The sequence below is a fragment of the Ranitomeya imitator genome, chromosome 2 (genome assembly GCF_032444005.1).
Source record: "Ranitomeya imitator isolate aRanImi1 chromosome 2, aRanImi1.pri, whole genome shotgun sequence".
Taxonomy (NCBI): domain Eukaryota; kingdom Metazoa; phylum Chordata; class Amphibia; order Anura; family Dendrobatidae; genus Ranitomeya; species Ranitomeya imitator.
Window position 1 is genome coordinate 423,269,331 of NC_091283.1, and position 144,179 is coordinate 423,413,509.

General features: G+C 45.4%; 2 protein-coding genes across 2 annotated transcripts; both read left to right on the top strand.

The window, feature by feature from the left end:
- Window positions 1-11,879: 11,879 nt before the first annotated feature.
- Window positions 11,880-60,930, top strand: LOC138664264 (adenosine deaminase-like). The gene is made up of 11 exons (XM_069750802.1): window positions 11,880-12,100; window positions 36,052-36,113; window positions 36,195-36,320; window positions 46,416-46,559; window positions 52,038-52,153; window positions 55,723-55,847; window positions 57,279-57,350; window positions 58,196-58,297; window positions 59,430-59,497; window positions 60,393-60,522; window positions 60,795-60,930. The coding sequence occupies exons 1-11, from the start codon at window positions 11,978-11,980 to the stop codon at window positions 60,888-60,890; spliced, it is 1,164 nt and encodes a 387-aa protein (XP_069606903.1). The 5' UTR covers window positions 11,880-11,977; the 3' UTR covers window positions 60,891-60,930.
- Window positions 60,931-105,737: 44,807 nt separating this feature from the next.
- LOC138664265 (CCN family member 5-like) lies at window positions 105,738-140,424 on the top strand. The gene is made up of 5 exons (XM_069750804.1): window positions 105,738-105,857; window positions 108,763-108,979; window positions 111,236-111,487; window positions 136,265-136,434; window positions 138,487-140,424. The coding sequence occupies exons 1-5, from the start codon at window positions 105,804-105,806 to the stop codon at window positions 138,706-138,708; spliced, it is 915 nt and encodes a 304-aa protein (XP_069606905.1). The 5' UTR covers window positions 105,738-105,803; the 3' UTR covers window positions 138,709-140,424.
- The last annotated feature ends 3,755 nt before the right edge of the window (window positions 140,425-144,179 follow it).

Consider the following 144,179-nt stretch of genomic DNA (forward strand, 5'->3'; position numbering starts at 1 on the left):
ATGCATTAGTGGGATGCTCATGCTTATTATGGCATTGTCTGCACTAAGCAGCCGTGTGCATTCCTCAAAACACTGAAGGACTTGACACAGGTCTTGTAGCTTCGACCACTGCACACCTGACAACTCCATGTCTGCCATCCAACTGTCTGCCCGTGTATGTGTATCCTCCCACAAATACATAACAGCACGCCTCTGTTCGCCCAGTCTCTGAACCATGTGCAGTGTGGAGTTCCACCTTGTTGCAACATCGATGATTAGACAATGCTGAGGTAGGTTCAAAGATTGCTGATGATTCTGCATACGGCTGGAGTGTACGGGTGAACGGCGGATGTGCGGGCAAAGTCTGCGCACCTTCAGGAGCAGGTCGGGTAACCCCGGATAACTTTTCAGGAAGCACTGCACCACCAGGTTTAAGGTGTGAGCCAGGCAAGGAATGTGTTTCAGTTGTGAAAGGGCTATGGCAGCCATAAAATTCCTTCCGTTATCACTCACTACCTTGCCTGCCTCAAGATGTACACTGCACAGCCATGACTGAGTTTCTTGCTGCAAGAACTCGGACAGAACTTCCTTGGTGTATCAGTTGTCGCCCAAACACTTCATTGCCAATACAGCCTGCTGACGCTTGCCATTAGCTGTTCCATAATGGGACACCTCCTGTGCAACAGTGGCAGCTGCGGATGGAGTGGTCGTGCGACTGCGGTCTGTGGACGAGCTCTCGCTTCTGCTGGAGGAGGAGGAGGAGGGGGAGGGGGGGTGAATGCCTACAGCCAACTGTTTCCTAGACCATGGGCTAGGCAGAACTGTCCCAATATTGCTGGCCCCTGTGGACCCTGCATCCACCACATTAACCCAGTGTGCAGTGATGGACACGTAATGCCCCTGGCCATGCCTACTGGTCCATGCATCTGTTGTCAGGTGCACCTTTCTACTCACAGACTGCCTGAGTGCATGGACAATGCGGTCTTTTACATGCTGGTGGAGGGCTGGGATGGCTTTTCTCGAAAAGAAGTGTCGACTGGGTAGCTCGTAGCGTGGTACAGCGTAGTCCATCAGGGCTGTGAAAGCTTCGCTTTCAACTAACCTGTAGGGCATCATCTCTAACGAGATTAGTCTAGCAATGTGGGCGTTCAAACCCTTCCTTTTCCTAACGAGAGTCTCTTGTAGGGTGAGCTGGACTGGAGAGCTGCATATGGTGGAACTAGCGGGGGTACCGGTGGACATGGCAGACTGAGAGAGGGTTGGTGATGGTATTCTTGCTGTTGGCCTACATACAGTGTTTCCTACCAAGAACCTGGTGATTCCCTGACTGCTTTGGCCTTGCAACGAAACCTCCACATTTGCTGCAGGTGGTGTGGTAAATGGTGGGCTTACAGTGAGGGAAGGGATGTAGCGTTGCTGACTAGCTTCATTGTGAGAGGGTGCTATAATGTTAAAGGGATGTTTGGTAGTTAGTCCAGGCTTGCAAGTGCATGGTGGTTAAATGTCTACGCATGCAACTTGTATTTAGATTTTTAACATTCTGACCTCTGCTGAAGGTCCTTGAGCATTTTTTACAGATGACTTTGCACTGATCATTTGGATCTTGGTTAAAAAAATGCCAGACTGCACTCTTCCTACTATCGGATACCTTTTCAGGCATTGCACACTGAGCTACTTTAACCGGATGGCCACGCTGTCCTACAACTTGTTTTGGTTTTGCCACACGTTTTTGGCCAGATACAGGCCTGCCAGATGCAACCTGTTGCGATGTTGATGCCTGCCCTAGCAGGAGACACCGATTTTCTAATAAACCCTCTTGCCAAATTCTCCCTGATGCACTCTGACATAGCCTCAGTCTCCAGGAGAGCCAAAGGGTAGTCACGCCCACGAGGAGGCTCTGACACCGGAATGAGGTCTATGGGACAATCATAGGGGTGATGAGGAGGAAGAGTCTCCGTGGCCTTTTTGAAAAACACATCAGTCTACTGCCAGTAGTGTTTAGGAAGAGAGGTTAGATCTGTAGTAACCTCATATGACCCGATGGAAACTTGGGCCTCAAGACATTGTCCCTCACATGAACTACTCCAACCCAGTATGTTCCCGGTTGACCAATCGATATAGGGTGAATGGCGACGCAACCAAGGTAAACCCAAAAGTAACTCATCTATGCCCACTGAGAGTGCTAAAAAAGAAATTTTCTCCTGATGTTTAGGAGACACCTTGAGAGTAAGGGGTGACCATGAATCTCCTCCAATAGCCACTAGACGCGGACGTTCTCCCTGACGCCTGGGACACTTTTTGGCGCAATGTCCAGCATGCCCACAAACAAAGCAGGTCAGTTGGGAACGTACAGGACAGGATTTTGATTCCGCCCAAGAGAACTCCTTGGGTTCCAACAGATTGCTTGTTTGAGCCGGGGATTCCAAAGGATTAGAAAAGTTTGGAGCTAACTGAATCCTTTGTCTACACAAAGGATTGTCTACACTCCAATTTCTGTTCAGCGTGCTGAAGATCGACACAAGTGGATACAGATATTAAGTCATCCGGTGTAGCTGGGACCTCCCTAGTGGCCAAAGCATCCATTATGTGATCGGCAAGGCCCCTCCAAAATACAGGAATTAGAACCTTATCCAACCACTCCAACTCGGAAGCTAAGGTCCAAAATTGAAGGGCAAACTGGCTGGCCGTGGAAGAGCCCTGGGTTAACGCAAGAAGTTGGAGTGCAGCTTCATGGATAACCTGGGGTCCAAGGAAGACCTGTTTCAGAGCGCCTAAAAAGCGAGGAGGCACTCCGGACCACCTGGTCTTTATGCTCCCACAGCGGCGTAGCCCACTCCAACTCTCTGTCCATCAACAAGGACACCATAAATCCCACCTTAGCTCGCTCAGGTGAGAAATGTAAGGCCAGCAGCTCCAGCTAAATCGAGCACTGGTTCACGAATCCCCTGCAAGCCTTGCTGTCCCCTGAGAACTTATCAGGTAGAGGGAGACGTAAAAGAGATGGAACAGAAGTCGCAGAAGAAAGCCTAGTGAAGGCTTCACTGGCCACTTGTGCAGCTACTGTGGATAGACCCACAGCTGAAGTTGCCCATTCAAGCGTGGACAACCTGCCCTCCAGCTGCTGGATATACCGCTGCAGAGGCTGCTCATCCGTCATTACTAGCCAGACTCTGGTGCTAGTATACTGTTAGGGTTGACGGATTACTCAAAATAAAAATAAATAATAAAGTGCAATCGCAAACCGAAACCTGGGGTCCATCGTGCAGAGATGATAAACTACTGCTAGTGAGCAATGACGGAACAGAAATGCTCTGTAAGGCGATTTCTGGACTTAGACTCCAGAGAGTCCGGTCGCCGCTGCCTATTGCTGGTTACCATAGACTTGGCTGGAGAGCCAGCAGTAACCAAACAAACAGCACAAGCCTGAGCAAGATGCTGGGACTGACATTTATTATTATTATTTATTTATTTGTATAGCATCATTAATTCCATGGTGCTGTATATGTGAAAAGGGGTTACATACAGGGTTATAGATATCGTTAACAGTAAACAAATTTACAATGACAGACTGGTACAGAGGGGAGAGGACCCTGTCATTGCGGGCTTACATTCTTCAGTGCTGAGCAGCGCCTGCAGCGGCTAAAGCTGAATGGAGACTACAGAGGCAATTAAGGCCGTCACACAGTGGCATTTTGATCGCTACGACGGCACGATTCGTGACGTTCCAGTGATATACTTACGATCTCGCTGTGTCTGACACGCTCCTGCGATCAGGGACCCCGCTGAGAATCGTACGTCGTAGCAGATCGTTTGAAACTTTCTTTCGTTGTCAAGTGTCCCGCTGTGGCGGCATGATCGCATCGTGTAACAAAGGTGTGCACGATATTGTATACGATGTGCGCATAGTAACCAACAGCTTCTACATCGCAAATACGTCGTGAAGTTATTGCTCTAGCGTCGTGCATTGCGAAGTGTGACCGCAGTCTACGACGCTGGAGCGATATTGGAGCGATGCTGGAGCGTCACGGATCGTGCCGTCGTAGCGACCAAAGTGCCACTGTGAGACGGTACCTTAACACCAGAGAATCTTATTTCTCATTGGAAGTCCTTAATTTGTTTTTTTTAGCAAACTCTATGCAGGCTTTCATATGTCTTGCACTGAGGAGAGGCTTCTGTCAGGCCACTCTGCCAGAAAGGCCCATCTGGTGGAGGGCTGCAGTGATAGTTGACTTTGTGGAGCTTTCTCCCATCTCCCAACTGCATCTCTGGAGCTCAGCCACAGTCATCGTGGAGTTCTTCTTTACCTCTCTCACCAAGGCTCTTCCCCTATGATTGCCCAGTTTGACTGGACGTCCATGTCTAGGAAGATTTCTGGTGGTCCAAAACTTCTTCCATTTAAGGATTATGGAGGCCACTGTGCTCTTAGGAAACTTGAGTACTGCAGAAATTCTTTTGTAACCTTGTCCACATCTGTGGCTTGCCACAATTCTGTCTCTGAGCTCTTTGGCCAGTTCCTTTGACCTCATTATTCTCATTTGGTCTGACATGCACTGTGAGCTGTGAGGTCTTATATAGACAGGTGTGTGCCTTTACAAATGAAGTCCTGTCAGTTTAATTAAACACAGTTGGACGCCAATGAATAAGTAGAACCATCTCAAGGAGGATCACAAGGAAATGGACAGCATGTGTCTTAAATATGAGTGTCTGAGCAAAGAATCTGGATACTTATGACCATGTGATATTTCAAGTTTTCTTTTTAAATACCGTATATACTTGAGTAAAAGCCGACCCGAGTATAAGCCGACCCCCTTAATTTTGCCACAAAAAACTGGGAAAACTTATTGACTCGAGTATAAGCCTAGGGTGGAAAATGCAGCAGCTACCGGTGAATTTCAAAAATAAAAATAGATGCTCCATACTGTTCATTATTGCCCCATAGATGCTCCACATAAAGCTGTGCCATATGTAATGCTCTGCACTGTTCATTATGGACCCATAGATGCTCCATATAAAGCTGTGCCACATATAATGCTCTGCACCGTTCATTATGGCCCCATAGATGCTCCATATAAAGCTGTGCCACATATAATGCTCTGCACCATTCATTATGGCCCCATAGATGCTCCACATAAAGCTGTGCCATATATAATGTTGTGCACCGTTCATTATGGCCCCATAGATGCTGCATATAAAGATGTGCCATGTATAATGCTCTGCACCGTTCATTATGGCCCAATAGATGCTCCATATAAAACTGTGCCATATATAATGCTCTGCACCGTTCATTATGGCCCCATAGATGCTCCATATAAAGCTGTGCCATATATAATACTCTGCACCGTTTATTATGGCCCCATAGATGCTCCATATAAAGCTGTGCCATATATAATGTTCTGCACCGTTCATTATGGCCCCATAGATGCTCCATATAAAGATGTGCCATATATAATGCTCTGCACCATTCATTATGGCCCCATAGATGCTCCATATAAAACTGTACCATATAAAATGCTCTGCACCGTTCATTATGGCCCCATAGATGCTCCATATAAAGCTGTGCCATATATAATGCTCTGCACCGTTCAGTATGGCCCCATAGATGCTCCACATAAAGCTGCCCCATATATAATGCTCTGCACCGTTCATTATGGCCCCATAGATGCTGCACATAAAGCTGTGCCATATAGAATGCTCTGCACCATTCAGTATGGCCCCATAGATGCTCCACATAAAGTTGTGCCATATAGAATGCTCTGCACCATTCAGTATGGCCCCATAGATGCTCCACATAAAGCTGTGCCATATATAATGCTCTGCACCGTTCATTATGGCCCCATAGATGCTCCACATAAAGCTGTGCCATATAGAATGCTCTGCACCGTTCAGTATGGCCCCATAGATGCTCCACATAAAGCTGCCCAATATAGAATGCTCTGCACCGTTCAGTATGGCCCCATAGATGCTCCACATAAAGCTGTGCCATATAGAATGCTCTGCACCGTTCAGTATGGCCCCATAGATGCTCCATATAAAGCTGTGCCATATAGAATGCTCTGCACCGTTCATTATGGCCCCATAGATGCTCCTTATAAAGCTGTGCCCTATATGCTCTGCGCCGTTCATTATGGCCCCATAGATGCTCCATATAAAGCTGTGCAATATAGAATGCTCTGCACCGTTCATTATGGCCCCATAGATGCTCCATATAAAGCTGTGCAATATAGAATGCTCTGCACCGTTCATTATGGCCCCATAGATGCTCCATATAAAGCTGTGCAATATAGAATGCTCTGCACCGTTCATTATGGCCCCATAGATGCTCCATATAAAGCTGTGCAATATAGAATGCTCTGCACCGTTCATTATGGCCCCATAGATGCTCCATATAAAGCTGTGCAATATAGAATGCTCTGCACCGTTCATTATGGCCCCATAGATGCTCCACATAAAGCTGTGCCATATAGAATGCTCTGCACCATTCATTATGGCCCCATAGATGCTCCACATAAAGCTGTGCCATATAGAATGCTCTGCACTGTTCATTATGGCCCCATAGATGCTGCACATAAAGCTGTGCAATATAGAATGCTCTGCACCGTTCAGTATGGCCCCATAGATGCTCCATATAAAGCTGTGCCATATAGAATGCTCTGCACCGTTCAGTATGGCCCCATAGATGCTCCACATAAAGCTGTGCCATATAGAATGCTCTGCACCGTTCATTATGGCCCCATAGATGCTCCACATAAAGCTGTGCCATATAGAATGCTCTGCACCGTTCAGTATGGCCCCATAGATGCTCCACATAAAGCTGCCCCATATATAATGCTCTGCACCGTTCAGTATGGCCCCATAGATGCTCCACATAAAGCTGTGCCATATAGAATGCTCTGCACCGTTCATTATGGCCCCATAGATGCTCCACATAAAGCTGTGCCACATAGAATGCTCTGCACCGTTCATTATGGCCCCATAGATGCTCCACATAAAGCTGTGCCATATAGAATGCTCTGCACCATTCATTATGGCCCCATAGATGCTCCACATAAAGCTGTGCCATATAGAATGCTATGCACCGTTCATTATGGCCCCATAGATGCTTCATATAAAGCTGTGCCATATAGAATGCTCTGCACCGTTCATTATGGCCCCATAGATGTTCCACATAAAGCTGTGCAATATAGAATGCTCTGCACCGTTCAGTATGGCCCCATAGTTGCTCCATATAAAGCTGTGCAATATAGAATGCTCTGCACCGTTCAGTATGGCCCCATAGATGCTCCATATAAAGCTGTGCAATATAGAATGCTCTGCACCGTTCATTACTGCCCCATAGATGCTCCACATAAAGCTGTGCCATAGATAATACTCTGCACCGTTCAGTATGGCCCCATATATGCTCCATATAAATCTGTGCAATATATAATGCTGCTGCTACAATAAAAAAATAAAATGCCATACTCACCTCTCTTGCTTGCAGCTCCTCAGCGTCCCGTCTCGGCGTCTCTCCGCACTGACTGTTCAGGCAGAGGGTGGCGCGCACACTAGTACGTCATCGCGCCTTCTGACATGAACAGTCAGAGCAAGAGGACGCGGAAGACGGAGCGGCGCCCGGCGGGTGGAACGCGGACAGGTAACTATGACATACTTACCTGCTCCCGGCGTCCCTGACTCCTTATCCCGGACAGCTGGTCTCCGGGTGCCGCAGCCTCTTCCTCTGTCAGCGGTCACCGTTACCGCTCATTAGAGGAATGAATATGCGGCTCCACCCCTATGGGAGTGGAGTCCATATTCATAACTTTAATGAGCGGTCCCACGTGACCGCTGAACAGGGGAAGAGCTGCAGCACCGAAGACCGTGGGACGGGCAGGGGGAGCGCCAGGAGCGCCGGGACTAGGTGAGTATGCGACAGTCCTCTCTCCCCCACACCCGCCGACCCCACCGCCAATCATGACTCAAGTATAAGCCGAGATGGGCACTTTCAGCCCAAAAATTTGGGCTGAAAATCTAGGCTTATACTCGAGTATATACGGTAAATATGCAAGATTTCAACAGTTCTGTTTTTTTTTCAGTCGAGATGGGGTGCAGAGTGTACATTAATGAGAAAAAAATGAACTGTTTTGAATTTACCAAATGTCTGCAATGAAACAAAGAGTGAAAAATTTAAAGGGGTCTGAATACTTTCCGTACCCACTGTACACGTCCTACACTTTTGTATTCATTCTTGGTGTGGTAGCAGAGTGCTGTTCTCCACTATCTCCAGCAATGGCATAGACCTTGAATAGAGCGGTGGGCATCTCTAATAAGAGCCCCATATTTACGAATTTAGTGGGTGGGGCCCACAACGATCAGTAACATAACTTGCTAAATTCATTTAACCCCGTCACCCCTGGGCCATTTTCCTTTTATGCATTTCTGTTTTTTTGCTTCCCAGAGTCATAACTTTTTTTTATTTTTGCATAAATATGGCCATGTGAGGGCTTGTCTTTTGCAGGATGAATTGTACTTTTGAACGACATCATTGGTTTTGCCATATCATGTTCTGGATAATGGGAAACAAATTCCAAGTGCGGAGAAATTGCAAAAAAATGCAATTCCACAGGGGTTTTTTTTTTTACCATGTTCACCAAATACTAAAACTGACATGCCATTATGATTCTTCAGGTCATTACAAGTTCACAGACCCTAAACATGTATAGGTTCTTATTTATTTAAGTGGCAAAAAAAAATCCAAAGTTTGTTTTTTAAAAAATTGCCTAATTTTAAGAGACCCGCAGCGTCTCCATTTTTTTGTTATCTCGGGTTGCGTAAGGGATTATTTTTTGCGCACCGAGCTGATGTTTTTATTGATACCATTTTGACCACCTGTTATTAAATTTGAATGCAATGTTGCGGCGACCAAAAAAATGCTGCAGTTTTGACTTTTTTTCTTGCTACGCCGTTTACCAATCGGATTAATTATTTTTATATATTGATAGATCAGGTGATTCTAAACGTGGCAATACCAAATATGTGTATTTTTTTATTGTTTTATTTTGAATGGGGGTGATTTAAACTTTTATATTTTTTAATATTTTTAAAAACATTTTTTTCTTACTTTTCATTTGCTTCAATAGTCTCCATGGGAGATTAGAATCTGCGATCACCCGATTGCTTGTGCTTCATAGGGCAGGGCTGCAGCCCTACTTTTGTAGCAGAAATGCTCACTTGCTATGAGCGCCGACTGCTGGGCAGTGCTCATAGCTATCTGGCAATGACAACCACAGGGGTCTGCTGCAGACCCCAGGTAGTCCTGCCAACCCATCGGCAACACGGATGCCCATGGGCGCGATTAGTGGCACGCTTCCGGTACGATCACATTAAATGCATGTGCCTGCAGACTAGTGAATTCTTACAGCATACGCCCTGTCAGGATTCTCCGGGAGTGGGAGGGCACGTGGCAGTAAGTCTACAATTTACATACATGACTTGATGTGCGTGGCCTCGCTGAGTACAAGTGAATTGAGCAAGGCCGGACACGTTTAGTCAGAATGTAGTCTTAAGTATGCATATTCGTGGCCTCGTGGCCACATGACCACTCGCTTCCGACACCTGAAGATCCTGACAGCGTTCACAGTGCGCATGATGTGAGGATTCACAAGTTTGGAGACACATAGACAACCTCAAGCCTGGACAACCCCTCTAAGGCTTGATTCACATGTGCTCTAAACAAGTTTCTATTCTGTCATAGGGTGAGAGAAAAGTGTGTCAGATCCGTCACACGAAGAACACCAACGGCTCTTGATGGACTAAATTGGCTATCTGTCATTTCTCTATAAAAAATAAAACTAAGCAATGCCTGATGCCATAAACAGTATGCTGGACCAGAGGTGTATCTAGGTTTTCTGGCCTGCGGGGCAAGAATCCACCCCCCCCCCCCCCCCCCCAGCACATATGTGATTTTGACACTTAGTCACGTGCCGACGAGCTGCTCTTCCTAATTCTCTCAATGTTCAGTGAAGAACTGAAAGAATCAGGAAGAGCACATCATTGTCACATGACAGTAAGTATGAAAATCACATATGAGTGTAGCGGCCATTTGATGACTGCTGAAAGCAGAGCTGAATCCTGACAGCAAGAATAGTACACGCTGTTAGGATTGACTGCAGGACTTCATTTTATAATTAAAGGGCTCATCCAGGTTTGATATGAAAGTCTGCAGTCATTCTATGTGACTGCAGGCTTCTGAATTCTCACAGTGCAAGCGCTGCACACTTTTAGGATTCTCCCTTGCCCGTGTCAAGAGTGGACCGTCAAGTCAGCACAAGTATGTGATTTGTATACTTCTGGCCATTTTCCGAATAGACTTGTCTGGCCTCGGTCAATTCATTCTAATTGAATGAGGACACACATGTCTAGTCAACAAGTGACCACATGTATGCAAGTCGCCAATACCAGAGAATCCTGACAGCGTGCTGTGCACACTGTGAGAATTCAGAAGTCTGCAGTCACATAGAATGACTGCAGACTCATCACAAACTTTGACAACCCCTTTAATGCCCCTAACATACATAACAATATGAGAATTAGTCAGTGTCACAAAAAACATTTATATTCAGGTACCTAATAGATTACTTTGTCTCTGGAGTCATCTCTTTCTTATCATCTTCATCTTGTCCAGATGGTATGATGACTCTTATCACCCAGAGCTCATTTCTGCAGACTTCCATATTCTCTGGTCTGCAGCACATTCTGACACGACGCCCTCAAAGATAGTAGTGTCATTATAATGCTCCTTAATAAAATATCTGCCCTAAGCTAAGCCCCTAAATAAATAATTTCCCCTCACTATTCCCAACCCAAAATATGACCCTTACACTGTCCTTCTTATGGTACATGGTCTCCACACTGCCCTCACTCTTTTACATTCTGGGCCACCTCTTCACACTGTATTCTCACACTGTGTTTCTCCTTTAGAACCCAGTCACCCCACACACACACTGACTGAACAAATACCCCACACACACTGAATAAATACACACAGACACACCCACACTGAATAAATCTGCACCTACACCCACACACACTGAATAAATGCCTGACCCCCACACACAAAATAAATCCCGACCCCCCCACACACACACAGAATAAAACCCCACACACACTGAATAAATCCCTAACCACACACACACACACACTGAGTAAATTACCCCCCCCCCCACACACACACACGGAATAAATCCCAACCCCCCAACACAGGGACACACACACTGAATAAGTCCCTAACCATACAGAACCGAATAAATATCTAACCCACCCACACACACACACTGAATAAATCCCTGACCACACACACACACACACACTGAATAAATCCCTGACCACCCCCACACACACACTGAATAAAGCCCTCACGCACACTGAACAAATCACACGCACACTGAATAAATATTCACATACATATACAATACACACACCCACCCCACGCTGAATTTTCGGTGTCTTCAGCTCCACAGCCACAGGAGCACTTACCGCAGGAGCCTCTTCTCTCTTCTGCGTGCCAGAGAGTGACGTCAGCAGCGCGATCACATGTCATGATCACTTTGCTAGAGTTGCTCTGACTCTGCGGTCAGAGCCTCAATTTTACTCGCGTCTGTTAGACGCGATTACAATTGATCCCTGGAAGGTGGCGCATTGCAGCTTCACTGTGTCGGCTGTCAGCTTGACAACCAGCTTAGAGAACTGCCGAATCCCAGTCCGGGTGGCAGAATGCAGGGGTAGACACTTCCGACTGCCACATTAAGCGGCCCGACAGCGACTTCCCTGTCGGATGCACCCGGGGCACATGCCCCGGCTACCCCTCCCCCCCCCCCCCCCCCCCCATCCTCCAGATACGCCCCTGTGCTGGAAAAATGTGAATGAATCTGTGAAGGTTCAAAAGTAGATGTGAACCCAACCTAGGAAATATAGAAAGGGATAAACAAGTTAGAAGCAATTTAAACAGTTAAGCAATGTTGGCATGTCTGAACAGAACACAGAGACAGTTACTGGCCAAGGTCCATCTAATGACTTCCGTGTTCATAGTAGACACTGGAGTGTTACAAGAATGGAAACCTCGTTCACTGTGTTTAACAAGCCAAAGGTAGGAAAAGCTCAATACACAAGAATAGTGTCCACCAGGGTTTTATGTGACATCAATTATTCTATATCTAGAGTGTTATTAGACAACATGCTTTCTTTACCATGTGAGTGATCTGAAGGCTCTGAGTAATACTGCATTGTAGATATCAGCGACACATCTGAGCCGAGTGTGCATGTGAATGGGGATAGAGATAAATGTCTGTCGGGGGATATCTGATGTGTATGGGGGAGGGGGATAGAGATAAATGTCTGTCGGGGGATATCTGATGTGTATGGAGATAGAGATAAATATATGTCAGGGGGTATCTGATGTGTATGGGGGAGGGGGATAGAGATAAATGTCTGTCGGGGGATATCTGATGTGTATGGAGATAGAGATAAATATATGTCAGGGGGTATCTGATGTGTATGGAGATAGAGATAAATATATGTCAGGGGGTATCTGATGTGTATGGAGATAGAGATAAATATATGTCAGGGGGTATCTGATGTGTATGGGGGAGGGGGATAGAGATAAATATATGTCAGGGGGTATCTGATGTGTATGGGGATAGAGATAAATGTCTGTCGGGGGATATCTGATGTGTATGGGGGAGGGGGATAGAGATAAATGTCTGTCGGGGGATATCTGATGTGTATGGGGGGGGGATAGAGATAAATGTCTGTCGGGGGATATCTGATGTGTATGGGGATAGAGATAAATATATGTCAGGGGGTATCTGATGTGTATGGGGGAGGGGGATAGAGATAAATATATGTCAGGGGGTATCTGATGTGTATGGGGATAGAGATAAATGTCTGTCGGGGATATCTGATGTGTATGGGGGAGGGGGATAGAGATAAATATATGTCAGGGGGTATCTGATGTGTATGGGGATAGAGATGAATATATGTCGGGGGGTATCTGATGTGTATGGGGATAGAGATAAATATATGTCGGGGGGTATCTGATGTGTATGGGGATAGAGATAAATGTCTGTCGGGGGGTATCTGATGTGTATGGGGATAGAGATAAATGTCTGTCGGGGGATATCTGATGTGTATGGGGATAGAGATAAATGTCTGTCGGGGGATATCTGATGTGTATGGGGATAGAGATACGGTAAATGTCTGTTGGGAGAGATCTGATGTGTATGGGGAGGGGGATGGAGATAAATGTCTGTCGGGGGATATCTGATGTGTATGGGGATAGAGATAAATGTCTGTCGGGGGATATCTGATGTGTATGGGGATAGAGATAAATATATGTCGGGGGGTATCTGATGTGTATGGGGATAGAGATGAATATATGTCGGGGGGTATCTGATGTGTATGGGGATAGAGATAAATGTCTGTCGGGGGATATCTGATGTGTATGGGGATAGAGATACATATATGTCGGGGGGTATCTCATGTGTATGGGGATAGAGATAAATGTCTGTCGGGGGATATCTGATGTGTATGGGGGAGGGGGATAAATGTCTGTTGGGGATATCTGATGTGTATGGGGGAGGGGGATGGAGATAAATGTCTGTCGCGGGATATCTGATGTGTATGGGGGAGGGGGATAGAGATAAATGTCTGTTAGGGGATATCTGATGTGTATGGGGGAGGGGGATGGAGATAAATGTCTGTCGCGGGATATCTGATGTGTATGGGGGAGGGGGATAGAGATAAATGTCTGTTAGGGGATATCTGATGTGTATGGGGGAGGGGGATGGAGATAAATGTCTGTTAGCGGATATCTGATGTGTATGTGGATAGAGATAATTGTCTGTCGGGGGATATCTGATGTGTATGGGGGAGGGGGATAGAGATAAAAGTCTGTCGGGGGATATCTGATAGAGAACAAAAAGAAAGATGATCAAAAGGCCAAAATATGAAAAAATACCAAACTTTATTTAATAACAACCATATAAAAGCATATGATCACAGTGTAAAATACAGGGAAAGCACACCCACCCATAAGATACCATCATACATAAAACGCACACCCACAGGATATATATGACAACACACGATCATATATTGGGACAATGTAGGCACCCAGACTAACCAAATGGAACTAATACAGATCTATAATGACCCCTAGCCCAATCACTGCCCACAGGGAAACCTCGCTTAGTCATGTGGAATTTACATCTGCACAACAGACCTCATATCCAGTATATCCTACTACCCAAAGTATCCCCATGCCCCCATAGTCTGTAGCATACACGGCTCCAAAGCCCTATAGTACCTAAATGATATCTGCATAATCACCTGCTCCAGACGGTGGGGGGAGTGTTGTCAGTCCTGCGGTAGCGCGTCCGCCCCGATGTGGATAGAGATAATTGTCTGTCGGGGGATATCTGATGTGTATGGGGGAGGGGGATAGAGATAAAAGTCTGTCGGGGATATCTGATGTGTATGGGGGAGGGGGATAGAGATAAATGTCTGTTAGGGGATATCTGATGTGTATGGGGAGGGGGACAGAGATAAATGTCTGTCAGGGGATATCTGATGTGTATGGGGGAGGGGGATAGAGATAAATGTCTGTTAGGGGATATCTGATGTGTATGAGGATAGAGATAAATGTCTGTCAGGGGATATCTGATGTGTATGGGGGAGGGGGATAGAGATAAATGTCTGTCGGGGGATATCTGATGTGTATGAAGGAGGGGGATAGAGATAAATGTCTGTCAGGGGATATCTGATGTGTATGGGGGAGGGGGATAGAGATAAATGTCTGTCAGGGGATATCTGATGTGTATGAAGGAGGGGGATAGAGATAAATGTCTGTCAGGGGATATCTGATGTGTATGGGGGAGGGGGATAGAGATAAATGTCTGTCAGGGGATATCTGATGTGTATGAGGATAGAGATAAATGTCTGTCAGGGGATATCTGATGTGTATGGGGGAGGGGGATAGAGATAAATGTCTGTCAGGGGATATCTGATGTGTATGAAGGAGGGGGATAGAGATAAATGTCTGTCAGGGGATATCTGATGTGTATGGGGGAGGGGGATGGAGATAAATGTAGGTCTGGGAATATCTCATGTGTATGGGGATATAGATAAATGTCTGTTGGGAGAGATCTGATGTGTATGTGGATAGAGATAAATGTATGTCGGGGGGATATCTGATGTGTATGGGGGAAGGGGATAGAGATAAATGTCTGTCAGGGGATATCTGATGTGTATGGGGATAGACATAAATGTCTGTCGGGGATATCTGATATGTATGAGGATAAAGATAATTGTCTGTTGGGGTATATCTGATGTGTATGGGTGAGGGGATAGAAATAAATGTCTGTCGGGGGATATCTGATATGAATGAGGATAAAGATATTTGTCTGTTGGGAGCTCTCTGATGTGTATGGGGATAGAGATAAATGTTTGCCATGCACCGCCCCCCCCCCCCCACCACCACCACCCCCACTCGCTGATTCAACTTATCGGCATCATAGACGCCAATACAGTTAAAAGTAGTGATGGAGGAAATAGCGTCTGCTGATGCTCCCTCTCCCATCACACCCCGTCTGCTTGTGACTCAGCAGGTGCGCGATGACATCACTTCATCTTGTGCCATGCTGTACTAGCAGTGGAGCCGATGAGACCGAAGCAGCAGAGCCTGGAGCAGCGTGGGGAACAATTAAGAGGGGTGAGTATTGTGCGAGTGTGTGTATGCATTATTGTGTGTGTGAGAGTTCGGGGGCTACTTTATACTGTGTGTGTGTGCATGTGTCTGCACTATACTATGTGTTGGGAGGGAGCTGCACTGTACTGTGTGTTGGGAGGGAGCTACACTTTACACAGACAAAGTACGCCTGCACAGGAGCAGCGGCAGGATGCAAAGGAGAGGACGTTATCGTATGAAGATGGGAGGCACTGGACCCGGACCTGCGGCGCCCATCAGACCCGGACCGCATCGGGACCGCCCCTGGGTGAGTATAATCTAACTTGTTTTTCTCATCTTTCAGGTTACATCGGGGGCTCATCTACAGCATTACAGAATGCTGTAAATAAGCCCCTGATGCCGGTGGCATTAGCTTATAGGCGAATTTTGGGGTGACAGATTCCCATTAAATGACAGTAGTTTAACCCCTGCAAATTAAAAAAATACTACTTGCCATCCTGAGCGCCTGCCCAACCACCCTATTCTGCCTGTTAATACATTATTGTAGTTTTCTCATTGATTCATTTTAGAAGGTAGACACAACGTATTAGATGGAGTACGATGATTAAAAATTAAATACAATGCTAAAAAATACCAAAGGTCACTTTTATATTATCTTTTTATACCCAGGACTGTAAAAGAGTGATTGCAGTTGCTATAGACCCTCCACCAGTACTAGCAATACATTATACCAGCCATCAGAGTGATAAATGCTAAAGTCCCATAGAGGGACTAAGTACAAAACTAACAAAAGTAGTAAAAATATTTTTTTAAAAATCACAAAATAATAATAAAAATATGTTATACCCATAAATAGGTATTTTTATGTAAAAAAAAAAAAAAAAGTACATATATTTGGTATCAGCGATGCAAAAATGATTATTTTTTCTATAAAATATTTTTGTGTAAAAGTAGCAAAATATAAAAAAAATTATAGGAATGCGGCTGTAACGCTGTAATCATACTGACCCGAAGAATAAAGCTACCTTATCAATTTTATCACACATGTAATGGCACAAAAAAAAAATCAATTCATGAATTGCTGGTTTTTATTCATTCTGCCTCACAAAAATCAGAACAGAAAGCAATCAAAAAATGCTATGTGACCGAAAATGGTTCCAATGAAAACATCAATTTGTCCTGCAAAAAACAAGCCCTCACATGACTGTCAGCAGAAATACAGAAAAATTATAGCTCTAATAATATGGCGTTTTTACAATAAAAAGCGATTTGATGCACCTGGTCCACCTCCTTGGTCGCTGCTGTGTATCTGAGGTCATATTAGGAAGGGCTCCTAGTTACCCCCCTCCTGGCTTTATTTGGGCTCTGGTACAGTGGTTCCACCACACAGCCCTTTACATTACCATCGTGAAAATGAAAAACTTATGACAAAAACAACGTTTTGCGGGAGAAATTTATATTTTTCATTTTCACGGCTCAACATTATAAAATTCTGTGAAGTACCTGTGCTTCAAGGTTTCTCACTACACCTCTAAGTAAGTTCCTTGTAAGTTTCCACTGTTTTGGCACATCAAAGGCCCTGTAAATGTGACATGGCCTCCGCTATCAATTCCAGCCTATTTTGCGCTCTAAAAATCAAACAATGCTTCTTCCCTTCCTAGCCATACTGTGCACCCAAACAGTAGTTTTCCCCCACGTATCAGTGTATTCAGGAAAAATTGCGGACATTTTCCTGAAGCTGAGATCTAAATCTGCGAACGCAGCTTCAGGAAAATGGCTGCTGCGATCTCCATCTGTGCACGCGCGGCCTCCCGCGGCCATTTTCCTGAAGCCCCGGGAAGCAGAGCACGCCATCTGTGCACGCGCGGCCTCAGGAAGATGACTGCCGCCACCGATAAACCGGTGATTAACCCAGCTCTGCTGCTCACATTGCATTCCGGGCCGCTGTGTCACCTCACCAGTGGAAGGGACCCTGCGCACGCCATACCGCACCTATGCCGCCGCACCTCTGTTGCCGCCACCACACCACTGCGGGTAAGCCTGCATTACGACTATAAGACGCACCCCCTAATTTCCCTTTTTTGGGAGGGAAAAAGTGTGTCTTGTAGTCTGAAAAATACAGTAGATAGATAGATCTAAAGATAAATATAGTGCCTTGCGAAAGTATTCGGCTCCCTGGAACTTTTCAACCTTTTCCCACAAACTATGCTTCAAACATAAAGATACCAAATGTAAATTTTTGGTGAAGAATCAACAACAAGTGGAATACAATTGTGAAGTTGAACAAAATTTATTGGTTATATATTTTAAATTTTGGTGGAAATTCAAAAACTGAAAAGTGGGGTGTGCAATATTATTCGGCCCCTTTAACTTAATACTTTGTTGAGCCACCTTTTGCTGCGATTACAGCTGCAAGTCGCATCGGGTATGTCTCTATCAGTTTTGTACATCGAGAGACTGAAATTCTTGCCCATTCTTCCTTGGCAAACAGCTCGAGCTCAGTGAGGTTTGATGGACATTGTTTGTGAACCGCAGTTTTCAGCTCTTTCCAAAGATAATAAACAAGAAAAGAAAAGCCACTATAATGTATGCACACCACCAAAAGTTATAATAAGTCACACAAGCTTTATTGGTAACATATAAAAACAATTAAAACCATACACACAAAACTCCCTCCATATACGTGTGCCCAACACTGCCCAATACACAATACTTCCATATAGTAGTGGAAAACATGCATCAAATATGGCAGATAATGAAATAGTATACACAAATAATTACTGGCAAAGCCGCCCTGTCCTGGTCAGCAAAATATATATCTGTCAATAGCAAAACCCTGTCAGGCTGCAGCTTACCCACAGCAAATAATCCTCCTGGTATGTAATGAGTAGGGCACATGCAAATATGGCCAAATAATTACCCCAAATAGTAAAAAGGAGCACGGCTGTCACCCGTCCTGAGCAAAAGAGGGGAACATGCTGCGGCAGCTAGTTCCCCTCTTTTGCTCAGGACGGGTGACAGCCGTGCTCCTTTTTCCTATTTGGGGTAATTATTTGGCCATATTTGCATGTGCCCTACTCATTACATACCAGGAGGATTATTTGCTGTGGGTAAGCTGCAGCCTGACAGGGTTTTGCTATTGACAGATATATCCTTTGCTTGTGTGACTTATTACCACTTTTGGTGGTGTGCATACATTATAGTGGCTTTTCTTTTCTTGTTTATTATCTGCTCTGCGTATTAGCCATTGTTTTGCACCCCCAATATATATTTATTTATTTGATATCATTGTGGTGCGCCAACTAATTTTTCTATGATGCATGATTCAGCTCTTTCCAAAGATTTTCGATTGGATTGGGGTCTAGACTTTGACTTGGCCATTCTAACACCTGGATACGTTTATTTGTGAACCATTCCATTGTAGATTTTGCTTTATGTTTGGGATCATTGTCTTGTTGGAAGAAAAATCTCGTCCCAGTCTCAGGTCTTTTGCAGACAGGTTTTCTTCAAGAATGGTCCTGTATTTGGCTCCATCCATCTTCCCATCAATTTAATCATCTTCCCTGTCACTGCTGAAGAAAAGCAGGCCCAAACCATGATGCTGCCACCACCATGTTTGACAGTGGGGATGGTGTGTTCAGGGTGATGAGCTGTGTTGCCTTTACACCAAACATATCGTTTGGCAATGTTGCCAAAAAGTTTGATTTTGGTTTCATCTGATCAGAGCATCTTCTTCCACATGTTTGTTGTGTCTCCCAGGTGGCTTGTTGCAAACTTTAAACAACACTTTTTATGGATATCTTTGAGAAATGGCTTTCTTCTTGCCACTCTTCTATAAAGGCCAGATTTGTGCAGTGTACAACTGATTGTTCTCCTATGGACAGACTGTCCCACCTCAGCTGTGGAGCTCTGCAGTTCATCCAGAGTGATCACGGGCCTCTTGGCTTCATCTCTAATCAGTCTTCTCCTTGTTTGAGATGAAAGTTTAGAGGGACGGCTGGGTCTTGGTATATTTGCAGTGGTATGATACTCCTTCCATTTCAATATGATCGCTTGCACAGTGCTCCTTGGGATGTTTAAAGTTTTGGAAATCATTTTGTATCCAAATCCGGCTTTAAACTTCTCCACAACAGTATTACGGACCTGCCTGTTGTGTTCCTTGGTTTTCATGATGCTCTCTGAACCCTGAGACTATCACAGAGCAGGTGCATTTATACGGAGACTTGATTACACACAGGTGGATTATATTTATCATCATTAGGCATTTAGGACATTCAGAGACCCACAATGAACTTCTGGAGTGAGTTTGCTGCACTGAAACTAAAGGGGCTGAATAATATTGCACGCCCCACTTTACAGTTTTTGAATTTCCACAAAAATTTTAAATAACCAATAAATTTCGTTCAACTTTATAATTGTGTTCCACTTGTTGTTGATTCTTCACCAAACGTTTACATTTGGTATCTTTATGTTTGAAGTATGATATGTGGGAAAAGGTTGAAAAGTTCCAGGGAGCTGATTACTTTCGCAAGGCACTGTAGATAATAGATAGACAGATAGATAGATGCTAGATCTATAGATAGATAGATATGGGATAGATAGATAGGTCTATAGATAGATAGATACATCTATAGATAGATGATAGATCTATAGATAGATGATAGATCTATAGAAGGATCTATCAGATCTATAGATAGATAGAAAGATCTATAGATAGATAGATCCATCTATAGATCTATCATCTGTCTATAGATCTATCATCTATCTAGAGATATATCTGTCTATCCCATATCTATCTATCTATAGCTCTATCATATATCTATCTATAGATCTATCATCTATCTATCTATAGATCTATCTATTATCTATCTATTATCTATCTATCTATCTATCTATAGATCTATCTATCTATAGATCTATCTATAGGTAGGTTGATAGATAGATAGATATTACCAAGCCCGATGTTTAGTAATAAACATAATAAAATGGTACATAGACAGTTAAATAAAGACACACAAACACAAAATCTGCATTAGACCAGGGTCACACTTGTGAGAAACTGGCACGAGTTTCACACCTCAATATCCAACACTGCCGCCAGCACTTGGGACCGGAGCATTCAGATGCATAGAAATACATGCAGTCACACACTTTGGTCCCAAGTGCCCGCGGCAGTGTCGGGTATTGAGGTGCGAGACTCGTGCGAGTTTCTCACAAGTTTGACCCCAGCCTTAAACGCAATATCTGTTTAATAAAAAAAAAATTGAAAAAAAATAACGTGGGTTCCTGCACAATTTTCTGCGCCAGAGAGGGAAAGCCAGCGACTAGGGGCCGATGTTTATAGTCTAGGAAGGGGTTAATACCAATGGAGATTCCCAGGCTATTAATATCAGCCAGCAGCTGTATATTTAGCCTTTACTGGCTATTAAAATAGGAGGACCCCCCCAAAAAGCGACGTGGGGTCCCCATATAATTAATAGACAGAAAAGGCTATGCAGACAGCTGCGGGCTGATATTCATAGCCTAGGAAGGGACCATGGATATTGCTCCCCCCTGGCTACAAACACCTGCACACAGCCACCCCAGAAATGGCACATTTCTAAGATGCGGCAATTCCGGCACTTAGCCCCTCTCTTCCCACTGCCCTGCAGTAAGACACCTATCCATTACTAATCCTATAGATCTTAAAGGGTTAAATAAACACACAGCCACAATAAAGTATCTTAATGAAATAAAACACTACACAGTTTGCCATCTTTATTGTTACGCCTAATCCATGCAACGCCCTCAATCTCCTGCAAAAAAAATAATAATAAACCAACACAAATACTCACTGTTCCAACTGTTGTGAATTCTGTTGTCGGGCTCCCTCCTGTGGTCATGAATGGTACTTCAGCTGGTTCTGTCCATGGACTTCCTCTGGTGGGTGTTTCTGAGTTTCACAGGTGACGAGGTTAATTCGTTAGCTGCTGCTCTATTTAACTCCACTTAGATCTTTGCTCCATGCCACCTGTCAATGTTCCAGTATTGGTCTAGTTCACTCCTGGATCGTTCTTGTGACCTGTCTTCCCATCAGAAGCTAAGTTCCAGCTTGTATTTCTTGGGTTTGCTATTTTTCTGTCCAGCTTGCTATTTAATTTGTTGTCTTGCTTGCTGGAAGCTCTGGGACGCAGAGGCAGCGCCTCCGCACCGTGAGTCGGTGCGGAGGGTCTTTTTGCGCCCTCTGCGTGGTCTTTTTGTAGGTTTTTGTGCTGACCGCAAAGCAACCTTTCCTATCCTCAGTCTGTTCAGTAAGTCGGGCCTCACTTTGCTAAATCTATTTCATCTCTGTGTTTGTAATTTTCATCTTTACTCACAGTCATTATATGTGGGGGGCTGCCTTTTCCTTTGGGGAATTTCTCTGAGGCAAGGTAGGCTTTATTTTTCTATCTTCAGGGCTAGCTAGTTTCTTAGGCTGTGCCGAGTTGCATAGGGAGCATTAGGCGCAATCCACGGCTATTTCTAGTGTGTTTGATAGGATTAGGGATTGCGGTCAGCAGAGTTCCCACGTCCCAGAGCTCGTCCTTATTATCAGTAACTATCAGGTCATTCCGTGTGCTCTTAACCACCAGGTCATAACAGTACAGGTGGCCCAAAGTACTAATGCATCTCAATAGAGGGATAAGAGAAGTTCTGAGACCATTTTTTTTTTCTTTGCAGTGTGTTTTGTCTCTATTTTCCCCTTTGCCTCTGGGTGGTTCAGGACACTGGTGTAAACATGGACATTCAAGGTCTGTCCTCTTGGATGGATAATCTCACTACAAGGATACAAAACATTCAAGATTTTGTGGTTCAGAATCCGATGTCAGAGCCTAGGATTCCAATTCCTGATTTGTTTTTTGGTGATAGATCTAAGTTCTTGAATTTCAAAAATAATTGTAAATTGTTTCTTGCCTTGAAACCTCGCTCCTCAGGTGACCCTGTTCAACAAGTAAAGATCATTATTTCTTTGTTACGTGGTGACTAGGGTTGAGCGAAATGGATCGTTCATTTTCAAAAGTCGCCGAATTTTGGCAAAGTCGGGTTTCATGAAACCCGACCCGATCCCTGTGTGGGGTCGGCCATGCGGTACGCGACTTTCGCGCCAAAGTCGCGTTTCGTATGACGCGCTTGGCGCCATTTTTTTCAGCCAATGAAGGGGCGTGGGCAGAGTCTTAGGGTCCTAGGGGCGTGGACGCCTATCGCCATGTTGTCGCTTGTGCGCTGTAGCGATTTGCACTGTGTAACACCAGCTTTTCAGTTCAGGGACGGACGGAGGGGAGAGAGAGAGGGGAGAGAGAGAGAGAGAGAGGGGAGAGAGAGAGAGAGAGAGAGAGAGAGAGAGAGAGAGAGAGAGAGAGAGAGAGAGAGAGAGAGAGAAAAAAAAGAAAAAAAAAAAAATCCCATTGCCTTTGCATTGGGTTTCGTGTTTCGGTCGATCCTCGACTTTTCGCCATAATCGGCCGATTTCACTCGACTCGACTTTTGAGATAGTCGGGTTTCGCGAAACCCGGCTCGACCCTAAAAAAGTCAAGGTCGCTCAACCCTAGTGGTGACCCTCAAGACTGGGCATTTTCCCTTGCGCCAGGAGATCCGGCATTGCGTGATGTTGATGCGTTTTTCCTGGCGCTTGGATTGCTTTATGACGAACCTAATTCAGTGGATCAGGCAGAGAAAATATTGCTGGCTCTGTGTCAGGGTCAGGATGAAGCGGAGATATATTGTCAGAAGTTTAGAAAGTGGTCTGTGCTCACTCAGTGGAATGAATGTGCCCTGGCAGCAATCTTCAGAAAGGGTCTCTCTGAAGCCCTTAAGGATGTCATGGTGGGGTTTCCCATGCCTGCTGGTCTGAATGAGTCTATGTCCTTGGCCATTCAGATCGATCGACGCTTGCGTGAGCGTAAAGCTGTGCACCATTTGGCGGTACTATCTGAGCATGGGCCTGAGCCTATGCAATGTGATAGGACTTTGACCAGAGCTGAACGGCAAGAACACAGACGTCGGAATGGGCTATGTTTTTACTGTGGTGATTCCACTCATGCTATCTCCGATTGTCCTAAGCGCACTAAGCGGTTCACTAGGTCTGCCACCATTGGTACGGTACAGTCTAAATTTCTATTGTCTGTTACTCTGATTTGCTCTTTGTCATCCTATTCTGTTATGGCATTTGTGGATTCAGGCGCTGCCCTGAATTTGATGGACTTGGAGTATGCTAGGCACTGTGGTTTTTTCTTGGAGCCCTTGCAGTATCCTATTCCATTGAGAGGAATTGATGCTACGCCTTTGGCCAAGAATAAGCCTCAGTATTGGACCCAATTGACCATGTGCATGGCTCCTGCACATCAGGAGGATATCCGCTTTCTGGTGTTGCATAATCTGCATGATGTGGTCGTTTTGGGGTTGCCATGGCTACAGGTTCATAATCCAGTATTGGACTGGAAATCTATGTCTGTGTCCAGCTGGGGTTGTCAGGGGGTACATGGTGATGTTCCATTTTTGTCTATTTCGTCTTCCATTCCTTCTGAAGTTCCAGAGTTTTTGTCGGATTATCGGGATGTATTTGATGAGCCCAAAGCCAGTGCCCTACCTCCTCATAGGGATTGCGATTGTGCAATTAATTTGATTCATGGTAGTAAGTTTCCTAAGGGCCGATTGTTCAATTTATCTGTGCCAGAACACGCCGCTATTCGGAGTTATATAAAGGAATCCTTGGAGAAAGGCCATATTCGCCCGTCGTCATCACCGTTAGGAGCAGGGTTCTTTTTTGTGGCCAAGAAGGATGGTTCTTTGAGACCATGTATTGATTACCGCCTTCTTAATAAAATTACAGTCAAATTTCAGTATCTTTTGCCGTTGCTGTCTGATTTGTTTGCTCGTATTAAAGGGGCTAGTTGGTTCACCAAGATAGATCTTCGAGGGGCGTATAATCTTGTGCGTATTAAACAAGGCGATGAATGGAAAACAGCATTTAATACGCCCGAGGGCCATTTTGAGTACCTGGTTATGCCATTCGGGCTTTCCAATGCTCCATCAGTATTTCAGTCCTTTATGCATGACATCTTCCGAGAGTACCTGGATAAATTCCTGATTGTGTATTTGGATGATATTTTGGTCTTTTCGGATGATTGGGAGTCTCATGTGAAGCAGGTCAGAATGGTGTTCCAGGTCCTTCGTGCGAATTCCTTGTTTGTGAAGGGGTCAAAGTGTCTCTTTGGTGTTCAGAAGGTTTCATTTTTGGGGTTCATTTTTTCCCCGTCTACTATCGAGATGGACCCTGTTAAAGTCCAGGCCATTTACGATTGGACTCAGCCGACATCTGTGAAGAGCCTGCAAAAGTTCCTGGGCTTTGCTAATTTTTATCGGCGCTTCATCGCTAATTTTTCTACTGTTGCTAAACCGTTGACTGATTTGACCAAAAAGGGTGCTGATGTGGTCAATTGGTCTTCTGCGGCTGTAAAGGCTTTTCAGGAGTTGAAGCGTCGTTTTTCTTCTGCCCCTGTGTTGTGCCAGCCAGATGTTTCGCTTCCGTTTCAGGTTGAGGTTGATGCTTCTGAGATTGGAGCAGGGGCTGTTTTGTCGCAGAGAAGTTCTGATGGCTCGGTGATGAAGCCATGTGCTTTCTTTTCTAGAAAGTTTTCGCCTGCTGAGCGTAACTATGATGTTGGTAATCGTGAATTGTTGGCCATGAAGTGGGCATTTGAGGAGTGGCGTCATTGGCTGGAAGGAGCCAAGCATCGCGTGGTGGTCTTGACAGGTCACAAGAATTTGACTTATCTTGAGTCTGCCAAACGGTTGAATCCGAGACAGGCTCGATGGTCGTTATTTTTCTCCCGTTTTGATTTTGTGGTTTCGTACCTTCCGGGCTCTAAGAATGAGAAGGCTGATGCCCTGTCAAGGAGTTTTGTGCCTGACTCTCCGGGTGTTCCTGAGCCGGCGGGTATTCTCAAAGAGGGGGTAATTTTGTCTGCCATCTCCCCTGATTTGCAGCGGGTGCTGCAAAAATTTCAGGCTGATAGACCTGACCGTTGCCCAGCGGAGAAACTGTTTGTCCCTGATAGATGGACTAGTAGAGTTATCTCTGAGATTCATTGTTCAGTGTTGGCTGGGCATCCTGGAATCTTTGGTACCAGAGATTTGGTGGCTAGATCCTTCTGGTGGCCGTCTTTGTCGCGGGATGTGCGTTCTTTTGTGCAGTCCTGTGGGACTTGTGCTCGGGCTAAGCCCTGCTGTTCTCGTGCCAGTGGGTTGCTTTTGCCCTTGCCGGTCCCGAAGAGGCCCTGGACGCATATTTCTATGGATTTTATTTCGGATCTCCCCGTCTCTCAAAAGATGTCGGTCATTTGGGTGGTTTGTGATCGCTTTTCTAAGATGGTCCATTTGGTACCTTTGTCTAAATTGCCTTCCTCCTCTGATTTGGTGCCATTATTTTTCCAGCATGTGGTTCGTTTACATGGTATCCCGGAGAATATCATTTCTGACAGAGGTTCCCAGTTTGTTTCAAGGTTTTGGCGATCCTTTTGTGCTAGGATGGGCATTGATTTGTCTTTTTCCTCGGCTTTCCATCCTCAGACAAATGGCCAAACCGAACGAACTAATCAAACTTTGGAAACATACAGTGGGGCAAAAAAGTATTTAGTCAGTCAGCAATAGTGCAAGTTCCACCACTTAAAAAGATGAGAGGCGTCTGTAATTTACATCATAGGTAGACCTCAACTATGGGAGACAAACTGAGAAAAAAAATCCAGAAAATCACATTGTCTGTTTTTTTATCATTTTTTTTGCATATTATGGTGGAAAATAAGTATTTGGTCAGAAACAAACAATCAAGATTTCTGGCTCTCACAGACCTGTAACTTCTTCTTTAAGAGTCTCCTCTTTCCTCCACTCATTACCTGTAGTAATGACACCTGTTTAAACTTGTTATCAGTATAAAAAGACACCTGTACACACCCTCAAACAGTCTGACTCCAAACTCCACTATGGTGAAGACCAAAGAGCTGTCAAAGGACACCAGAAACAAAATTGTAGCCCTGCACCAGGCTGGGAAGACTGAATCTGCAATAGCCAACCAGCTTGGAGTGAAGAAATCAACAGTGGGAGCAATAATTAGAAAATGGAAGACATACAAGACCACTGATAATCTCCCTCGATCTGGGGCTCCACGCAAAATCCCACCCCGTGGGGTCAGAATGATCACAAGAACGGTGAGCAAAAATCCCAGAACCACGTGGGGGGACCTAGTGAATGAACTGTAGAGAGCTGGGACCAATGTAACAAGGCCTACCATAAGTAACACACTACGCCACCATGGACTCAGATCCTGCAGTGCCAGACGTGTCCCACTGCTTAAGCCAGTACATGTCCGGGCCCGTCTGAAGTTTGCTAGAGAGCATTTGGATGATCCAGAGGAGTTTTGGAAGAATGTCCTATGGTCTGATGAAACCAAACTGGAACTGTTTGGTAGAAACACAACTTGTCGTGTTTGGAGGAAAAAGAATACTGAGTTGCATCCATCAAACACCATACCTACTGTATAGCATGGTGGTGGAAACATCATGCTTTGGGGCTGTTTCTCTGCAAAGGGGCCAGGACGACTGATCCGGGTACATAAAAGAATGAATGGGGCCATGTATCGTGAGATTTTTAGTGCAAACCTCCTTCCATCAGCAAGGGCATTGAAGATGAAACGTGGCTGGGTCTTTCAACATGACAATAATCCAAAGCACACCGCCAGGGCAACGAAGGAGTGGCTTCGTAAGAAGCATTTCAAGGTCCTGGAGTGGACTAGCCATTCTCCAGATCTCAACCCTATAGAAAACCTTTGGAGGGAGTTGAAAGTCCGTGTTGCCAAGCGAAAAGCCAAAAACATCACTGCTCTAGAGGAGATCTGCATGGAGGAATGGGCCAACATACCAACAACAGTGTGTGGCAACCTTGTTAAGACTTACAGAAAACGTTTGACCTCTGTCATTGCCAACAAAGGATATATTACAAAGTATTGAGATGAAATTTTGTTTCTGACCAAATACTTATTTTCCACCATAATATGCAAATAAAATGATTAAAAAAACAGACAATGTGATTTTCTGGATTTTTTTTCTCAGTTTGTCTCCCATAGTTGAGGTCTACCTATGATGTAAATTACAGACGCCTCTCATCTTTTTAAGTGGTGGAACTTGCACTATTGCTGACTAACTAAATACTTTTTTGCCCCACTGTATCTGAGATGCTTTGTTTCTGCTGATCAGGATGATTGGGTGTCCTTTTTGCCGTTGGCTGAGTTCGCCCTTAATAATCGGGCCAGCTCGGCTACTTTAATTTCGCCGTTTTTCTGCAATTCTGGTTTCCATCCTCGTTTCTCTTCAGGGCAGGTTGAGTCTTCAGACTGTCCTGGTGTAGATACTGTGGTGGATAGGTTGCAGCAGATTTGGACTCATGTGGTGGACAATTTGACATTGTCCCAGGAGAAGGCTCAACGTTTCGCTAACCGCCGGCGCTGTGTGGGTCCCCGACTTCGTGTTGGGGATTTGGTTTGGTTGTCGTCTCGTTATGTTCCTATGAAGGTTTCCTCTCCTAAGTTTAAGCCTCGTTTCATTGGTCCGTATAAGATTTCTGAGGTTATCAATCCTGTGTCATTTCGTTTGGCTCTTCCTGCTTCTTTTGCCATCCATAATGTGTTCCATAGGTCGTTATTGCAGAGATACGTGGCGCCTGTGGTTCCATCCGTTGATCCTCCTGCCCCGGTGTTAGTTGAGGGGGAGTTGGAGTATGTGGTGGAGAAGATTTTGGATTCTCGTGTTTCGAGACTGAAACTCCAGTACCTGGTCAAGTGGAAGGGTTATGGTCAGGAAGATAATTCCTGGGTTTTTGCCTCTGATGTTCATGCTGCCGATCTGGTTCGTGCCTTTCATTTGGCTCATCCTGGTCGGCCTGGGGGCTCTGGTGAGGGTTCGGTGACCCCTCCTCAAGGGGGGGTACTGTTGTGAATTCTGTTGTCGGGCTCCCTCCTGTGGTCATGAATGGTACTTCAGCTGGTTCTGTCCATGGACTTCCTCTGGTGGGTGTTTCTGAGTTTCACAGGTGACGAGGTTAATTCGTTAGCTGCTGCTCTATTTAACTCCACTTAGATCTTTGCTCCATGCCACCTGTCAATGTTCCAGTATTGGTCTAGTTCACTCCTGGATCGTTCTTGTGACCTGTCTTCCCATCAGAAGCTAAGTTCCAGCTTGTATTTCTTGGGTTTGCTATTTTTCTGTCCAGCTTGCTATTTAATTTGTTGTCTTGCTTGCTGGAAGCTCTGGGACGCAAAGGGAGCGCCTCCGCACCGTGAGTCGGTGCGGAGGGTCTTTTTGCGCCCTCTGCGTGGTCTTTTTGTAGGTTTTTGTGCTGACCGCAAAGCAACCTTTCCTATCCTCAGTCTGTTCAGTAAGTCGGGCCTCACTTTGCTAAATCTATTTCATCTCTGTGTTTGTAATTTTCATCTTTACTCACAGTCATTATATGTGGGGGGCTGCCTTTTCCTTAGGGGAATTTCTCTGAGGCAAGGTAGGCTTTATTTTTCTATCTTCAGGGCTAGCTAGTTTCTTAGGCTGTGCAGAGTTGCATAGGGAGCGTTTGGCGCAATCCACGGCTATTTCTAGTGTGTTTGATAGGATTAGGGATTGCGGTCAGCAGAGTTCCCACGTCCCAGAGCTCGTCCTTATTATCAGTAACTATCAGGTCATTCCGTGTGCTCTTAACCACCAGGTCCATTACTGTCCTGACCAACAGGTCATAACATCCAACGCAGTCCATTTAATAACGACTGTCCCACGACGATCAGTGTTATCGTTGAGAGTTCAATGAGTTCAGGCTCTCACTTTACGGCACTGCTGTGTGAGAATTTTCCCACACAGAGTTGCCGCAAGTGACAGTATGAACTCTGCTGAACTCACGGCGGCGGAGGGATACAGTGCGGAGGATTATCTCCTGTCATTGTATCACTGGAGCCCCTGGAGAGCAGTCACAGACAGCTCTCCATGGGAGAACGTCATGGGACACTCGTTATTAAATGGATTACTTCGGAACAGGGAGTATACCTGGGTTACCAGGGTTTATTATTATAATTTTTTTTTTTACAGGTGATCGAGGGCGTCGGGGACTAGGTGATTGGTAATTTAATAGTAACCATTAGACCATGTTCACACATTCAGTATTCGGTCAGTATTTTACATCAGTATCTGTAAGTCAAAATCAGAAACAGTTAGAGGAAAAGTATAATAGAAACACATCACCACTTTCATATTTATCACCCACTCCTGGTTTTGGCTTTCAAATACTGAGGTAAAATGCTGAATGTGCGAACGTGGCCTTTAGCTCATTGTGCCTCTATGTTCTTTTCAAAATCAAGTCATCTGATAAAGAAAAGGGGCGCCCAAATTTTGCAACAGTTTCAGTTTGATAAATCAGGTCCAAAGTATCTGCACTGTTCTAAAATGGTGCTGGCTCCTCATATTTGTGTGCACTACCCCCTCACATGTACAGTACAGACCAAACGTTTGGACACACCTTCTCATTTAAAGATTTTTCTGCATTCACACTGAAGGCATCAAAACTATGAATTAACACATGTGGAATTATATACTTAACAAAAAAGTGTGAAACAACTGAAATTATGTCTTATATTCTAGGTTCTTCAAAGAAGCCACCTTTTTCTTTGATGACTGCTTTGCACACTCTTGGCATTCTCTTTATGAGCTTCAAGAGATAGTCACTGGGAATGGTCTTCCAACAATCTTGAAGGACTTCCCAGAGATGCTTAGCAATTGTTGGCCCTTTTGCCTTCACTCTGCGGTCCAGCTCACCCCAAACCATCTCGATTGGGTTCAGGTCTGGTGACTGTGGAGGCCAGGTCATCTGGCGTAGCACCCCATCACTCTCCTTCTTGGTCAAATAGCCCTTACACAGCCTGGAGGTGTGTTTGGGGTCATTGTCCTGTTGAAAAATAAATGATGGTCCAACTAAACGCAAACCGGATGGAATAGCATGCCGCTGCAAGATGCTGTGGTAGCCATGCTGGTTCAGTATGCCTTCAATTTTGAATAAATTCCAAACAGTGTCACCAGCAAAGCACCCCACACCATCACACCTCCTCCTCCATGCTTCACAGTGGGAACCAGGTATGTAGAGTCCATCACAGATGTTATCTCTCTCTCTGTCCCCCTGGGTAGGATAGGACATAACCCGTATGACTGGTGGCTTGAGGCTGTTTATAGGGACTCTAGCATGCGCCCGGCCTCTGAGGGGTGCCACCGTGCCTCCTGGGTGTTAGGTCGGACAGGTAACGTAAAGTTCAGCTGTCCTGCCGGTCTCTGATGTAAATCATAGAGTGCCTTACGATCCTCGGTGTCCCGGCTACTGGTTCCTGCGCCTCAGAAGGAGGCAGCCTGCTCGGGGCTGGTCTCCCTCTGATATTCACTCCTGTACTTTGCTCTCTTGCTTGCTCTCTGCAATCAATCTGGCTTTCTCAGTGTCTCTTTCCAGGAACTGCTGCACTGGGGCCACGCAGCTCCATAAAACCTTCTGCTTTGCCTCAGACTCATCCAGTCTGTTCCATGGCAAGTACTGACTGTCCTTTCCCTACAGACTACCAGTTATATATACAGTATATGGAGAGTCACCTAGCAAGTAGGATCAAAAGCTCCCCCTGGTGGTCTGGAGTATAAATGTGTTGCACGTTTGTGATACCTGGTTGCAGTTATCCCTTCTTGCCTTCAAGCGTAACATCACTCTCCCGGACTGGGAAAAGAAAACAACATTACAGATTAGCAAAAAGACAACATATTGTGGAATGCTATAAACTTATAAAAGAAATTAATACTATATAAACTAGAGCTTCCCTTTATGGGAGGTGAGAACACTTGAATGTTACATGAACTATTTACATTGTGGGCCTACTTTCTCAGTGTCTCTTTCCAGGAACTGCTGCACTGGGGCCACGCAGCTCCGTAAAATCTGCTTTGCCTCAGACTGATCCAGTCTGTTCCATGGCAAGTACTGACTGTCCTTTCCCTACAGACTACCAGTTATATATAGAGAGAGAGTCACCTAACAAGTAGGATCAAAAGCTCCCCCCGGTGGCCTGGAGTGTGAATGCGTTGCATGTTTGTGATACCTGGTTGCAGTTATCCCTTCTTGCCTTCAAGCGTAACATCACTCTCCCCGTGAGGAAAGCAATGCTACTGTGACGACCAGGACCCTGGGGTGCCACACTCCCCCGTCCCCCGTTAAATCCAGTACTCCCGAACTGGGAAAAGAAAACAACAATACAGATTAGCAAAAAGACAACAATTTTTGGAATGCTATAAACTTATAAAAGAAATTAATACTATATAAACTAGAGCTTCCCTTTATGGGAGGTGAGAACACTTGAATGTTACATAAACTATTTACATTGTGGGCCTACTTTTAAGAATAGAACAATTTAATAGAACAATATGAAAATGAACTAACTATGAAAAATGATTACCCGCTACGGGTATACTATCTTAAGGTCTCAAAGTGCAAAACAAACATTTTTTCTATTCAGGTGCAGAACTTTCAACCAACCCCCATGGGCTCGCTGTATCTTACTCTCAATTTGATTTCAGAGTGCATCACGAGATATCTTCACAACTATCTATATACAATACTAACTAACTTCAACTCTCAATTTTATTATTACTCGCGATATTAACTCTGCAAAATATTAACTAACTAGAATATAAAGTACATTTCTAACCAACTCTAAGCATTAGTTCAGCAAAGTGCAATGATTCAACATTCAAGTCTTTCAATACTGAGGTAGTGCAATTAATACTCAAGTCAATCATTAACTTTGCAACAGTAGCAGTGAAACGAGGGACCCATCATTAACGCCCAACGTTGGTCTTGGGCGGGCTACATGGCATGTATCCAGACCTGGAATCCTGCTTCGCCAAACGGGTTTTTCTTGAGGTCTCTGCAAAACAAAGCAATTCTCACAGCAATGTTAGAAGCGGTCTTTTTAAAACTTCTTTGTAAAACCAGTAGGAAGCACCTTTAAGAAGGTGCAAACTATTTACAATGGAGAATTTGTGAGCCATTCACAGTCCATGACTCGAGTGTCTTTAAACAAAATGCAACTTTGTAAACATAGGATCCCTTTAAACGTGGGACCCCTTTAAGTAAAAACCCTCATCGGGTTTAATGCACTTTTTGTAACAGTCATTTTTGGAACTTGCAGCAAAGAGTTAACTTAACTATTTACAGTTATTTTCCATGTTTAGTTTATCTCAGTTGTGGCATTGTCCATGGTAGCCCCTGCGGAGGTGGGCGGCTACCGGGTACCACATAGAGCACATCCACGCTCCGGATGGGAGTCTGAGTGCCCACTGATTTGTGTTCAACCACAGTTCGTGTACACCTTGAGCACAGGATGACGGGTGCTCTATCAGAGGTAGGGGTGATCATCACCTGGCCAGGGGGAGATGCTGGTGAGCAAGGCTGAGCTGCTTGGGGTGGTGATTCAAGGTCACGAGCCGGCAGTTTAGTGACCTTCGGTACACACTTGTGGACGTGCAGAGCATACCACCCTTTGTCTCCCCAGTGCTGCCTGGTATAGGTGACGCGATCACCGGGATAGAAGTCCCTCCTTCAGATGGGCCTCCACATCACACCTGGTGCCAAATACCTCCAGATAAAGATCAGGTTCTTTAATAAAGCCCCAGCCAGAGTTGAGGCGGAATGCCACCACAGTACCTTGTCTGCGAGGGCTCCAGTCCTCATGGCTTCCCTTCCTGGCCCAGGCTTTAGTCTGCAGGTCTTTCTCTTTCTCTTTCTCCCTGGCAGCTTGGCATCAGAGCTCCTGCTCCCTTTCTTCCTGCTCCCGTCTGAACGCCTGCTGCCGATGATACTCCTCCTGGCTTATGACCTCCACCTGCTCTCCTTCCGCTTGGGCCTCCCCGGGGAACCAGATCAGGTCGGTGCTGGTATGCTTACACTGGAAGGTTACCCACTCTCCCTGGAAGTCTAGGGTCTTCTTTGTAGGCTGCAGCGGGACGTCAGGGGTCTGCAAAGTCTCCCAGGGTTGCTCCCACTCTAGGCAGCTACACACCCAGCCGGGTGGTGGCGGTGGCAGGGAGTCTATGGGCACTAGGAGGGTTTCCTCTGTGACCGGGGCAGGTTTGGTTTGCTTAAAGGGTGCCGCGGCGTCTCCATTGCCGGTCTCCTCCGCTGCAGGCTTAGGCTCCTGGGGTCGGCTGCGCTGCTGTGCGCTGATGTTGGCGGCTGCACGGTACCACGAGCGCCAGAGCTGACGGCATAGCTCCTCCACCTCTACGCCGAGAACCTCCGGGTCCATTAGTGACAACGGGGTCCTTTGCTCTTCCAATTGGCTGGGACAGCTGCGGGCTTCCTCCCCCTCCTCCGGGTGACCTCCGCTCGCCATCTTGCCAACCATTCGATATTTCACTGTACACAGTCTCTCAATAAAGTACGGTTCAGGCACAGTCTTTTAGGCGCACATGACCGGATTTGCTGGGTCAGTCCATCCTGTTCGTGTCGCCAAAAAGTTGGAGTGCCCACAGTGCCGTGGGGTACTCGGAACTGGGTCCTGCGGTTCACATGGGGATGTCATGGTGGTGACCTGGTCCGTGGCCCTGGGTATCAACGTTAAAGGGAAAGGTCTTTAAAGTGAATAAAGTTTATGTTTGTGACGCCACCTGTGGTATTCGGTCAGTGGGGACCAACGCTGCTTTAGGGGGTCCTCTGGGGTGATGTTATGGCAGCTAGATGTATAACTTCCCACAGGTGAAGTATATCCCCAGGGCTCCCGGTGGTGTAGATGGAAGATGATGAGGAGTGCAGTAAAGAACGAGGACACAAGTTTGCAGTGTCTTTACCTTGGTTTACTGAAGGCTTCAGCATCCACAGTCCAGAGCACCAGATCACAGGGCAGGCAGGGTCTGGATGGCTTGAAGACAAGTTAGGGGTCACTTGTCCAGGTGGAAATCAAAAGCCTTCCTCTAGTGCCGTGATGGTGTAGTCCCTTACTGCTTAAAGCTACACATAAGGTCCTCACAGATGTTATCTCTCTCTCTGTCCCCCGGGTAGGATAGGACATATCCCGTATGACTGGTGGCTTGAAGCTGTTTATAGGGACTCTAGCACATCCTGCCCTCTGAGGGGTGCCACCGTGCCTCCTGGGTGTTAGGTTGGACAGGTAACATAAAGTTCAGCTGTCCTGCCGGTCACTGATGTAAGTCATAGAGTGCCTTACGATCCTTGGTGTTCCGGCTACCAGTTCTTGCGCCTCAGAAGGACGCAGCCTGCTCGGGGTTGGTCTCCCTCTGATATCCACTCCTTTGCTTTGCTCTCCTGCACGCTCTCTGCAATCAATTTGGCTTTCTCAGTGTCTCTTTCCAGGAACTGCTGCACTGGGGCCACGCAGCTCAGTTAATCCTTCTGCTTTGCCTCAGACTGATCCAGTCTGTTCCGTGGCAAGCACTGACTGTCCTTTCCCTACAGACTGGCAGTTACATATAAATGGGGAGTCACCCAGCAAGTAGGATCAAAAGCTCCGCCCGGTGGCCTGGAGTGTGAATGTGTTGCATGTTTGCGGTACCTGGTTGTAGTTATCCCTTCTTGCCTTCAAGTGTAACATCACTCTCCCCATGAGGAAAGCAATGCTACTGTGACAACCAGGACCCTGGGGCGCCACAAATGCCAAGAGTGTGCAAAGCAGTCATCAAAGCAAAAGGTGGTTCATTTGAAGAACCTAGAATATAAGACATAATTTCAGTCGTTTCACACTTTTTTGTTAAGTATATAATTCCACATGTGTTAATTCATAGTTTTGATGCCTTCAGTGTGAATGTACAATTTTCATAGTCATGACAATACAGAAAAATCTTTAAATGAGAAGGTGTGTCCAAACTTTTGATCTGTACTGCATGTGCTCTACCTCCTCACCTGTATGTGCGCTACCTTCTCACACGTATGTGTGCTACCTTCTCACATGTATGCGCACTACCCCCTCACGTGTACGTGAGCCACCCCTTCACATGCACACGCACCACTCGTCACATGCACGCACGCCAGTCCCTCAACTCTACTCATGCCATCCCCTCAACTGTATGCACATCACCCCCTCAGCTGTACACGCTACCCCCTCACACGCAACAACATCACATGTACGCGTGCTACCCCCTCACATGTATGCGTGCTACTCGCTCATGTACGTGCGCTACCCCCTCACATGTACGTGCGCTACCAAATGTATTTCTGCAGCTTGTTACAAACATTTGCACACATGGGCTAAACCTTGTACTTTTGTTTAGGTTGAACTTCATATTCATCTTGATGCGACCATACGACCTGAAACTATTTTACATTTTGCCAGGTAACTTTTTCACTTTTTTTTTACTTTCCATCCTTAATATAACAAAAAATAAGTTTCTTTCTTTGTTTGTTTTGTCCCAAGAAAGAAAAAACTGCAGTCACCGTGGTTTGAAAATCATGAAACTCTCCTGAACAAGGTTGTTTGCGCTAAGCAGGGAAGCCTCACAGAATTTCTCTCCAAGTTTCATTACTACATGCCAGCAGTGGTGTAAGTTGAGTCTCACATTTCTTGTGCTTTGTTCATATGATTCTGCAGGCTTGTTCATTGTCTTTCTCACACTTTTTCTCAGATCTGGGTAAGTTTACATATTTCTTTGACTTGATATCATTCCATTTATACATCTTAATACCAGAGCAGTATGTAAGAAAGAATTTGTTACATGAAGATTCTGCTATTTCAAGAGTGTCTGTCACTCCAAATAAAACTTCGGGTGGCATTCAAAGCAGTAGGATACCTAAAAAAAATAAAATATAATTGCGTCTTGTGCCATGGTGGTAGGAGATGGCTAGAAGTAGCCATAACACAGAAGTGCCCTGACTTTTTTTTAAGTAATCCTTTCAGCATTCTCCTTTGCAACTTGACCAACATCTACTGGCACTTATGTCATTATAAGCTCCATTAACAGGGTTGTTTCAGGTGTGTCTAAAGGGTATGTCATAAATCTCTGATAGATGTCAATCCTACCTCAGTGCTATGAGAGCTCTGAATCCAGCTGAGAGTATTTGCTCATCTGTGTTCAGAAGTAGTGATGATTGAATATACTCGTTATTCGAGATTTCTCGAGCACACTCGGGGGTCCTCCGAGTATTTTTTAGTGCTCGGAAATTTAGTTTTCATCACTTCAGCTGAATAATTTACATCTGTTAGCCAGGCTAAGTACATGTGGGGGTTGCCTGGTTGCTAGGAATCCCCACACGTAATCAAGCAGGCTAGTAGCCGTAAATCATCCAGCTGCGGCAAAAAAAACTAAATCTCCGAGCACTAAAAAATACTCGGAGGACACCTGAGCGTGCTCGGGAAAACCCGAGTAACGAGTATATTCACTCATCACTATTCAGAACTGAATGGAAAGAGATGGTGCATGCGTCACCACCTCTCCACTTACTTGTGGTTGGAACTGGGAGATAGGCAGGCCCCAGAACTGACAGTCACATCTTTCAGACATTTACCTCATAGATGACTTTCATGAGACAGTCCTTTTAAATCTCTTACCTGTGCCTTTATTTCTAAAGGCGGTACACGTGCAGTGGCAGTGGTGCATGTGCAGCAACCTTCCCTGCTCTTAAGAAAGGCCTATTGTATATGTGCTGCTCTCTGCCTTATACTCAAATTCAAGTAATGTCATTGAAGTTGTAGGGTTTGGTTGAGGGACTGCAGAAGAAAAGCCGGGACACTTCCCTACCTTGGCCAAGCCTAGTGGACATTTTACATCATGGGACAAGACACAGTTAAAGCTGTTTAATGCTATTAACACAATAATAGGTATTGTTTTTTTGTAGCCCATACCGCTATGTCGGCTGTGTGTGGTCCTCGTGGAGCACCCGCTAGGACCATGGGGCACTTGGTACCTGGTCCAGCGGCACTTAAAGGGGTGGTCACAGTCGCAGTGACCCGGTCCTTGGCCCTGGGCATCCAGTTAAAGGGGATGTGAAAAGGGGAATAAAGTATATGGAGTAACGTTCGTGATGCCACGTGTGGTACTCGGCAATAAAGGTGTTAGCCGACGCTGCTTCAGAGTCCACTCGGGTTGATGGTGATGCAGCAGAGTTGGCACAGCTCTCCACAGGTTGAACTAGACCCCGGGGCAGCTGTAGTGTTAAAGGTGATGATGGTGCTTGTGGTATTTGTAGTAGTTGGGATGCCAGGTGGATGGCGCAGTACACAAATGTGAGGACACAGCGTGGTGCAGTTTCCAATGCTTTACTCACAGTTCTTAGTTGCCCCAGCTGGGGGTGCTGTGTCCTCCAGGTTTGTGGCCCAGCCAGCTCTCAAGCAATTTGAGTGCACTTTCCAGAAACCTCTTTCTTATGTTCCTTTCTCTGGCCATCTTCCTGCATTGGCTATCGCCTCTCCTGCCCTGCACCTACCACACAGTGTCCCAAGCCAGCAGCCATGGATCCTGCCTGGCGGTGAGGGCTAAGTCCTCCCTGAATCCTATTTGGCTGCCTTTTCAGCGAATGTGTGCAGATGTGACTGTGCTTCTTGCAAAAGCCACGGCCTCCAGTTAGTTAGCTAAGTTCTTAGTTTCTTCACTAGTTTGAGGGCTGGTCCCTTACTGAGACCTGGTCCCTCCACCCAACGATGGTCAGCATGGATACGAGCCCCACGGGTGGACTTCTCACTACCCGTGCCTCTCGGACCCCTTCCTCCGGTTCTTCCTGTCATTTCACTTCTCTTCAGGTCCCTCTCTCTGGGAACTCCTTTCTGTCTGCCAGGAGCTGCAGACACCCACATCTGCTCAGCTCCACTTCTCTCACAATATCCCCTACTCTACCTACCCCACCCACTCCTCCAACACCCTTTTCTATGCAGCCTGGCCCTGACTGAATTGTCTGTGTTGGATGTAGGTGTAGGGTTCATTGCCATGCCCACCTCCTTACCTGAGAGCGGAATCCCACACCTCTGGGTGAGGTGCAGTACTCTGTGATGACCGGACCCTCAGGGGCGCCACACTCGTATCTTCAGAATACCTCTAGCTGGTTGAAATCCCCAAGCCTCTCACACTACATGGGGGTCTCCAGGTTTGATAGCCCCAGGAGAGTTCTGCTCACAAGCCCACAAAGGTTATGGCCGATGTCGAAACGTCACGGTGTGTGTCGTGACCTTTGCAAACGTATATTCTGAAACCTCTCGAGCCTATCAATCCTGGAAGCCTAGAGGGATTTCAGCAAGGCCTACAGTGATGTGAAGTGCACAAGTGGGGTAGCAGTGAGGAGCTGATGGACTAGAGAGGTAAGTGGTGAGTCTAAGGATTCTTTTATTTTTTCACATAGTATGTTTATTATATTCTGGGGTTTGGAGAAGCCTCAGATAATAATAAGGGACATTAACCCCTTTACCCCCAAGGGTGGTTTGCACGTTAATGACCGGGCCAATTTTTACAATTCTGTTCACTGTCCCTTTATGAGGTTATAACTCTGGAACGCTTCAATGGATCCTGGTGATTCTGACATTGTTTTCTCGTGACATATTGTACTTCATGACAATGGTAAAAATTATTTGATAGTACCTGCGTTTATTTGTGAAAAAAACGGAAATTTGGCGAAAATTATGAAAATTTCGCAATTTTCCAACTTTGAATTTTTATGCAATTAAATCACAGAGATATGTCACACAAAATACTTAATAAATAACATTTCCCACATGTCTACTTTACATCAGCACAATTTTGGAAACAAAATTTTTTTTTGTTAGGGAGTTATAAGGGTTAAAAGTTGACCAGCAATTTCTCATTTCTACAACACCATTTTATTTTAGGGACCACATCTCATTTGAAGTCATTTTGAGGGGTCTATATGATAGAAAATACCCAAGTGTGACACCATTCTAAAAACTACACCCCTCAAGGTGCTCAAAACCATATTCAAGAAGTTTATTAACCCTTCTGGTGCTTCACAGGAATTTTTTGAATGTTTAAATAAAAATGAACATTTAACTTTTTTTCACAAAAAATTTAATTCAGCTCCAATTTGTTTTATTTTACCAAGGGTAACAGGAGAAAATGGACCCCAAACATTGTTGTACAATTTGTCCTGAGTATGCCAATACCCCACATGTGGGGGTAAACCACTGTTTGGGCGCATGGCAGAGCTCGGAAGCGAAGGAGTGCCATTTGACTTTCAATGCAAAATTGACTGGAATTGAGATGGGACGCCATGTTTCGTTTGGAGAGCCCCTGATGTGGCTAAACATTGAAACCCCCCACAAGTGACACCATTTTGGAAAGTAGACCCCCTAAGGAACTTATCTAGAGGTGTGGTGAGCACTTTGACCCACCAAGTGCTTCACAGAAGTTTATAATGTAGAACCGTAAAAATAAAAAATCATATTTTTTCACAAAAATTATCTTTTTGCCCCCAATTTCTTATTTTCCCAAGGGTAAGAGAAGAAATTGGACCCCAAAAGTTGTTGTACAATTTGTCCTGAGTACGCTGATACCCCATATGTGGGGGTAAACCACTGTTTGGGTGGATGGGAGAGCTCGGAAGTGAAGGAGCGCCGTTTGACTTTTCAAAGCAAAATTGACAGGAATTGAGATGGGACGCCATGTTGCGTTTGAAGAGCCACTGATGTGCCTAAACATTGAAACCCCCCACAAATGACACCATTTTGGAAAGTAGACCCCCTAAGGAACTTATCTAGAGGTGTGGTGAGCACTTTGACCCACCAAGTGCTTCACAGAAGTTTATAATGCAGAGCCGTAAAAATAAGACAAAATTTTTTTCCCACAAAAATTATTTTTTTAGCCCCCAGTTTTGTATTTTCCTGAGGGTAACAGGAGAAATTGGACCCCAAAATTTGTTGCCCAATTTGTCCTGAGTGCGATGATACACCATATGTGGGGGGAACCACTGTTTGGGCACATGGGAGGGCTCAGAAGGGAAGGAGTGCCATTTGAATGCAGACTTAGATGGAATGGTCTGCAGGTGTCACATTGCGTTTGCAGAGCCCCTAATGTACCTAAACAGTAGAAACCCCCCACAAGTGACACCATTTTGGAAACTAGACCCCCTAAGGAACTCATCTAGATGTGTTGTGATAGCTTTGAACCCCCAAGTGTTTCACTACAGTTTGTAACGCAGAGCCGTGAAAATTAAAAAAAAAAATCTTTCCCCCCAAAATTATTTTTTAGCCCCCAGTTTTGTATTTTCCCGAGGGTAAGAGGAGAAATTCGACCCCAAAAGTTGTTGTCCAATTTGTCCTGAGTACGCTGATACCCCGTATGTTGGGGGAAACCACCGTTTGAGCGCATGGCAAAGCTCGGAAGGGAAGGAGCGCCATTTGGAATGCAGACTTAGATGGAATGGTCTGCAGACGTCACATTGCGTTTGCAGAACCCCTAATGTACCTAAACAGTAGAAACCCCCCACAAGTGACCCCATATTGGAAACTAGACCCCCCAGGGAACTAATCTAGATGTGTTGTGAGAACTTTGAACCCCCAAGTGTTTCACTACAGTTTATAACGCAGAGCCGTGAAAATAAAAAATATTTTTTTTTCCCACAAAAAATATGTTTTAGCCCCGAGTTTTGTATTTTCCCAAGGGTAACAGGAGAAATTGGACCCCAAAAGTTGTTGTCCTATTTGTCCTGAGTACGCTGATACCCCATATGTTGGGGTAAACCCCTGTTTGGGCACACGGGAGAGCTCGGAAGGGAAGAAGCACTGTTTTACTTTTTCAACGCAGAATTGGCTGGAATTGAGATCGGACGCCATGTCGCTTTTGGAGAGCCCCTGATGTGCCTAAACAGTGGAAACCCCCCAATTATAACTGAAACCCTAATCCAAACACATCCCTAACCCTAATCCCAACAGTAACCCTAACCACACCTCTAACCCAGACACACCCCTAACCCTAATCCCAACCCTATTCCCAACCGTAAATGTAATCTAAACCCTAACTGTAACTTTAGCCCCAACCCAAACTGTAGCCCTAGCCCTAACCCTAGCCCTAACCCTAATCCTAACCCTAGCCCTAACCCTAACCCTAGCCCTAGCCCTAACCCTAGCCCTAACCCTAGCCCTAACCCTAGCCCTAACCCTAACCCTAACCCTAGCCCTAACCCTAACCCTAGCCCTAACCCTAGCCCTAACCCTAACCCTAGCCCTAACCCTAGCCCTAGCCCTAACCCTAGCCCTAACTCTAACCCTAGCCCTAACCCTAGCCCTAACCCTAGCCCTAGCCCTAACCCTAGCCCTAACCCTAGCCCTAACCCTAGCCCTAATGGGAAAATGGAAATAAATACATTTTTTAAATTTTTCCCTAACTAAGGGGGTGGTGAAGGGGGGTTTGATTTACTTTTATAGCGGGTTTTTTAGCGGATTTTTATGATTGGCAGCCGTCACACACTGAAAGACGCTTTTTATTGCAAAAAATATTTTTTGCGTTACCACATTTTGAGAGCTATAATTTTTCTATATTTTGGTCCACAGAGTCATGTGAGGTCTTGTTTTTTGCGGGACGAGTTGATGTTTTTATTGGTAACATTTTCCGGCACGTGACATTTTTTGATCGCTTTTTATTCCGATTTTTGTGAGGCAGAATGACCAAAAACCAGCTATTCATGAATTTCTTTTGGGGGAGGCGTTTATACCGTTCCGCGTTTGGTAAAATTGATGAAGCAGTTTTATTCTTCGGGTCAGTACGATTACAGCGATACCTCATTTATATCATTTTTTTATGTTTTGGCGCTTTTATACGATAAAAACTATTTTATAGAAAAAATAATTATTTTTGCATCACTTTATTCTCAGGACTATAACTTTTTTATTTTTTTGCTGATGATGCTGTATGGCGGCTCGTTTTTTGCGGGACAAGATGACGTTTTCAGCGGTACCATGGTTAGTTATATCTGTCTTTTTGATCGCGTGTTATTCCACTTTTTGTTCGGCGGTATGATAATAAAGCGTTGTTTTTTGCCTCGTTTTTTTTTTTTTTTTTTCTTACGGTGTTTACTGAAGGGGTTAACTAGTGGGCCAGTTTTATAGGTCGGGCCGTTACGGACGCGGCGATACTAAATATGTGTACTTTTATTGTTTTGTTTTTTTTATTTAGATAAAGAAATGTATTTATGGGAATAATATTTTTTTTTTTTTTCATTATTTTGGAATATTTTTTTTTATTTTTTTTACACATTTGAAATTTTTTTTTTTTACTTTTTTACTTTGTCCCAGGGGGGGACATCACAGATCAGTGATCTGACAGTTTGCACAGCACTCTGTCAGATCACTGATCTGACATGCAGCGCTGCAGCCTTCACAGTGCCTGCTCTGAGCAGGCTCTGTGAAGCCACCTCCCTCCCTGCAGGACCCGGATCCGCGGCCATCTTGGATCCGGGGCTGGAGGGAGCAGGGAGGGAGGTGAGACCCTCGCAGCAACGCGATCACATCGCGTTGCTCCGGGGGTCTCAGGGAAGCCCGCAGGGAGCCCCCTCCCTGCGCGGTGCTTCCCTGCACCGCCGGCACATCGCGATCATCTTTGATCGCGGTGTGCCGGGGGTTAATGTGCCGGGGGCGGTCCGTGACCGCTCCTGGCACATAGTGCCGGATGTCAGCTGCGATAAACAGCTGACACCCGGCCGCGATCGGCGGCGCTCCCCCCGTGAGCGCTGCCGATCGCATATGACGTACTATTGCGTCCTTGGGAAGTAAAGCCCACCCCACATGGACGCAATAGTACGTCTAATGGCAGAAAGGGGTTAACATTTCCAGTAAAAAAAATGGCAAACAGACAAATTTACATTTTGCCTGATCCACTCATCTCTAGTGGTTTTGCCATGCAGGTCTAAGACTAGCCGCAAAAGACCATCATTTGGTCTATATATGTGATCCCAGCTAAAGAGGGAGAAATAATTTAACTGCTACTGTCACACTGGTACAGATGTCGCGTTACAGAAAATATATAAAAAGAACACTGGCACCAAAAATGAATTGAACAAGCAATGTTACACAGCCAAGAAACTTTCATTCACTAGCAAAAAAAGATGGCGTGGGACAATCCCCATGTATCATAAATATCTTGCACACATCTAACACATATATACATATATATATATATATATATATATATATATATATATATATATATATATATATATATATAAATGTGCACCAAGGAAGCACCAATGCAATAAAAATTCTAATTTTATTGAACCTCAGATAACATTAGATTAAATCATTAATTAAAATTGTACCATAAATATCACAGATGAAAAATATACTGTACAGCTGGAATTACCCACAATGACCTTTATTAATCCTACGCTAAATATCATGCAATAAAGGGAACATGTCAGGTCTGAGAACACTATAAATCTGCAGATATAGATAGGGTTAATAGTGTAATGAAGATGCTCGGCCGCTGTACTAAAAGTGCGGCATCCGGGAGAAAATGTACTTTATTTCACTCATGAAGGAATGTCAGGGCAGCATGGTGGCTCAGTGGTTAGCACAGCTGCTTTGCAGCACTGGGGACACAGTTTCAAATCCCATTAGGGACATCTGCAAGGAGTTTGCATGTTCTCCCTGTGATTGCGTGGGTTTCCTCTGGGTTCTTTGATTTCCTACTGAGTCACCCGCCATGGCCGTGGGGTACCCGATACCGGGTCCTGTGTTCACAGGGGGATGTCATGGTGGCATCCCGTTCCGTGGCCCTGGCCGCCAATGTAAAAGGGGAAAGTCTTTAAAGGGATTTGGTGAATAGAGTTTATGTTAGTGACACCACCTGTGGTATTCGGTCAGTGGGGACTGACGCTGCTTTAAGGAGTCCACTGGGGTGATGTTATGGCAGCTAGATGGTATACCTTCCCACAGGTGAAGTATATCCCCAGGGCTCCCGGTGTGTACATGGAAGATGGTGGAAGGTGCAGTAAAGAACGAGGACCCAGGTTTGCAGTCTCATTACCTTGTTTACTGAAGACTTCAGTCAGCCACAGTCCAGGCCGGCTTGGAGGCAATTTGGGAGTCCCCTTATCCAGGTGAAGATTAAAGCCTTCCTCTAGCGCAGTGGTGTTGTAGTTCCTTACTGCCTAAGGCTTCACATAAGGTCCTCACAGTTGTTCTCTCTGTCCCCCATATAGGATAGGACATAACGAGTATGACTGGTGACTTGAGCCTTTTTACAGGGACTCTAGCATGCCCCGGCTCTATAGGTGTCACCGTGCCTCCTGGGTATTAAGGCGGGAAGGTAACTTGCAGTTCAGCTGTCCTGCCGGTCTCTGATGTAAGTCGAGGCGTCCCTTACAACCTCCATTTTCTGGCTACCGGTGCCTGCGCCTCAGAAGGAGGCAGCCTGCTCTTGGCTGGTCTCCCACTGGTGTTCCTCTCCTGTGCTTCGCTCTCCTACACGCCCACTGCAATATATTCGGCTTTCGTATAATCTCTTCCCAGGAGATGCAGCACTGCAGCTACACAGCTCCATACACCTTCTTCTGCCACAGACTGCTCCAGTCTGCTTCCTGGCACAAACTGACTAACTTTCCCTACAAACTACCATATATATAGGGAGTCACCTAGTTAATAGGATCAAAAGCAACCCCTGGTGGCCTGGAGTGTGAACATGTTGCATGCTTGTGTTTACCTGGTGACAGGACAGTTATCCTTTCTTGCCTCCAAACATAACATCACCTCCCCCGTGAGGGAAGCAATGCTACTGTGACGACCAGGACCCTAGGCGCCACACTACCATTCTCCAAAGACATACTGATATGGAGTTAAACTAAAACCATAACTACAATATGATCAATAATATACAAGCTTCTCCATCATTTGGGTAGAAAAGGGGCAAATCTGTTATTTTAATTTCAAGCCTTACAAAAGTATTAAGCAACTTGCGTACAAGAGAACGATAGAGCTGGGAGGCCGTGTTTCCATGTTATCCCGCTTACTTAACTGCATTGGTGAGCTGTGCATGCTGATACGGTTAAGAGTGGCTTTTGCTGTGGTGGACCCCTCTGAGGACCTTGGGGTGACTGCGCCCTCTGCCTCCCCAGTAACTATGCTACTAGAAGCCTCCACATTACACTAAAGGAGCTTTAGTGACCTCAAATTCAACATTTATAGCCATTAATATGGAATTGTTCCCCCTTTTGAAGTTATAATAGCTCCCTCTCTTCTGGGGAGGATTTCAACAAGATTTTGGGGGTGTCTGTGAGAAATTTTGCCCATTCATCCAGAAGAACATTTGTGAGGTCTGACACTGATGTTGAAGGAGATGCCGAGCTCACAATCTCTGTTATAGTTAATACCAAAGGTTTTGGATGTGGTTGAGTTCTGGGTTCTGTGCTGCCAGTCATGTTCTTCCACATCGCATTCCCCCCAACCATGTCTTATGGACCTCGTGCACCGAGTATAGTCATGTGGCAGAAAAACTGTTCCCATAAAGTTGGAACCTACAATTGTCCAAAATGTCTTAGTGTACTGAAGCATTAAGATTTCCTTTCACAGGAACTATGGGGCCGAGGCTGACATAAGCACATAAAAACACATGTTGAAATTCTCTCTACACTCTAGTTTAAAGCATCCTATGCTAACTTCTGTTATATCAAGGCAACATACCACACTCCCTTCTCTCTCATTGTCCAGCGGTGATCCTGAAGCAGTAAGAAGAATTGCTTATGAATTTGTAGAGACTAAAGCTAAAGAAGGAGTGGTCTATGTGGAAGTCCGGTATAATCCGCACCTCTTCGCCAACAGCAATGTGGATCCCCTCCAATTTGGGCAAAAAGAGTAAGCATTTTAATAAATCATAAAGTAATATCTGTGTCTCCTGAGTCACCACCATAGAGACAATGGATCAGGCAGGGGTTACCTACATGGATAGGATTCATATTAGTCTAAAAGTAATAAAAGCAGATTATGTCAACTAAACGTATCAATCATTAGATGAAATTCAACATCGAATGTCTGGTTTACACTCCCTGACAGAAGTTATGTCACTTATCCATGTTATGTAAATAAAAGCTTATAACCTGAAGTTAAATTCATCCATTGGTTGAATAAATTATTCTTTTGAAAGCTGAAACCCTCCGAAATGTTGTTTAGGTTAAGATAATAAATTGGCATCAATGCAGAAATATTAACCAGTTAATGGACACAGAATGGTCAGATTTTGGCAAGACAAACGTTTTGTCGCCTGGTTATATAATGCACCCAATCCTAGTTTACATTCTCACCTGTGCTCAGTAAATGATCAGTTAATTAGTGTGTGTGTATAAAAAGAAACCTAGCACCCCAGACCTTCACTTGAACTGCAACTTTAGCTTTGACAACATGCCAAAAATCCACCCTGCAACCAAAGCCTGGATTATCAAGAGGCTGAAAACCAGATCCACTGCAGAGATGGCTGGCACCTGTAATGTGTCTCAACGTCAAGTACAAAGAATTAAAAAAAGATTTGAAAAGACTGGAGATGTGTTTGACAAGCCCTGGTCCAGCAGATCCCACAAGACAACTGCTCAGGAGGAACGTTTGTTGGTTAGAAAATCCAAAGCAAGCCCCTCTTCCACTGCAGCAGAGCTCCAACAGGCCTGGTAGCCTCAAGTTCCTGTGTCAACTAGAACAGTTTGTAGGATTCTGTCTCGAAATGGCCTCCATGGTCGAATCAGAGCCCAGAAGCCAGCACTAAATAAAAGGCAAAAAAAAACCCGTTATATGAACCACAACAAGAGGATACAGTATAAGGTGCCAATAAGAACAACGTTTATTGAAATATACGGTAGTTAAAAACATAGTATCATTCAAAGTGACTGCATTCCAAACAGGAGAAGTCACTACACAGATTATAATCCTATATGTGCTTACTGAAAGTAATATAGTGAGACCTGAAGTACCACGTACTAATATGGGATATATTGCTCCCCTACGGGAATCTGGTGATAGAGAGTTATATCAGAGCACTTATGTGTATAAGGAGTCTGCGTCTGGTGTCCCCCGCTGCGCCAACGCACATTTCGCTTTCTTCGTCAGGAGGTGTGTGTTGGGGAGAGGTGGGAGTGTTTTAAATAGTATGTGTAACCAATCAAGGATAAGTATTGCGGAGGTGTGTAAGTCATGTGTCTGTCGCGTAGTGTATCAAAGTGCTCTGCATCATAGCCGGTTCCGGTTTCCAGTGCGCATGCGCTACCGGGGTCACCCCTGCTTGACACACATGGATTTGCGGCCCTAGATTGCAAGCCAGCAGGAACCGTCTGTAAGACGGCGCATGCGCCTGGGCTCCTGTGCGGCCACTCGTCCAGGCGTTGAGGGGTGAGAGAGCACTGCATGCGTCATCCCGGGGAAAGAAAAAGAGGAAGAAAAAGAAGAAGAAGAACAGAGAGTCTCCCGTGAAGCGTTTAGATATTAACCTGTGATGAGTATAAGTGAATTTGATGTACAAATATTAGGCAATCCAAATGATGGTTACTAATGCTATAAGTGATGTGTGTGTATGTGGGAAAAGTGTAAGCCCATATGAAATGGTGTCAATGAGGTTTATGCCCTAAAGGATATGTGCTATGGGTACAGTGATGATTACTAATACTGTATGTGAAAAAAGTGTAAACCCATATGGTATAGTATTGACAGGGCATATGCCCTGAAGAATAGGTGCTATAGGTAAAGTGTAAATAAATATCATATGTACATTCGTGGTATTATAGTAAATTATTTCTATACATCACATACAGTATTAGTAATTATCACTGTACCCATAGCACATATCCTTTAGGGCATAAACCTCATTGACACCATTTCATATGGGCTTACACTTTTTCCCACATACACACACATCACTTATAGCATTAGTTACCATCATTTGGATTACCTAATATATCTACATCAAATTCACTGGTACTGGTACTTCAGGTCTCACTATATTACTTTCAGTAAGCACATATAGGATTACAATCAGTGTAGTGGATTCTCCTGTTTGGAATGCAGTCACTTTGAGTGATACTATATTTCAATAAACGTTCTTATTGGCACCTTATACTGTATCCTCTTGTTGTGGTTCATATAACGAATTTAGTTTTTTGGTGCCCTGTTACACCTTATGGGTTTTGTTAAAAAACCGTGTGGCATTTGCAAAGTCCCACAGCCTGCTAAACAGATGGATGCTGGAAAAGTGGCAGAAGGTGGATTTCTCTGATGAATCTTGATGAGAATTACACCACAGTTGCCACAAATACTGCAGGAGACCTACTAGAGCCCGTATGGATCCAAAATATACCAAGAAAACAGTTAAATTTGGTGGTGGAAAGATCATGGTCTATGGTTACATTCAGTATGGGGTGTGCGAAACATTTGCAAGATGGAAGGCAATATCAATAGCCTAAAATATCAAGAAGTATTAGCTACCTCTTATATTCCAAATCATAAAAGGGGTCAAATGCTGCAGCAGGATGGTGCTCCATCTCATACATCCATCTCTACAACAAAGTTCCTCCAGGCAAAAAAGATCAAGGTGCTCAAGGACTGGCCAGCCCAGTCACCAGATATGAACATCATTGAGCATGTTTGGGGTAGGATGAAAGAGGAAGCTTGGAAGACAAAACCAAAGTATCTAGATGAACTCTGGGAGGCATGTAAGACTGCATTCTTTGCAATTCCTGATGACTTCATTAATAAATTGTATGAATCATTATTGAACCGTATGGAAGCAGTCCTTCAAGCTCATGGAAGTCACGCAAAATATTAAATATGACCAATAGCCTCACAACTTCATTCACCAATGTTATGCAACATATATTTGTATTTTAAGTTAATTATTTGTTTGAATATCACATTACTTTCTGTGGGCGACAAAACTTTTCTCTTGCCAAAATCTGACCATTCTGTGTCCATTAACTGATCAATATTTCTGCATTGATGCCAATTTATTTTCTTAACCTAAACCACTTTTCGGAGGGTTTCAGCTTTCAAAAGAATAATTTATACAACCAATGGATGAATTTAACGTCAGGTTATAAGCTTTATTTACATAACATGGATAAGCGACATAACTTCTGTCAGGGAGTGTACAGACCACAATCTTGTTGAAAGAGGCTGAGATTAACTACTTCTAATAATAGACAATTTTCACTTTTGCACTTTTTTTTGCATTCTCCCCTTCATCTAAGAGATATGACTTTTCTTATATTTCCATCAACATAGTCATATAAGTTTTTGACTGAGGTTCGAGTTATACTTTTGAATGACAGCATTAATTTTGTTGAACGATGTACTGAAAAATAGGGAAAAAATTCCGACATTGTTTTTTGGATTTTGTTTTTATAGCCTGAGATTTGCTGTAAAAATAAAATGGGCAAAACAACACTGCTCTGCACATACAGTCATGGTTTTTACCATGTTGCTATATATTGACCACTAGGGGGAGTTCACTGCACACAAATTTATACAGTTATTAAAGGGAACTGAACCAAGCTAATACAGTCACATCTGCAGGATGTGATCTGGACCTGGTCAACCTTTATCTGCGCTTGCCCTTTCTGGAACCATGGGAGTGATTCAGAAATGCTTCAGGTACAGCTTGCATTTAATGTGGTCTTGCTTTTAATACATTTAGGAGGCCTTTATGGCACAGCGAATATAAAAAACGTAGAGTAGGACTGCCCCATTATGAGAATGCCGTGACGTGGCGGGGTGGCTCAAAGAATTGATCAATTGTTTGCTAAATGTCTCATCTTGAAATACAGTTAGAATTTAATATGTACATGTGCACTTTATGTATTGGGTTGTGACCATAAGCAGCGCTGGCTTCTCCCCTCTTTTGCTTTGATTCTGACATGTTGCCCAGCTCTTTCTGTTTGCCCTAATGCGTTGGCAAGTGGGGTAATATTTTGGGGTTGATGTCAGCTGTGTAATGTCTGCTAACATCAATCCCAGAGTTTAGTAATGGGGCGGCATCGATCAGACACCCCCATAACTAATCCCCATAAGTAAAAAGACAAAATGAAAGCACAGAAAAAAAATCTTGGAAAAAACATTAATTTCCCTCTTTCACCCATTTATTTAAAAAAATAAACAAAATATACACCAGTTCGCCTTAGTTCAAATGGAGGTCCCACAATGATCCCAGTCTTTTTCATCCAGTTTACGGAGCTCTCTTCAGAGAACGCAACTCCATAAACTGGAGCAGCAACCACTGCCACACCCCTGGCTGCTATGAACTGAGGTGACGTCAGTAAGGTCACCTCAGTTCACAGGCACTGTTTCTCACAAGGGCAGCGCAAATGTTGGACTGATGAGCGGTCACTCATCAGTCCAGTACTCATGCTGCCTTCATGAGAACCAGCCACCGTGAAGGTGACCTCAGTAAAAGTTAGCTCACAGCGGACAGTTCTCACGAGGGAAGTTCGCGTGCCGAACTAATGAACGACCACGAGTCTGGCACTCATGCTGACCTTGTGAGAACCAGCCGCTATGAGCTGAGGTAACCTTAATGACGTCGCCTCAGTTAACACGCTGAGCATGGCGCAAGACCCAGCAGTAGCTGCTACTCCAGTTTGTGGAGCTGCGTTCTCTGAACAGAGATCCAAAGACTGGATGAAGAAAACTGGGATCGTCGTGGGACCTCTATTTGGACTGCAAATGGTGAGTATTTTATTTTTTAAATAAAAAAGGGAAATTGTTGTGAAGGTTTTTTTCAAATAAATATTTCATTTATTTCCTTTAAAAATCAAACAATCCAAAGGGGTCCGCCGTAAATCCATGTCACGTCCCACGACGGTCCCCAAGTCTGATACATCCAGTTGCAGTGCTGAATGGTTGCATCAATAAACACACTGACAGTAGCATGTGAATCTGGCTGCTGCGGCGTGCACTGATGTCAGTAAGATTATCGCAGTGCATAGCCGATGAACTTTGGTGATCCTACTGACGTCACTGCTTTGCTTGAATGGGGTACAGCTTCGGAATCAAGTTGCGGTACCATTCTAGTACCCGAGCCAAACTTTTTTATAAAGTTCAGCTGAACCTGATGGACCCGAACATCCACGGGTCCGCCCATCACTATTCTTACCGCTTGTCTGACTCTCACACGTTGTACACGCCCGTCTTGATGAATCAGGACAAAGACGATAAAAGCCAAATGGTCCAAAATTAATAATGATACCCAATTGCAAAAATAATTTTCTGACCAAAATACTTGAATTTAAGGAAAAATGAATGTGTCAATATCCTATAATCTATTAAGAATATTAATTTGTTATATTATGTTTGTTGCCAAAGAGGGGATCTCACTCCAGAAAAAGTGGTTGAACTTGTTAACCAGGGGCTGAAAGAAGGTGAGAGGGATTTCAATATCAAGGTCAGATCCATTCTCTGCTGCCTGCGCCACATGCCCGGTAAGAAATATCTGACTGTTGGTGTCTGTTGTTTTATTACTGTGCAGAGAGATCTTTCACAGTCACAAATATTTTCTCCACTATATATTACATGGATAAAAGCAACTTATCCCATGCATATATACCCCCTTGGCTAATCCTTAATGGGAATTTGTCACTTAATATGACAGCAGCTTAATGTAGAAACACAGGCCCTGATTCCAGCAATGTGTCACTTACTGAGCTGCTTGCTGTAGTTTTAATAAAATCACTAGTTTCTCTGCTGCAGATTTAGCTGTTCTCTGAATGCTTAGCCCTGAATAATCCCACCCACACCACTGCTTGGCAGCTTTCTGTGTACACTGTACATTGGCCATAAGCTTTTAGTCATTGCTGGTGTTGGGGTTATACAGAGCTCATGAATATGTTGGACTACCTGTCGTCAGTATTACTAGTTGTCTAGCGGTTATCCACTGCTTATAAAACAGTGATTTTATCAAAAGTACAGCAAGCAGCTCAGTAATATCACATCACTGGAATCAGGGTATCTGTCTCTACACCATGATACTGTCAGATTAGGTGGCAAAAAACTGGTGACAAATTATTTTTAAGGCAAAATGTCCATATATTTTGGGTTTTCAGACTGACAGTTACATAGATGAGACTGCTGCCTTCTGGTCTGGAAAAAAATGCATTTTTCCCTATTGAACAAATATGGCTCAGCACCAAAAAGTGGTTTAAAAGAAGTCCAAATTCTCCAATACTGTTTCTTGGCCATCACTTGTATTTTTCTTGGGAAAAAAAACTCATTAAGAAAGCTATCCATTCCAGTGCCATGTCTATTACCACACTTTGCTGTAAGCATCACCGTCACATGCTAGGGATTTCTGTAATGCAATAGTGCAATAAAGAAATGTAAGTAAAGAGACATAAGTAGCAAAAAACCTCACCCTTTAGAATTTACGTATTAACTGCATCCTTATTATTTAAAGGGAACCTGTCAGCTGCCGCAGCCCCCTCTAAACCACCACCACACATGCTATTTCTACATTCTAACAATACCCATTCTTGTGGTTTTCTGATATCTATCTGTTTAAATCAAGTTTTAGTTTGAATTATATTATATTATGCAAATGTCTCGTAACTAGTCTGGTGGGGCGTTAATTCCCCTGGATCACTACTGCTTGCCATCTTGTAAGCATGCCCTGCTGTGTGAGACTAGTTTGCAACAGAAAAGTCACTGGCTGCTCCCTGTAAATCTCGTTCATGCGCAGTCTTCTGCCATCCTCATAACACGCAAAAAATTAAAGTGTATACTCCCAAGCTTCATCAGCATATTGTGCATACCCAGGGAGGCAGAAAGGTGCGGAAGATTTACAAAAAGCCAAAGGAGACGGTGTTCTAGAAAATCACGACTATGTCAGTCACACATAGAGAGGCGTGTTTACAAGATGCGAGGTAGGACTAGTCCGGAAGGAATCAGCGACCTGTTGGGCTAGTCCTGAGACAGGGAGGACTAGTCCATAAGGAATCAGTGACCTGCTGGGCTAGTCCTGAGACAGGGAGGACTAGTTCGTAAGGATTCAGCGACCTGCTGGGCTAGTCCTGAGACCAGGAGGACTAGTCCGTAAGGAATCAGCGACCTGCTGGGCTAGTCCTGAGACAGGGAGGACTAGTCCGTAAGGAATCAGCAACCTGCTGGGCTAGTCCTGAGACAGGGAGGACTAGTCCGTAAGGAATCAGCGACCTGTTGGGCTAGTCCTGAGACAGGGAGGACTAGTCCGGAAGGAATCAGCGACCTGTTGGGCTAGTCCTGAGACAGGGAGGACTAGTCCGTAAGGAATCAGCGACCTGCTGGGCTAGTCCTGAGACGGGGAGGACTAGTCCGTAAGGAATCCGCAACCTGCTGGGCTATTCCTGAGACAGGGAGGACTAGTCCGTAAGGAATCAGCGACCTGCTGGGCTAGTCCTGAGACATTTGCATAGCGCAAGTGCAAAATTACAAACTTTATTTTAAAAGCATATAGATATTGGAAAGTCATAAGAAGGGAGTGTTGGAATGCAGAAATGACAGAGAGATGTGGCGGTTTAGAGGGAGCTAGGGTAGCTGACAGGATCTCTTTAAAGGGGTTTTCAAGGACTTTGATATTAATGGTCTATCCCTATGAAATCAATATATCACTAAGATACAGTGCATTAGCCAAAATGTCATCTTCTGCGTCTCCTGGTCTTATCATTGTGGTGCATTTTTTTGCACTTAAAGATATACTACACTATGTAGGTATTGTCCCAGGTGTCGGTGGTGGCATGCACTTGAACAGAGACCCCTACAGTCACAGCGCTCTTCATTAGATTGTCATGGCTCGTGCCCCTGTAACATTTATTGGGCTTTTCCCATGATGACTAGATGAAAACAATTTTCTGTGCTCTATATTATTAGATTACATGCCTATACTCTTAGATAAAGGTACTGTCACATTAAGCGACGCTGCAGCGATATAGGCAACGATGCCGATCGCTGCAGCGTCACTGTTTCGTCGCTGTGTGGTCGCTGGAGAGCTGTCACACAGACAGCTCTCCAGCGACCAACGATGCCGAAGTCCCCTGGTAACCAGGGTAAACATCGGGTTACTAAGCGCAGGGCCGCACTTAGTAACCCGATGTTTACCCTGGTTACCATTGTAAATGTAAAAAAAAAACAAACACTACATACTTACATTCCGGTGTCTGTCCCCCGGCATCAGCTTCCCTGTACTGTGTCAGCGCCGGCCGGCCGTAAAGCAGAGCGGTGACGTCACCGCTGTGCTTTACGGCCGGCCGGCGCTCACAGTCAGTGCGGGAAGCTGACAGCGAGGGGACAGACACCGGAATGTAAGTATGTAGTGTTTGGTTTTTTTACATTTACAATGGTAACCAGGGTAAACATCAGGTTACTAAGCTCGGCCCTGTGCTTAGTAACCCGCTGTTTACCCTGGTTACCAGTGAAGACATCGCTGAATCGGCGTCACACACGCCGATTCAGCGATGTCTGCGGGAGTCCAGAGACGAAATAAAGTTCTGGCCTTTCTGCTCCGATCAACGATGTCACAGCAGGATCCTGATCGCTGCTGCGTGTCAAACACAACGATATCGCTATCCAGGACGCTGCAACGTCACGGATCGCTAGCGATATCATTGTTAAGTTGTTCAGTGTGAAGGTACCTTAAGTAATTGTGAGTCCGACAGTGTAGTTATCTACTGTGGTTTTACTGCTCCGTCAGAATTGGGAATGAAAATGAAAACAAAAATTATTAACATCTTGTTAACAATTGAGAAACACATTATTTTAGTTCTTCAAAAACGTTTTGTTTCGCATGACTGTATCTGGACTGTACCATGGAAGTCAATAGACCTCTGTGCATGTGAAGTCAACTTTCTGGCAAAGGGAATAAGCACGATGGAGGTGGAGGTTAGGAGATCCATGTTCTCAAGATATCGGCATCTGGCAAATCCTGTGGTTGTGCCATAAGTGTAGATGAGAACACCCCTTTTTATTATTATCTTCTGAAATGATTATTTTGTTCCCACATTCACATTTCTTTTTCCATTAGAATGGTCTCCAGAAATTGTTGAGCTTTGTAAAAAGTATCAAAATGACACTGTTGTGGCTATTGATCTTGCTGGAGATGAAGGGTTAAAAGGTGAAGTCTTCCCTGGACATCTACAGGCATATCAGGTTTGTGCAATCTGTGGGTGAAATGAAGATTAGGTAGATAGATACACTGAACAAATTTAATGGGCTGAACTCAAAGATCTAAGAATGTTTCTATGTAGACAAAAGGTTCAAACTTTGTCTAAATCTGTGTTAGGTTTCCTCACGTACCGGAGACACTGACTCACGTAGACACATTGAAATCAATCTGTCTCTGCACATGTCAGCGTGTTTTCACGGACCGTGTGTCCGTGTGCAAAACACGGAGACATGTCAGTGTTAGTGGGAGCGCACGGATTACATGGACCCATTAAAGTCAATGGGTCCGTGTAAAACACGTACCGCACACGGACATTTTCCGTGTGCAGTCCGTGTGCTGTGCAGGAGACAGCACTACAGTAAGCGCTGTCCCCCCCCACATGGTGCTGAAGCCGCGATTCATATCTTCTCTGCAGCAGCGTTTGCTGTAGAAAAGATATGAAAAATCCTTTTTTTTTGTTTCTCATGCTTAAAATCAAGATCCCTGTCCCCACCCCCCTCCCACCCCATGTGCGCCCGCCCGCTGTTATTAAAATACTCACCCGGCTCACTCGCAGTGTCCTGTCCTGGCCGCAGCTTCTCCTTTATGCGGTCACGTGGGGCCGCCCATTACAGAAATGAATATGCGGCTCCACCCCTGCTGCAGAGAAGATATGAATGGCAGCTTCAGCACCAGATGACGGGGACAGCGCTTATCTCTAGCGCTGTCTCCTGCACGGTGCGTGTGGTACCCAGTTGGCACACGGGCGGCACACTTGTGCCGCTCGTGTGCCACACTGATGTGCCACAGAAACGCACGGGCACACGGACACGGATAATTCCGGTACCGATTTTTCCGGTACCGGAATTATCTGGACGTGTGGGACTGCCCTTAGTGAGCACTTCTCCACCTCACCTGTGTGGCATATCCAGATGATGATTAGCCAGCCTGATTATTGCACAGGTGCCTTATGGTGGTCACAATAAAAGGCCACTCTAAAATGTGCAGGTTTACAGTATTGGGTGTCTGCAGGGTCAGAAACCAGTCAATATCTAGTGTGACCACCATTTGCCTCTCGCAGTGCAACACACCTCCTTCACATAGAGTTGACCAAGTAGTTGGCTATGCTGGCCGTGCAAGATGTTTTCAGCATCCAGGGACATGATGCCATTGTGAAGGCACAGAGATACCGTGACGAGATCCTGAAGATCATTATTGTGCCATTCATCCACGACCATCGCCTCATGTTGTAGTATGATAATGCTCGGCCCCATGTTGCAAGTACCTCTACACAATTCCAGGAAACTGAAAACAGATGGGAGCAAAAACAATAGTGTTGCGTTTATATTTTTGTTCAGTGTAGATAGATAGATACATAGATCGATCACCTACATGTAACCATTTACTGCTGTATACATTTCTTACAACTACTATAGGAGGCTGTCAGAAGTGGAATACACAGAACGGTACATGCTGGGGAGGCCGGACCGGCGTCAGTGGTGAAAGAGGTAAAAACCAAGCCATCCAGGATTTTTATCTTCTCTATAAGTTATCACTTGCTGCCATGCTCGCAGGTGGTGAACGTGGTTCGTGGACCCACTGTGCGATGGGGCCGGGCTTACCTAAGAGCGGCGTAGATAAGCGGCTGCCTGGTTTTCACTGAAGTTCCAGATGGTGGAGTCAGGCTTGACCTGCAGATAGCCGACAGGTACCACTCCTAGGCAGTCCCCGGTACTGCAGCTGCTGACCCTAAGGGTTAAGTACGCTTACACTGACCGCATTCGGAGTAACAAACAAGTCAGGATTCTGAGCCTGTTCAGACAGGTGCGGGTTCAGAGGCCGCTGGAGCGGCTTCAGCGTTCAGGCACCGCCTGTGTGGTTTCAGGGTTCAGGTGCCACCGGAGTGGCTTCAGGACAAGGTACACACTACACAGGGATAAGGGAATAGATTCAGGACAACAAACTATCTACAATGGACTAGGAAAGGGGATGCACACACACAATGAAGGGAAGCTGCAGGGGTTTCTCAGGAACCTTCCTACAGGGGATGGTGCCTTTTATACAAAATGTACGCGCTGCCCCTTTCAGAACAGGGGAGCATGCGCGCGCACTAGTTGCACTGCCGGAAGCCTGTGCAGTGTGCACAGAAGGCCGGGAGGAGGACACCGTCAGGGCCTGGGGGTGAATATGTCGATGTCCCTGCTGGGAGGAGGGATAGTGACCACACAGGGGAGCCAGCATAGCGTTGCACATGTCACTAGAGGAGAAGATTTATGGTGTAGCGATGACTTTTTATTTTACATTAAGGTTGGAGCATGGAAACCCTGAGTCTTGTGGCTTCTTCTATACTTAGGCTGTAGAGCTGCTAAAGGCTGAGAGAATCGGACATGGCTACCATACTATAGACGATCCTGTGCTGTATAAGAGGTTGCTCCAGATGGACATGCACTTTGAGGTATGTATGTCATATACTTACAATTACAGTGCTTCTTCTAGTCTATTATTATGGCATATGATGTGTAGCACTCCCCCCATTATATAGTTATGCAGTGTTACCCCACACACAGAATTCAGTAGAACAAACACTATAAAGCAAACAACAATCCCGTAAAGTGACCTACACACAATGCAGATGTACTATAGCGTCACACTCTGCCGGTCTATCTGTCAGCTGTCATGTCTCTCCATCCTGTTTTCCACCAGGCCACTGCTGTGTTCTTCCCTGCCAACTCTATCTTCTGACATCACTCCACTCTGACTTGGTTCACACTCATGCAGCAACTTGACTTGCTTTAAACAGACAACTTCAATATAACTTTCTGATCGGTTGAGGTCCAACCGCTGGGGCTCACGTCGATCAATAGAGCAGGGAATTTTTATCCATAACGGGCACTTTTCTCCGTTACCAAATGGAGCGGCAGGTCAGATGCCCGACCACCACCCCAATTGTTCTCTACAGGGCTGCAGGATTAAATCAAACACAGCGCTTGGCAGTCCCATAGGGGATGAAAAAAGCAGCTGTCGAACCTTGTGCTGATCCATGCTGGTCCCAGCTGTCAAACACCCACTGATCATCCTGTGGATAGGGGATAACTTGTTTTCACTGGACAACAACTTTAAGGCCTTTTTGGAGACCAGGGCATGGTGAACTCAATATCTTCTCCCAACAGCTAAGTGTCCTCAGCTTTATAAAAAGACTCTTCCCTTTTGATCTTGCCCTAAGCACCAAGGTCTATTAAGTTCCGCTGTCTGCTAAGGTGTTCATCACACCCGTCCAGTTACTGTCCTGTCTTGCAACGACATCCAGACATGTCATGTGGTCTGGATAACTATAATTCCTGCCTGCTACCTTAGTTCCTTGCCCTGGTGTCTACTTCTCCTCTCCATGTCAGACATTGCTGGTGGAGTCTTCTCCAGAGGGACAGACTCAGTTATTCCATTTTGGAGAGTTTTCCAACCCCTTTATGTGGTTTACTCCCGCTTACCCCCTGGTTTAGCAGTACACTAAATCTTTTAATGACCGAATAGATCCACATCACCAGTAGGCATTACTCCCATTAATATTAGTTCCTTGTCTTATTTTGCAGATGTGTCCTTGGTCAAGTTTCGTTACCGGTGCCTGTGGCTCTGACTTTACAAAGCATCCCCTAATCCAGTATGTATCCTTTCCCCACACTAATGAAGCTGATAAAAATAAGTGACTGATCTCCAAACAGGTCTGAGTAATGATAGGAGAACATGGCAGGCCTTCAGTTATATCACAAGCCATAAAAACATATGTGGAGCCTGACAAGGACAATGTGTTCTAAAAGATGTCCTGTACATTACTGCTTGTAAAGATCTACAGAAAAGATAGACCAGTGTCATATACTAAACCTAGATTTCCCCACAGTGCAATTTTGCCAGGACAACCCTACTCAGTAAAGAGGTGGGGCTTTTCTAATTGCACCTGACAGTGGGAGTTTTGCGCACTTAAGGGGCCGTACTTAAATATCCTGGGGGGGGGGGTTAAACATTGGTAAGTATGTACTGAGCACAGAGCCAGAGGTGTAATTTCTAGAGAAGAGGCTGTCATTGAGCATTTGGTTGTACCATTTCTTCTACTGCAAATATGTTGGGTTGTTCGGGATCTAAAGAAAATTGTCAAGGAAGATGATGAAATAAAAAAAATGATTACTCACCTGATCAATCCTTCACAGCTCTAGTGCCGTTGGGTTAGTGGTCCCTGAAGGTCTCTACTTTCCTGCAATGATGACATCAGATACATCAGCTGTTACCAATCAAAGACCTTAGCGGTTATGTACATGTACGGCACAAGACAAGTAATCGCAGACATTCAGGGACTACTGGGTCTTCAGGGGGTAGAATATGTGAGCAATGAATTTCAACTTTCCTTTTTTTAGATCTCCGACAACCCCTGTAGAAATCCTTATTTAACCCTTGTTCAGCAGGTCCTCCTACTACAGTTTTCCGTCAGCGTAGCTAGGTTAGGGTTAGTTAACCCTGTGCATACATAAACACAATCTTGTGGGCATTTTTTTTCTAACCAGGTTTAAAAAAGATGGCGCCAATTGCTCTTTAAATAACGATGGACCTCTTCCCTTGAACACTGGACTGGAAAATGATTATAATATTGCCAAGACTTACATGGGGTTCGTTGAAGAGGATTTTATGCGAATGGTAGGTACAAACAAATACAATGGAGTATTAGTAACCATTTCCTACTACGCTTAGTTACTTTTTTCAAGGGCAGGACTTACAGAATGTTTGCAAGCTTTCTCTATGAAAATTTGTATGGAAATAGATAAAAATAAAAGTGAGATCCCTGCATTGCCACATTGGAGAAGCCGTGGATGAAAATTTACCACAAATGGATCTCCCCTCCCTGCCGCAGAAATGCTCATTTTTTTCGACAACTGTAATTAATGCTCTTTTTTTCTTATTCTTCCCAGAATATCAATGCTGCCCGCTCTTGCTTTTTACCTGAGGATGAAAAGAAGCAACTGCTTGGTGTATTGTACGAGGCGTATGGGATGATTGACGTCTAATTAACATTGATTTTCCATAATAAAATTTTATTCGACTTGAGCAGTTTCTTTATCCCTAAACAAGTACCTAGAATGTTGTAACACCATACTATTAGAACATCGATGATGGCATTATAGAGTGACGTGGGCGGTCATGTGATCACAAGGATACGATATGCATACTCCCTGCCACATTCCCAACTCAGCTCTCCAGTGATTTCTAGGTTTTTTTCCTACAACTTTGAGTTTTTCCATTCTTTCTGGTAATGTCTGTATAAAACAGGTTACACTTCATCAAGATAGAAAGATGATCATTCTTAGATGGAAATCCAGTCCGACACTAGTGATCAGACTAACACGAGTCATTGTCGTAGGATGCCACGTTTGACTGTGAAATGATTGATCTGCTAGAAGACTATGTGAAAATAAAGAAAATAAAGCACTCTTATAAACAGGAGTGTTTCAGTATAAGAAGTTGTATAAGCTAATATATTCATCTAGAGTGTTATTAATCACTAGCAGTGTGTTAGGTTGATCAGTTTATGTTGGTTGCTTCAATTTCTGACCATCCCATCAGCATGGTGTAACATAAATCTGGATTCATTTCACTAGGCAATATTTGTCCACTATTTAGTAATTCAGTGTTTGAACCATTTTGCCCATTAAAACAATTCTTCACGTCCTCCTCATTCAACTCCTAGCATTAGAACAATTCATCACATCCTCCTCTCACCCCTCCTTTAGAACAGTTCTTCATATTCTCCTCCGACTCCTTTTTTTGGAATGATTCCTCACATCCTCTTCTGACTCCTTTCATGAGAACAATTTTTCACATCCACTTCTCACCCCTTCCTTTAGAACAATTCTTCATATCCTCCTCTGACTCCTTTCTTTAGAATGATTCCTCACATCCTCTTCTGACTCCTTTCATGAAAACAATTTTTCACATCCTCTTCTCACCTCTTTCATTAGAACAATGCTTCATATCCTCCTCTGACTCCTTTCTTTAAAAAGATACTTCACTTCTTCTGTCCTTTTTCATTAGAACGATTCTTCACAACCTGCTCATTCAACTCCTTTTATGACAATTCTTCATACCCATCTCTCACCCCTTTTATTAGAAAAAAATATTCACATCCTCCTCTGACCTTTTTCATTAGAACACTTTTTGACAACTTCCTTTGACATTGTTTGTTCACCAGTTGTATACGTATATAAGATCGCTTTTTCCCTGGATGTTTTTCATTGATCACACCATTCTTTGAAGATTCTCCACACTGCTGAATGAGAAAGTCCCACATGGTTGGCAGTTTTTGAGATACTTAGATCGCTTGTTTTTCTCCGTTCTAATCTGAATTCACAGAAAAATAATCTCTTGTTTTTATGCTGCTCTCCTAAGTGCCAGACCAAACTCCCACAATCATGCCCTTATGGACATTGTTTTGTTCAATCAGGCACAGTCAAGCTGGAATAAAAAAGGACCTGTAACCACAGAGTTGGAAGCAACAATTGTTTAAAATGTCTTGGTATGCTAAATCATTAAAGGGGTTGTATGGAATCATTTTTATTTTATTTATAGGCTCGTAGAGGTCTGAAATAGGAAACACAGCTGTTACTCACCTTCATTTGGTCCAACAATGTTTCTGTGATGATGACCTGGTCTTTGCAGGCTGCAGCGTTGACATCCTGACTACCATGCGTGTGACTGCTGCAGCCAATCACTACATGAGCCGCTGAGCTTGTGTTTGGCTGCAGTGCTCAATTGTGCTGTAGTCATGACATTAACCCTCCTGGACAAACTCTGGACTCTAGTCATTTAGTCTGCAAAGAGGACCTTCAGATATATTTACCAACCGTCCCAGATCCAGCAAGAGGGTCCTGCATTTAGGGAGGTGTCGCAGGAAGTTTGGAGTATGTCCTAATTTCAGCTGTACCTGTATCCTCAGAACACAGATACAGTTGAATATAATACTAGAGTATTGGGGACGCATCAGACTTTTGGACCATCGTTCAGTCTATGTGAAGACTAGAGATGATCCAACCTTCTGAAATTTAAAATTCTCCAGCTTTGACAAATTTTTCCCAAAAATTTGATTCTCTGGGAATTACAGCGATAGAAGAGAAAGATCTAAGGTGCCCGCAGAGCAGGCGATGCTGAGTGTCGGATTACCCCCATCAGTATGCCTAGTGATATGATAACTGCAAGGCATTTTGGGGAAGCACACGCAGTCTGACTTACGCAGTCTTCAGTAATGTCTAATATTGTGATGGCCGCTTTTTGGAGAATCGCAAAAATAAAATTCTCTTGGTTTGAGTTTGCTGGGACCTGCAGATTGCAGAAAATTCCACTTTTATTGAATTGATTTGAACATCTCTAGTTAAGACTGAATTACCTTTAGGTCACATAGCTGGCAACAGAGAAGAGGGCAGGACACAAGCACGGTGTGTGTGTACAGTATAAAGTGTGTGAGTATATATAGTGTGTACATATGGTGTGTGTGTACAGTATAAAGTGGGTTAGTATATATAGTGTGTACATATGGTGTGTGTATACAGTATAAAGTGTATTAGTATATATGGTATGTCTGTATGTTTACTATGTATATTGTGTATATATATTGTATATAGTGTGTATGTATAAAGTGTGGGTGTTTGTCTAGTATATAATGGGTATGTGCACAGTATATAGTGTGTATATGTAAAGTGTCGGACTGGGATGCCAAGGGCCCACCTGTAACACTGATTTTGGAGGCCCACTTGTATACAAATATTACACTACCCTCTTTCACAAATTTACCTATGGCTCTATATAATAATAAACTGGGTAGTTTGATTTTATGAATGATGAGATGTTTTCTGTACAGAATCAATTGAATTATGCCAAGTACTGCTCATAAAGTGGGGTTGGGGGCCCAGACCTGCACAGGGGCCCACCGGGGGATTCCCCTGTTGCCCTATGGGCCAGTCCGAGCCTGTAATATGTATGGATTATATAGTGTGTGTATGTATATGGAGCGCCCCCAGACACAGGGCCACAGGTTACTCGGTACCGGTCCTCTCTGTCTCAGTTCTGGGGTTTATATATTCACAGTATTACTTGCTCAATATTCTCAACGTCCTCCCCATTTGGGGGACTTTTGTACCTCCACAATAATTATACCACAAAAAGACTTGATCACCCAGTGTTAGAAGAATAAGTGACCTAGACTGAGGAACTGATAAAAACTAACAGTTTATTGAAAATTACTAAAAACAATATATAAATACTACAAAGAAAGGTATTGGACCTAGAAGGAGGGACACAAAAAAGCCATAGGCTACATCCAAATCGTGGACTAGTTTAACACAAACATGTGATAATTACATCCATGCTACCTATACTCTATGTGCATCATGATATATGGTAAAACATCCCCTCATAGGAATGTGCCGATGTAGACTATGTCATGCGGAGGCGGGCTAAACCCATCCACTAATATGATATATGATTGTCACTAGCAAATATAGAGTTTTGTATTAGAATGGGTATATTACCTTAAGGTCTGCCACGTGGATGTATACCCCGGCGTCCCTCTGTCCCGACGCGCGTTTTGCACTGCTTCTTCGGGAGGCGTCTTCAGTTCTGGGGTTGTCACGGTGGCTGGACCCGGTCTGTGACCCTGCTAAGGGGTGTCCAATAGAAGGGGTGATGGTAGTTTGTCAAGGTTTCGTGACGCCACCTGTGGTATTCGGCCAGTGAGACCGACGCTGCTTGGGGTCCACTGGGGTGATGTTATGGCAGCTAGACGGTATACCTCCCCACAGGTGAAGTGTGTCCCCAGGGCTTCCCGATAATGTAGATGGTGAAGGTGTAAGGTGCAGTCAATAACGAGGACACAAGGTTGCAGTCTCTTTACCTCTTTACTGAAGGCTTCAGGATCCGCAATCCAGAGCACGGTTAACAGGGCTGTCTGAGACCGGCCGGTCCGAAGGCACATCCAGAGTTCCCTTTGCAGGTGGAAATTATGGCCTACCACTAGCGCCTGTGTGTTGTAGTGCTTCCCTGCTGAGCATTCGGGATAGTCCTCACAACTTCTGTTCTCGTTCGTTCCAGTTCTTTCTAGTTCTTTCTATTCTCTGTCCCCCAGGTTTGTTATGGCTAGGACACACCCGTTTGATGGGAAGGCTCGGAGCTCTTCCGGGACCCTAGAGATGCCCCTCTCCACGCGTTGCCCCCTATGTCTGCTTAGGTGATGTAAGGTAGACAGCCAACCTATAATTAACTGTCCTGCGGTATTTGAAGTAAGGCTTAAAGTCAGTTACTTCCTCGGTGTTCCGGGCACCGGCTACGTGCCTCAGTAGGATGTTGCCGTTCTCCGGGCACGACTCCTACTGGCTCTCCTTTGTGCTTTGATCTCGTTTCTCACTCTCCACAATATCCTTCGCTTCGTGTCCTTTCTTTGGATGCCGCCGCAGATAGCGCAGACGCGGCTCCGTAACATTCTATCCTTGTCGCTAGGTGCCTGCCAGGTTCCCACGCCTGACAGGGACCCCCCTGAATCTTCCCCCACAACACCCCCTGCCACGGGATGTTGCCTGAACAAAACCCAGTCAGCTTCTGACTAACTTCCTATCCAACCCCTAGTTTTACCAGTATGAGGAGTGGCCTAATAAATAAAACCCTTTGCTCCCCCTAGTGGCCGGAGTGTGAAGTGTAATGTGTGCTGGTGATACCTGGTCAGATGAACTCCTTCAGTGCCATCAAACGTACCATCACTCCCCTTAGTGGCAGAGCGATACTACTGCAACGACCAGGTCTCTGGGGCGCTGCATATATGGTGTGTATGTATGTATACAATGTATAGTGTGTGCTTGTGTATAACGTGGGTCTGTTGAATTAGAGCTGTGTGTATTGATGTAGCAGAGTGTGTGTGGGTATGTACACTGTGGGGGCATCATACTATGTGGGGGGTGTACTGTGGGGGCATATAAAAATTGCTGTGCTGCTGTATGTGTCTATTTTTTTGCTTAAAAGTTGGGATGTTTGTCTTTAGATGTATACCCTGATGACACTGCAGAATTAAAGGAATCGTACAAGCAGATTCAGTATCATGATCTGATGAGTTAATTAGATAAAACTATGATAATATAAGCTACAGGGAGATTATATGATTAGAGAAAAAGTGAAATAACAACTATGGAAGCCTTGAGGGGTCAATGCCATTATGAAGTATTTATTTTACATACTGAAGTTCTCTACTTTGGCCACTTGATGTCATTGTTTAAAGGCTTTATCCAGGCTACTGGCTTACATGAGTCATGTAGAGAAGTGGTAATGACTGAAAACAGAAACAAAGTGGCAGTGGGCCATCTTTCAATGGAGAACTTCGAAAATGTAATTGAAGCCGTATGGTTAATTTACTTACTAGGTGACATATATAGGGTTATTTCCATTACAGCGTTCTAATGCCTGAGACAGGAATAACTGTCCAGATGATAACCGCTGGAGGTAAGGCTACAAACAGCTGAAAAATTTCTGTAACCCCCATTCATTTATATGAGAGTTATGAAAATAATGTAGCTGAGCCGTCCTCGGTTGTTTACGTAACCCCAACGTTCTGCAGTACCGTGCCTGAATAGAGTTACTCCTGTCTTATCCTTGTAAAGCTGAAATGGAAATAACCCATACAATGTTAGAGGGGTTGATCAGTACTGAAATATTGATGACCTATTTGTAGTATAGACAATTTCAGATCAGTGGGGTCCACCGATCAGCGGCGGCAGGCAGATGTAAACAATGTATGGTTCTGGAACAGCACAGCTCCATAGATATTTAGTGGCTGTTCCAGGGTATTGCAACTCAGCTCCCTTCAATATTAGTTGAGGAGCTGAATTATGGCAAAGCTTTTGGGAGCAATGGAATAAAAAATAGGTAACGTATTAAAAAATAAATATACATTTTTCTAAATTAATGGATAGTATATAAATATCTTCAACAGCTCCTATCAAAAAGATTTACATATTCTGGTGCCATTTTGGTGCCCATCGTGGTACCAAAGCTTTATTGGCCATGGTGCACTAAAAAATGAACTACAGGCTTTTCAGCAGAAAGTCTTTATATAGTACTGGTAAATGTATGAGCTTTTAGGAGGTAAAACATCTCGGAGAAGAAGAAGTGGTACAGGGTTGCTTATCAGAGTTTGGTCCTTTTTCTGCACCTGCATGACTGTTCCCCTGTGCACACAGAGAATTTCATGAAGACGTGAAGTGATGAATTTGGTGTGGATGACATTGCCCCGACCTCACCTCCATCCAACTTCTTTGCAATGAATAAAAACTTTAGTTGCCATCAAAAAAGCTTTCATAACAGCTTATTCATGCCAATTTTAATCAGCTCCAATTCATCAAAAGTGTTAACATTTTTTACAATGGAAATGCTACTCCAGTCATTTGCAGAGTAGCATCTTGTTAGGTGTCAAGTTCCCGCATCTGCACAGGGAGAATCTCAAACCACCTCCGCTGCGGTCTCCTATTCTTCTCCAGCCGCAGTGGAGTCTGCTCAGCGGAGACGTCGGTCCCAGTGTCTAGCTCAGGCTGATACTGGACGACTGGTTACTACTGCCTTTCCAGGCTCTGTCCTTGTAGCCAGCAATGTTCAACAGCGAGCAGGTCTTTCTGGGACTAAGTCCTGCTTTTCCCTTACTGAGCATGCCCACGGGACGACCTCCCATTGGAGGTCGGGGGTCACATGCTCAGGTCCTGTTGCGGCTCCTATTGGTCCATCTGGAAGGTCTTGTAGCACTTCTGCTATAAAAGGTTTGCATGGCCGCTTGGCCATGCGCTAGTGTACACTTGTGAACGTGTGTGTGTTTATGAAAGAAAGTCGCTCTTTAATTATCCCCTCCCTTGTGTTTGACTGCTCACGAAAGGTGGATGATTGCTATCTAGCGTCCGACTTTGTTATCAACACTTGAACACACAAAACAGCGTTTATTTGCTGTGACCGCCAGTGCGGCGCCGTCCGCTATCACAGTGCTTTCCCTGTTATGATGCGGTGGTCTAGGAGCAACATGGAATGAGCTCTGAAGGAAGTGGTAACTGTACTGACCGCAGTCCCTAAGCTCAACACAACACTAGAAGTAGCCGTGGAATGCTCCTAACTCTCCCTAGGCATCTCGTCACAGCCTAAGAGCTAACTACCCCTAAAGACAGAAGCAGGAAAACTATCTTGCCTCAGAGAAAATCCCCAAAGGATAGATTAGCCCCCCACAAATAATGACTGTGAGTGTGTTAGGACTGGCGGAACGCACCAAGACAGATGATAAAGGTGCGTTCGCAGTCCGGGGTCCACCGTGCAGGTGAGAACCTGCTGCTAGCAATTAGCAGACAATATGGCGGTACACTAAAGTATACACGCGTGGGTTAAACCTCACCCAGCGTGAAGAAAGCGATCCTGTTAATTCACAGGACCGCAGTACCGCACTAGTGCGCGAGCAAGTGGTCAGCGGACTTAACCCCAGAAGGGATTGGAGCCCGATTAGACCCTTGCTGGCGTAACACCGCAACTGGGTGTGTAGAGAACCTTAAGCAATCTATGTGCACAAGAGTGCGAGCGATGCCGCACTAACGGACGCCACTAACCACCCAGACTCGGGTATGGAAAGCGCAAGGCAGGCGCACGGCGCCGTACTGGCAGGCACAGCTACAGGACGCTGTGATGTGTGTTAGTGCTGTAGGCTAAGTCGGGCGCTAGGTAGCAGCCATACACCTTCCGCGAACAGACATTCAATAGGGTAGGGGTTTCCAAGGACGACTTGCACTCACAACATACACACATAAGCAATTGTAAGACAATACTAGCGCATGGCCGTGCGGTCATGCGCAGTTTATATAGCAGCAGCACAGGAAGTGGCCACAGCACTTTTGCCCTTCTAGGACCTGCCAAGAGGACCAATGGAATGTGCTGCAGAGCCTGAGCACATGACCCTCGATCTCCAACGGGAGACCTTACGCTGGGCATGCTCAGTACATGCAGACAAGGACTTAGTCCCAGAGAAGTCCGCTCGCTGCTGACCAGCACTGACTTTAAAGGCAGAGACTGGAGAAGCAGCACTAACTCTCAGAACAGAGTGAGAATGAGCAAGACGCTGGGACCGACGTCCTTGCTGAGCAGGCTCCACTGCGGCTGGACAAGAATGGGAGACCGCAGCGGAAGTGGCTCGAGATTCCCCCTGTGCAGAAGCGGGAACTCGACCCCTAACATTACCCCCCCTCCTAGGGCCCCCCCCTCCTTGGGCCTCGCTACGTTCGAAGGCAGCAATGAGCTGCGGAGCCCGAATGTGCTCAACAGGCTCCCAGGACCTGTCCTCGGGGCCATAACCCTTCCAGTCCACCAAATAAAATTTTTTACCACGCACCACCTTGCACCCCAAAATAGCGTTCACCTCATAATCGTCCGTAGACGAACCCGATGTCCCAGCAGATGACTCGGAAAAGCGGGACATATACACGGGTTTCAAGAGGGACACATGAAAGGTGTCGGTGATACCCAGGCGTGGCGGAAGGGCCAAACGATAGACCACAGGATTAACCTGCTCGAGGACCTTGAATGGACCCAAGTAGCGAGGAGCAAATTTAGTGGACTCAACTCGCAGCCTGATGTTACGGGCAGAGAGCCACACCAAGTCGCCAGGAGCAAAGGTCGGGGCGGGGCGCCGATGAGCATCAGCGGAGGACCTCATTCTCTCCTTAGAGGCCCGAATGGCGTCCTGAGTGCGGTCCCAAATATCCCGTGCCTCCACAGCCCAGTCTGCCACCCTGGAGTCGGCGGAAGACACGGGCATAGGCACAGGTACCCGTGGATGCTGACCATAGTTGAGGAGGAATGGGGTTTGTCCAGTGGAGTCGGCAACGGCGTTGTTCAGTGCAAACTCTGCCCATGATAGCAAGGATGCCCAGTCATCCTGCCTGGCTGAAACAAAATGTCGCAGGTATGTGACCAAGGTCTGGTTGGCCCTCTCTACCAACCCATTCGTCTCGGGATGATAAGCGGAAGAGAGATTCAACTCAATACTGAGAAGACGACAGAGCTCTCTCCAGAACCGAGACGCAAACTGGGGACCCCGGTCACTGACAATTTTGTCTGGCATACCATGTAGGCGGAAGATATGTCTGATGAACAACGCTGCCAAGGCCCGTGCAGAAGGTAACCGCGGCAGCGGCACCAAATGCACCATTTTTGAGAAATGATCGGTGATGACCCAAATGATGGTACAGCCGCGAGACTTGGGCAAACCCACAACAAAGTCCATCCCGACCATCTCCCAGGGCCTATCTGCCACCGGCAAGGGATAGAGCAAACCAGCTGGCCTTTGACGCGGAGATTTATTTTTGGCGCAGGAGACACACGCCAGAACATAATCCCTGATATCCCGGACCATATGCGGCCACCAGTACGTCCTCGCCAGTAGCTCAGATGTCCTCTTTGTCCCAAAGTGTCCACCCACCCTGGACGAATGAGCCCAAGAGAGAACCTCCGGTCGCAAATTGATGGGCACAAAAGTCTTGCCCGGAGGCACAGACTCTAGCGATACCGGCGCCACGGTTCTCAGGCTCTCGGAAGGGACAATAAGCCGAGGCTCCTCTTCCTCCTCCTCAGTTGACATAAGGGAGCGAGAGAGAGCGTCAGCACGGATATTCTTCTCCCCGGCGAGATAATGAAGGGAAAAGTGGAACCGGGAGAAGAACAGGGACCATCTGGCCTGGCGAGAATTTAGCCGCTGGGCTGTCGGCAAATAGACCAAATTTTTGTGGTCCGTGTAAACTTGGAAGGGAAACCGCGCACCTTCCAGAAGGTGTCTCCACTCCGAAAAGGCCAACTTCATTGCTAGCAACTCCCTGTCCCCGATGGAGTAGTTCCTCTCCGCTGGCGTGAAGGTCTTGGAGAAGAAGAAGCATGGATGCTTCCGACCTTGAGCATCCTTTTGGTAGAGGACTGCTCCAGCACCAACGGACGAGGCATCCACCTCCAGTAGGAATGGCTTATCCACATCGGGACGATGTGAGATGGGAGCGCTAGCAAAGTGGGACTTAATAGAAGTGAAGGCCTTGGAGACCTCTTCCGACCACAATTTGGGATTCGCTCCCTTCTTGGTGAGGGCTACCAAGGGAGCCACCAGAGTTGAGAAGTGGGGAATGAACTGGCGGTAATAGTTTATGAACCCCATAAAGCGCTGCACCGCTTTAAGAGAATGGGGCTCTTGCCAGTCCATCACAGCCTGTAGTTTGGCAGGATCCATAGCCAATCCCTGGGCGGAGATGATATAGCCCAGGAAAGGTAAGGACTCCTGCTCAAACACACACTTCTCCAACTTTGCGTAAAGAGAGTTTGCCCGTAGGAGGTCGAAGACTCTGCCAACATCTCTCCGGTGGGAGTCAATATCTGGAGAAAAGATGAGAATATCATCCAGATAGACTACAACCGAGGTGGAAAGCATATCCCGGAAGATGTCGTTGACAAAGTCTTGAAAAACGGCAGGTGCATTACAGAGCCCGAAGGGCATCACCAGATACTCATAGTGCCCATCTCTGGTGTTAAATGCCGTTTTCCACTCGTCCCCCTCACGGATGCGAATCAGGTTGTAAGCACCCCGCAGATCTAGTTTCGTAAACACTCTAGCTCCCCGAAGCCTATCGAAAAGCTCAGATATCAACGGCAAAGGGTACTTGTTCTTAACTGTGATAGCATTAAGACCCCTGTAGTCTATGCATGGACGTAGTTCTCCATTCTTCTTCTGCACGAAGAAGAACCCTGCCCCAGCAGGTGACACTGACTTCCTAATGAACCCTCTTGCCAGATTCTCTTGTATGTACTGAGACATTGCCTCCGTTTCCGGGAGAGATAATGGATAGACTCGACCCCGGGGAGGCTCAGCACCAGGCAAGAGATCGATAGGACAGTCATAGGGGCGATGGGGCGGAAGGGTCTCCGCCGCCTTCTTGGAGAACACGTCTGCATAAGACCAATATTGCTTGGGGAGAGAGGATAGATCTGCGGGTACCTCAGTAGTAGCAACCTGAACGCACTCTCGGTGACACCTACCCCCACATGATTCACCCCATCCCAGAATTCTGCCTGAGGACCACTCGATGTGAGGAGAGTGGTACCGTAGCCAAGGTATCCCCAACAGGACCTCATCAATACCCTCAGGAATGACGAGTAGAGAAATAATCTCCTGATGGGATGGCGACAGGGACAGAGTAACAGGGATGGTCTGATGTGTTATCTGTGCGGGGAGTGTCGACCCATTCACCACTCGTACCGTTACTGGTTGGGATAGCATAACCAGGGGTATTGCGTGACGTTGGGCGAAGGCAGAAGACATAAAATTGCCCTCCGCCCCAGAATCCACGCAGAGGTCTACCGAGTGGGAGGATGAGCCAAAGGTAATTGTCCCCTTAAAGGACAATTTGGAGGCAAACGTCGCAGTGTCTAGTGCACCTCCACCTACTACCACTAGACGCTGACGTTTCCTCGACCGCTGATGACATCTGGTGGCAAGATGTCCTGACTGTTGGCAAACCTGGCAACCCTGGAGTGCACGAGCAGTCTGGGACTTAGATCCCGCTCGTGACACCACCTTAGGTTCCTGGAACTCAGGAGCCAGAACTGGAGATTCCAAAGGTTTGGCGAAGGTGGGAGCCAGCCGAAACCTCTGCCTACACTGGGCTCGCTCTAACCTCCGCTCGTGAAAACGGCGGTCAATGCGAGTAGATACTGCTATTAACTCCTCCAGTGTGGCGGGAATCTCCCTAGTGGCCAGAGCGTCCTTAACGTGGTCAGCCAGCCCCCTCCAAAATATAGGGATAAGGGCTTTATCCGACCACTCCAGCTCAGATGCCAGAGTGCGGAAATGGACGGCAAAAAGGCTGACCAAGGACGAGCCCTGAGTCAGTGCCAACAGTTGGAGCGCCGTGTCATGGGTGACACGAGGTCCTAGAAAGACCTGTTTCAGAGTGCTCAGGAATAACGGAGCACTCTGCACCACATGATCGCCGCGCTCCCACAGCGGCGTAGCCCACTGCAACGCCCTGTCCGACAATAAGGAAATTATAAAGCCCACCTTAGCCCGCTCTGTAGGGAAACGAGAGGCCAGAAGCTCGAGATGTATTGAGCACTGACTCACGAAACCCCTACAGGACTTACTGTCACCAGAAAATTTCTCCGGCAGCGGGAGGCGAGATAGCGTCGGTACAGGAGCGGCAGTGGACAAGGTAGCTGCAGCCACACTTGCAGCCTGAACAGCGACAGCAGTAACATCCACAGCTGAGGTTGAACGCTCAAAAGCCGCCAACCTTCCCTCCAGCTGCTGGATGTACCGCTGTAAACGCTGATCGTCCGCCATTTTACTAGCCAGACCCTGGCGCTAGTATTCTGTTAGGACTGGCGGAACGCACCAAGACAGATGATAAAGGTGCGTTCGCAGTCCGGGGTCCACCGTGCAGGTGAGAACCTGCTGCTAGCAATTAGCAGACAATATGGCGGTACACTAAAGTATACACGCGTGGGTTAAACCTCACCCAGCGTGAAGAAAGCGATCCTGTTAATTCACAGGACCGCAGTACCGCACTAGTGCGCGAGCAAGTGGTCAGCGGACTTAACCCCAGAAGGGATTGGAGCCCGATTAGACCCTTGCTGGCGTAACACCGCAACTGGGTGTGTAGAGAACCTTAAGCAATCTATGTGCACAAGAGTGCGAGCGATGCCGCACTAACGGACGCCACTAACCACCCAGACTCGGGTATGGAAAGCGCAAGGCAGGCGCACGGCGCCGTACTGGCAGGCACAGCTACAGGACGCTGTGATGTGTGTTAGTGCTGTAGGCTAAGTCGGGCGCTAGGTAGCAGCCATACACCTTCCGCGAACAGACATTCAATAGGGTAGGGGTTTCCAAGGACAACTTGCACTCACAACATACACACATAAGCAATTGTAAGACAATACTAGCGCATGGCCGTGCGGTCATGCGCAGTTTATATAGCAGCAGCACAGGAAGTGGCCACAGCACTTTTGCCCTTCTAGGACCTGCCAAGAGGACCAATGGAATGTGCTGCAGAGCCTGAGCACATGACCCTCGATCTCCAACGGGAGACCTTACGCTGGGCATGCTCAGTACATGCAGACAAGGACTTAGTCCCAGAGAAGTCCGCTCGCTGCTGACCAGCACTGACTTTAAAGGCAGAGACTGGAGAAGCAGCACTAACTCTCAGAACAGAGTGAGAATGAGCAAGACGCTGGGACCGACGTCCTTGCTGAGCAGGCTCCACTGCGGCTGGACAAGAATGGGAGACCGCAGCGGAAGTGGCTCGAGATTCCCCCTGTGCAGAAGCGGGAACTCGACCCCTAACAGAGTGGAGAGGAAAAAGACATACACAGAATGAAACCAGGATGAGCACAGGAGGCCAGTCTAGCTTGATAGATAGGACAGGATGGAATACTGTGCGGTCAGTATAAAACACTACAAAAATCCACGCAGAGTTTACAAAAAAATCTCCACACCTGACTAAAGGTGTGGAGGGTAAATCTGCTTCCCAGAGCTTCCAGCAAGACAGAATTAATTCATACTGATAACGCTGGACAAACATAGAAAGCACTGAACGGATAAGTCCACAATCTGTGAACAGAAAAGCGCAAGCAAAAACTTAGCTTTGCTGAACTGGTCAGGATAACAGGGAAATCCAAAGAGATGTGAATCCAACCAGGAACCATTTACAAGTGGCACTGGCTGAAGGAACAGCCAGGCCTAAATAGCCGAGCAGAAGAGACGATAAGTAGAGGCAGCTGATGACAGCTAACTCCAAGGAGCAGCCATACCACTTGAAACCACAAGAGGGAGCCCAAGAGCAGAACTCACAAAAGTGCCACTTACAACCACCGGAGGGAGCCCAAGAGCGGAATTCACAACAGTACCCCCCCTTGAGGAGGGGTCACCGAACCCTCACCAGAGCCCCCAGGCCGATCAGGACGAGCCAAATGAAAAGCACGAACCAAATCGGTGGCATGGACATCGGAGGCAACAACCCAAGAATTATCCTCCTGGCCATAACCCTTCCACTTGACAAGATACTGAAGCCTCTGCCTCGAAAAACGAGAATCCAAAATCTTCTCAACCTCATATTCCAACTCTCCCTCAACCAACACCGGGGCAGGAGGGTCAACCGAGGGAACAACGGGCACCACATATCTCCGCAACAAAGATCTATGGAAAACATTATGAATGGCAAAACAGGCTGGAAGAGCCAAACGAAAAGACACCGGATTAATAATTTCAGAAATTTTATAAGGACCAATAAACCGAGGCTTAAACTTAGGGGAAGAAACCTTCATAGGAACATGACGAGAAGACAACCAAACCAAATCCCCCACACGAAGCCGGGGACCAACACACCGACGGCGGTTAGCAAAACGTTGAGCCTTTTCCTGAGACAACGTCAAATTGTCCACCACATGAGTCCAAATCTGCTGCAGCCTGTCCACCACAGAATCAACACCAGGACAATCAGAAGGCTCAACCTGCCCAGAAGAAAAACGAGGATGAAAACCAAAATTACAAAAGAAAGGTGAAACCAAAGTAGCCGAACTAGCCCGATTATTAAGGGCAAACTCGACCAACGGCAAGAAAGACACCCAATCATCCTGATCAGCAGACACAAAGCATCTCAAATAGGTCTCCAAGGTCTGATTAGTTCGCTCAGTTTGGCCATTAGTCTGAGGATGAAACGCCGAAGAAAAAGACAAATCAATGCCCATCCTAGCACAAAAGGCACGCCAAAATCTAGAGACAAACTGAGAACCTCTGTCAGAGACCATATTCTCCGGAATGCCATGCAAACGAACCACATGCTGAAAAAATAATGGAACCAGATCTGAGGAGGAAGGCAACTTAGGCAAAGGTACCAGATGGACCATTTTAGAGAACCGGTCACAAACAACCCAGATAACAGACATCTTCTGGGAAACAGGAAGATCCGAAATAAAATCCATGGAAATATGCGTCCAGGGCCTCTCAGGGACCGGCAAAGGCAAAAGCAACCCACTAGCGCGGGAACAGCAAGGCTTGGCCCGGGCGCAAGTCCCTCAGGACTGCACAAAAGCACGCACATCGCGCGACAAGGAAGGCCACGAAAAGGACCTAGCAACCAAATCTCTGGTACCAAAAATCCCAGGATGACCAGCCAACACTGAACAATGAACCTCAGAAATAACCTTACTTGTCCATCTATCAGGAACAAACAGCTTCCTCACTGGACAGCGGTCAGGCCTATCAGCCTGAAATTCCTGAAGCACCCGCCGCAAATCAGGGGAGATAGCAGAAAGAATCACCCCCTCCTTAAGAATGCCAACCGGCTCAAGGACTCCAGGAGAATCAGGCGAAAAACTCCTAGAGAGGGCATCAGCCTTAACATTCTTAGATCCCGGAAGATACGAGACCACAAAATCAAAACGGGAGAAAAACAGGGACCATCGAGCCTGTCTAGGATTCAGCCGCTTGGCCGACTCGAGGTAAATCAGATTCTTATGATCGGTCAGGACCACAACGCGGTGTTTAGCTCCCTCAAGCCAATGTCGCCACTCCTCAAACGCCCATTTCATAGCCAACAACTCCCGATTGCCGACATCATAATTGCGTTCCGCAGGCGAAAACTTTCTGGAAAAAAAAGCACACGGTTTCATCAAAGAACCATCAGACTCCCTCAGACAAAACGGCCCCTGCCCCAATCTCAGAAGTGTCGACCTCAACCTGAAAAGGAAGAGAAACATCCGGCTGACGCAACACAGGGGCAGAAGTAAATCGGCGTTTAAGCTCCTGAAAGGCCTTAACAGCCTCAGAGGACCAATTCGTCACATCAGCGCCTTTCTTCGTCAAATCAGTAAGGGGCTTAACCACACTGGAAAAGTTGGCAATGAAACGGCGATAGAAATTAGAAAAGCCAAAAAAATTTTGAAAGCCCTTCACAGATGTGGGTTGGATCCAGTCATGAATAGCTTGGACCTTAACAGGATCCATTTCTATAGACGAGGGAGAAAAAATAAAACCCAAAAAAGAGACCTTCTGAACTCCGAATAGGCACTTAGACCCATTCACAAACAAAGCATTATCACGAAGGATCTGGAACACCATCCTAACCTGCTTCAAATGAGACTCCCAATCATCGGAAAAAATCAAAATATCATCCAAATATACGACCATGAATTTATCAAGATAATTGCGGAAAATATCATGCATGAAAGACTGGAACACAGATTGAGCATTAGAGAGCCCAAATGGCATCACAAGATATTCAAAATGGCCTTCGGGCGTATTAAATGCAGTTTTCCATTCGTCACCCTGTTTAATACGAACAAGATTATATGCCCCTCGGAGGTCAATCTTAGTAAACCAACTAGCCCCCTTAATCTGAGCAAACAAATCAGTAAGCAAAGGCAAGGGGTATTGGAATTTGACCGTGATCTTATTAAGAAGACGATAATCAATGCAGGGTCTCAAGGAGCCATCCTTCTTAGCAACAAAAAAGAAACCCACTCCCAATGGTGACGAAGAGGGCCGAATATGCCCCTTCTCCAAAGACTCCTTAACATAACTCCGCATGGCGGCATGCTCTGGCACAGACAGATTGAAAAGTCGGCCCTTAGGGAACTTGCAACCAGGAATCAAGTTAATAGCACAATCACAGTCCCTGTGCGGAGGAAGGGAACTGGACTTGGGCTCATCAAATACATCCTGGAAATCCGACAAAAACTCAGGGACCTCAGAAGAGGGGGAAGAGGAAATTGACATCAAAGGAACGTCACTATGTACCCCTTGACAACCCCAACTAGTCACCAACATAGTTTTCCAATCCAGCACCGGATTATGTTCCTGTAACCATGGAAAACCCAGTGCAACAACATCATGCAGGTTATGCAACACCAGAAAACGGCAATCTTCCTGATGTGCTGGAGCCATGTACATAGTCATCTGTGTCCAGTACTGAGGTTTATCCTTGGCCAAGGGTGTAGCATCAATACCCCTCAAAGGAATAGGGCTCTGCAAAGGCTGCAAGGAAAAACCACAGCGCCTGGTGAATTCTAAGTCCATTAAGTTCAGGGCAGCGCCTGAATCCACAAATGCCATGACAGAAAAGGACGACAATGAACAAATCAGGGTCACAGATAAGAGAAATTTAGGCTGTATAGTACTAATGGTAACAGACCTAGCGACTCTCTTAGTACGCTTAGGGCAATCAGAGATAACATGAGCAGAATCACCACAGTAAAAACACAGCCTATTCTGATGTCTGAATTCCTGCCGTTCTGTTCTAGTCAAAATCCTATCACATTGCATAGGTTCTGGACTCTGCTCAGAGGATACTGCCATATGGTGCACAGCTTTGCGTTCGCGCAGACGCCGATCGATCTGAATGGCTAGAGACATAGATTCGCTCAAACCGGCAGGCGTAGGAAAGCCCACCATAACATCTTTAAGGGCTTCAGAAAGACCTTTTCTGAAAATAGCAGCCAGAGCCTCTTCATTCCATTTAGTGAGCACAGACCATTTTCTAAATTTCTGGCAGTATAACTCTGCCGCTTCCTGACCTTGACACAAGGCCAACAGGGTTTTTTCTGCATGATCCACAGAATTAGGTTCGTCATACAATAATCCGAGCGCTTGAAAAAATGCATCAACATTCAATAATGCCGGATCCCCTGTTTCAAGAGAAAAAGCCCAGTCTTGAGGGTCACCACGCAGCAAGGATATGATGATTTTTACTTGCTGAATGGGATCACCAGAAGAACGGGGTTTCAAAGCAAAAAACAATATGCAGTTATTTTTAAAGTTCAAAAACTTGGATCTGTCCCCAAAAAACAAATCAGGAGTAGGAATTCTAGGCTCTAAAGCCGGAGTCTGGACAACATAGTCCTGGATACTCTGTACTCTTGCAGCAAGTTGATCCACACGAGAAAACAAACCCTGAACATCCATGCCAAAGCATATATCCTGAACCACCCAGATATCAAGAGGAAAAAAAGACAAACCAGAGCACAGAAAAAAAATGGTTCAGAACTTTCTTTTCCTTCTTTTGAGATGCATTTAATTCATTTTTGGCCACTTGTACTGTTATGATGCGGTGGTCTAGGAGCAACATGGAACGAGCTCTGAAGGAAGTGGTAACTGTACTGACCGCAGTCCCTAAGCTCAACACAACACTAGAAGTAGCCGTGGAAGGCTCCTAACTCTCCCTAGTCATCTCGTCACAGCCTAAGAGCTAACTACCCCTAAAGACAGAAGCAGGAAAACTATCTTGCCTCAGAGAAAATCCCCAAAGGATAGATTAGCCCCCCACAAATAATGACTGTGAGTGGAGAGGAAAAAGACATACACAGAATGAAACCAGGATGAGCACAGGAGGCCAGTCTAGCTTGATAGATAGGACAGGATGGAATACTGTGCGGTCAGTATAAAACACTACAAAAATCCACGAAGAGTTTACAAAAAAATCTCCACACCTGACTAAAGGTGTGGAGGGTAAATCTGCTTCCCAGAGCTTCCAGCAAGACAGAATTAATTCATACTGATAACGCTGGACAAACATAGAAAGCACTGAACGGATAAGTCCACAATCTGTGAACAGAAAAGCGCAAGCAAAAACTTAGCTTTGCTGAACTGGTCAGGATAACAGGGAAATCCAAAGAGATGTGAATCCAACCAGGAACCATTTACAAGTGGCACTGGCTGAAGGAACAGCCAGGCCTAAATAGCCGAGCAGAAGAGACGATAAGTGGAGGCAGCTGATGACAGCTAACTCCAAGGAGCAGCCATACCACTTGAAACCACAAGACGGAGCCGAAGAGCAGAACTCACAAAAGTGCCACTTACAACCACCGGAGGGAGCCCAAGAGCGGAATTCACAACATTTCCCTACCCAAGCCTGGGTGGTTAGTGGCGTCCACTAGAGCGGCACCGCACGCACTCCCGTGCATCTAAATTATTATTTCGGTTACGCTGACACCCCAGTTGCGGTGTCGAGTACAAGAGGTCTAGTTGTACTCTAATCCCGAGTCTAGGGGTAGAGTTCTGTGACTCCTTGCTTGCGCTCTTTGTGCGGTACTGCGGCCCTGTGACGCAACAGCGTTCGCTTTCTTCATACTGGGTGAAGTTAACCCGTGTGTGAATCCATATTGTACCGCCTTATAGTCCGTCATTACTTAGCAGCAGGTTCCATCTCTGCACGGTGGACCTGGACTGCGAACACACCTTACTCTATCTTTCTAATTATTTGGTGCGTTCCGCCAGCCCTAACATTACACTAGCACCAGGGTCTGGCTAGTGATGAAACAGCAATCCTTGCGGTGCATCCAGCAGCTGGAGGGTAGGTTGGCGGCTCTCGAGCGCACAACCTCAGCTGTGGATGTAACCGCAGTTGCTGTTCAGGCTGCTAGCGTGGCTGCAGCAACCTTGTCCACTGCCACCCCTGTTCTGACTCTATCTTGCCTCCCGCTGCCAGAAAAATTTTCTGGTGATAGTAAATCTTGTAGGGGTTTCGTGAGCCAGTGCTCTATACATCTCGAGTTTCTGGCCGCATGTTTCCCCACAGAGTGGGCTACGGTGGGATTTATTGTGTCTCTCCGGTCAGACAGGGCGTTGGAGTGGGCTACGCCGCTGTGGGAGCGTGGCGATCATGTGGTGCAGAGTGTTCCGTTGTTCCTGAGCACTCTGAAACAGGTCTTTTTAGGACCCCGTGTCACCCATGATATAGAGCTCCAACTGTTGGCATTGACTCAGGGCTTGTCCTTGGTCAGCCATTTTGCCGTCCACTTTCGCACCCTAGCATCTGAGCTGGAGTGGTCGGATAAAGCCCTTATTCTGATATTTTGGAGGGGACTTGCTGACCACGTGAAGGACGCTCTGGCCACAAGGGAGATTCCCGCCAAACTGGAAGAGTTAATAGCTGTGTCCACTCGTATTGACCTCCGTTTTCACGAGCGGAGGTTAGAGCGAGCCCAGTGTAGTCAGAGGTTTCGGCTGGCTCCCACCTTCGCCAAACCTTTGGACTCTCCAGTCCAGGCCCCTGAGTCACATGAGGCTATGGCAGTGTCACAAGCGGGATCTAAGTCCCAGACCGCTCGTGCACTCCAGGTTTGTCATGTTTGCCAGCAGTCAGGACATCTTGCCACTAGATGTCACCAGCGGTTGAGGAAATGTCAGCGTCTAGTGGTAGTAGGTGGAGGTACACTAGACAAGGCGACGTTTACCTCCAAATTGTTCTTTAAGGGGACAATTACTATAGGCTTATTTACCCACTCGGTAGAGCTCTGCGTGGATTCTGGGGCGGAAGGCAATTTTATGTCTTCTGCCTTCGCCCAATGTCACGCAATTCCCCTGGTAATGTTAGCTCAACCAGTAACTATACGAGTGGTAAATGGGTCGACACTGCCCTCACAGATAACACACCAGACCATCCCTTTTTCTCTGTCCACGTCACCATCTCATCAGGAAATAATATCTCTGCTCATCATTCCTGAGGGAATTGATGAGGTCCTGTTAGGGATACCTTGGCTGTGGTACCACTCTCCTCATATTGAGTGGTCCACAGGCAGAATTTTGAGATGGGGTGAATCTTGTGGGGGTAGATGTCAGAGGGAATGTGTTCAGGTTGCTACTACTGAGGTACCCGCAGATCTATCCTCTCTCCCCAAGCAATATTGGCCCTATGCGGACGTGTTCTCCAAAAGAGCTTCAGAGACCCTTCCGCCTCACTGCCCCTATGACTGTCCTATTGACCTCTTGCCTGGTATTGAGCCTCCCCGGGGTCGAGTCTATCCGTTATCTCTCCCGGAGGCAGAGGCAATGTCACAGTACATCCAGGAAAATCTGGCAAGAGGATTCATTAGGAAGTCAGTGTCACCTGCTGGGGCTGGGTTCTTCTTCGTGCAGGAGAAGAACGGGGAACTACGTCCATGCATAGATTACAGGGGTCTTAATGCCATCACCGTTAAGAATAAGAATCTTCTGCCCCTGATATCTGAGCTCTTTGATAGGTTTTGGGGAGCAAGGGTATTTGCAAAATTAGATCTGCAGGGTGCTTACAGCCTGATTTGCATCCATGAGGGGGACAAATGGAAGACGGCCTTTAACACCAGGGATGGGCACTATGAATATCTGGTGATGTCCTTCGGGCTCTGTAATGCCCCAGCCATTTTCCAATACTTTGTGAATAACATCTTCCGGGATATGCCCTCCACCTCGGTCGTAGTCTATCTGGATGATGTTCTCATCTACTCTCCAGATATTGACTCCCACCGGAGAGATGTTTGCAGAGTCTTTGACCTCTTACGGGCAATTTCCCTCCACGCAAAGTTGGAGAAATGTGTGTTTGAGCAGGAGTCCTTACCTTTCCTGGGCTATATTATCTCCGCCCAGGGATTGGCTATGGATCCTGCCATACTACAGGCTGTGATGGACTGGCAGGAACCCCATTCTCTTAAAGCAGTGCAGCGCTTTATGGGGTTCATTAATTACTATCACCAATTCATTCCACACTTCTCAACTTTGGTACCTCCCTTTGTTGCCCTCACCAAGAAGGGAGCAAATCCCAAATTGTGGTCTGAGGAGGTCTCCAAGGGATTTCACTCCATTAAGTCACACTTCGCTAGCGCTCCCATCCTAAATCGCCCCGATGTAGATAAGCCATTTATAATGGAGGTGGATGCCTGATCCGTTGGTGCTGGAGCAGTCCTTTTCCAAAAGGATGCTCAAGGTTGGAAGCATCCTTGCTTCTTCTTTTCTAAGATCTTCTCACCAGCAGAGAGGAATTATTCCATTGGAGACAGGGAGTTGCTAGCCATGAAGTTGGCCTTCTCAGAGTGGGGACATCTCTTGGAGGGGGCTCATTTTCCCTTCCAAGTCTTCACAGACTACAAGAATTTGGTGTACTTGCAGACAGCCCAGCGGTTAAATTCTCGCCAGGCCGGATAGTCCTTGTTCTTCTCCCGGTTTCATTTCACCCTCCATTTTCTTTCCGGGGAGAAGAACATTCGTGCCGACGCTCTCTCTCGCTCCATTGTATCATCTGAGGAGGAAATAGAGGAACCGCTGCTTATTGTCCCCACCGAGAGCCTGAGAACTGTGGCCCCGGTTTCGCTAGAGTCTGTGCCTCCGGGCAAGACTTTTGTACCATCCAGCCTGCATCCAGAGGGTCTCTCTCACTCGTTCAGGGTGGGTGGATATTTTGGGTCCAAAAGGACATCTGAGCTACTGGCGAGGACATACTGGTGGCCGCATATGGCTCGCAACGTTGCAGACTATGTTCGGGTGTGTGTCTCTTGCACCATGAACAAGTCTCCTCAGCATCAGCCAGCTGGGTTGCTTTACCCCCTGCCGGTGGCGGACAGGCCCTGGGAGATGGTCGGGATGGATTTTGTGGTGGGCTTACCCAAGTCTCGTAGCTGCACCATTATCTGGGTGATCACCGACCATTTTTCCAAAATGGTGCACTTGGTGCCTCTTCCACGGCTACCTTCTGCACGGGCTCTGGCAGGGGTTTCCACTGTTTAGGCACATAAGGGGCTCTCCAAATGAGACATGGCGTCCTATCTCAATTCCAGCCAGTTTTGCATTGAAAAGTCAAATGGCGCTCCTTCCCTTCCAAGCTCTGCCATGCACCCAAACAGTGGCTTACCCCCACATATGGGGTATCGGCGTACTCAGGACAAATTGTACAACAACTTTTGGGGTCCAATTTCTCCTGTTACCCTTGGTAAAATAATGCAAATTGGATCTGAAGTAAATTTTTTGTGAAAAAAAGTTAAAATGGTGTCACACTTGGGTAAATTTGGTTCCAAAATTGTGCTGATGTAAAGTAGACATGTGGGAAATGTTATTAGTAAGTATTTTGTGTGATATATCTCTGTGATTTAAGGGCATGAAAATTCAAAGTTGGAAAATTGCGAATTTTTCAAAATTTTTGCCAAATTTCTATTTTTTCACAAATAAACGCAAGCAATGTCAAGAACTTTTACCACTAACATGAAGTATATGTCACAAAAAAACAATGTCACAATCACCGGAATCCATGCAAGCGTTCCAGAGTTATAACCTCATAAAGGGACAGTGGTCAGAATTGCAAAACTTGGCCCGGTCATTCACATGCAAACCACCCTTGTGGGTTAAGGGGTTAATATTTTGGCCAAAATAGATGAGCCCGCAACCCAACATCAAGGGGCCCCATGCTTGCGAGTCCTACCGCAAACATCAAAAAGAGCTATCATAGAAAATCAAGAAACCAACACATACCATACAGATACAGCCTTCCCAAAAACCTGTCTGATGACAAATGCACTTCTAGCAGGATGCAGCAGGCCTCCACTGATAAAGGCAAGGGGCAGCACAGGTGCAAACTACTTGATAAAAACAACCACCCACAATCTGATAGGCCAGAATATTAACCAATACCTCATTAAATGTATGGCATTTATCATATACATTATTTTTTTTTAAAACTGTTCATATCATTTTTTGCAGGATGCAGCTCGGTCTCTTTTTGTTGGCTTGGATTATTTGGGCTTCTGTCCCTGTGTGGTGCATATATTTAGTGGTGGACAGCACGCCTGCTAATACTGTGAGCGTGATCAATAAGCTGGTAGCCAGACACTGTGCATCGCACATATCTGTGTGACTGGCGTCCTATGCAAGCCCTTTTAGTGTGCAATTTTTTTCTGCTAGGCAGCCAACCCCTCCATAATTTGATAGGTGTGTGGGTGGCTGTTTTCATCAAGTAGTTTGCACTTGTGCTGCTCCAGCCTTTATCAGTGGAGGCCTGCTGCATCCTGCTAGGAGTGCATTTGTCATCAGACAGGTTTTTGGGAAGGTTGTATCTGTATGGTATGCATTTTTTTTCTTGATTTTCTATGTTAGCTGTTTTTAATAGCTGTCTACAAATATCTGAAGGGTTGTCACAGTGTACTGGGATCATCCTAACGCCGGTGTCAAACTTGCAACTGCAATGTAAGAAACTCGCATGAGTATCTCGCTTCAATACCCGGCACTGCTGCCAGCACTCGGGACCGGCGTGTGCGGCTGCATGTATTTCTATGCAGCTTAACGCTCTGGTCCGAACCACCAGCAGCAGTGCCGTGTATTGAGGCGAGAGACTCACATCAGTTTCTTGCATTGCAGTTGCAGGTGTGACTCCGGCCTTATTCTCATTTGCACATGGAATGACGAGAAGCAATGGAATGAAACTGAAAGGGAGAAGATACAGATTAGATATTAGAAAAAACGTTTTGACATTGAGGCTGATCAATGAGTGGAACAGGCTTCCAGGTGAGGTGGGGAGTTCTCCTTCCATGGAAGTTTTGAAACAGAGGCTGGACAGACATCTGTCTCAGATGGTTTAGTGCATCTTGCTCTGCACTGATCCTTGAGGTCCCTTCCAACTCTAACATTCTATGATTCTATGACTGTGTAAATCTGCAGAACATATCATCTGAGATAATATGGATATATTGATTAGTTATGTATTGTGCACAGCTAGCGTAGTTGAGATAAGAGTGGAAATATCTGTTACAAAAGTGATGCATTGTGGGACGATGGTTAAGGAGCGGGTGGGGTGAAGAAATCAGTAATAAAGTCTGGTTGTTACATACAGAGGGATGTTCCGGAGGCATAGGGAAGCATCGCGCAGGGAGGGGGCTCCCTGCATGCTTCCCTGAGATCCTCGGAACAACGCGATCTGATCGCGTTGTTCCGAGCGTCTCCTGTTGTGAATTCTGTGGCTGAGTTCACTTCTGTGGTCACAAGTGGTATTGCAGTCTCTGGGCTTCCTCCCTCAGGTGTTTTGGTGAGCTCGTTGGCTGCCTTGCTATTTAGCTCCACCTGAGTCTGTCTTCCTTGCTCCTTGTCAATGTTCCAGTGTTGGATCTGAGCTACTGCATCTTTCCTTGGGCCTGCTGCTCTGCTAGATAAGTGCTTCTAGTTTGTTTTCTGTTTTTTTCTGTCCAGCTTGCTATTGTCTTTTGCTGGAAGCTCTGAGAAGCAGAGGGGTGCACCGCCGTGCTGTTAGTTCGGCACGGTGGGTCTTTTTGCCCCTTTGCGTGGTTTTCGTTTTAGGGTTTTTTGTAGACTGCATAGTTCTCTTTGCTATCCTCGCTCTGTCTAGAATATCGGGCCTCACTTTGCTGAATCTATTTCATTCCTACGTTTGTCTTTTCATCTTGCTAACAGTCATTATATGTGGGGGGCTGCCTATTCCTTTGGGGTATTTCTCTGAGGTAAGTCAGGCTTGTATTTCTATCTTCAGGCTAGTCAGCTCCTCAGGCAGTGCCGAGTTGCATAGGTAGTTGTTAGGCGCAATCCACTGCTGCTTATAGTTGTGTGAGGATAGATTAGGTACTGCAGTCTACAGAGATTCCACGTCTCAGAGCTCGTCCTATTGTTTTTAGTTATTGCCAGATCTCTGTATGTGCGCTGATTACTGCACGCTGTGTTGCCTGATTGCCAGCCATAACAGTCTCCTCCGTCCTCCTCCCTGCAGGCCCTGGATCCAAGATGGCTGCAGGGGCCTTCCGGATCCAGCAGGGAGGTGGCTTGCAAGCGCCTGCTGGGAGCAGGCGCCGTTAAGCCTGCAGCACTGCCTATCAGATCGCTGATCTGACACAGTGTTGTGCAAAGTATCAGATCAGCAATCTGACACTATACCATGATGTCCCACCCTGGAACAAAGTACAAAATCCTAAATAAATAAAAAAATATATATATTGTTCCAATAAATACATTTATTTATGTAAAGAAAAAAATAAACAATAAAAGTACACATATTTAATATCGCCTCATCCGTAACGAACCGACCTATAAAACTGACCCACTAGTTCACCCCTTCAGTGAACACCGTAAAAAAAAAAGGCAAGCTTTATCATTATACCGCCGAACAAAAAGTGGCAGCTATAACATGGGTAGTTAGCTGTGAACAGGGTGGAGTGATGAGATTTGTGAACATGCCAGTCATGTTTGGACAATAGACTTAAGTGACATAGACCTTCTTAATGAACAGTGTTTTTGTAGGATGCCCTTATGAAAATTTGTAGATGGGAGTAATGTTCAATAAATATGTTAGGGTGAAAATGTCTATGGCCTAAACCGCTCACTTCCCCACTTCTTCTCTTGTGTCCTGCCCATAATAAAACCCCAAACCATGTTAAAGTATTCTGAATTGTACATTTTCATCAGGATCTCTTAATCATTTGATCTGTATAGAGTCCTCCCTACTGTCTGATGAAAGATGATGAATGCGGATCTTTTTGTTCTCAGGGAAGCTAAGCCGCTGCCCTAGCTGTCAGCCACTTTCTCCCCTCTCTCCATTGAAAACACTTGAATGCTCAGCCCAAAAAGGGATGTGTATGTGGGAGTCTGGAGACTTTTCCTTCCTGGTGATGTAATTTCAATATTGAGGAGCATGGTCCTGTTACCAGATCTATGTAGTAAGCTCATCTCTGCTCTTGGATCTAAGTAGTGAGCTCAGTTTTGTTATCGGATTTTTGTAGTAAACTCAGCTTTGTTATCCGAACTCTATAGTAAACTCAATTTTGTCATCAGATCTATATAGTAAGCATGGTTTTGTTATCAGCTCTATGTAGAAAGCTCAGTTCTGTTATTGAATCTATGTATTAAGCTCAGCTCTGTTATCGGATCTATGTAGTAAGCTTAGTTTTGTTATTAGATTTATGTTAAGCTCAGTTATGGAATCTATGTTGAAAGCTCAGTTCTGTTATTGAATCCACATAGCAAGCTCAGTTTTGGTATCAGATCTATGTAGCAAGCTCAGTTTTGTTATAAGATGTATGTAGTAAGCTCAGTTCTGTTATCAGATACAGGTGCATCTCACAAAATTAGAATATCATCAAAAAGTTAATTTATTTCAGTTCTTTGATACAAAAAGTGAAACTCATATATTAGATAGAGTAAATGCAAAGAGAGTGATGTATTTCAAGTGTTTATTTCTGTTAATGTTGATGATTATGGCTTACAGCCAATGAAAACCCAAAAGTCATTATCTCAGTAAATTAGAATACTTTACAAAAAACATGAGCATGAAAAAATGATTTTAAAATCCGAAATGATGGCAGAATGAAATGTATGTTTAGTAAATGCACTCTATACTTGGTCAGGGCTCCTTTGACATCAATTACTGCATCAATGCGGCATGCTATGGAGGCGATCAGTTTGTGGCACTGCTGCCACGTCACCAGAGCAGATGACGACCGACCACCAATGAGAGGTCGCCACCTGACGAGCATGCTCAGTAGGGTGATTTCTGGACTTGGCCCCTGGAACGCCTGCTCGCCGCCACCTATTGCTAGTTACTATAGCTTTGGTTGGAGAACCCGCAGTAACCAAGCAAAAAGCATGAGTCTGGGCAAGACGCTGAGACCTACGTCTTTGCTGAGCTGCTCCCACTGCGGCCGTAGCAGATTGGGAGACTGCAGAGGCAGACAAGGCTAGGTATCTACCCCGTGCAGTGGGAGAATCCCGGCGCCTAACACCTGGTATTGGTACTTTTGGCAGTGTGGAAAGGTGCCAAGTCCTGCTAGAGAATGAAATTTCCAACTCCAAAAAGCTTGTCGGCAGAGGGAAGCATGAAATGACAAATGCACACTAAGCAGGATGCAGCAGGCCTCCACTGATAAAGGCTAGGGGCGGCACAGGTGCAAACTACTTGATAAAAACAGCCACCCCAACCAAACATTGCAGGGGTTGGCTGCCTAGCAGAAAAAAATGCACATTGATATGACTCACATAGGACGCCAGTCACACTGATAAGTGTAGTGCACAGTGTCTGTATGCAACCTATTGATGACGCCCCTTGTATTAACAGGCGGGCTGCCCAGCACTAAAAAAATGCAGCACACAGTGACAGACGCCCCAGAAAAACCTAGCCAACATAAAGAGGCCTGGCCACATCCTGCAAAAAAGGATATGATAAAGTGCAAAAAAATGCATGCATATGATAAATGCATACACTATATGGGGTATTGGTTTAATATTTTGGCCAAAATAAAGTAAGCCCGCAACCCAACGCCAAGGGTCCCCATAATATTGCGGGTCCTACCACTAATATCAAAAACAGCTAACATAGAAAAAACTCAGAAAAAATACATACCATCAGATACGGCCTTCCGTAGTTTGCACCTGTGCCGCCCCTAGCCTTTATCAGTGGAGGCCTGCTGCATCCGGCTTAGTGTGCATTTGTCATCAGACAGGGTTTTGGGAAGGCCGTATCTGATGGTATGTATTTTTTCTGAGTTTTTTCTATGTTAGCTGTTTTTGATATTAGTGGTAGGACCCGCAATATTATGGGGACCCTTGGCGTTGGGTTGCGGGCTTACTTTATTTTGGCCAAAATATTAAACCAATACCCCATATAGTGTATGCATTTATCATATGCATGCATTTTTTTGCACTTTATCATATCCTTTTTTGCAGGATGTGGCCAGGCCTCTTTATGTTGGCTAGGTTTTTCTGGGGCGTCTGTCACTGTGTGCTGCATTTTTTTAGTGCTGGGCAGCCCGCCTGTTAATACAAGGGGCGTCATCAATAGGTTGCATACAGACACTGTGCACTACACTTATCAGTGTGACTGGCGTCCTATGTGAGTCATATCAATGTGCATTTTTTTCTGCTAGGCAGCCAACCCCTGCAATGTTTGGTTGGGGTGGCTGTTTTTATCAAGTAGTTTGCACCTGTGCCGCCCCTAGCCTTTATCAGTGGAGGCCTGCTGCATCCTGCTTAGTGTGCATTTGTCATCAGACAGGGTTTTGGGAAGGCCGTATCTGATGGTATGTATTTTTTCTGAGTTTTTTCTATGTTAGCTGTTTTTGATATTAGTGGTAGGACCCGCAATATTATGGGGACCCTTGGCGTTGGGTTGCGGGCTTACTTTATTTTGGCCAAAATATTAAACCAATACCCCATATAGTGTATGCATTTATCATATGCATGCATTTTTTTGCACTTTATCATATCCTTTTTTGCAGGATGTGGCCAGGCCTCTTTATGTTGGCTAGGTTTTTCTGGGGCGTCTGTCACTGTGTGCTGCATTTTTTTAGTGCTGGGCAGCCCGCCTGTTAATACAAGGGGCGTCATCAATAGGTTGCATACAGACACTGTGCACTACACTTATCAGTGTGACTGGCGTCCTATGTGAGTCATATCAATGTGCATTTTTTTCTGCTAGGCAGCCAACCCCTGCAATGTTTGGTTGGGGTGGCTGTTTTTATCAAGTAGTTTGCACCTGTGCCGCCCCTAGCCTTTATCAGTGGAGGCCTGCTGCATCCTGCTTAGTGTGCATTTGTCATCAGACAGGGTTTTGGGAAGGCCGTATCTGATGGTATGTATTTTTTCTGAGTTTTTTCTATGTTAGCTGTTTTTGATATTAGTGGTAGGACCCGCAATATTATGGGGACCCTTGGCGTTGGGTTGCGGGCTTACTTTATTTTGGCCAAAATATTAAACCAATACCCCATATAGTGTATGCATTTATCATATGCATGCATTTTTTTGCACTTTATCATATCCTTTTTTGCAGGATGTGGCCAGGCCTCTTTATGTTGGCTAGGTTTTTCTGGGGCGTCTGTCACTGTGTGCTGCATTTTTTTAGTGCTGGGCAGCCCGCCTGTTAATACAAGGGGCGTCATCAATAGGTTGCATACAGACACTGTGCACTACACTTATCAGTGTGACTGGCGTCCTATGTGAGTCATATCAATGTGCATTTTTTTCTGCTAGGCAGCCAACCCCTGCAATGTTTGGTTGGGGTGGCTGTTTTTATCAAGTAGTTTGCACCTGTGCCGCCCCTAGCCTTTATCAGTGGAGGCCTGCTGCATCCTGCTTAGTGTGCATTTGTCATCAGACAGGGTTTTGGGAAGGCCGTATCTGATGGTATGTATTTTTTCTGAGTTTTTTCTATGTTAGCTGTTTTTGAAGCATGAAATGCTCTAACATTTCCTGGTAGAAGGCCGTGCTGACTTTGGTCTTGATAAAACACTGTGTACCTATACCAGCAGAACCTTTAACCCCTTAGCGACCGCCGATACGCCTTTTAACGGCGGCCGCTAAGGGTACTTAAACCACAGCTGTGGAAAAAGTGAATAGCGCCCCCCCAGAGTCGGATTTTCTCCGGGGTCTCGGCTGCCGGGGGTAGCCGAGACCCCAGAGAACATGATTCGGGGGGGTTTTAACCGACCCCGCATTTGCGATCGCCGGTAATTAACCGTTTAACGGCGATCGCAAAAAAATAAAAAAACGCGATCTCTTTTTAATTTCTCTGTCCTCCGATGTGATCGCACATCGGAGGACAGAGAAAAGGGGTCCCAGGTAGCCCCCCAATACTCACCTATCTCCCCCGATGCTCCTCGTGTCTCCCAATGGGCGTTGCCATCTTCAAAATGGCGGGCGCATGCGCAGTGTGCCCGCCGGCCGGCACCGGGAGAATCTTTGGGGTCTCGGCTGCTGGGGGTAGCCGAGACCCCAAAGAACATGATCGGGGTCGGTTTTACCGACCCCTGTTTTGCGATCGCCGGTAATTAACTATTTACCGGCGACCGCAAAAAAAAAAAAAGTAAAGTGTAATTCTCTGTCCTCTGATGTGATCGCACATCAGAGGACAGAGAAATAGGGGGATTCGGGGACCCTAGCATACTCACCTGTGTCCCTGGGTCCTCCTGCTGCTCCTCCTGGCTGCCGGGGAAAAGAAAATGGCGGGCGCATGCGCAGTGCGCCCGCCATCTGTCTCCATCTGCTGGCCGGCAGGAGAACAGCAGTTGGGGCTAAAATTAGGGGTAGGGTTAGGGGTAGGGCTAGGGTTAGGGCTAGGGTTAGGGGTAGGGTTAGGGGTAGGGCTAGGGTTAGGGGTAGGGTTAGGGGTAGGGTTAGGGTTAGGGTTAGGGGTAGGGCTAGGGTTAGGGGTAGGGGTAGGGTTAGAGCTAGGGTTAGGGCTAGGGGTAGGGTTAGGGGTAGGGCTAGGGTTAGGGCTAGGGTTAGGGCTAGGGTTAGGGCTAGGGTTAGGGCTAGGGCTAGGGTTAGGGCTAGGGTTAGGGCTAGGGCTAAATTTAGGGTTAGGGTTGGGGCTAAATTTAGGGTTAGGCTTCTTTCACACTTACGTCGGTACGGGGCCGTCGCAATGCGTCGGCCCGACATATCGACGCACGTTGTGAAAATTGTGCACAACGTGGGCAGCGGATGTAGTTTTTCAACGCAGCCGCTGCCCAATCTATGTCCTTGGGGAGGAGGGGGCGGAGTTACGGCAACGCATGCGCCGTCAAAAATGACGTACAAAAAAAAACGTTTCATTGGACTTTTTTTGTGACGACGGTCTGCCAAAACACAACTGATCCAGTGCACGACGGACGCGACGTGTGGCCATCCGTCACGATCCGTCGGCAATACAAGTCTATGGGCAAAAAACGCATCCTGCGGGCACATTTGCAGGATCCGTTTCTTGTCCAAAACTACGGATTGCGACGGATGCCAAACGACGCAAGTGTGAAAGTAGCCTTAGGGCTAGGGTTAGGGTTGGGGCTAAAGCTAGGGCTAGGGTTGGGGCTAAAGTTAGGGTTAGAGTTGGGATTAGGGTTAGGGTTTGGATTAGGGTTGGTATTAAGGTTAGGGTTGGCATTAGGGTTACGCTTGGGATAGGGTTAGGTTTGGGATTAGGGTTAAGGTTAGGGTTGTGATTAGGGGTGTATTCGGATTAGGGTTAGGTTTGAGGTTAGGGTTGAGATTAGGATTAGGGGTGTGTTGGATTTAGGGTTTTGATTAGGGTTATGGTTAGGGTTGACATTAGGGTTGTTTTGGGGTAAGGGTTGTGATTATCGTTAGGGTTAGTGATTAGGATTATGGATCAGGTTGGGATTAGGGTTAGGGGTGTGTTGGAGTTGGATTGGAGCTAGAATTGGGGGGTTTCCACTGTTTAGGTACATCAGGGGGTCTCCAAACACGACAGCCAATTTTGCGCTCAAAAAGTCAAATGGTGCTCCCTCCCTTCTGAGCTCTGCCGTGCGCCCAAACAGTGGGTTACCCCCACATATGGGGCATCAGCGTACTCAGGATAAATTGGACAACAACTTCTGGGGTCCAATTTCTCTTGTTACCCTTGTGAAAATAAAAACTTGGGGCTACAAAATCTTTTTTGTGGAAAAATATACAGTTAGGGCCAGAAATATTTGGACAGTGACACAATTTTCGCGATTTGGGCTCTGCATGCCACCACATTGGATTTGAAATGAAACCTCTACAACAGAATTCAAGTGCAGATTGTAACGTTTAATTTGAAGGGTTGAACAAAAATATCTGATAGAAAATGTAGGAATTGTACACATTTCTTTACAAACACTCCACATTTTAGGAGGTCAAAAGTAATTGGACAAATAAACATAACCCAAACAAAATATTTTTATTTTCAATATTTTGTTGCAAATCCTTTGGAGGCAATCACTGCCTTAAGTCTGTAACCCATGGACATCACCAAACGCTGGGTTTCCTCCTTCTTAATGCTTTGCCAGGCCTTTACAGCCGCAGCCTTCAGGTCTTGCTTGTTTGTGGGTCTTTCCGTCTTAAGTCTGGATTTGAGCAAGTGAAATGCATGCTCAATTGGGTTTAGATCTGGAGATTGACTTGGCCATTGCAGAATGTTCCACTTTTTGGCACTCATGAACTCCTGGGTAGCTTTGGCTGTATGCTTGGGGTCATTGTCCATCTGTACTATGAAGCGCGGTCCAATCAACTTTGCAGCATTTGGCTGAATCTGGGCTGAAAGTATATCCCGGTACACTTCAGAATTCATCCGGCTACTCTTGTCTGCTCTTATGTCATCAATAAACACAAGTGACCCAGTGCCATTGAAAGCCATGCATGCCCATGCCATCACGTTGCCTCCACCATGTTTTACAGAGGATGTGGTGTGCCTTGGATCATGTGAAGTTCCCTTTCTTCTCCAAACTTTTTTCTTCCCATCATTCTGGTACAGGTTGATCTTTGTCTCATCTGTCCATAGAATACTTTTCCAGAACTGAGCTGGCTTCTTGAAGTGTTTTTCTGCAAATTTAACTCTGGCCTGTCTATTTTTGGTATTGATGAATGGTTTGCATCTAGATGTGAACCCTTTGTATTTACTGTCATGGAGTCTTCTCTTTACTGTTGACTTAGAGACATATACACCTACTTCACTGAGAGTGTTCTGGACTTCAGTTGATGTTGTGAACGGGTTCTTCTTCACCAAATTAAGTATGCGGCGATCATCCACCACTGTTGTCATCCGTGGACGCCCAGGCCTTTTTGAGTTCCCAAGCTCACCAATCAATTCCTTTTTTCTCAGAATGTACCCATCTGTTGATTTTGCTACTCCAAGCATGTCTGCTATCTCTCTGATGGATTTTTTCTTTTTTTTCAGCCTCAGGATGTTCTGCTTCACCTCAATTGAGAGTTCCTTTGACCGCATGTTGTCTGCTCACAGCAACAGCTTCCAAATGCAAAACCACACACCTGGAATCCACCCCTGACCTTTTAACTACTTCATTGATTACAGGTTAACGAGGGAGACGCCTTCAGAGTTAATTGCAGCCCTTAGAGTCCATTGTCCAATTACTTTTGGTCCCTTGAAAAAGAGGACGCTATGCATTACAGAGCTATGATTCCTAAACCCTTTCTCCGATTTGGATGTGGAAACTATCATATTGCAGCTGGGAGTGTGCACTTTCAGCCCATATTATATATATAATTGTATTTCTGAACATGTTTTTGTAAACAGCTAAAATAACAAAACTTGTGTCACTGTCCAAATATTTCTGGCCCTAACTGTATACAGTGGGGCAAAAAAGTATTTAGTCAGTCAGCAATAGTGCAAGTTCCACTACTTAAAAAGATGAGAGGCGTCTGTAATTTACATCATAGGTAGACCTCAACTATGGGAGACAAACTGAGAAAAAAAATCCAGAAAATCACATTGTCTGTTTTTTTAACATTTTTTTTTGCATATTATGGTGAAAAATAAGTATTTGGTCAGAAACAAAATTTCATCTCAATACTTTGTAATATATCCTTTGTTGGCAATGACAGAGGTCAATCGTTTTCTGTAAGTCTTCACAAGGTTGCCACACACTGTTGTTGGTATGTTGGCCCATTCCTCCATGCAGATCTCCTCTAGAGCAGTGATGTTTTTGGCTTTTCGCTTGGCAACATGGACTTTCAACTCCCTCCAAAGGTTTTCAATAGGGTTGAGATCTGGAGACTGGCTAGGCCACTCCAGGACCTTGAAATGCTTCTTACGAAGCCACTCCTTCGTTGCCCTGGCGGTGTGCTTTGGATCATTGTCATGTTGAAAGACCCAGCCACGTTTCATCTTCAATGCCCTTGCTGATGGAAGGAGGTTTGCACTCAAAATCTCACGATACATGGCCCCATTCATTCTTTCATGTACTCGGATCAGTCGTCCTGGCCCCTTTGCAGAGAAACAGCCCCAAAGCATGATGTTTCCATCACCATGCTTTACAGTAGGTATGGTGTTTGATGGATGCAACTCAGTATTCTTTTTCCTCCAAACACGACAAGTTGTGTTTCTACCAAACAGTTCCAGTTTGGTTTCATCAGACCATAGGACATTCTCCCAAAACTCCTCTGGATCATCCAAATGCTCTCTAGCAAACTTCAGATGGGCCCGGACATGTACTGGCTTAAGCAGTGGGACACGTCTGGCACTGCAGGATCTGAGTCCATGGTGGCGTAGTGTGTTACTTATGGTAGGCCTTGTTACATTGGTACCAGCTCTCTGCAGTTCGTTCACTAGGTCCCCCCACGTGGTTCTGGGATTTTTGCTCACCGTTCTTGTGATCATTCTGACCCCACGGGGTGGGATTTTGCGTGGAGCCCCAGATCGAGGGAGATTATCAGTGGTCTTGTATGTCTTCCATTTTCTAATTATTGCTCCCACTGTTGATTTTTTCACTCCAAGCTGGTTGGCTATTGCAGATTCAGTCTTCCCAGCCTGGTGCAGGGCTACAATTTTGTTTCTGGTGTCCTTTGACAGCTCTTTGGTCTTCACCATAGTGGAGTTTGGAGTCAGACTGTTTGAGGGTGTGCACAGGTGTCTTTTTATACTGATAACAAGTTTAAACAGGTGCCATTACTACAGGTAATGAGTGGAGAAAAGAGGAGACTCTTAAAGAAGAAGTTACAGGTCTGTGAGAGCCAGAAATCTTTATTGTTTGTTTCTGACCAAATACTTATTTTCCACCATAATATGCAAATAAATTGTTAAAAAAACAGACAATGTGATTTTCTGGATTGTTTTTTCTCAATTTGTCTCCCATAGTTGAGGTCTACCTATGATGTAAATTACAGACACCTCTCATCTTTTTAAGTGGTGGAACTTGCACTATTGCTGACTGACTAAATACTTTTTTGCCCCACTGTATATATATTTTTTTATGACTCTGCATTATAAACTTCTGTGAAGCACTTGGGCATTCAAAGTTCTCACCACACATCTATATAAGTTCCTTGGGGGGTCTAGTTTCCAAAACAGGGTCACTTGTGGGGGGTTACTACTGTTTAGGTACATCAGGGGCTCTGCAAACGCAACATAACGCCCACAGACCATTCTATCAAAGTCTGCATTCCAAAACGGCGCTCCTTCCCTTCCGAGCTCTGCCGTGCGCCCAAACAGTGGTTTACCCCCACATATGGCGCATCAGCGTACTCGGGATAAATTGGACAACAACTATTGCAGTCCAATTTCTCCTGTTACCTTTGTGAAAATAAAAACTTGGGGGCTACAATATCTTTTTTGTGAAAAAAAAAATATTTTTTATTTTCACGACTCTGCATTCTAAACTTCTGTGAAGCACTTGGGCATTCAAAGTTCTCACCACACATCTAGATAAGTTCCTTGGGGGGTCTAGTTTCCAAAATGGGGTCACTTGTGGGGGGTTACTACTGTTTAGGTACATCAGGGGCTCTGCAATCGCAACATAATGCCCACAGACCATTCTATCAAAGTCTGCATTCCAAAACGGCGCTCCTTCCCTTCCGAGCTCTGCCGTGCGCCCAAACAGTGGTTTACCCCCACATATGGCACATCAGCGTACTCGGGATAAATTGGACAACAACTATTGCAGTCCAATTTCTCCTGTTACCCTTGTGAAAATAAAAACTTGGGGGCTACAATATCTTTTTTGTGGAAAAAAAATTTTTTTTATTTTCACGACTCTGCATTCTAAACTTCTGTGAAGCACTTGGGCATTCAAAGTTCTCACCACACATCTAGATAAGTTCCTTGGGGGGTCTAGTTTCCAAAATGGGGTCACTTGTGGAGGGTTTCTACTGGTTAGGTATATCAGGGGCTCTGCAAACGCAACACAATGCTTGCAGACCATTCTATCAAAGTCTGCATTCCAAAACGGCGCTCCTTCCTTCCGAGCTCTGCCGTGCGCCTAAACAGTGGTTTACCCCCACATATGGCACATCAGCGTACTCGGGATAAATTGGACAACAACTATTGCAGTCCAATTTCTCCTGTTACCCTTGTGAAAATAAAAACTTGGGGGCTAAAAAATCTTTTTTGTGGAAAAAAAAAAAATTTTTATTTTCACGACTCTGCATTATAAACTTCTGTGAAGCACTTGGGCATTCAAAGTGCTCACCACACATCTAGATAAGTTCCTTAAGGGGTCTAGTTTCCAAAATGGTGTCACTTGTGGGGGGTTTCCACTGTTTAGGCACATCAGGGGCTCTCCAAACGCGACATGGCGTCCAATCTCAATTCCAGCCAATTCTACATTGAAAAAGTAAAACGGCACTCCTTCTCTTCCAAGCTCTGCGGTGCGCCCAAACAGTGGTTTACCCCCACATATTGGGTATCGACGTACTCAGGAGAAATTGCAAAACAACTTTTGTGGTCTAATTTCTCCTGTTACCCTTGTGAAAATTAAAATTTGTGGGCAAAAAGATCATTTTTATAGAAAAAATGCGATTTTTTTTTTTTTCACGGCTCTACATTATAAACTTCTGTGAAGCACATGGGGGTTCAAAGTGCTCGCCACACATCTAGATAAGTTCCTTAAGGGGTCTAGTTTCCAAAATGGTGTCACTTGTGGGGGGGTTCCACTGTTTAGGCACATCAGGGGCTCTCCAAACACGGCATGGCGTCCAATCTCAATTCCAGCCAATTCTACATTGAAAAAGTAAAACGGCGCTCCTTCACTTCTAAGTTCTGCGGTGCGTCCAAAAAGTGGTTTACCCCCACATATGGGGTATTGGCGTATTCAGGAGAAATTGCATAACAAAATTTATGGTTACATTTCTGTTTTTACACATGTGAAAATAAAAAAAATGGTTCTGAATTAAGATGTTTGCAAAAAAAAGTTAAATGTTCATTTTTTCCTTCCACATTGTTTCAGTTCCTGTGAAGCACGTAAAGGGTTAATAAACTTCTTGAATGTGGTTTTGAGAACTTTGAGGGGTGTAGTTTTTAGAATGGTGTCACACTTGGGTATTTTCTATCATATAGACCCCTCAAAATGACTTCAAATGTGATGTGGTCCCTAAAAAAAAATGGTGTTGTAAAAATGAGAAATTGCTGGTCAACTTTTAACCCTTATAACTCCCTAACAAAAAAAAAATTTTGTTTCCAAAATTGTGCTGATGTAAAGTAGACATGTGGGAAATGTTATTTATTAACTATTTTTCTCTCTGATTTAAGGGCATAAAAATACAAAGTTTGAAAATTGCAAAATTTTAAAAATTTTCGCCATATTTCCGTTTTTTTCATAAATAATCGCAAGTAATATCGAAGAAATGTTACCACTAACATGAAGTACAATATGTCACGAAAAAACAATCTCAGAATCAGCGGGATCCGTTGAAACGTTCCAGAGTTATATCCTCATAAAGTGACAGTGGTCAGAATTGCAAAAATTGGCTCGGTCATTAAGTACCAAATTGGCTCTGTCACTAAGGGGTTAAGGTACCTTCACACTAAACAACTTCACAACGATATCGCTAGCGATCCGTGACGTTGCAGCGTCCTGGCTAACGATATCGTTGTGTTTGACACGCAGCAGCGATCAGGATCCTGCTGTGATGTCGTTGGTCGCTGCAGAAAGTCCAGAACTTTATTTCGTCGCTGGACTCCCTGCAGACATCGCTGAATCGGCGTGTGTGACACCGATTCAGCGATGTCTTCACTGGTAACCAGGGTAAACATCGGGTTACTAAGCGCAGGGCCGCGCTTAGTAACCCGATGTTTACCCTGGTTACCATCGTAAAAGTAAAAAAAACAAACACTGCATACTTACCTTCTGCTGTCTGTCCCCGGCGCTCTGCTTCCTGCACTGGCTGTGAGCGCCGGTCAGCTGGAAAGCAGAGCGGTGACATCACCGCTCTGCTTTCCGGCCGCTGTGCTCACAGTCAGTGCAGAGAAGCAGAGCGCCGGGGACAGACAGCTGAAGGTAAGTATGTAGTGTTTTTTTTTTTTTACTTTTACGATGGTAACCATGGTAAACATCGGGTTACTAAGCGCGGCCCTGCGCTTAGTAACCCGATGTTTACCCTGGTTACCCGGGGACTTCGGGATCGTTGGTCGCTGGAGAGCTGTCTGTGTGACAGCTCTCCAGCGACCAAACAGCGATGCTGCAGCGATCGACATCGTTGTCGGTATCGCTGCAGCGTCACTAAAGGTACTGTCACACTAGACGATATCGCTAGCGATCCGTGACGTTGCAGCGTCCTCGCTAGCGATATCGTCCAGTGTGACAGGCAGCAGCGATCAGGCCCCTGCTGGGAGATCGCTGGTCGGGGAAGAAAGTCCAGAACTTTGTTTCGTCGCTGGACTCCCCGTAGACATCGCTGAATCGGCGTGTGTGACACCGATTCAGCGATGTCTTCGCTGGTAACCAGGGTAAACATCGGGTAACTAAGCGCAGGGCCGCGCTTAGTAACCCGATGTTTACCCTGGTTACCATCCTAAAAGTAAAAAAACAAACACTACATACTTACCTACAGCCGTCTGTCCTCCAGCGCTGTGCTCTGCTCTCCTCCTGCTCTGGCTGTGAGCGTCGGTCAGCCGGAAAGCAGAGCGGTGACGTCACCGCTCTGCTTTCTGGCTGCCCGGCGCTCACAGCCAGACCAGAGAAGCAGAGCGCCGAGGACAGACGGCTGTAGGTAAGTATGTAGCGTTTGTTTTTTTACTTTTTAGGATGGTAACCAGGGTAAACATCGGGTTACTAAGCGCGGCCCTGCGCTTAGTTACCCGATGTTTACCCTGGTTACCGGGGACCTCGGGATCGTTGGTCGCTGGAGAGCTGTCTGTGTGACAGCTCTCCAGCGACCAAACAGCGACGCTGCAGCGATCCGGATCGTTGTCGGTATCGCTGCAGCGTCGCTATGTGTGACGGTACCCTTAGTGTGAAGGGGCCTTTACACTAGACCTCAAGCAGCTTAGATTGTCTGTGTTTTCACTTTTCCTCCAGACTCTGGGACCTTGATTGCCAAGGTCTACTGTGAAGTATCCACAATTAGTGATGGTTTGGGGAGCCATATCATCTGCTGGTGTAGGTCCACTGTGTCTTATCAAGACCAAAGTCAGCGCAGCCGTCTACCAGGAAATTTTAGAGCACTTCATGCTTCCCTCTGCCGACAAGCTTTTAGGAGATGGAAATTTCATTCTCCAGTGGGAATTGGCACCTGTCTACACTGCCAAAAGTACCAATTCCTGGTTTAAGAACAACAGTATCACTGTACTTGATTGGCCAGCAAACTCGCCTGAACATAACCCCATAGATAATCTATGGGGTATTGTCAAGAGGAAGATGAGAAAGACCAGACCCAACAATACAGACGAGCTGACGGCTGCTATCAAAGCAACTTGGGCTTCCATAACACCTCAACAGTGCCACAGACTGATCACCTCCATACCACGCCGCATTGATGCAGTAATTGATTTCAAAGGAGCCCTGACCAAGTATTGAGTGCATTTATTGAACATGCAAACATTTCGGATTTTAAAATCATTTTTTCATGCTGGTATTATAAAGTATTCTAATTTACTGAGATAATGACTTTTGGGTTTTCATTGGCTGTAAACAATAATCATCAACATTAACAGAAATAAAAACTTGAAATAGATCACTCTGTTTATCATGACTCTAATATATGAGTTTCACTTTTTGTATTGAAGAACTGAACTAAATTAACTTTTTGGTGATATTCTAATTTTGTGAGATGCACCTGTATATATAGTAAGCCCAGTTAATTTGTCAGATCTATGTAGTAAGCAGTTTTGTTATCGGTTCTATGTTGTGAACACAGTTTTGTTATTGGATCTATGTAGTTTGCTCAGTTATCGGATATAATAAGCTCAGTTTTGTGATCTGTTTTATTTAGTAAGCAAAGTTCTGTTATTGGATCTGTGTAGTAAGCACAGTTCTGTTATCGGATTTTTGTAGTAAGTGCAGTTCTGTTATCAGATCTATGTAGTAAGCGTGGTTCTGCAATCACATCTATGTATTAAGAGCAGTTCTGATGTTGAATCTGGGTACTAAGATCGGTCCAGTTAGATCTGTGTAGTAAATGCGGTTCTGTTATCAGAGCTATGTATTAAGAACAGTTCTGTTATCAGATCTGTGCACAAAACGTGGTTCTGTTATGTGGCTTTAGGCTATGGATGGACCTCTACTCATGGGCAAGTGATCCTCCCACCCAAGCATACATTTTTCAGACAGCCCAGGGTGTCACTATACAGGATACCCATTAAAAGTTACCCCAATATAAAGGGGGGAGCACAGGTCTCATAAATGTCACATATCAGGAGTAGTATTTGAAAGTGAATGAAAAGACGGTGGGTTCTCGTGTTACAGCCCGGCTCGTGTTTTTCTGCATTCTTCTTGCTGAAATCCTAACACATTGTGCAAGAAAACATGAACTTTTCTGGCAGAGAGGAATGATTTTCAGTTTTTTTTTTCTTCTTTTTTTTCTTGTCTTAAAATCTTTGGCTTTAAAAAGTGGAAATTATTAGTCGCTGAGTGTTTCATACCATCCACCACTTTTAGTCTGCTCTAAGGTCTAGGAAAAGTTGGAATCCCAACTGTAATGAGCAGAATCCCCTCGTGTCCTCCACCGGCTGCAGCCTGAACATTGGCAACTACATGTAAATCTTACAGTCATTGGAACTACTGAGCGACCTGCTCATTACTGAAAACAGCCAGACGCAGCCCCGACACCTTCTGAATTATTCTACATTCTCCACATCCAAAACAACATTCCGGAATGTGGAAGAGGAAGAAATGTAAATGATCCCCGCAGTAAAGACCAAAGTGGGGTTGTGACAACCTCTCAGACATGATATGGAGGATGGTTGTCAGTAGCAGTAGATGGAATACATGCTCATTTAATATAAGGTGTGTGGATCTAATGTTTGTTCATAAAGTAATTATATCACCATTATATTTTATTCAGTAGTGATGTTATTAATGGGGCGAGGTTGTGATAACCATTCACATATGATATAGAGGCTGGTTGTCTGTAAAGATTGTAGAATCCCATCCCACCTCCTCCCCAACCTCACCACCACACTAATCCCATCCCTAACCCATCTCTTCAACCTTTCACTAACTTCTGGTACCTTCCCCTCTGCCTTCAAACATGCCACAATCACACCTATCCTCAAAAAGCCATCCCTTGACCCAAGCGGTATGTCCAGCTATCGCCCCATATCTTTGCTCCCATTTGCTTCCAAACTCCTTGAGCAGCACGTCCATGCTGAACTTTCCTCTCACTTTGCATCTAACTCTCTCTTCGACAACCTACAATCTGGCTTCCGTCCCCACCATTCCACTGAGACTGCCCTAACCAAAATTACTAACGACTTACTTACAGCCAAAGCTAACAGACAATTCTCTATACCAGGGGTGTCAAACTGCATTCCTCGAGGGCCGCAAACCATGCGTGCTTTCAAGATTTCCTTAGCTTTGCACAAGGTGCTGTAATCATTATGTGTGTAGGTGATTAAATTATCACCTGTGCAGTACAAGGAAATCCTGAAAACATGACCTGTTTGCAGCCCTTGAGGATTGCAGTTTGACACCCCTGCTCTATACTCCTCCTCCTAGACCTGTCCTCTGCCTTCGACACAGTTGACCACTGCCTCCTACCACAGATCCTCTCTTCCTTTGGGGTCAAAGACCTTGCCCTATCTTGGATCTCCTCATACCTTTCCAACCGCACATTTAGCATTTCATACTCCCATACTACCTCTTCATCTCGCCCCCCTCTGTTGGAGTCCGCCAAGGCTTTGTGCTAGGACCCTTATTCTTCTCAATCTATACACTCGGCCTGGGACAACTCATAAGGTCCTATGGCTTCTAGTACCATCTATATGCCGATGACACTCAGATCTTCCTCTCTGGCCCAGATGTCACCTCTCTGCTCTCCAGAATCCCAGAGTGTCTATCGGCCATATCCTCCTTCTTCTCCTCTCGCTTCCTCAAGCTCAATGTGGACAAATCTGAACTCATTATCTTTCCTCCATCTCGCATATCTTCCCTACCTGATCTATCTATCAAAATAAATGAAATCACACTATCCCCTGTCCCCAAAATCCGCTGCCTCGGAGTAACCCTTGACTCTGCCCTGTCCTTCAAACCACACTTCCAAGCTCTCGCCACCTCCTGTCACCTCCAGCTCAAAAATATTTCCAGAATCCATCCTTTCCTCGACCCACACTCTACCAAAATGCTCGTGCATGCCCTCATCATCTCCCGCCTGGACTACTGCAACATACTCCTCTGTGGCCTACCTTCTAAAGGTACCATCACATTAAGCGATGCTGCAGCGATATAGACAATGATGCCGATCGCTGCAGCGTCGCTGTTTAGGTCGCTAGGAGACGTCAAACACTGTAACAGCTGAACGATGCAGGAGCGATCCAGTGACATACTTATCGTTCTCGCTGGTTGTTCGCTCCATGGAAAAACATTGCAGGCATCGTTGCTTTTGCTGTCAAACAGGACGAATCACGCCGACCTGACGACCAAATAAAGTTCCGGACTTTCAGCGATGACCAGCGATGTCACAGCGGGATCCTGATCGCTGCTGCGTGTCAAACACAACGAGATCCCTATCCAGGACGCTGCAATGTCACGGATCGTTGTCATTCTCGTTGGTAAGTTGCTTAATGTGATGGTACCTTAACACTCTTGCACCCCTCCAGTCCATCCTTAACTCTGCTGCCCGACTAATTAATCTCTCTCCTCACTACACTCCTGCTTCTTCTCTTTGCAAATCCCTTCACTGGCTCCCAATTTCCCAGCGTATCCAGTTTAAATTACTAATTCTGACCTACAAAGCCATCCATAATCTTTCTCCTCCGTATATTTAGAACACTAATCTCTCAATATCTTCCCTCACGTAATCTCCGCTCCTCCCAAGACCTCCTCCTCTCCTCTACGCTTATTCGCTCCTCACCCAATCGCCTCCAAGACTTCTCCCGATTATCACCCATCCTCTGGAATTCAGTGCCCCAACACATCCGGTTATCCACTACTTTTGGATCCTTCAAAAGAAACCTGAAAACCCACCTCTTAAAGGAAGCTTACAGCCTGTAAAGACCATACGGCCACCTCAACACCATTGGAGCTACTGCAACCCTCGACCTACTGTCTCCTTCCCTATAATCCTGTAGAATGTAAGCCCGCAAGGGCAGGGTCCTCGCCCCTCTGTATCAGTCTGTCATTGTTCGTTTTGTTTACTGTAAGTGATATTTGTATTTTGATGTAACCCCTTCTCATGTACAGCACCATGGAATTAATGGTGCTATATAAATAAATAATAATAATAATAGAATCGATAAGCAGGACTCCGATACATCGGCAAGCTCAGTACTCTGTGACCCCTGGATGCAAGCCCTGAGAATTAGTGAAAGATCATTTGCGACCTATTCGAGACAAAGAGCTGGCTCTTTGGCCAGAACGATAGGAGGCGGCACCCCAGTGAGAGCCACTAAAGTCTTTAATGATTGTGTTCGCTTGACGAAACCTCACCCAACCAAACCAAACACCTCCTATCCATGGGTTTGATTGACTGTCTGAGAGTAGGCAGGGTTGTAACGGCGGGTGATCAAGGTTTTGGCTGCGTCAATTGCATCTTAAATGTGTGTCCACCATATTTAATAAGGATTCATTTCTGATTTTAATAGGGATTCAGTTGCGATCCAAAACAGCTCTTTTTGGTGAGAGGAGCTAAGTGAGCCAGATCACCAAATAAAGACGGACTGCCTATCACTAATGAGAATCTCCTTACCTCTCAGCATTCCTGGCTCTTTCGTTGAGCCAGTCTGACATAGCATCATCATTGCAGTATGACGCACACATACAGCTTCACACCAGACCATCTATTCACAGGTATCCCATCCAGTGGTCACAGAATACTGACCTGGCCGATGGTCTGGAGTCCTGCGAAGCAATTGTCCCATCTTTAGTTGTCAGAATTAGTAAATGGAATACCTGGTTCTATAGCATAAGGTGTTTGAACTTTGGACATGGATCATTTTATGACAACTGAGTGGTCACTTTTCTGCCATATGTCTTATACCATTGTCATCATCAGAAGATTTCCCTGGATAACGAACAAATCGGTCAACATGTGCAACTGTGACTTTCCTTGTAGCTCGTCTGTTTTCTTTTTGTCAGATTTTTTGATTTAAGGTGAGTTAAAAACATGAGCTGAAATGAGAGACATTTGAAAAAAAAAAAAAAAGAAAATCTTGTCAAGAGTCCAAGGGACTGGTGTTTGTACTGCTGCCTGTGAGTAACATCCCAGCTCTGCAGCCCTACACACCAGTGCCGGACTGTCCACACAGCAGATACAGCCTGCTGGGATGATACCAGGCTGCAGGGGAACGTTGGTGCTTCTGGCCTGCACGCTGTCTCAGGTAAGATCACCTGGGCTTACATTCAATGGAGAATACAGCATGCCAACATATCAGTCCAGTCATTTGCTGTGTCCTCTGCATTTCTTACATGTTCTGCATTATAGGTTTGGACTCATTTAATTAGAGTTAGACTGGTACATTTGGAGTTAGTCTTTATTGGGTTGATGTATATCCGGTTGGGGTTTGTCTGGTTTGGGTAATGCTGCCTATAGGATACAAACAGTAATGGCTAACACAAGTTTCACACAAGTAATGGCAACTTTCTGACAAAAATGTTGTCTGTCAGGTTGGATTTTTGAGCTGTTCTCAGCTGAAAACAAAAATATAAGGTATTTCTAGTAAAATTCAGATATCCTGACCTGTCTATGGTCAGACCAGCCACACAATTAATTCAATATGTGATTGTTCAAATGTATCCCGAACGGTACTTATCTTATGTGTATATGTAACACCCCAGGAATTCGGTTGTTACAGTGGTATTGCCTTCCTTACGGGGAGGGTGATGCCATGCCTGGAAGCGACAAGGATCCATATAACAGGTAACACGTACACACTGTTCTGACTCCAGGCCAGAAGGGGGACCTCTAGACTCGGTTTGAGGGTAACTTCCCCATATATTCTGGCTGAAGGAGGAGTTAGTAGTCAGTCTGTGAGCTGTGCAGACATGAGGTTCTGCAGCTCCTGGCAGGAGAGTCAGACAGTCTGTAAGAGACAATGAGAGGAGAAGGAGCCAAGGAGTAAAGAGAGAGACACTGGAGGGGAACTGCGAGTGGACTCCTTCAGGATCAAGCGCAAAAAAACGGAGGATGGAATTCTGAGGTTGTGGGGGTAACTGTATGCCCCACAGCAGAAACTGGTGGGCAGGAGATTCCAAGTCTCCTGGCCACCACTATATTCGAAGGCACAGCAGCAGATAGAGCCCGGAGCCTCCACGATAGAGAGACCCCTGTAAAAAGGCTCGAGTTGCCTGCCATGCGGGTAATATCCACCTAAAAGGACAGAGAGAGAAAGAAAGGACCTTATATGAAGCCTCAGGCAGCAAGGGACTTAGAACACAGAGCAGGCTTCCAACCACACCTGGCTAGGGGGATTCCGAATCACTTCCAGGCTGCTCAGATTCCAAAGACCACCTGTAACCTGTACCTGAACTGCATCAGTAAAAGGAAAAGAGATGGCAACCTTGTGTCCTCCAATTCTTTCTTGCATGTCACCATCTATCATCCTTTCTAACTACATCGGGAGCCCTGGGACTAAGCTCTACCTGTGGAGAGCTGTACCATCTAGGCTGCAATACCATCATCTCCAATGGACCCCTTTAAGCAGCGTTGGCCATCCCTGGCCGAGCACCACAGGTGGCGTCACAAACACTATTACATTAGACTTTATTCCAATCTCTATTAACCCCCTTTTACTGGACGCCCAGGGCCACGAACTGGGTCATTGCCACCATGACCACCCCTTTAAGAACAGAAGCGGACCACTACCGAGTACCTCATGGTACTAGAGGGCGCTCCATATGGACAACTTAAATGCCCCCATATACATTAGACTAAAGTTGGCCAAACTCACAAAAAATGACGAGTTTGGCTAACAGTCTAATGTGTATGGGAGCCTTCTGACTGCGACCCCAATAGATGATGTCAGGGAACAGAAAGATCTGACATTTTTGTTTTCTAGAAACAAACCACCGCCAGAGGGGTCTGGCAGCGTCTCTTTCATAGAGAACACAGGAGCCGTCAACAGAGCGAGCGCTCTTTTGTATGGGAGAGGTAGGGGAAGATAAATGCTAGTCAATGATCAGCCAAAACAACATCTGGCCGATAGCCATCTAAGTGTGTAAGGGGCTTTGATCTATTGGCAATAGCTGGTTGGATTGGCGTTAGTATATTTAGTTATTATGGTTGGATTGTTGCGAGTTTGGGTTAGCTTAACCACCTCTGTCTTGTTCCAGCTGATCTGCACATATACATTAGATTCTGCCAAACTCGTCAATTTATGAAGGACCTGCTAACCCTCTAATGTTCATAAGGGTGTCCTAACCCTCTCCTTCTCATATGTTGAGAGAAGGAAATGTTAATCATATCGTAGATCAACATATCCAATCCTTTTGTTAGGGTGGTAATCCTAAACCAGATGTGTATAACGGCGACTTATTCCACTCTTGCTATGAAGAACACAAAGAAACTTGGCCAAGAATGAATAGGAAGATCAGAAGGAATATCTGTTGGATGACAACAACCTAAAGCGTATGGCCTGCTTAATACCATAGAGACTCAATGTGATCATATAGGCCAGCACTTCTCAATTTTTTGCAACTGGCTCCCAACAGCAAAAATCATAGTGAGGCATAGGCCTCACCATTAGTCATAGTCCATAACAATGTTGTTAAACCTGAGATTGACGCAACCATAGAAATAGAGATCAGTAATTTGATTAGTGCTAACCTATTCTGGCATCAAATCTTGCTTAATATGGCAGTCAGTCTTCACTACGAATGACAAGCATGACTTTGAATCCTGGCTGCCAGCAGACATTATGCGAAGTCATGACATCAAGATCATAGTAAGTAGAAGAGTCACATAGGATGTTGGGCCGTGGATGCCAGGTATACAGATGGAGACTAGACTGGATGCCAGACCAGGTCAGTACAAATTAAATTGCTCATCTCTAATAGAAAGACCTGTGCACAATATAATCACTTCTGTGATAACTGACTCCCCAATTTCACTTCACCGACAACAGGGTGATCCTCATAAGTGTGAGATACTGATGTAGATGGTATGAGAAGATGGAGCCAGGTGTAAGAGTTAGAATTCAGGGTTGATCTACATGCAATCTATGATCTGTTGTGTTATGGAGGAAAATTTAATGCACTAATTTTGCTTTATATTTTATTTAATTTCAGATTTGCTCACATATATGCAGACTCCCATGTTCCTGCCCCTGGATACCAGCCCAATGTCCTCCTGGCTCATCCCTAATTGTAGACGGCTGTGGGTGCTGCAAGATCTGTGCACGGCGTATTGGAGAACCTTGTGACCAGATTAATCTGTGCGATCAGAGGCAGGAACTGACATGCGATTATTCTACAAGCATCGACGGAAGAGGAGGAACCTGTAACTGTAAGATGCCACCCACACAGAACCCTACAGTCAGCACTGCTTGTTACTTGTTGTCCAAACTGTGCTTGTCTAATGCTGATTTCCCTAGGTTAACCAGTTATTGGTATGCCTCATGAGCCAAGCTTTTTTGGTTTGTTTTGTACCCTGGAGTAGGATTATATGAAAAAAAAAACACTGGAGGAAGTGTCCAAAATGTACTAGCATTCATTTCTAAATTGCCACATGGAGACACTCAATCTAATTTATTTCAACGCAGGTTTTTTGGCCCCAGCTTTGGAAAGTGTCTAGAAATAGGAAGGCTAAAGGATGAAAAAATTCACATTTATGAAAGATTTACACCAATATTACCGGGTAGAATTGTATCAGCCATTAAGGAAGACAAAAGTGCCTAGAAAGTGGCACCACTTACGGTATGTTATGAACTAACGTCATTCCGATAAATTTGGGACAATTGACACCATTTTTGCCAAATGGTAGATAACAAATAACCCGATGATAGTCCTGACACTAGTGTATTCAATAAAATGGATATTTCACCCCCAAAATCTATTATACTAGCCCTGATCCAACAAATATACTTATATTCTGCACTTGCCTATTCCGGAACTAGAAATCAGGACTAAAGGCCAATTTTACCCCCAAACTATTTATAGGCTCGTGTAGCCTTTTGTAAGACAAGTCCAGCAATACCTTTACATGACCAGTCCATTCCTCCATTACTGAGAAATCAGCATTTGAATTTATATGCATATGATGCTGAGAGACTATGGTAGATTTAAAGCTTCTGTCACACCAGCTCTATTAACCACCCAGTGCCATCTCCTCCTGCTTCACTGATTGCCTCTATGCTGTGTGACTTCAGGCAAAGGAGTTGTCAATCAAGCAGGTGGAGGTACTTGGCATGGAATAGAGCTGGAGTGACAGAAGCTTCAGATCTTCAAAAATGTTTCAGCCTCATTCCTCGGCAACGGAAGATCGGACTGGCCATGTAATGGTATTGCTGGACTTGTCTTTGAAAGCTTCATATGGATATAAAGAGTTTGGAGGGAAGGTGAAATCCTGATGACTGGCTTCCTTTCGCCAGCATGAAAAAAACTATCTAAAAGTTGATCAGCAATGGTTTACTGGCTGACAAAAACTGTATGGGGGAAAATCGTACTGTGCAGTGTTCCCTAACTCCGTGTCTCAAGAGCCACCAATAGGTGTTTTCAGGATTTCCCTAGTATTACCCAGGTAATAATTTCATCACCTGACAGGTAAGAATTCCATCACCTCTGCAATACTAAGGAAATCCTGAAACCATGATCTGTTGGTGACTTTTCAGGACAGGAGTTGGGGAACATTGCCATACAGCATAATGTTATCAGCAGCACATGAACTGTTTACAAAGGTAGCCAACAACGATGATTTTAAGGCCTGGATAAAGAATACGATCAGCTGATTAATTAGATTTTTCTTAATTCAGAAGCTGATTGTTGTCATGTTCATTTTCGGGAACAAAATTTGATAGTTGATTCATCAAAATTGTTCTTAAAGGAAGCTTGTCATGTCAAAAAACAGTATTAATCTGCAGATATAGGGTTAATCTGAAGCTTGATATTGTTCTAAAGTCGTACTGAAACCATGACTACTGAGAGAAAATTAACTTTATTACTCTTCGCAGTCTCCGGCTTTCAGTCGTACAGGCACGGCCAGCCCAGCTTCAGTCACTGCTCAGTATATAGTGAATGGTGACCATAACTACACCCCAGCACTGACTGGCAGCCGACTTTGCAGTACATCAGTATTGAGCAGGCTGTCAGTCAGTGCCTGGACGTGGTTACAGCCACCGCTCACTGTGTACTGAGCGGTGACTAAAGCCACGTCTCTGTGACTGAAAGCCAGAGGCTGCTGGGCCAAGGTAATTTCATCCCAGTAGCTGGGCTTTAAGTACAGCGGCAACACACAGATTTAGAACACTATTAACTTGCAGAGTAACTCTATATCTGCAGGTTAATAGAGTTTTGAGACATAACAAGTTACCTTTAAGGCAATTAAGAAGCTGTTTAGAGAAACCAGAAGATGTTTACAGTGCCCACCTCTATCTCCAGTTACATTATCACAAAGCGCATATTTCCAGTAGTCAATTCGACAACATAATGATACTGGACAAGATATAGATTTTATTTTTACATTTGTGTTGTGTTCTTCAAAGGATCAAGCATGACATTCACAAACTAATATCTACTGATATTCATGACATGGACTCTCCCCCAGATAACCAGGATGACAGCTGCAAGGTTGATGGAAAAGTCTATGAAGATGGAGAAACATTTCAGCCCAGCTGTAAAGTCCAGTGCACATGTGTGGATGGTGGTGTAACCTGTATCCCTCTGTGCAGTGAGGACATCAGGCTTCCGAGCCCAACATGCCCCTTTCCTATCAGAGTGAATGTCCCAGGGAAGTGCTGCCATGAGTGGATATGTAATGGACCCCAACAGCCCAAGCTCCTTAACAGTGTGGAACTAGGTAATTGAAAAATAATTGTGAATACATTAACAATTTGACCAGACTGATGACAAGAATCTAACATTAATATTGTAGTCCTCCTTTGTGAACATTTGTGGCAGTTAGTCAAGGCAGGAGACAGGTAACTCACACTTTGTACTCCTGTGAGGGAGGGCCAGGGCCATAGTTGTGGCTGAGATTAGCAGGTCTTGCGCGCCCTGGTTTCCTGTCACATTCAGATAATGTCCCATGATCAATGTACTTGCCTCATTACTGTTTGCACCGTCTGGGCCTTCTATCCGTTGCCTACGGTCCCCTCCGGTCATTTGGGTGCAAATAGAGACACAGTCCAGTTGCTACTTAAAACATAAAACTTTACTTTCTTCTTTGCACAGCACATCGTTAACAGATACAGCATTTGCATAGGGTTCCTTACGGCTCATGCTTTCCACTTTCCCTGCACTCCTTCCTTGGTCCTTCAGTACGTGCCTTGGTCGTACCACTTCTTACGGTAACACAGCGTCCTCCCTGTCCAGATTCTCTGCACTTGGGGATTCCCTCGTCTGTTTTGCTTTGGATCTTAGGGCATCAGCCCATGCGATGACTTGCCACATATTGAGCGACCTGCATCCCCAAACTGCTGTGGACTCACTGTTACTTCTGCTTCACCACTGTTGTACCTACCCTGTACCAATTCAGCTGCACTTCTGTTCACTGAGCCCTGGATGACTGGGTCCTTTACTTTAACGTTACGGGGCTGCTGAATAGCTCGGGCTCAAAGCCCACCCGAGTTGTCTGGGCTCCATAGCCCCTCTGGTCTAGATAAGAAGCTTTTTCTGCCTTATCACCCAGCTATTCCCTCCTATAGTTAACTAGTTACACCACTTATTATAATACGGTGTCATGGGCCCCATCTAGTGGGCCAAACAGGGTACTACATTTTCCCTATGCTCATCAATGTGTATTAGCAAAACATAGATATTGTGATGCAGTGACCCCTGTAACAGGTAGGGGGCGCTGCATGGTCTCCCCAGTATACGCACGGAGGCGTATTTAGGCTGTGAGAGTGCATGGTAGTTGCATGCATGGATGTGATGATGTGACAAAGTCCGGCATTGTGGCGAATGGCCGATATGTGTGTCGCAGAGGAGGAGACTCTGCGCTGCCAGCCTGAAGTGATGTGGTGTTGTGGGACTATAGGTCCCAGAAGTATTTTGTATGTTTATAATGGGAGGTTGGCAGGGCTAGTTATGTGAGATGGACGGGACAAACTAGCCACACACCCACACTCCTACCCAGGGGAGTGGTTACACCTAGATAATGTGACCAGGGTGTGGGTCACATATTGTCTGAGTGTGTAGACCTGTACGGTACAGGTGCAAGGTCCTGATAGAAACCTCTGTGTTGGGCGTGCTAGCCCTGAAGAGCATGTGGTGGGACTTTGCTACTGGTGGCCTGGGTATTGGACGGTCCCAGCCAGGGACGGACGTCCTGAATAGTACCCGGACAGGCCACCTGTGTGATCCTGAGCAACCTGGATGTTTGGAGGCCCTGGGAGTAGGAACGGATTCCTGAACAGCACGAGGTGAGGACAGGGATCTGCAGAGCCAGTGCCATCTACTGTGTGGGGAAGCTACAGTCCTTCGGTGGGTCAGGACTGTCTAATGTGTGCCGACCAGGCAAGTTGGTGATCCCCGTGAGGCAGCCTTCCCAAGAGAGAGGACTGACAAGAAGTCAGCAGGTGGGGCAGGAGCTCCCAGAAGGTACCATAGTCTGTTGGTGCTTATTGTTTCTATGAACTGTGTGGTAACCCACGGCAACTGGTCAGAAGAGGACCAGCATGGTTAGTTACTGCAAAGGGATAATGCAAGCCAATGATACTGTGTGTAATGGACTACGAGTATATGTATATGTATATGTAATGTAAGCCCGTGATTTGTAACCTGGCTTACGGCGCGGTTTATGACTTGAAAATAAACCGTATGGACTGATTTGTGTTGAAAATTCGTGCCCGTGTGCTTCAATCCCGTGACAAGCGAGTAATCACCCTACCCGTTATTGAGTGCAATCTCACAATATATATATTTACAGTTTTACATAAAGGTAACATTTACTCTTGTGTATGTTGCCACAGCCGCAGTTGCTACAAAGGAGCAGGAAGGAGTGGCACCTCAGTGCAGCAAGGCGGCCACCAAAGTGTCAGTGGGGCAGGAGGCTCCAGGAGCTGTGGGACCACCACTGGAGGGGATGCGGAATCGGAGAAATAGTGGGGACTCTGTTGTGAATTCTGAGTGGTACTTCGGCTGGTTCTGTCTATGAGCTTCCTCTGGTGGATGTGAGTGGGGCTGCGGCTTCTGAGTTTCCTTCCTCAGGTGACGAGGTTAAGTCGTTAGGTGCTGCTCTATTTAACTCCACCTAGTTCTTTGTTCCTGGCCTCCAGTCAATGTTCCAGTATTGGTCTTGCTTTCTCCTGGATCGTTCTTGTGGCCTGTCTGCCCTGCATAAGCTAAGTTTTGCTTGTGTTACTTTTGTTTGCTATATTTTCTGTCCAGCTTGCTATATTGGTTTTTCTTGCTTGCTGGAAGCTCTGAGACGCAGAGGGAGCACCTCCGTACCGTTAGTCGGTGCGGAGGGGCTTTTTGCCCCCTCTGCGTGGTTGTTTGTAGGTTTTTGTGCTGACCGCAAAGCTATCTTTCCTATCCTCGGTCTATTCAGTAAGTCGGGCCTCACTTTGCTAAAATCTATTTCATCTCTGTGTTTGTATTTTCATCTTAACTCACAGTCATTATATGTGGGGGGCTGCCTTTTCCTTTGGGGAATTTCTCTGAGGCAAGGTAGGCTTATTTTTCTATCTTCAGGGCTAGCTAGTTTCTCAGGCTGTGCCGAGTTGCATAGGGAGCGTTAGGCGCAATCCACGGCTACCTCTAGTGTGGTATGATAGGATTAGGGATTGCGGTCAGCAGAGTTCCCACGTCTCAGAGCTCGTCCTATGTTAGTAACTATCAGGTCACTTTGTGTGCTCTTAACCACTAGGTCCATTGTGGTTCTGAATCACCTGTTCATAACAGGACTCCTCCTCTAGCGGGTCCTCGTCCCACACCTACATTGTAGTCCAGGGCCCAAATGCTGCCCATTACACGAATCAGTGGCCACGTGTGGACTACAGTGGCCAGGGCCGGCTCCAGGTTTTTGAGGGCCCCGGGCGAACGAGTCTCAGTGGGCCCCCTCCGACGCAGTATATAACGCACAGCCCTTGACGCAGTATATAACGCACAGCCCGTGCTGCAGTATATAACGCACAGCCCGTGCCGCAGTATATAACGCACAGCCCGTGCCGCAGTATATAATGCACAGCCCGTGCCGCAGTATATAACGCACAGCCCGTGCCGCAGTATATAACGCACAGCCCGTGCCGCAGTATATAACGCACAGCCCGTGCCGCAGTATATAACGCACAGCCCGTGCCGCAATATATAACGCACAGCCCACACAGTATATAACGCACAGCCCGTGCCGCAGTATATAACGCACAGCCCGTGCCGCAGTATATAACGCACAGCCCACACAGTATATAACGCACAGCCCGTGCTGCAGTATATAACGCACAGCCCGTGCCGCAGTATATAACACGACACAGCCCACACAGTATATAACACAGTGACACAGTCCACGCAGTATACAGCACAGTGCACGTAGTTATAGCACAGCCCCGTGACGTAGTATATAAGGCAACACCTAAAATGGGTGACATAGTGACACTGGCTGTCTGAGATCAGATTTTGCAAGTGAAATGGTCAGTGAGTCACGCAGCAGAGCAGACCCAGGCTCAGCAGCCAGGCTGCATCCCATATTCCCCCTCCCCCGCAAAGCACAGACAAGTCACTGACTCACTCACTGCTTAGCCGACCCGTCCATCGGATCCCTCGTTGTGAACACAGCAGGAGAGGGTGCCGTCCGTCCTCACTGCAGCACAGCTGCTGCTCATCTTCCCCTGCTTGGCGCTACCGCTGCTGCCGGACCTGTCCTCATGTCCTGGACCTGGATGTTGGACGCTGGACGACGTGGGGCTCTCTCTGTCTTGTTGCTCTTAGGATGAGGAGAAGACCGGAAGTAACAGGCGAGATGACCCAGCGTCGCTCGGAAGTGTATTGTGTATCAATGGTGAGGGCCTTCGGAGGTGAGTATTGCTGCTATTGCAGCTGCGCAGCGCCAGGCGCCAGCGAAACAGCTCAGACAGAGCTCTGTGCCCCCTGCAGCCGAGGCGCCGCCGGGTGCCGGGCGGGGGGGGGATGATGTCGGATTTGATGAGTCACTGTCACACACACAGCAGAAATGTAGTGAGTCGTGTACTACCATAAATGGGCCCCCCCGTCTCGCCAGGGCCCCGGCATTTGCCCGGGTGCGCCGGGTGCTGACGCCGGCCCTGACAGTGGCCCTCTTGGAACTCAGTTTGGTGCCTGTTGCACCCAAAAAGGAAATGCCAGGGACTGTTCTGCATCTCTGCAGGGGCAAGAAGCCTAGTATGGCACCGAAGGACTATGGCGCTCAATGTGGTCCCAAAATGTGGATCATGGTTATTCGTTTTACCCTCTTCCCAGTTTGTTTGCACCCGTTGGTGCTCCACTTGCTGAATCATGAGACTAAAACCCCACAGGTGTTACTTATGGTGAACTTTGGGTTTGGCTGCTACAGAATTGAACTGTGTGTCCCTGGACTGTTGTTATGAAAGGCAATTCAGTACCACAATGGACATAGCGGTCAGAGCACATACAGTGATCTGACAATAACCCAAAATCATAGAACGAGCTCTGAGACGTGGGAACTCTGCAGACCGCAATCCCTAATCCTCTCCAAACAACACTAGAGGCAGCCGTGGATTGCGCCTAACTCTGCCTATGCAACTCGGCACAGCCTGAGAAACTAACTAGCCTGAGGATAGAAAATAAGCCTACCTTGCCTCAGAGAAATACCCCAAAGGAAAAGGCAGCCCCCCACATATAATGACTGTGAGTTAAGATGAAAAGACAAACGTAGAGATGAAATAGATTCAGCAAAGTGAGGCCCGACTTTCTTAACAGAGCGAGGATAGAAAAGGTAACTTTGCGGTCTACACAAAACCCTAAAGAAAACCACGCAAAGGGGGCAAAAAGACCCTCCGTACCGAACTAACGGCATGGAGGTACACCCATTGCGTCCCAGAGCTTCCAGCAACAAAATAGACAAGCTGGACAGAAAAAATAGCAAACAAATAGCAAAGAAGAACTTAGCTATGCAGAGCAGCAGGCCACAGGAATGATCCAGGGAAAAGCAAGTCCAACACTGGAACATTGACAGGAAGCCAGGATCAAAGCATTAGGTGGAGTTAAGTAGAGAAGCACCTAACGACCTCACCAGATCACCTGAGGGAGGAAACTCAGAAGCCGCAGTACCACTTCCCTCCATCAACAGAAGCTCAGAGAGAGAATCAGCCGAAGTACCACTTGTGACCACAGGAGGGAGCTCTGCCACAGAATTCACAACAGTACCCCCCCCCCCTTGAGGAGGGGTCACCGAACTCTCACCAGAGCCCCCAGGCCGACCAGGATGAGCCACATGAAAGGCACCAACAAGATCGGGAGCATGGACATCAGAGGCAAAAACCCAGGAATTATCTTCCTGAGCATAACCCTTCCATTTAACCAGATACTGGAGTTTCCGTCTAGAAACACGAGAATCCAAAATCTTCTCCACAATATAGTCCAATTCCCCCTCCACCAAAACCGGGGCAGGAGGATCAACAGATGGAACCTGTCATGATCCCAATGGCAGGGGATCACAAAAGGACAAGCACAAAAAACAAAACAAGCTCTAGGGTGATGGAAACTGAGCTGACCGCGATCCTGAACCTCAACACACAACTAGCTGTAGCCGGGGAACGTGCCTACGATGATTCCTAGACGTCTCGCGCCAGCCGAAGAACTAACTTTCCCTATTAGAAGAAACACAGACCTCTCTTGCCTCCAGAGAAACACCCCACAGAAATAGCAGCCCCCCACATGTAATGACGGTGAAATGAGAGGAAAGCACATACGTAGTTATGAAAACAGATTCAGCAAAATGAGGCCCGCTAAAGCTTGATAGCAGAGGATACAAAAGTGAACTGCGCGGTCAGCGAAAAACCCTACAAAAAACCATCCTGAAATTACCTGAACTCATGTTCCAACTCATGGAACATGAGGAGTAATATCAGCCCACTAGAGCAACCAGCAAAAAGGAATCACATATCTGCAAGCTGGACTAAGACAAAAATTAAGCAAAACGTGGAACAGGAAAATCAAAAACTTAGCTAGTCCTGAAGAATACAGAAGCAGGAAGCAGAGGTAACAAGACACACTGATTACATTGATAGCCGGCGAGGAAATGACAAGAAAGCCAGGGTAAATAGGAAACTCCCATATCCTGATAGAACAGGTGGACACCAGAGACCGCAGAGAACACAAGTCACCCAGTACCATCTGTAACCACCAGAGGGAGCCCAAAAACAGAATCCACAACAGTACCCCCCCCTTGAGGAGGGGTCACCGAACCCTCACGAGAACCACCAGGGCGACCAGGATGAGCCCTATGAAATGCACGGACCAAATCAGCAGCATGAACATCAGAGGCAACCACCCAAGAATTATCCTCCTGACCATAACCCTTCCACTTGACCAAATATTGGAGTTTCCGTCTGGAAACACGAGAATCCAAGATCTTCTCCACAACATACTCCAATTCTCCCTCCACCAGCACCGGAGCAGGAGGCTCAAGCGAAGGAACAACCGGTACCTCATACTTCCGCAACAACGACCGATGGAACACATTATGAATAGCAAACGATGCCGGGAGATCCAAACGAAACGACACAGGGTTAAGAATTTCCAAGATCCTATAGGGACCGATGAACCGAGGCTTGAACTTAGGAGAAGAGACCTTCATAGGAACAAAACGAGAAGACAACCACACCAAGTCCCCAACACGAAGTCGAGGACCCACGCGGCGACGGCGATTAGCAAACTGCTGAGCCCTCTCCTGGGACAACTTCAAATTGTCCACCACATGACTCCAAATCTGATGCAACCTATCCACCACCATGTCCACTCCAGGACAATCAGAAGGCTCCACCTGACCAGAGGAAAAACGAGGAGGAAACCCCGAATTACAAAAGAAAGGAGAAACCAAGGTAGCAGAACTAGCCCGATTATTAAGGGCAAATTCGGCAAGCGGCAAAAAGGTAACCCAGTCATCTTGATCAGCAGAAACAAAACACCTCAAATAAGTTTCCAAGGTCTGATTAGTTCGTTCCGTCTGGCCATTCGTCTGAGGATGGAATGCAGACGAAAAGGACAAATCAATGCCCATCTTAGCACAGAACGTCCGCCAAAATCTAGACACAAACTGGGATCCCCTGTCAGAAACGATGTTCTCCGGAATCCCATGCAAACGAACCACGTTCTGAAAAAACAGAGGGACCAACTCAGAGGAGGAAGGTAACTTAGGCAAGGGTACCAGATGAACCATCTTAGAAAAGTGGTCACACACAACCCAGATGACGGACATTTTTTGAGAGACAGGGAGATCCGAAATAAAGTCCATGGAAATGTGCGTCCAAGGCCTCTTCGGGATAGGCAAAGGTGACAACAATCCACTGGCCCGAGAACAGCAAGGCTTAGCCCGAGCGCAAACTTCACAAGACTGCACAAAAGAACGCACATCCCTCGACAAGGAAGGCCACCAAAAAGACCTGGCCACCAAGTCTCTAGTACCAAATATTCCAGGATGACCTGCCAACGCAGAAGAATGGACCTCGGAGATGACTCTACTGGTCCAATTATCCGGAACAAACAGTCTTTCAGGCGGACAACGATCAGGTTTATCCGCCTGAAACTCCTGCAAAGCACGTCGCAAGTCTGGGGAGACAGCCGACAAAATCACCCCATCCCTAAGAATACCAGTGGGCTCAGAATTTCCAGGGGAGTCAGGCACAAAACTCCTAGAAAGAGCATCCGCCTTCACATTCTTTGAACCTGGCAGGTATGAAACCACAAAATCGAAACGGGAGAAAAACAGTGACCAACGAGCCCGTCTAGGATTCAGACGCTTGGCAGACTCAAGGTAAATCAGATTTTTGTGATCAGTCAAGACCACCACACGATGTCTAGCACCCTCAAGCCAATGACGCCACTCCTCAAATGCCCACTTCATGGCCAAAAGCTCCCGATTACCAACATCATAATTCCGCTCAGTGGGCGAAAACTTTCTAGAAAAGAACGCACATGGCTTCATCACTGAGCAATCGGAGCTTCTCTGTGACAAAACCGCCCCCGCTCCAATCTCGGAAGCATCAACCTCAACCTGAAAAGGAAGCGAAACATCTGGCTGACGCAACACAGGAGCAGAAGAAAACCGGCGCTTAAGTTCCTGAAAGGCCTCCACAGCCGCAGGAGACCAATCAGCAACATCAGCACCCTTTTTAGTCAAATCCGTCAAAGGCTTAACAACACTAGAAAAATTAGTTATGAAACGACGATAAAAATTAGCAAAGCCCAAGAACTTCTGTAGACTCTTAAGAGATGTAGGCTGCGTCCAGTCACAAATAGCCTGAACCTTGACGGGATCCATCTCAATAGTAGAAGGGGAAAAATATACCCCAAAAAAGAAATCTTCTGGACTCCAAAGAGACACTTTGAACCTTTTACAAACAAAGAATTGGCCCGCAGGACCTGAAACACCTTCCTGACCTGCTGAACATGGGACTCCCAGTCATCCGAAAAAAACAAAACATCATCCAAATACACAATCATAAATTTATCCAGATATTCACGGAAAATATCGTGCATAAAGGACTGGAAGACAGAAGGAGCATTAGAAAGTCCAAAAGGCATCACCAAATACTCAAAATGGCCCTCAGGCGTATTAAATGCGGTTTTCCACTCATCACCCTGCTTTATCCGCACAAGATTATACGCACCCCGAAGATCAATCTTAGTGAACCATTTAGCCCCCTTAATGCGAGCGAACAAATCAGTCAACAATGGCAAAGGATACTGATATTTAACTGTAATCTTATTCAAAAGACGGTAATCTATACAAGGCCTCAAGGAACCATCTTTTTTGGCCACAAAAAAAAAACCTGCTCCCAAAGGGGACGAAGATGGACGGATATGTCCCTTTTCCAAGGACTCCTTAACATAATCCCGCATAGCAGTATGCTCTGGCACTGACAGATTAAACAAACGACCTTTAGGAAATTTACTGCCAGGAATCAAATCTATAGCACAATCGCAATCCCTGTGAGGAGGAAGCGAATTGAGCTTAGGCTCCTCAAAAACATCCCGATAATCAGACAAAAATAGCGGAACCTCAGAAGGAGTAGATGAAGCGATAGAAATCGGAGGTGCATCATCATGAACCCCCTGACATCCCCAGCTTAACACAGACATCGTTTTCCAGTCCAAGACTGGGTTATGAGTTTGTAACCATGGCAGACCAAGCACTAAGGCATCATGTAAATTATACAGTACCAGGAAGCGAATCACCTCCTGATGAACGGGAGTCATACGCATGGTCACTTGTGTCCAGTACTGAGGTTTATTCATAGCCAAAGGTGTAGAGTCAATTCCTTTCAAAGGAATAGGGACTTCCAGAGGCTCCAGACTAAACCCACAGCGGTTGGCAAATGACCAATCCATAAGACTCAGGGCAGCGCCTGAATCCACATAGGCATCGACGGAAATGGCTGATAATGAACAAATCAGAGTCACAGACAGAATGAACTTAGACTGTAAAGTACTAATGGCAACAGACTTATCAACCTTTTTTGTGCGTTTAGAGCATGCTGATATAACATGAGCTGAATCACCACAATAAAAACACAACCCATTTTTCCGCCTATAGTTTTGCCGTTCACTTCTGGACTGAATTCTATCACATTGCATTGTCTCAGGTGCCTGTTCAGAAGACACCGCCAAATGGTGCACAGGTTTGCGCTCCCGTAAACGCCGATCAATCTGAATAGCCATAGTCATAGACTCATTCAGACCTGTAGGCGCAGGGAACCCCACCATGACATCTTTAATGGCCTCAGAAAGGCCATCTCTGAATCTTGCAGCCAGGGCGCACTCATTCCACTGAGTAAGCACCGACCATTTCCGAAATTTCTGACAATATATTTCTGCTTCATCTTGCCCCTGAGAGAGAGCCAAAAAGCTTTTTCAGCCTGAATCTCTAGGTTAGGTTCCTCATAGAGCAAACCCAATGCCAGAAAAAACGCATCCACATTGAGCAACGCAGGATCCCCTGGTGCCAATGCAAATGCCCAATTCTGAGGGTCACCCCGCAGGAAAGATATAACAATCTTGACTTGCTGAGCAGGGTCTCCAGAAGAGCGAGATTTCAAAGAAAGAAACAACTTGCAATTGTTCCTAAAATTCAGAAAACTAGATCTATCTCCAGAAAAAAACTCTGGGATAGGAATTTTAGGTTCAGACATAGGAGCATGTACAACAAAATCTTGTATATTTTGAACCTTAGCAGCAAGATTATTCAGGCTGGAAGCCAAACTCTGGATGTCCATGATAAACAGCTGAGGTCAGAGCCATTCAAGGATTAAGAGGAGGTAAAACACAGCCAGGCTGCAATTAAGGCTATGCAGCAAACTCTGAGGGGGAAAAAGAAAAAAAAAAAAAAAAAAACTTCCTCAGACTACTTTTCCTCCTACTTCAGCCAATACGATTACCACTTTTAGGCCGGCTATACTGTCATGATCCCAATGGCAGGGGATCACAAAAGGACAAGCACAAAAAACAAAACAAGCTCTAGGGTGATGGAAACTGAGCTGACCGTGATCCTGAACCTCAACACACAACTAGCTGTAGCCGGGGAACGGGCCTACGATGATTCCTAGACGTCTCGCACCAGCCGAAGAACTAACTTTCCCTATTAGAAGAAACACAGACCTCTCTTGCCTCCAGAGAAACACCCCACAGAAATAGCAGCCCCCCACATGTAATGACGGTGAAATGAGAGGAAAGCACATACGTAGTTATGAAAACAGATTCAGCAAAATGAGGCCCGCTAAAGCTAGATAGCAGAGGATACAAAAGTGAACTGCGCGGTCAGCGAAAAACCCTACAAAAAACCATCCTGAAATTACCTGAACTCATGTTCCAACTCATGGAACATGAGGAGTAATATCAGCCCACTAGAGCAACCAGCAAAAAGGAATCACATATCTGCAAGCTGGACTAAGACAAAAATTAAGCAAAACGTGGAACAGGAAAATCAAAAACTTAGCTAGTCCTGAAGAATACAGAAGCGGGAAGCAGAGGTAACAAGACACACTGATTACATTGATAGCCGGCGAGGAAATGACAAGAAAGCCAGGTTAAATAGGAAACTCCCATATCCTGATAGAACAGGTGGACACCAGAGACCGCAGAGAACACAAGTCACCCAGTACCATCTGTAACCACCAGAGGGAGCCCAAAAACAGAATCCACAACAGGAACCATAGGTGCCACGTATCTCCGCAACAATGACCTATGGAATACGTTATGTATGGAAAAAGAATCTGGAAGGGTCAGACGAGAAGACACAGGATTAAGAACCTCAGAAATCCTATACGGACCAATGAAACGAGGTTTAAACTTAGGAGAGGAAACCTTCATAGGAATATGACGAGAAGATAACCAAACCAGATCCCCAACACGAAGTCGGGGACCCACACAGCGTCTGCGATTAGCGAAACGTTGAGCCTTCTCCTGGGACAAGGTCAAATTGTCCACTACATGAGTCCAAATCTGCTGCAAGCTGTCCACCACAGTATCCACACCAGGACAGTCCGAAGACTCAACCTGTCCTGAAGAGAAACGAGGATGGAACCCAGAATTGCAGAAAAATGGCGAAACCAAGGTAGCCGAGCTGGCCCGATTATTAAGGGCGAACTCAGCCAAAGGCAAAAAGGACACCCAGTCATCCTGATCGGCAGAAACAAAGCATCTCAGATATGTTTCCAAGGTCTGATTGGTTCGTTCGGTCTGGCCATTAGTCTGAGGATGGAAAGCCGAGGAAAAAGACAAGTCAATGCCATCCTACCACAAAAGGCTCGCCAAAACCTTGAAACAAACTGGGAACCTCTGTCAGAAACGATATTCTCTGGAATGCCATGTAAACGAACCACATGCTGTAAGAACAATGGCACCAAATCAGAGGAGGAAGGCAATTTAGACAAGGGTACCAGATGGACCATCTTAGAAAAGCGATCACAGACCACCCAAATGACTGACATCTTTTGAGAAACGGGAAGATCAGAAATAAAATCCATAGAGATATGTGTCCAAGGCCTCTTCGGGACCGGCAAGGGCAAAAGCAACCCACTGGCACGAGAACAGCAGGGCTTATCCCGAGCACAAATCCCACAGGACTGCACAAAAGCACGCACATCCCGCGACAGAGACGGCCACCAAAAGGATCTAGCCACTAACTCTCTGGTACCAAAGATTCCAGGATGACCAGCCAACACCGAACAATGAACCTCAGAGATAACTTTATTGGTCCACCTATCAGGGACAAACAGTCTCTCCGCTGGACAACGATCAGGTTTATTAGCCTGAAATTTTTGCAGCACCCGCCGCAAATCAGGGGAGATGGCAGACACAATTATTCCTTCCTTGAGGATACCCGCCGGCTCAGACAAACCCGGAGAGTCGGGCACAAAACTCCTAGACAGAGCATCCGCCTTCACATTTTTAGAGCCCGGAAGGTACGAAATCACAAAGTCAAAACGGGCAAAAAACAGCGACCAACGAGCCTGTCTAGGATTCAACCGCTTAGCAGACTCAAGATAAGTCAAGTTCTTATGATCAGTCAATACCACCACGCGATGCTTAGCTCCTTCAAGCCAATGACGCCACTCCTCGAATGCCCACTTCATGGCCAGCAACTCTCGGTTGCCCACATCATAATTTCGCTCAGCAGGCGAAAACTTCCTGGAAAAAAAAGCGCATGGTTTCATCACTGAGCAATCAGAACCTCTCTGCGACAAAACAGCCCCTGCTCCAATCTAAGAAGCATCAACCTCGACCTGGAACGGAAAAGAAACATCTCGTTGACACAACACAGGGGCAGAAGAAAAACGACGCTTCAACTCCTGAAAAGCTTCCACAGCAGCAGAAGACCAATTGACCAAATCAGCACCCTTCTTGGTCAAATCGGTCAATGGTTTGGCAATACTAGAAAAATTGCAGATGAAGCGACGATAAAAATTAGCAAAGCCCAGGAACTTTTGCAGACTTTTCAGAGATGTCGGCTGAGTCCAATCATGGATGGCTTGGACCTTAACAGGATCCATCTCGATAGTAGAAGGGGAAAAGATGAACCCCAAAAATGAAACCTTCTGCACATCAAAGAGACACTTTGATCCCTTCACAAACAAAGAATTAGCATGCAGGACCTGAAAAACTGTTCTGACCTGCTTCACATGAGACTCCCAATCATCCGTGAAGATCAAAATGTCATCCAAGTACACAATCAGGAATTTATCCAGGTACTCTCGGAAGATGTCATGCATAAAGGACTGAAACACTGATGGAGCATTGGCAAGTCCGAATGGTATCACTAGATACTCAAAATGACCCTCGGGCGTATTAAATGCAGTTTTCCATTCATCTCCTCGCCTGATTCGCACCAGATTATATGCACCACGAAGATCTATCTTGGTGAACCAACTAGCCCCCTTAATCCGAGCAAACAAATCAGATAACAATGGCAAGGGGTACTGAAATTTAACCGTGATCTTATTTAGAAGGCGGTAATCTATACAAGGTCTCAGCGAACCATCCTTCTTGGCTACAAAAAAGAACCCTGCTCCTAATGGTGACGATGACGGGCGAATATGCCCCTTCTCCAGGGATTCCTTCACATAACTGCGCATAGCGGCGTGCTCAGGCACGGATAAATTAAACAGTCGACCTTTTGGGAATTTACTACCAGGAATCAAATTGATAGCACAATCACAATCCCTATGCGGAGGTAGGGCATCGGACTTGGGCTCATCAAATACATCCCGGTAATCAGACAAGAACTCTGGAACCTCAGAAGGGGTGGATGACGAAATTGACAGAAATGGAACATCACCATGTACCCCCTGACAACCCCAGCTGGACACCGACATGGATTTCCAATCTAATACTGGATTATGGGCTTGTAGCCATGGCAACCCCAACACGACCACATCATGCAGATTATGCAACACCAGAAAGCGAATAACCTCCTGATGTGCAGGAGCCATGGTCAGCTGGGTCCAGTATTGAGGCTTATTCTTGGCCAAAGGCGTGGCATCAATTCCTCTCAATGGAATAGGACACTGCAAGGGCTCTAAGAGAAACCCACAACGCTTAGTAAACTCCAAGTCCATCAAATTCAGGGCAGCGCCTGAATCCACAAATGCCATGACAGAATACGATGACAAAGAACAGATCAAGGTAACGGACAGAAGAAATTTTGACTGTACCGTACCAATGGTGGCAGACCTAGCGAACTGCTTAGTGCGCTTAGGACAATCAGAGATACCATGAGTGGAATCACCACAGTAGAAACACAGCCCATTCAGACGTCTGTGTTCTTGCCGTTCAACTCTGGTCAAAGTCCTATCGCACTGCATAGGCTCAGGTTTAAGCTCAGGTAATACCGCCAAATGGTGCACAGATTTACGCTCACGCAAGCGTCGACCGATCTGAATGGCCAAAGACATAGACTCATTCAAACCAGCAGGCATAGGAAATCCCACCATGACATCCTTAAGGGCTTCAGAGAGACCCTTTCTGAACATAGCTGCCAGCGCAGATTCATTCCATTGAGTGAGCACGGACCACTTTCTAAATTTCTGACAATATACCTCTATCTCATCCTGACCCTGACAAAGAGCCAGCAAATTTTTCTCTGCCTGATTCACTGAATTAGGTTCATCGTACAGCAATCCGAGCGCCAGGAAAAACGCATCGATATTACTCAATGCAGGATCTCCTGGCGCAAGAGAAAATGCCCAGTCCTGAGGGTCGCCGCGCAAAAAAGAAATAACAATCAAAACCTGTTGAACTGGATCACCAGAGGAGCGAGGTTTCAAGGCCAGAAATAATTTACAATTATTTTTGAAACTCAGAAACTTAGTTCTATCTCCAAAAAACAAATCCGGAATAGGAATTCTTGGTTCTAACATAGATTTCTGATCAATAGTGTCTTGAATCTTTTGTACTCTTGCCGAGAGCTGATCCACAAATGAAGACAGACTTCTAATGTCCATCGCTACACCTGTGTACTGAACCACCCAAATGTCTAGGGGAAAAAAAAGGCAAAACACAGTGCAAAGAAAAAAAAATTGTCTCAGAACTTCTTTTTTCCCTCTATTGAGAATCATTAGTACTTTGGGCTTCCTGTACTGTTATGAAAGGCAATTCAGTACCACAATGGACATAGCGGTCAGAGCACATACAGTGATCTGACAATAACCCAAAATCATAGAACGAGCTCTGAGACGTGGGAACTCTGCAGACCGCAATCCCTAATCCTCTCCAAACAACACTAGAGGCAGCCGTGGATTGCGCCTAACTCTGCCTATGCAACTCGGCACAGCCTGAGAAACTAACTAGCCTGAAGATAGAAAATAAGCCTACCTTGCCTCAGAGAAATACCCCAAAGGAAAAGGCAGCCCCCCACATATAATGACTGTGAGTTAAGATGAAAAGACAAACGTAGAGATGAAATAGATTCAGCAAAATGAGGCCCGACTTTCTTAACAGAGCGAGGATAGAAAAGGTAACTTTGCGGTCTACACAAAACCCTAAAGAAAACCACGCAAAGGGGGCAAAAAGACCCTCCGTACCGAACTAACGGCACGGAGGTACACCCTTTGCGTCCCAGAGCTTCCAGCAACAAAATAGACAAGCTGGACAGAAAAAATAGCAAACAAATAGCAAAGAAGAACTTAGCTATGCAGAGCAGCAGGCCACAGGAATGATCCAGGGAAAAGCAAGTCCAACACTGGAACATTGACAGGAAGCTAGGATCAAAGCATTAGGTGGAGTTAAGTAGAGAAGCACCTAACGACCTCACCAGATCACCTGAGGGAGGAAACTCAGAAGCCGCAGTACCACTTCCCTCCATCAACAGAAGCTCAGAGAGAGAATCAGCCGAAGTACCACTTGTGACCACAGGAGGGAGCTCTGCCACAGAATTCACAACAGATTGTGCCCAATTTTACCCTTGGACTAGCCCTCTGTTAAAACGCAGCCCACCACCATTTAAGGGCCCGTGGTTCACTGAAAGGAGAGAGGGGGAAGTTGCCGAGCCTGAATGGGGCTCACTAGTGTTAAAGGGCTATCGGGCCACTACGAAGGACTCTTTTATGGACTGTAAATTTAAAGGACTGTGTTTCTTTTAGGTCCTGATGGTCAAGGATGACCGTGTTTTAGGAGGGAGCGGTGTATGGAGGTGGCGGAGACCCTCGTTTGACATGGGCATTGCCAGACCCCCAAAGGGGAAAGAATCTGTTGCCCAGGACTTAAGGACCGCAATACAGGCCCCAGAACTTTGCAAGGGCCCCACTGAAGAGACTTCAAGCATCCAGATTCCGGCATATGAACTACTGCTTCTACCGGCCGCTGTGGCTGTTGTGAGTATGGCCACGGACATTGCTAGGGAAAGAGCAGGAAGCAAGTGTGGATTGTGTCCATCCAGTCTATCTCTGTGCAAGGTGCTGAGGTGTCTACTGACTGTGGCTAGTTGACTCGGCTGGGACTACCTTGTTACAGCCCCATCCCTCCGTCACCACTCATCCACATAAGCCCCTCTCTCCTTTCCTCTCCCATGTACAGCTCCCATGCACTTTTTGCTTTCCTGAAAAATCTCAGTCCATCTTATCCAAAGATATTGCACAATAAATATTGTCACAATTCCAAGAACTACTTGCGCTTTCTCTTTTTACTGCTACTTATTTTAGTGGATATCTCTCCCAACCCTGATCCACTCTCCGCCAACTTCAACCCCTCACCTACCTCACATCGAAACCTTACTAACATTTTTAATATTAATTGTACTCCTTCATCTCCTACTTTTAATTGTCCACTCTGGAATCCACGGTCTGTATGCAATAAGCTTCCTTTCGTGCCCAACTATTTTCTGAACAAGTCTCTTAACCTGTTGGCCCTCACTGAAACCTTGATTCAGGATTCTGACACTATCTCCCCTGCTGCTATTTCTCATGGCGGCTTACATTTATCCCATTCCCAAGACCTGTAAAAAGACTTGGCGGTGAAGTCGGCATACTCCTGTTCCCACAATGCACTTTCCATGTCATTCCCCGTTCCATCACTCTCATTCCCTTCTTTTGAGGTTCACACCATCAGGCTTTTCCATCCCCTCTCCCTCAGAGTAGCGGTCATATACCGTCCCCCAGGCTTACCCACACAGTTCCTTGACCATTTATTTGCATGGCTGCCGCACTTCATGTCCTCAGAATTACCAACCTTTATCCTGGGAGACTTCAACATCCCCATAAGCAGCCCCTTCTCCCCATCTGCATCCTAGCTTCTATCTCTAACCACTTCTCTTGGCATCTCACAACTCTCAACCTCTGAGACAAGCCAAGACAGTAATGCCCTTGACCTGGTCTTTGTCTGGCTCTGTTCAATCTCCTACCTAGATAACTCACCTCTTCCCTTCTCTGACCACAACTATTTAATAGTCCCCTTAGGAGACTTGAAGCAGCGATCATCTGATTACCTGAGCTATACTTAACAGGGCTTCAACGCTACTACGTATAGCAGAAATAATGATCTCCTATGAACGCTGGCCAGGAACCATCGTTCACAAAAGCATCATGATGACAGGTATGGCGATCTAGTGCAGAACCCTAGCAGTCATAACAATCCATCAGCACCCAACAATAAGTTGACAGGGGCGCCGAGGGGTGAGGTTTGTGACACACTTCCGGCCGTCATGTTTTAAATGCGCTGTCAGTGATTAAGAGCGGGATTTAACTCGTTAACAGCTGAGAGTGGATCTTGGATCCACCTGCGGCTGTTAGAGGAACGTGATGGCTGATTAAATCACCCATCAATTGCTGGGAAAGATGGCAAGGACACTGCAAGGTGTTAATGCTATCTTCTCAAGAAACTTATTTACTGCGGACCTCCTACACCCGGGCTAAGCCTCTCACTTGAGATCATGTGACTAAAATATACATCCATGTCAGTACTGCCCCATGCTTGTATGCTTGATTTCAAAAGTAGAAGGGGGACTGGTGTATTATATGTTGAGTGTAAATAATGACACATAATATCCTGGATTTTTAAGGGATGGGTCACAGGAAGTCACTTCAAAGGAAGCATTTAAGGTCAATTTTAGTTTTTAATTAGTATCACTAAACTCACAGTTTAACTTTTACTAGTAAAGGGAACGTCATTGACAAATCTATGAAATAACCTAACTGGTATGACAAAACACAACTGCACACTGTGCTCTTCAGATCATTATCACTTCCCATCTGGTGCTGAAGGGAGCGGTCACCATAATCATGTTATAATAGGTAATTGTACTCTCCTATTGTGCAAGGTGGAGATTCACAGCCGTGGTGACATTATGAGTGCATAATGCGAATTGAGTCTCCCTAGCATTGGGGTCCTGGGTTCAGGTCCACCCAAACACAATATTTGCAGATTCTGGGTTCTTGTGGGTTTCCTCTGGGTACTCAATTTTCTTTTGTCAATTTAAAAGCATCCAGTTCGAATACTTTGATTTCATATCAATCTGACCATAGTATATGTCTGATAAGTGGAAATTAGATTGTTAACTCCTGGGAGATGGACTGATGTAAGCGGAAACATTCTCTGCACATTCGATTAAATACCACTTTGCCACATCTACAGTCTTTTGAGTAAGTAAAGAATCCTCTCAAATTATCCTCTTTTGTAATATTGGCAGTATCAATGTATGTTCCATCCAGTTATGGTGCTGTCATCTTATCTTGCTGAGTTCTGTTATACAACAGGTAACCAATCACTTAAAGAAAAAATGGATATTGTCCTACATAGCCAAACAAGTTGTTTTCAAAAAAGGTTTTAAATATACTCTCATGATAAATTTTAAAAGGCATTTAACATACATTACAATTCCTCAGCCATGCCAACTACAGTATTATCTAACCCTCAGTTTCGCTTATTGGCTTCTTCTGGGGCAAGCTTGCCCTTGAATATTGTGACAGGTAAAACCTTTGGCTTGGGCAATTGCTTGGATGCTGCATGGGATTTTAATGTATATAGCATTTGAAATTTGGAACTAAATAAGTATAATTAAACACCTTTTTTTATACAACTTTTCTGGCTCTGCTGCCCTACGTTCTGTTGTTCTTTAAGGTGATTCATTACTTATGGTACAAATGGATTTAGCAAGATAAGAGGACAGTAGTGTTACTGGTCAGAACATGCTATAAATATAATGAAAGAGATAAATAAAAAAAATAGACGGAAGCTATATGCTATAAAATTACGCAAAACTTTTTATTGATAAAATATTAAAAGATTAAACGTAAAACCAATTAGTATGGGGACAGCAAAATGCACACTCCCTTGGAAAAAGCTTAAAAGCTAAATGCGCGTCATGGGAGCCACAGTCATTTAAAGGTACAGCACTTATTAACTTTACTTCCATCCTTAAGGTTTCCTATCCCTGTTCCTTACTATGGGGTGCATTAAAAGAGGTCTGGATACACATGATGAGAGCATTATACTGCCTCTGTACAAATCCCTAGTTAGACCGCACATGGAGTACTGTGTCCAGTTTTGGGCACCGGTGCTCAGGAAGGATATAATGGAACTAGAGAGAGTACAAAGGAGGGCAAAAAAATTAATAAAGGGGATGGGAGAACTACAATACCCAGATAGATTAGCGAAATTAGGATTATTTAGTCTAGAAAAAAGACAACTGAGGGGCGATCTAATAACCATGTATAAGTATATAAGGGGACAATACAAATATCTTGCTGAGGATCTGTTTATACCAAGGAAGGTGACGGGCACAAGGGGGTATTCTTTGCGTCTGGAGGAGAGAAGGTTTTTCCACCAACATAGAAAAGGATTCTTTACTGTTAGGGCAGTGAGAATCTGGAACTGGTTGCCTGAGGAGGTGGTGATGGCGAACTCAGTCGAGGGGTTCAAGAGAGGCTTGGATGTCTTCCTGGAGCAGAACAATATTGTATCATACAATTATTAGGTTCTGTAGAAGGACGTAGATCTGGGGATTTATTATGATGGAATATAGGCTGAACTGGATGGACAAATGTCTTTTTTCGGCCTTACTATGTTACTATGTTACTATGTATGTTACTATCATGCCCCCTTCTTATCGATTTTTTTTGCTGCATACATCATAATTAGGCATTAATTGAAAACTTTTTCATACTTCTTTTATGGCTGAATCTCGTGGAGGCAGTTACTATTATATGGATTGACAATGGAATATACAGTTAGGTCCATATACCGTATATACTCGAGTATAAGCCGAGATTTTCAGCCCAAAATTTTGGGCTGAAAGTGCCCCTCTCGGCTTATACTCGAGTCAAGGTGGGTGGCAGGGTCGGCGGGTGAGGGCGCTGAGGGATACTTACCTAGTCCCAGCGATCCTCGCGCTGTCCCTGCCGTCCCACGGTCTTCTGTGCTGCAGCTTCTTCCCCTCTTCAGCAGTCACGTGGGACCGCTCATTACAGAAATGAATAAGCGGCTCCACCTCCCATAGGGGTGGAGCCGCCTATTCATTCCTCTAATCAGCGGTGCCGGTGACCGCTGATAGAGAAAGAAGCTGCGGCACAGAAGACCAGGCAGAGGGACAGCGCGAGGATCGCCAGGACTAGGTAAGTATAGCATATTCACCTGTCCTCGTTCCAGCCGCCGGGCGTCGCTCCATCTTCCCGGCGCCTCCATCTTCCCGGCGTCTGCGCTCTCTGACTGTTCAGGCAGAGGGCGCGATGACGCATATAGTGTGCGTGGCGCCCTCTGCCTGATCAGTCAGAGCAGAGACGCCGGGAAGATGGAGGCGCCGGAACGAGACGCCGGGAGCTGCAATCAAGGGAGGTGAGTATGTGTTTTTATTTTTTTATTGCAGCAGCGGCGGCGGCAGAGATTTATGTGGAGCATCTATGGGGCACAGTGAACGGTGCAGAGCACTATATGGGGCACAGCTATGGGGCACAATGAACGGTGCAGAGCACCGTATATGGCACATCTATGGGGCACAGTAAACGGTGCAGAGCACCGTATATGACACATCTATGGGGCACAGTGAACGGTGCAGAGCACCGTATATGACACATCTATGGGGCACAGTGAACGGTGCAGGGCACCGTATATGGCACATCTATGGGGCACAGTGAACGGTGCAGAGCACCGTATATGGCACAGCTATGGGGCACAGTGAACGGTGCAGAGCACCGTATATGGCACATCTATGGGGCACAGTGAACGGTGCAGAGCACCGTATATGACACATCTATGGGGCACAGTGAACGGTGCAGGGCACCGTATATGGCACATCTATGGGGCACAGTGAACGGTGCAGAGCACCGTATATGGCACAGCTATGGGGCACAGTGAACGGTGCAGAGCACCGTATATGACACATCTATGGGGCACAGTGAACGGTGCAGGGCACCGTATATGGCACATCTATGGGGCACAGTGAACGGTGCAGGGCACCGTATATGGCACATCTATGGGGCACAGTGAACGGTGCAGAGCACCGTATATGGCACATCTATGGGGCACAGTGAACGGTGCAGGGCACCGTATATGGCACATCTATGGGGCACAGTGAACGGTGCAGAGCACCGTATATGGCACATCTATGGGGCACAGTGAACGGTGCAGAGCACTGTATATGGCACATCTATGGGGCACAGTGAACGGTGCAGAGCACCGTATATGGCACATCTATGGGGCACAATGAACGGTGCAGAGCACTATATGGCACAGCTATGGGGAAATATGAACGGTGCAGAGCACCGTATATGGCACAGCTATGGGGAAATATGAACGGTGCAGAGCACTGTATGGCACAGCTATGGGGAAATAATGATCTATTTTTATTTTTGAAATTCACCGGTAAATGCTGCATTTCCACCCTAGGCTTATACTCGAGTCAATAAGTTTTCCCAGTTTTTTGTGGCAAAATTAGGGGGGTCGGCTTATACTCGGGTCGGCTTATACTCGAGTATATACGGTATATTTGGACAGAGACAACATTTTTCTAATTTTGGTTATAGACATTACCACAATGAACTTTAAACAAAACAATTCAGATGCAGTTGAAGTTCAGACTTTCAGCTTTCATTTGAGGGTATTCACATTAAAATTGGATGACGGGTTTAGGAGTTTCAGCTCCTTAACATGTGCCACCCTGTTTTTAAAGGGACCAAAAGTAATTGGACAAATGACTCCAAGGCTATTTCATGGACAGGTGTGGGCAATCCCTTTGTTATGTCATTCTCAATTAAGCAGATAAAAGGCCTGGAGTTGATTTGAGGTGTGGTGCTTGCATTTGGAAGGCTTTGCTGTGAAGTAAACATGCAGTCAAAGGAGCTCTCCATGCAGGTGAAACAAGCCATCCTTAAGCTGCGAAAACAGAAAAAAACCCATCCGAGAAATTGCTACAATATTAGGAGTGGCAAAATCTAAAGTTTGGTACATCCTGAGAAAGAAAGAAAGCACTGGTGAACTCATCAATGCAAAAAGACCTGGGTGCCCATGGAAGACAACAGTGGTGGATGATCGCAGAATAATCTCCATGGTGAAGAGAAACCCCTTCACAACAGCCAACCAAGTGACCAACACTCTCCAGGAGGTCGGCGTATCAATATCCAAATCTACCATAAAGAGAAGACTGCATGAAAGTAAATACAGAGGGTTCACTGCACGGTGCAAGCCACTCATAAGCATCAAGAATTAAAAGGCTAGACTGGACTTTGCTAAAAAACATCTAAAAAAGCCAGCACAGTTCTGGAAGAACATTCTTTGGACAGATGAAACCAAGATCAACCTCTACCAGAATGATGGGAAGAGAAAAGTTTGGCGAAGGCGTGGTACAGCTCATGATCCAAAGCATACCACATCATCTGTAAACACGGCGGAGGGAGTGTGATGGCTTGGGCATGCATGGCTGCCAGTGGCACTGGGTCACTAGTGTTTATTGCAGCTTTACATGAACACCCGAGCCTTACACTATGGCTGGTCCGAATAACTATAGCAATTGTTACCATCCACCTCTCGTGTCTCCCCTTTTCCTCATAGTTTGTAAGCTTACGAGCAGGGCCCTCACTCCTCTTGGTATCTGTTTTGAACTGTATTTCTGTTATGCTGTAATGTCTATTGTATGTACAAGTCCCCTCTATAATTTGTAAAGCGCTGCGGAATATGTTGGCGCTATATAAATAAAAATTATTATTATTATTATTATTATTATTATTATTGATGATGTGACACAGGACCGAAGCAGCCGCATGAATTCTGAGGTATTCAGAGCCATACTGTGTGCTCAGATCCAGCCAAATGCAGCAAAACTGATTGGTCGTCATTTCATACTACAGATGGACAATGACCCAAAACATAAAGCCAAAGCAACCCAGGAGTTTATTAAAGCAAAGAAGTGGAATATTCTTGAATGGCCAAGTCAGTCACCTGATCTCAACCCAATTGAGCAACATTTCACTTGTTAAAGACTAAACTTCAGACAGAAAAGCCCACAAACAAACAGCAACTGAAAACCACCGCAGTGGAGGCCTGGCAGAGCATCAAAAAGGAGGAAACACAGCGTCTGGTGATGTCCATGAGTTCAAGACTTCAGGCAGTCATTGCAAACAAAGGGTTTTCAACCAAGTACTAAAAATGAACATTTTATTTAAAATTATTGAATTTGTCCAATTACTTTTGGTCCCTTTAAAAACAGGGTGGCACATGTTAAGGAGCTAAAACTCCTAAACCCTTCATTCAATTTTAATGTGGATACACTCAAATGAAAGCTGAAAGTCTGAACTTCAACTGCATCTGAATTGTTTTGTTTAAAATTCATTGTGGTAATGTCTATAACCAAAATTAGAAAAATGTTGTCTCTGTCCAAATATATATGGACCTAACTGTATATAAGGATATTGCAAACACTGTTATGGGGCTTGTTATATTTTGACTACTTCACTATGTATGATATATGAAAAAAGATTTTTGGAAGGTTCATTGCTCCACAAATTTATAAATACTTAATCTTCACTTTAATTCTAATAACAGCTCCATTCTTAAAGGTGATGATTCACCTGTAATTTGTGTACCTTTTTTTGGCTGTTTTTTTTTGCATATTGCTGTCCCCATACTAATTGGTTTTACGTTTAATCTTTTAATATCATATCAATAAAAAGTTTCGTATAATTTTATGGCATATAGCTTCCCGTCTATTGTTTTGATTTATGTAATGTTTGGAAGTGCCATGGATCTAGGCATGGTATATACTCTTTGAGGTGTATAATGAAAGAGGTAGATCTAGGAGAATTTCTGATATGATCAAAAGTCCATAGATGCAAGTGATATTTAATCTGAATTTTATGTAGAAAGATTTATATTAGACTGCTTTTCAGACTTTGTCTTGCTATAGATTACAGAGAGTGCTTGATTGATCTGTTAGATTTTTAATCTCTGTACATTATTGCAGTATATGTTGGATATGCACTACATGTGTTATTGTTGCCAGGCATGGTGGAGTCTAACTGTCCTGAGTGGAGCACAGAATGGGGATCTTGTTCTGCTGACTGTGGCATTGGGATCTCTTTAAGAGTGACAAACCAGAATCTATTCTGCAGAATGGAAAGCCAGAGCCGCCTGTGTATGGTGAGACCCTGTGGAGACCTCTCAGTTGACACAGTAAGTGTTAATGACCCTGACCTTGGCCATGTGCCATATCTCCACCCAAACTATGTGATGCCAAGTATTTCACACATGGTCTCAAGATTAAAACTGCAAATCATCAGTAATTTTTAAAACATAGGGTAACCCTATAATACCCTTGGTGCCACAAAATTAGCTGTGATCCCATGAGACATGAACTTCGGAAGGTAAATGAAGGTGTCCTGGGGATGTTGGCAGCAGGGCCTGTATGTCCTGTAAGTTGTCTAGTGTGTCCTTCATAGATCAGAATTGTTATTCCAGCACATCCCACAAGTGATCAATTGTATTTAGATCTGTGAATTTAGAAACAAGTTATCTCCTTGAACTCTTTCTTAAGTTCCTCAAACCATCCTTGAGTAGTTTTTTGCAGTGCGAGAAGACTGATACGCTTTTGTAAGAGGCACTGCCTTTACCGAATACTGCTGCCATGAAGGGGAGTACTTGGCTTTGTACTTTGTCGAATGTTTATTTAGGTGATACTTGTCACAGCCATATAATCAAGGTTTTGAGCAAAACATTTTCCAGAGTATCTCACTGCCTCCCCCAGCTTGTCTTCTTGTCATAGTGCACCCAGGTGCCATCTCTTCCCGAGGTTGGTGATTCACACACAGCTGGCCTTCTACACAAAACCAAAAACATGGCCAACTAGGTCACCTTCTTCAATGGCCGAGCTAATGCTCATATGTTAATTTAGGTACTTTCAATAATGGATAGCAGCCCTACATATAGCTAGGTGTGATGCTCTGTGTCTTCTAATACCTTTTTATAATAGTTTAGATGTTCTGTGTGTTTGACACTGTTCTACCATAGCCAGTAAAAGCTAGTTCAGTAATTTTTGCAACATCAGCTCTTCTGTGGGATCAAACCATAAGGACTACCCTTCGTCTTATGCTTTATTTGGTCTTGGGCACTCATAACCCAGTCCCCAGTTCTCCGAATGTCCTCTTTTTGACTACTTGTGTTGGGTATTTAAAGTTGCATATCGGGAACAACTGGCAACATGTGATTTATAACAGGAAATCTTCACATAACCTACCATATACCAGGAATTCCCCACAAGTCCTGATATATACTGGAACCACCCTACAAGACCCACTGTAGGGAAACCACACAAATCCAGCTGTAAACTGCGAATACCCTTAATAACACACTGAATCCTGTATCCTGGGAACACCCAAGACCTGCCAAATTCCACAAGACATGATGAATACTAAGAACACCTCACAAGACCTGCTGTATATTGGGAACACAACACAAAACTCACCATATACCAGGAACACCCATCCAAGTCCAGTCATATATTGGGATCATGCCACTAGACTGACCGTATACCGAGGAGTACTCCACAAGACTTTCCATATACCAGGAACACCTCACAAGATCTGTATTTTTGCAGATGGTATGAAGCAGTCATCCAGCCATCGAAATTTGTTCACTTTGTGATCCTTACACTTGCCCATTTTTCCTGCTTCTAATACATCAACTTAAAGAACTGACTGTTCACTCGCTGCCTAGTATATGCCATCGTTGACACGCGTCATGGTCACAAAGTTGTTCACTTGAACGGAATTGAATTTACTTCTAATGTTTTGTCTGATCGGCATTAACCTAATGGCGAATATCTAGATAGATACATGCTGTACATAGTATAGTAAATGCAATTAGCCAATGTAGGGAGTCTGGCCGACAAGGGTCGTCACACCAGCACAATGTACACACTACACAACAGGCCTCATTATTTATAGATGGTCTGATTGACCCTTACATTCTCCTTATCCTGTGCAGTGGGCGTCCTACATTATGCAGCTGTCAGGTTACTTCATACTATGAAGGAACGTGTGACTTCATCCTTTCACTGGCAGATTATAACCGGATTATTCGTATATCCAGTGCTCCTAAGAAAAGGACAGGCGTCTGTAAGACTGTAGAGAGCTTGTCCTGTCACTACATGAATATTCTCCACGCAGTTTTGCAGTTTTCTCTTTTTATCATGTCCTTGACATATACTAACTCATCTTCTTCCTTCAGGCAGGAGCACCTTGTGTCCCCGTCCTGCAGGCTTCTTATCCGGTACGGTTGGAGTTCCCTGGTTGTCTCAGTATCCGCCGCTTCCTACTCAAGTTTTGTGGCTCCTGTGGTATGAGGAAATGTGTCCCTCATCAGACATCAACAGAGATGGTGGAGTTTCATTGTACAGAAGGACGTAGCAGGAGATTGATGATGTTCATCCTCTCATGTGTCTGCTACTAGAAGACGACAACGACCCCAGGAGCAACATAATGGAGGCCCAAATGTCCAAATCTTGCCTATTATGAGATCTGCCAAGATCCTGGACTTACAGAAGCACATTTTGTCATGATATTAGTCAGATTTGTTCCAGCACAAATCTCACATAGACACAATGTGACCCTACGGAGCCATATTTCCCGTATGTAGGACAATGAAGGCTGCAATACTCATTTCTGCATTTTGACCTTAATGTCGATACACAACATAACTCTGCCAAAATGACTGCAAGAACAAACTTGATTGTAGATCATTACCATGGACACACATGGTTTTGCATAGGAGCTGTAGCCATAAAACTGTCGAAGATTTATAATCAAGACTACTTATAAAATTATAAGTTTGGATGAAATATTGGCTGGAAAGGTGGGGCAGACTATAAATCTACACGCTGGGAAAGCTTTAGTGAAAAAAGTATCATGTTGTTTCAATACCTTATGGGGATTGTCCACTTAAATAAAATTATATTTTAATATTAATTTATACAACATAATAATATACTTGTATTAACAAAGGAGCCCTGATCTATAGATGTCAGTGCCGGTCAACAGCAGCTCTACTCATAGTTTGTGTTGGACACAAGAGAGCATATTATGTCCAGTGCTGTTTGTGAAGGGGGCTGGTTGGCTGATTCATTTCAATAGGTAAGCCAGACCGCTTCTCTGTCTATTTATTGCTAAGTTTAATAGCGCCATCATTTATTGCAGCACCTTACAGACATTATTTATCCCTGTCCCCATTGATACAATCTAAATTTCATATCAATATGTCTGGAAGGAAACCCACAGAAACACAAGGAGAACATACAAACTCTGTGCAGATGTTCCCCTTGGTAGGATGTGAACACAGGACTCCAGAGCTGCAAAGCAACAGTCCTAACCACTGAGCTGGTCAAAACAGAGAAGGGGAGCTGGCTTAGCTATTCAAATGAGCTAGTCAACCAGCCCCTTTCAAAACAGTACTGGTCCCATGATAGTACAGAAAATGATCTTTCATGGCAAACAGGAGATGGAGGTAGAACGTCCGGGACCAGTACTGATATCTGCAGATGGGGCAATTTATTTTTTAACACAAGTGTATTGGTAAGTTGTATATATTTATATTTAATTCACATCGAATGAAATATTTGTTTTCAAGTGGACAACACTTTAATATATGGGAGTGGCTGATGAAATGTTATTCTCTAAAGCAGTGTTCCCCAACTCCAGTCCTCAAGAGCCACCAACAGGTCATGTTTTCAGGATTGCACAGGAATTATCACTTGGACAATACAAAGGAAATCCTGAAGACATGATCTGTTGGTGGCTCTTGAGAACTCAAGTTGGGAAACACTGCTCTAAAGGAATGAAGAAAACCTGAAAAAAATGGTGGAGGGGGATTCAAGGTGAACTGAGCCTAAAATACACAAGTTTTATAAATGAGCTAGACCTAATGCTATATAAAATTTTAAAAATGGCAGTGCTTTATCTCCCGAAACAGCATTACTCATGTCAATATGTGCTAGTTGCAATACCATACACCACCATGGACAGGAGGGGCAGTGTTACTGAAATGTAAAGCAAACCCATTAAACCCTTAGTCTTAGTCTACATTTCAAGGAATACTCCATTTTGGAGGAGTTTTTTTATTTGTAAGAAAATGATGACGTGCATATAACAGAAAAATTACTGTCCTTTATATAAAAAATAAATAAAATTGAACGAAAAAGAGTAACAATGTCAATGTGAAGAAAATTACACGATCATCTATCCTCGTCTCTACATCTTCGATAGGGTTCGTTTTTCCTCATTACTCATTATCTTCCTGTTTCAACCAAAACGCTCTCCCAATAATGAATATTGGATGCAGCACAAAGTATTTTAGTGAAGTATGTACTGATATTGGGGAATGTAATGTTTTCCATTTTGGATGTAACATTAGACCTCCATCTGTGCATGTCAAGGAAGATCAGACTTTATCATGGTGAGTCCTTTGAGCTATTGAATCATAATAATATCTTGAAGGACATGAAGGTCACATAGATTTATAGTAGTCTAGTAAATGTCCATATCGTACAGACACATAGTAACATAGTAACATAGTTAGTAAGGCCGAAAAAAGACATTTGTCCATCCAGTTCAGCCTATATTCCATCATAATAAATACCCAGATCTACGTCCTTCTACAGAACCTAATAATTGTATGATACAATATTGTTCTGCTCCAGGAAGACATCCAGGCCTCTCTTGAACCCCTCGACTGAGTTCGCCATCACCACCTCCTCAGGCAAGCAATTCCAGATTCTCACTGCCCTAACAGTAAAGAATCCTCTTCTATGTTGGTGGAAAAACCTTCTCTCCTCCAGACGCAAAGAATGCCCCCTTGTGCCCGTCACCTTCCTTGGTATAAACAGATCCTCAGCGAGATATTTGTATTGTCCCCTTATATACTTATACATGGTTATTAGATCGCCCCTCAGTCGTCTTTTTTCTAGACTAAATAATCCTAATTTCGCTAATCTATCTGGGTATTGTAGTTCTCCCATCCCCTTTATTAATTTTGTTGCCCTCCTTTGTACTCTCTCTAGTTCCATTATATCCTTCCTGAGCACCGGTGCCCAAAACTGGACACAGTACTCCATGTGCGGTCTAACTAGGGATTTGTACAGAGGCAGTATAATGCTCTCATCATGTGTATCCAGACCTCTTTTAATGCACCCCATGATCCGGTTTGCCTTGGCAGCTGCTGCCTGACACATGGCCTTAAATCCCTGTAGATGTTGAAGTTTACCACAAAATCTCCTCTTTTCCACCCCTGATTTCTCCCAGTAGATGAATTCCCCCACTAGATAAATTGTGGCACCTGAAAAGGGAGACATTTGTGTTTGAGGAACTGGACAAACACTATGAATGGGTATAATATGGAGGTGGAGCGTAAATACACTGCTCAAAAAAATAAAGGGAACACTAAAATACCACATCCTAGATATCACTGAATGAAATATTCCAGTTGCAAATTTTTATTCATGACATAGTTGAATTTGTTGAGGACAATAAAAAATAAAAATGATCAATGTAAATCAAAATTGATATTCCATGGAGGTCTGGGTTTGGAATGATAATCATAGTGGAAAATCAAATTACAGGGTGATCCAACTTCAGTGGAAATGCCTCAAGACAAGGAAATTGTAGTAGTGTGTGGCCTCCACGTGCCTGTATGACCTCCCAACAATGCCTGGGCATGCTCCTTCTGAGAGATCTCCTCCCAAACCATGGATTAAAGGATCTGTCAACTCCTGGACAGTCTGTGGTGCAGAGTGGGGTTGGTGGATCTAACGAAACATGATGTGCCCTATTCGATTCAGGTCGGGGAAATGGGCAGGCTAGTCCATAACATCATTGCCTTCATCAAGCAGGAACTACTGGCGCATTGTAGCCACATGAGGCCTAGCATTGTCATGCATCAGAAGGAACCTCACAATGGGTCTGAGGAGCTCATCCCAGTACCTAATGGCAGTCAGGGTACCTCTGGCTAGCACATGGAGTGCTGTGCGGCCCTCCAAAGAAATGCCTACCCACACCATTACTGATCCATTGCCAAACCGGTCATGCTGGAAGATGTTGCAGGCAGCAGAATGTTCTCCACAGCATCTCCAGACTCTGTCACGTCTGTCTCATGTACTCAGTGTGAACCTGCTCTCACCCATGAAAAGCACAGGGCGAAAGTGTAAAATCTGCTAATCTTGGCGTTCTCTGGCAACTGCCAATTGCCCTGCTCGGTGTTGGGCTGTAAGCACAACACCTACTTGTGGACGTCGGGCCCTCATACCACCCTCATGGAGTGTGTTTCTGATAGTTTGAGCAAACACATGGATGTTAGTGACCTGCTGTCATTTTTCAGGTCTCTAGCACTGTTCTTCCTGTTCCTCTTTGCACAAAGGAGGAGCTAGCGGTCCTGCTGCTAGGTTGTTACACTCCTACGGCTTCCTCCTTGTCTCCTTGTGTACTGAACTGTCTCCTGGTATCTGGTCCATGCTCTGGACACTGCGCTGACAGACACAGCTACCCTTCTTGCCACAGCTCGCATTGATGTGCCATCCTGGATGAGCTGTAGTACCTGAGCAACTTCTGTGGGATGTAGACACTGCTTCATGCTGCTGTACAGTACCTCTAGGGGTGAAAGCAATGACAAAATGCAAAAGTGACCAAAACAACAGCCAAAAAGGTTAAGAAAAGAGAAATGGTCTGTGGTCTCCCATGCAGAACCACTCCTTTATAGGAGTTGTCTTGCTAATTGCCTATCATTTCTACCTGTTGTTGTCTGTTCCATTTGCACAACAGCAGGAGAAATAGATTCACAATCGGTGTTGCTTCATAACTGGACAGGCTGATTTCACAAAAGTGTGATTGACTTGGAGTTACATTGTTGTTTAAGTGTTTCCTTTATTTTTTGAGCACTGTATATCTTTGCAGGAAGATACAGAGTAATAAACAAGGTCACAGTATTTATTACTGTCGGGAACAAGGTAATTTATCACTGTCATCAATGATTTACTGTAAGCAAGAACTTAGTTTCATAAATGAGTTTTAAAACATCCCAGAAATTATCGTATCAGGCTTTCTAACCAGAAAATCACAGAAAATAATAATAATAATCACTATTTTTATAGCGGCAACATATTCCGCAGCGCTTTACAATTCAGAGGTTCATACAGTATACAATAATTAAATAACAATAATTAAAGCGAAAACAATGACAACCCTGCTCATAAGAGCTTACAATCTACAATGAGGTGAGGGTGACACAACGTACAGGTGCTTATTTACAATGATGGTCCAGCCATTTTGAGGGAATGGGGGATAGATAAAGGCTGCATGAGATTGTCACCAGCCAATATTTGCAGTGATTTTGTGTGCGGTGGAGTTTGATGGAGAATTATGTGCAGAGAAGTAGAGAATGGGCTATATACTGTATAAAAAGGACTTTGATTAGGGAACATGATAGGCCACCCTAAACAGATGTGTTTTTAGGGAGCACCTATGTAAGTTGTGGTTAGTCCTAATTTCTTGGGGTAGAGCATTCTGAAGAACTGGTGCAACTCGGGAGAAGTCTTGGACCCGGGAGTGGGAGGTATGGATTACAGTAGTGTGGATGTTAGTCGAAAGTCACTTGCGGCGTGTAGAGAACGAATAGACCAATAAAAAGAAATAAGGGAGGAGATGTGCGGGGGTGCCGCACTGTGGAGAGCTTTGTGGGTGAGAACAAGCAATTTAAATTGGATCCTATATTGGCAGCCAGTGCAATGACTGGGAATATAGAGCGGAAGTGTCCAAGCAGATCTTGTCCTAAAAATCCTACAATGTCTCTGAGTTATAGTGGAGGACAATCCTAGTGCAGTGATCATCCTAGGATCAGGACCCACTGATGCTAAAAAGCCTGAGGCTGCACTACTGAGA

Coding starts and splice junctions, on each gene's coding strand:
- LOC138664264 (XM_069750802.1), top strand. CDS start 11,978: ATGTCTGAACAGAACACAGAGACAGTTACTGGCCAAGGTCCATCTAAT. Junction 36,114..36,194: donor ACTATTTTACATTTTGCCAG/GTAACTTTTTCA, acceptor TTTTGTCCCAAG/AAAGAAAAAACTGCAGTCAC. Junction 52,154..55,722: donor CTGCCTGCGCCACATGCCCG/GTAAGAAATATC, acceptor TTTTTCCATTAG/AATGGTCTCCAGAAATTGTT.
- LOC138664265 (XM_069750804.1), top strand. CDS start 105,804: ATGATACCAGGCTGCAGGGGAACGTTGGTGCTTCTGGCCTGCACGCTG. Junction 108,980..111,235: donor AAGAGGAGGAACCTGTAACT/GTAAGATGCCAC, acceptor ACTCTCCCCCAG/ATAACCAGGATGACAGCTGC. Junction 111,488..136,264: donor CCTTAACAGTGTGGAACTAG/GTAATTGAAAAA, acceptor TATTGTTGCCAG/GCATGGTGGAGTCTAACTGT.